General features: G+C 44.9%; 1 protein-coding gene across 1 annotated transcript; it reads right to left on the bottom strand.

Annotated features, from left to right (window-relative positions):
- Positions 1 to 18,438: 18,438 nt before the first annotated feature.
- On the bottom strand, positions 18,439 to 124,048 carry LOC146772631 (methanethiol oxidase-like). Its single transcript, XM_085638447.1, has 12 exons — positions 123,913 to 124,048; positions 76,001 to 76,054; positions 73,616 to 73,728; positions 72,383 to 72,568; positions 70,888 to 71,008; positions 66,586 to 66,768; positions 63,026 to 63,207; positions 48,470 to 48,548; positions 45,196 to 45,317; positions 31,352 to 31,444; positions 25,014 to 25,132; positions 18,439 to 19,696 (listed from the first exon to the last, which is right to left on the bottom strand). The coding sequence occupies exons 1-12, from the start codon at positions 123,914 to 123,916 to the stop codon at positions 19,534 to 19,536; spliced, it is 1,419 nt and encodes a 472-aa protein (XP_085494573.1). The 5' UTR covers positions 123,917 to 124,048; the 3' UTR covers positions 18,439 to 19,533.
- Between the last annotated feature and the right edge of the window lie 315 nt (positions 124,049 to 124,363).

Raw genomic sequence — 124,363 nt, 5'->3', positions numbered from 1 at the left:
TAAACGTTAATGGCGTGGCGTAAAGTGGCATACAGTTGAGTTGGGAAGGGGAGAGTGGAGTGACGTAGAGTGGAGTGGAGTGGAAAGGCAGAGATTAGAGTGAAGTAGAGTGGCATAAAGTGGGGTAGCATAGAGTAGTGGCATAGAGTTGTGTTGTACAGTAGAGTGAAGGGGCGTAGAATGAAGTATTGTAGAGTTAAGTGGCGAAGAGTAGAGTGGCATGGCATAGAGCAGAGTGGTGTAGAGTGGAGTTTGGAGTAGAGTGGAGGTGTATATAATGGAGTGATGTAGGGTGCATTGGCGTAGAGTGTAGTGTAGTAGAGTGGAGTGGCATAGAGTGGAGTGGCATAGAGTGACGTAAAGATTTTTCATGAACAGTACCCCTGCGCGCCAGTAGGTGTCTTCGATCTGCTCCATGTTTGTCGTCAGCCGCGTTGGAAGTGACATTGCGGAACCTGTGTAGGCACCACCAAGGCGCGCTGACGTCAGTTTCATTTCATGACTTTGTGTTTAAACTGTAGTACACTTGGATCCTGCTAACCAGGACTCCGGTGTCAGTGCTCGCTCCCCTAAATTGACTGGTAAGTATTTAGTACACCCCACAATTGGTATACTGGTGTACCCCTGTAAATTCCTAATATATGGTACTAAGGTACCCAGGGCATTGCTACACCAGGGGTCTCCCATGGGCTTCAGCATGTATTATGCCACCCATGGGAGCCCATGCAAACTGTGTCTGCAGGCCTGCCACTGCAGCCTGTGTGAAATGGTGCATGCACCTTTCACCCCAGATATAAGGTTTACCTTACATCCCGGTCACTGCACTTAAAACCTATAAGTCACCCCTAAGGTAGACCCTTCAACCCAAGGGCATGGTGCATGGTTCCAAGTGTAAGAGTGGCCCTGCATGAGCAGAGGCACACCTACAAACCCCGGACTCCATTCTCTGGGCTTAGTAAGTGCATAGAAGCCATTTTAAGGTATGTAGTGGGCACTGGCAAACTCGAGATGTCCAACCATATAATGGCTTCACCAAACCTGGCCATGTTTGGTATCAAATGTGTTGGAATCATGCAACTACACCGATTCTAGTGTTAGTTGCATGATACCACGTACTGGGGGTCTCCTTAGAGGACCCCCCCATGTCTACATGCGTAGCCTTGCAGGGTCTGCGTGCAAGCCAGTGCTGCTGCCAACCCCAGACACTGTTCTGCCCTCCTGCTGGTGAGCCTAACTCAGGCAGGGGAAGGTAGAACAAAGGATTTCCTGTGGAGTAGCGTTGTAAACACCTCTCCTTTAGAATGAGGTGTCTCTGGGCTAGGGTGGCGGTGCTTCCAACAACCACCAGACTACTTTGAAGGGCACATTTGGTGCCCCCCTTGCATAAACCGGTTTACTAATGTGCAGGAGCCCTTGGCTCCCGCTCTGGCGCAAAACCACACAAAGGACAGGGGAGTGACAACCCCCCTGTCCAGCTCCTCCCCTGGGTGGTGTGCAGAGCTCCACAGGTGGCCGCTTTGTTCTGTCATCTTGAATCTAAGATAAGCAGAGGCCCTTTGGAGCACCTGACTAGTCAGTCCACCAGAGTAGCGTCCCTAACTCCCCAATAGATGGGTCACTGCAGAAGCTGTCCAACCCCCATTCCTGGGTAACTAAAGGGCTCTCTTGAGGGTGGGTTCCTAGATTTCATCTGGACAAGGATTACTCTGCAAGATTCATATACAGAATTCTTCCACAAGACTCTTCTGTTGCTGGACTGGGCCGGAAGCCAAGGCAAGACTGCTTCTAGAAGGAGGGCTCCTACTGCAACTCCGTCCCCATGCTCTGCAAAGATCCTGCAACCTACATGACCGTGTATCTTACTGAGTCACAAGGACTCTGTGTGCATCAAATACAGCGAGAAGGATTCTCCCTTGGAGTGAAGGAGTCACTCCCCTGCAACTGCAGGCACCTCTATGATGACGCCCGGTTTATAGAGTCTGCTGTCCCGTGGACTCTCCTAGGCTCTACAACACAGGTGGTGGTTTTGTGGCTCTCCAGAGGTTGGACTTGTCTTCTGTATAACTCGGAGGACTGTGGTCCCTGGTCAGAGCTGTTGGAACCACGTCCCTGTGCATCATGTCTGTCTGCCGTTGCCAAGGCTTGTTCACTCTCCAATCAGAGGATCTCCAAGCTCCTAGAAGCCCTAGCCCCAAGCATCACACAGCTCCAAAAGCGAAGTCCGATCTGCATCTCCTGTGACGTGGGACTCCCTATTCAGTGAGATGCTGGGGACTCCCTACAACTCCCTGTGCCTGCTGACACAGGGTTTCTCCGGGATCTTTATTGATTCCTGCTGGCTCTTCTGATTGCTGAGGGCCGGCCCTGACTTACCTGCGGTGGGACAGTCCGTAGGACCTTGAAGGTCCTCAACTCCGCATTTCAACCTGCAACGCATCTGTTGCATTTGCCAAGGTTTGTTGGTGGCCCTGCTGGTCACTGGCCCTCATGCAATTCGTTGTCCGGCGTGGTACAACTCATGGACAGCTCCTGCCTGGACTCTACAGCTGCATCTTCAACTACTGTGAAGTACCCCCCAGAAGGGTTGGCATTGTGCTCCTGCACCTCCTGGGCAACTCCGGGTGGCTTGGACTCTGTCTTTCCTCTTCACAGGTACTCCTCGTCCTGGTCCATGGGTCAGTGTAGCCAAAGGACAGCAGATGTTCCCTATTGACTTCAACAGGCAGTTCCACCACCACTTCACACCTATGCACCCGGCTCCCTGGTGTGGGTACCCTGCTTCTTTAGGTATCAACGGGTGGGGGTGCTGTCCAACTTCTCTTGTTCCAACGGGTTTCCTTGGGGTCCTCAGGGACGGGTCCTGAATCCACTAAAACCTGAACACGACTTCCCCATGTTCTTCTATGGACACAGACCCGGGGTATCACCTCTGCAACCGGGCACCTAGGGAATCCTGGCAACTTACCTTTGGTTGTTCCATGCTACCCCAGTCCTGTAGATCTTTGGGTGGTAGTCTTGCTTGGGTACCCAATTCACTTTCCATTTTCTTAGTATATGGTTGCCCCGCCCCCATAGGGGCCCATGTGATTTTATGTGCTTATTCACCTATTTTTATGATATATGTGTTGTGTATGCATATCTCTGGGTAGGAGAAATACCACAGTAGTTTAGTGATTGGTAATAAATATACCCTATTTTTCTAACACTGGTGTGGTTCTTTTCTGTGTGAGCATCACTGACTGATTTTTGTCTTTAAACCCTACTGGATAAGCCTTAGCTGCTCTCCACAGCTACCCCATGAGAGCTTTGGTTATCAGGGACCACTTGACTATCACTAAGGGTTGCCTGGACGCAGTGCAGAGTGCATCACCAATAGGTGTGCACCATATTCTGAGCCAGCCTCCTACACAGAGGAAGACCCATCTGGAGATGGTTTGCTTCCTCATCACCTGAACTTTCTTTGCTCCAGCATACCCCACGAGGAGTTGGTCATCCACCCAGAACTCTCTTGTGCGATCAAAGTAGAACTACAATGCTCTTTTTGGGTCCAGACAGTGGTATCACTCTTTTTCCTTAGAGGGATGTGGAGGCGCATAAAAGGTAGGCACAGTGATAGATTGGCCTACATGAAATGGGGTGTCCACTTTTGAGAGAAAGGAGGCCCTTGTGCGAAGCACAAGTTTGTAAGGCTACACTGAGAGGTAAGGCAGCTTAGATGAGGAGATTGACCAAAAGGGGGTATTACCATACAGCCCTGAAGAAGCAGAGGGTTATTGTCCCAATGACAAAACACGTGTTGGCTGGAGCTTGTGGTGTTTTCTGGAATAAAGAAAAATAATTCTGACAAAAGGACCATTCTGTTATTGATTGCAATTTTGGATAAAACTGCCAAATTACACGAACGAGTGTGCACATGATTGAACTTTAGCTTAGATGATGAGGCCTGTTCACTCGCACTTCGGGCAGATGTAATTGCCACAAGGAAGGCTGTTTTCAGTGTTAGAAGCCTGACGGGACAATTGTGGAGAGGCTCAAAAGGAGCGCACATTAAAAAAGTGAAAACTAAATTTAGGTCCCACTGAGGCATAATGAATGGTGAAGGAGGGAAGAAATGATTAAGACCTTTCAGAAGCCTATGCACAATAGGGGACTTGAACAAAGAAGGTTGGTCAGGCAACCGCAAGAAGTCAGAAATGACAGATAGACAGCCCTTAGGAGTGCCCACAGCAGAGCCCTGCTGGGCAACGAAAAGAATGTAGAGTAAGACTTCAGAAAGGGGATCAATAGCTTTTTCTGTACACCATGCCACAAATTTATTTCAGCGGCAAGTATATACTGTCTTGTTGTAGGGACGTCTGGCTGCAAAGTTGACATCACAGACTTCGGGAGGAAGGTTGAAAGCGGTCAATTACCGCTGCTTAATCTCCACACACGAAGGAGAAGAGCGGACAGGTTTAAGTGAAGAACCCTCCCTGCTGCTGTGACAGGATCTTTCTGAAGGGGCAGCCTGATCAGAGGATCGATGACCATGCTCAGTAGCTTGGGATAACAAACTCTCCGTGCCAGTCCGGAGCCACAAGGATGACTTGGGCCAGGTCATTCTTGATCTTCTTGAGAATGCTGGACAGGAGTGGTATGGGCGTAAAGGAGGCCTGAATTCCACTTGAGAAAAAAAGCGTCTCAAAACGAGATCCACCTTGAAAACTCCTTTTTTTTTTTTGTGGTTCATTGGCAAAACCAATTGGTTTCTTTTTTTTTTTTTATTATTTTTATTGGTTGCAGTAAATTAACATCACTTCGACATTAAATATCAGTGCAAAGATTCAAATTTCCAATTTATCACATACAAAAATAGAACCACCTCCCTATCTGGTCCAGAAAAAATCAAATCAAATCTAATTCCCCACAAGACTAGCCTCTCTCCACTTTGTGACAGGAGCCCAAATGCTTTCCCCGAAATCCCGTACTTTTTTCCCTTTCTGTGCATACAAGGAAATCTCAATATTATGCATACCTAATAATCTGGAAAGCCACATTTGAAAGGAGGGGGGTACTGGATCTTTCCAACCTGCAGAAATTAATAACCGGAACACAGCCACAGAAATAAACACCAGAGCTGCCTCCGTTCTCCCTACTTTTAATCTGTTGTCCGTGCCTAAAACCATTAGAGTAGATGACAGAGGTATTTTTTTCCCTAACAACATCTCCCCAAATTTTTCTATCTCCCTCCGTATTCCTAGCAGAGACTCACATTCAAAAAACATATGAAGTTGGTCTGCCTCGCCTAACTTACATCTGGGACACGTATCATCCTCCCTTATTCCCCAAGCAAACAACTTTGCAGGTGTGTAATATAAATTAAACAGCGTTTTGTAGTGCTGTGCCCTCAAATTGGTTGAACGAAATATTTTCTTATTTAATAGGAGGGCTAGGTCTAAATCTATGTCGGAATTTCCCAATTTTAAAGCCAGAGCTGCTTCTGTTTTTTCTAAATCATCCTGTATTTCCCCACATAGTAGATTATAAAATACCCTGATCTTCTCACTCCCTTTAACCAGCTGGTCGATAATAGGAAATTCAACTGATATTAAACTCCTTGGTCTTACAGCCTTCAGCCAGCTAATGGCTTTATTATACAGTAGCCAGTGACTTAAAGAAATACCAAATCTAGTTTGAAGCGCCTCAAATCCAAGAATCTGATCTCCCCTCATTATGTCTCCCAGCGTCTTAACTCCTAATTCTTCCCAGACTTGCAGATTCCTGTCTGCTACCATCTGCGGGAATAGTCTAGAATTATATAAATGTAAATATCGATGTATCTTCGGGATTCTACAAAACTTTGAAATGGCTCTCCAAACCCCCCAAGCACCTCCCAAAACCTTAAATCGAGCCTTCCTATAATATCTACGGTCAATTTCCTGCATTAAAAGACCGATAGCTTTTCTCCCAACTAATAACTCGTAAATTGTGGGAAGAGTCTGGCTGCCATGAAATTCCTGAGAGATTTGTGACTCTGTCCGAAAAAGAATAGACATATGAATCAATAAACAAGACCATTGATACAGCCTCAAATTCGGTAATACCAAGCCGCCCCTATCCCTAGGAAGAGACAAAAGGTTAGTAGAGCGCCTGACTCTTCCGTACTGCCATACAAATTTTATAAAAATAGATTCCAGACCTTTAATTATTTTTTCTTCTATATAGAGGGGTATGGCTCGAAATAAATAAAGAACTTTGGGGAACATTGTCATTTTCAAAACATTAACCCTTCCTATCAATGAAAGATGTAAAGCATCAATTCTTTTTAAGTCTTTTTCTATAGATTGACTCAGTGGACCAAAATTCTCATCAATAATCTTGACTATTGAAGCATTAATTCTAACCCCTAGATATATAGCCGATTCTACAAATCTTGCATCTGTTTTGGTAATATTTTTGGAGCATATGATTTGCGTTTTAGATTCGTTTAATAAATAGCCTGAGTATTCACCAAAGTCCTTTGCCATTCGTATCAGCTCAGGGAATGCCTGGTGCGGATCGATCGTGATCACGGCCAGGTCATCTGCATACGCCAGGATCTTCGTTTCGTGCCCCTCCCGTATCACAGGTCTAATTCTTGGACAACCTAATATCCTTTGAATAAGCGGATCTATATATAAAGCAAAGAGAATTGGGGAACAGGGGCAACCTTGACGCGTACCACGACTTATTGTTATAGTATCAGAGCTCTGACCCATAACCACGACTCGGGCGACTGGATTAACATACATTGCCATAAGTGCCCTTATAGCTTTCTCTCCAAATCCTCTTCCTGCTAGGATCCCCCAGAGAAAATTCCAGACCACCCGGTCGAAGGCCTTCTCTGCATCGAGCAGGATCATGGCCATCTCGTCTCCCACGACAGACTGAGCATCAAACAAAGTAATTGCCCTCCTGATATGATCCGTGGTGCCACGCCCTGGTACAAACCCATGTTGCCACGGGGAGACCAGGCAACCTATGACCCTGCCCAACCTCCCTGCCAAAATTTTTGAATATATTTTAGTGTCTGCGTTGATTAAAGATATAGGACGATATGAGCCCGGTTTCTCCCTGGGTTTGCCCTTTTTGTGGAAAACCACTATATTCGTTTCCCTCCATGAGTCTGGAACCACCCCTGTCGATACCACACCATTGAATAAGTCGATTAAGAGTGGGATAATCTCTGCCGCCAAGCATTTATAGATCTCCAGTGGGATCCCGTCAGGGCCCGAAGCCTTACCAATGGGTAGTTCCTGCAGAGCTGTTGCTACCTCATTCTCATTAATGTCTTGTTCCAACTCTTCTCTGGCGGCATTACCAAGCCTAGGACCGTTATCAACATACTCTTGAGGTCGTTGAACACCTGGATTTTCTTCGGTATAAAGGACTTGATAAAAGTTCTTAAAGACCTGAAGAATATCCTTAGCTTCGGTGAACTCCATCCCATTATCTTCTATTTTGATGATATTGTTTCTAACTCTTTCTTGCTTAATTTGTAATGCCAAAATTCTGCCAGCTTGCTCGCCAGTTTCATAACGTTGAAGCCTCACAGTTTGATATTCACTTACTGCCCTAAGTGTAACCAACCTCTGCAGGTCAGCTCTTACTACTAGCAATTTCCTTTGGCTCTCACTGGTCTCTCTGCCTTGTGTTATATCAGAGGTATGTTGTTCCTCAGCTCCTACTAATTCTCTTATTAACCTTTCGACCTCACTCCGATCTTCTCTTCTCAATCTTGCAGCACAGCTTATTAGTTCACCTCTTAAGGCCGCCTTGAACGCCTCCCACACAGTATTTCGTGAGGCGCTAAATCTATTAGCAGAGAAAAATTCTCCAGCCCATTTCCTTATATGATCTACAAATCTTTTATCTTGTAAAAGTTTCCTTTCAAAAGTCCACCTAGTGGGGACTCCTTCTAATCTCTCCACTTCGTATACTAACACCAAAGGGTTATGATCCGATAGTAACTTTGGTAATTTAGATATTGTTACTCTGTTCCTTTCTGATTCAGATACAAAAAAGTAATCCAATTTAGTATATTTCTGGTGTGGATTTGAGAAATACGTGTATCCTGGATCTTTAGGCTCCTTCATCCGCCATACATCTGATAGACCATGTGATCTTATAAGAGACGAAACAGCCCTAAAAATTCTAGGTTTTCGTCCAGAATAGACTTTATTCGAATCCCAATCGGCTGTGATATTTAGGTCACCACAGAGAATTATAGGGGTTACCCAGGTGGCTAACTCTACTTCCAAAAAATCGAACACCTCTGGATCATCATTATTAGGCCCATAGACTACGCATAGTGTAAAACCTTTTTCTAACTCAACTAAAACCCATCTCCCATTACTGTCTGCTTTAGTCCGTCCCACTCCTCCCAAAGATGATTTTAACAAAACTGCAACTCCCCTATTTGACGAGGATTGTGATGAACAGACCCCTAATTCATAGCCATTCATGTGCATCAGATTCCTTTTAGCCCATGGAAGGTGTGTTTCTTGGAGACATAACACATCGACTTTATTATATTTCACGAAATGAGCTAAGTTTTGACGCTTCCTGTGATCATTCAGTCCACCAATATTTATAGTACAAATCCTAATATTCGTCATCCTGTGAATCTATTTGAAAAACTAGGGAAACAAGCACAACATGGAGCCTTAGCTGAACCCTATTAACAAAGCATCTGCACTGATAGTCAAACCTATTATATACCCAACTGCAACTCTTTCTCCCTTTTCCTGTTTTCAACCCCCCCCCCCAGCCATCCACCACCCCCTCCAAGCCCTGACATTCACCCTCCCCGACCCCCCAACCCTGACCTACCCCTAGCTGTGGAGCGCTCAGACCTTGTCTGTGCACGTGATGATCTGCGGTGCATGCGGTGAAGGACAGAAAAGTAAGTCATTACTAATTAGCCTCTAAGATCAACAACCTACAACAAAAAAACATATACCGCATGTGCAGAAAGGTGATAGACAGTACATGACATTCTTTTTTTCTCCTTTTTTTTTTTTTGCAACTCCTTAACCCGACAAATAGTTAAAGTCTATTTCCCGGTATAGTCAACAGAGTCCAGGTACTCCTTAGCTTTGATTTCAGAGCTAAAGAATAGAGTTTTACCCTCAGATAGCACCTTAAGCTGTGCCGGGTTAATCAAAAAGGCTTGCATTTTCTTATCTTGAAAAGGCTTAATCATCTCTCTTAATCTCCATCTTCGCTCGACTGTCGAATGACAGTAATCCGGGCGAACAAAAAACGAAATACCTTCGCCGGATCTTCTCGCATCCGGTCTTGCTTTTTCGGCGATAGACTGTCTCAGAATATAGTTTCCAAAGTACACCAGTATCGCTCTGGGTTTGTCACCCCCTCTAACATTTTTGCGTAATTTAAAAGGTGTACGATGGACACGCTGAATCTCGGTGACCCAGTTCCAACTGGAGAGTTCTGGAAAAGCCTGCTCAAAGAGCTTGATGATATAGGCCTTTATATCGAGACCCTCCACACCCTCCGGAACCCCCAGGACCCTCAGATTGCTTTGACGGAGCCTATTTTCCAACTGTTCTGTTTTCCACTGGAGGTCCACCACCTGAGCACATTGAGCATTAACCTTAGACACAGAGTCAGCAGCTCAGCCTCCATTGTTACTATTCTCTCTTCCAGGTTTGAAACTCTATCCCCGGTGTTAGCGCAGGCCTTAGATAATTTCCTCACAACGCCTTGCATCTTCCTCATTGCTGCCTGGGCCTTGCGATTGTCCTGGCGTGTCTCCTCTCTATGTGCGATGATTTCTTTATGGATCGTCTCCAACAACTGCAGGGGAGCAAGATGGCGGCTGTGTAAACGGCCGGTGCAGTGTGGCGGTGAAGGCAGAGAGCAGAATGTTTAGATCGATGGACGCTTAAGTGCGCACGGAAGGGAGATGGCATGCGAATTTCCTTCGATTTTTTGAGAACAGAAGATGCTGCTGATATTCATAGCTACGACAGTACGAAATACCTTTTGCCGGCTGACAGAGGCTGAGGTGGAGTGCACAGCGTCTTCGGTTCGGTGGAAGCCTCACGGACGAGCAGGGAGGTGGAGCTTAGCCGGAACAGTTTAGACTCGGAGGAGACGGAGCGGAGTTGAGCGGAGCGGAGCGGAGAAGACCGATGAGAGCAGGATGGCTCCAAAAATCGTGGCCGGCTTGAAAACAACGTCTCAAAGGAAGAAAGCGCCTCGGGAGGAAGGCGGTACGGAGGCCGAAGCAAACGGGCTCGCAACGGAGAGAGGAAGAAAAGGCATGATGAAAACTCGCCAGGCTCCAACTTCAATTGCGGACATTTTCCTGATAGCCGGTAAGGAGAAGGAGAAGGCGGGTGAAGCGGAGGCCTCAGTACTTACGGCTGAGTTGATCGGGGGTAATACTACCGTACTGAAGATCAGCGGACCAACGGGGGGGTCGACAGTAGACTCTAGTAAAGAGCCAGTAATAAGTCAGGAGGACGGCAGTATGCCTGCTGAAATGTACCCCCAGACCAAGATAGCAGAGAAAGCGTTTTCAAAAACTGTTTCTCAGGCAGAGGTAGAAGCGGATCAGATGCCTCAGAATTCAATGAGGTCAGATATAACCAAACCGAGGTTGGAAGCCAATATAGCTGACAATACGGCTGACAATGGGGAAATACTAGCTACACGATTAGAGGATACCCCTGATATGGGTTTTCTTGGAATCGAGCTGGATTCTGAAATGGGAGGTCCTTGCGCTGAAAAGGAGAAAGCCCCAAGCGAGTGTTTCTTTTCGACCTCGGAGGGGGCCGGTTGGTCGGAAGAGGGCGAAGATAGCTCTGATCCAGAGTCTGAAGATGGCTCAGATAGCAATCCAGAAATGGATGCCCCAGTAACGGCAACCAGACCTCCTTTGGATATAAGGCATAAAACTCAGAGCCGCAGTGATGTCAGCCTTAATCAACCTCCTACTCTTCTTCAGGAAGATCCCGGCACCACCTTGAAAACTCCAACGCACAAAACTGCTGACATTGCCCATTCTCGGCAGAGGCGAACAGATCTAACCAAGGCTCTCCCCACAGATGAAAGAGATCTTGCACCACCTCCGGATGGAGATGCCATTCGTGATCCACTAGGCATCTTTGGCTGAGTCCATCTGCTCTGGCATTCAGAGAGCCCGCCAGATGTTGAACCACCAGGGATATGCCCTGCTGTTCCAGACATGTGCAGAGTTGCAGGGCCTCTTGACAAAGGATCCACAAATCCACCCGTCCTGTTCGGTGCAGTACTACATGGCGATGGTGTTGTCTGTGAACATCTGCACTAGCCTTCCCTTGATGGAGGGTAGAAAGGCATTCTATGACAGTGAGATCGCACAGAGGTTCAGCATATTGATGTGGAGTATGGATTCCTCCGGAGATCAGAGTCTTCTGATCTCCACCTCTCCCAGAGGACACATATGTCACTACTGTCAGATCTGGTTGGGGAAGTGAAAGGGGTCTGCCTCTGACCCAATCGCGGTTTGTTATCCACCACTGCAGATCTTATGCAGTTCCCTTTGAGATATGGACCATGTCGGAGAGATTTCCCTGATGCTGTGCCACTGGAACTACAGGTCCCACTGCAGAGCCCACATATGCCATCTGGCATGTATCACCAGCATTATGCAGGAGGCCATGAGGCCCAGCAGCCTCAGAGTCAGTCTCACTGAAACGCAGGATATAGGCTGAAACATCGATATCATAGCCTGAATATCCTGGACTCGCCGCTAGTAAGGATAAGCCCGAATCAGCACCGTGTCCAAAACAGCTCAGATGAAAGAGAGCGTCTGAGACAGAGTTAGGTGTGACTTTGGCATGTTGATAGTGAACCCCAGTGAGTGCAGAAGGTTTGCTGTAGTCTGGAGGTGGGAGACGACAGCCTGGGGCGAGCCCGCTTTAAGCAGCTAGTTGTCGAGATAGGGGAAGACTGGAAACCCTGATCTCTGCAGATGAGCTGCAACCACCGCCATCACCTTGGTGAACACCCGAGGGGCGCTGGTAAGGCCAAAGGGGAGCATGGTAAACTGAAAATGCTCTTGGCCTACCGTAAACCACAGAAAGCGCCGGTGGGCATGCAGGACGGGGATATGAAAATTGACGTCCTACAAGTCCAACACTACCATCCAGTCTCCTTGGTACAGGGTAGAAAAGACCTGTGCCAATGTGAGCATTCTGAATTTCTCCTTTTTGAGGAAGCGATTGAGGGATCGCAGATCTAGAATAGGACAAAGACCTTTGTTCTTTTTGCGAACCAGAAAGTAGCAGGAATAGCAATCACAGCCTACTTCCGGCACCAGAACCCTCTCTATGGCTCCCTTATCCAAGAGAGCTGTGATCTCGCGGAGACGGGCCGATGATCATCCAGAAGCCTGTCATGAGATGGTGGCATGGGGGAGGGGGGTAGTCTCGAAGGGGAGGGAGTAGCCCCTTCAGAAAATCTGTCAAACCCCCCTGTCCGATGTTATGGACTGCCACAGGGGCAGGTGATGGCGAATTCTGCCACTAACTGGGTGCCCATGGTGGTAAAGGGGCAGACTAGGAGGGTTTGGAGGGGTTGCATTTGGGGGGTGGCGGAATGAATAGACAGCTGGCCCCCTCATCCAGAATGCCTGTGGGTACCGTGCCCTTTTCCACACAGAGGTTGGGGAGCAAGCTCTGTCTGGTGGCTGGGCGGGAATTGGCACAGCACAGAAGCCCCTTCCATAGCCATGAAAGGATTGAAAGGCGGATTGGTATGGACAGGGGCCGAGGCCAAAGGACCTAGCTGTAGCGCAAGAATCCTTGAAGTGCTCGAGTGCCAAACCCGCCTTGTCTCCGAAGAGACGAGTGCCATCGAAGGGCATGCCCATAAGGGAAGCTAGGACATTTCCCAAAAAGTCAGTCGTCCTCAGCCACGCATGGCACCTAAGGACCACCATCATGGGAAACCGCTCTGCCTATCGAGTCGGTTGTGTCAAGTCTGCATCGAATTGTGACATTTGCTGCATTTCTCCCATTGATGACAGCTTAGGAGAGTATGGCCCCGGCCTCCTCCAGGACCTGTGGCAGCACCCTATCCCACAGAGTGTGGGAATAATGGCCCACAGTGTTCACAGACCGCAATGCCAGGCTGGTGGAAGAAAATATCTTCTTCCCAAATGAGTCCTGGCTCTTGGATTCCTTATCCAGGGGAGCGGTAGGGAAAGCTCCTTGGGAGGTGGAGGGCTGGACCATCAAGCTCATAGGAGTAGGATGTTACGTAAGGAAGTTTGGGTTCCCATGTGCGGGGCGATAGTGCAGGCAACTGTCATATTCACAGGAGCTCCCAAAAGAGCATTATTGAGCGGGAGTAGGGGTTACGACGTAGAGATTTCAGGTTGCAGCACCTCTGTCAACAGGTTACTCTTGACTGCCACCTAGGGTAGCTGAAGGATGAGGACATCAGCCGCCCTCTACACCACTGTTGTGTAGAAGCTCCCCTCTCCATAGTCATGACAGGGGGAGAAAGCAGACCAGCATCTGGAGATGTATCCAGGCCGCTGGCCTGAACAACTTTCTCACAACCGTCCATATTCTGTTCTTCCTCCTTGAGCAGGTATTCTAAAGGGTCCAGCGACCCCACCAGTCTTTCCCAAGGCATAGCCAAAGAGAATAGGATTCAGGCTCCGATCTAGGAGGCAAGGCTCCTGTCGGAGTAATGGCAACGTCCAACTGGCTCCATGTCGGATTGGGGGATGACAATGGAGATGAAGCCAGGAGCGTCGGCATCGGGACCGGCGCTAGTGAATCTCGATATAGTACGACCAATGTTGGTCCGGATCCAGGAATGGATCCCTGGGGCCCAATAGAGCCAAAGCCACCGACGCAGAACCGGATGGGCCCCCCTCTAACCATGCGGGGCCTGACTATGCATTAGAGGGGTCAGACAAATCAAATATGAGGCGCATGGCCTCAGAACTCGAAGGTTCAAGAGGAAGATTGAGATCACCACAGATGATCAAGGGTCCATCCCAAGTAGGTAGTTCCATTAGGAGCTTTTATACATACTCGGATTATCTATATTGGGAGCATATGAATTACAAATGGTAACCTCGAAGGAGCCCTTGATCAGTCTGCAGATAAGCCACCTGCCTTTGGGGACAAGTTTACTCCTCTGAGATGACCAAAGAGATTCTTTCAACCCCCCCCCCCCATCCTTCCCCCCGAGATTCTAATCGGGTGGCAGCAACAGTTTTATAACCCTGAAGCTGTAACCCCAAATCTCCCATATTATAATGCGTTTCTTGCAAACATACAAATACTGCACCAATCCGGGATAATGCCTCCTGTACCAGGTGGAGCTTTTGGTTGGCTCGCAGGCCATTAACATTCCATGTAAGCAACGTAATGTCACTTGATGTCAGAGCATTACCTGAGCATGTATACGCTCCATCCATAATTACACAATAAAAGGTGCCTTAAGTGGAATATACTTGTTTGGGTTTTTTCTGCTACTCCCCTCCATAAGCCCCTCCCCACACTAATCCAGTTACTCCCCAAAACCCATGCAGAACCTGCCCCCTCCACTTACCCTGCATGGGCAACACCTTGCCCATCCTCCCACACCTTAGGTGTCTCAACCACCCAAAAAATGTACATGGGCGGTACCATTCTAAAGAAAGAAAAAGAAAAAACAATTTTCGAGAAAGTGAGAAAGTTAACAAAAAGTGCTTATTCTTGGATAGGCTAACATACATAGTAAAGTACTCTTTTTTACTATTCTCTAACCACCCCCTTTTCTTCCCTGACTTTTTTTTTTAACTCCTGTTTTACTCCTCTCCCCATCAAGTCCCCGCCCAGTTTCCCCATTTTAGTTTTCCTTCTTTCCCTTGTTTTCTACTCCTTCTTCCCTTCCTTCTTTCTCTTTTGTGTGGCATCTCCAGGTGCAGGAGGGTGGATCTTATTTCGGCCAGTGAGACCCTTGGTTTTGATGATCTCTCTCGTTTGTAACACTGAGTACCTGCATATTTGTGAACTCGCTGCGACCACCTAAAATGATATCGACGTTTGTCTGTAACAATAACATTGTAGACAAGGACACATCTCTGCAAGCCTATTCTCCCCCCCAACTCAGATCTGTCCATCTATCACAGGTGGAATATCTCATAGGGATCTTAGCACACTTAAACGGCAAGATAAGCCTCACTCTGCTGCTTCTACCTCCTGGCTTCTTTACCTTGCGATAGGGAGGCAGTCTCTGTCAATTCAATAACCCCTGGGATGGCCACGGGTGCAAATTCATTGACTGTATTATCCCTCTTAATGACAATGACAGCTCTCAAGTCCCTCTTATTGTACCAAAGCCTTAGTTAGATCCCCAATACGCATTTCTTTTTCGTTGTCTGATACCTTAGATGTGTCGGATATCTCGGATGGTGAATCTTTTAGGGATTCGGAGAAAGAAACGGATCACCAAGACAGCTTACATGCACGGGTTGCTATTGGACCAACTTAGGGCCATGTTATAGAATCCCAAGACCCTGCTATGTATCCCTGTCCACCTGCGCCTCGACAGGGTTGCGAAGGCTTGCCCAGTCTTAACTTGCCCTCTGTCATCTGCTGGGTAATGGTCAGTACGGACACAGTGTTCACCGCAGAGGGACTGTAAGGTTATTTGACGGAAAGAATCTCGCTTCACGTTACAAGTCATTCTCAAATCCAGCCTTTTTATATGATGTACATTCAACTATTTGTGATATTTTTTTTGCAACAAATTATTTTTTTCACACTACAGCTCATTACAGAAAAAGTTGCTGCATGTTACTAGTCATTCTCAGCTGCCTGTGGTAGGCTGGATTGCAACAGGGGTAGACTTAAAAGGATACTTTTAAATGTAACAACAGATTTCGTTGTTGGGCGCCAAAGCACTCCCCATTGTTATTGATTAATAATGGAAATGACATGGTGTAGTTCATCATTAAAAATGTTAAAGTAATTAACTTAGTGAATATAAAATAATTGTGGCTTTAAGCACAATAATTTGCGCCGTTGGTTGCAGTTGGTGGACCCTTGATAATTTTTTGAGGAAAGGGACTTAATTTTCAACTTCAGACTTTGACCCAGAGTGAAAGGGAGCAGAAAAGGAAGCGGAAGAAAGAGAGACAGGGGATAACACTGGCAAAGGGAGAAAGCAGGGATGGCAAAGGACCTGCAAGACTGAGATAACGTGTGGGGTGATGGAACAAAGAGAAACCAGCTGAAACCATGATGAAGCCGCCTTGGTATTTGGCTGTAGTTCCCAGAAGTGGCGAACAACCCTTTGTGCTGCTGCCATACTCAGAGCTGCATGACTGGATGTTTCGCAACCATCTGAACTTGCACATTGATTTATTCACTCCTCCTTTCGCAATTAACTGTTCACCAGTTTATCGTGCATTTATTTAGAGTAGTTCAATGCTACTAAAGCAGTTCAAAGTACCAGGTTTCAGGAAAGAAACTGATACAAAGTTGGGTTTTATCAAAGACAGATTTTTTCTTTAGTTGAAATGTTTTCAATACCCGACATTAACTATTTTTGAGGTTCTGTTGTACCTGTAACCTTTATATTCTGCCTGATCAGGGAGGTAAATAGTCCCATGTGGGATGGGTGATAGAGGTTATAGCACTGAGCTCTTTTCTAGAAAATATTTTTGGTTATTATGAGGCATTGTCAATTATGTGGGGATCTGAGACTCAGAATAATTTTTAATTAGATCAATACCGCTGTGCTTGGGCACAGAGGGAGGTTTAAGAGCCTGAATTTTGAAGGAGTTATAAAAAACAATGAAGCAGTTGTAAGCCATGCTAGGTTCACACATTTTAAAGTTAACTTGATATATCCTTTTTTCCACAATAGAAAGTATTTTCCACACCTAGTACTTTCTTTCGACATCACGCGCATGCCAAAACTAGGATAGTTGATACGAAAACACTTACGTACCTGTAACAATCGTTCTACAGCCTTGGTATCTTTTATGGACACACATGCTTTAATCATGGCGGTCATCAAGCTGGATTTCCTACAGTGACATTACCATAGCAGTATAATGTTAAACAGAAAGAAAGGCTGGAAACTGTGCCACTTAAGTAGCCTACCCACCTCACTGAAGAAGAACCAAACTTCAACCAATGAGGTGAGCACACTCACCTTCTAGGGGCCACTGTCCCTCAGATTTAGTATCGGGGTTATGAAGGTTTGCAATGGCGAGTGAGCCTCCCGCAGGGAGGTGGGTGGACTGCATGTGAATCTATGAAAGATACCAACACTGGAGAACTATTGTTACAGTGAAGTATCGATCCATCCTATATTCACATGCCCGAAGAAGCAGTACATGAAAGCAATATACCATCATTACGGTGATCACCTAAACTGAAATAGATGACCAAGGACCGACTGTCCCACTGCTGCATCTCATTGTACTCTTGATTCAAGACAGTGGTGTTGGGTAAAGGTGTGTTGGTTAACGTTGTGTTGGTTTTTCAGTTTGTGCCATTGGCACCCATATGCAGGACAGCAATGCCAACACACATTTTGTCGCAGAGAGTTGTGGGAATGGGAAACCTCGCGCAGCTACACCATGGTTGGAAATAGGATACCATTTTATAGGATTTACAAATGGAACTAATGACTGGTACGATTTATGAAATTCCTTGGTACGACGGATGTACAATGACATCTAATGTCCAGCACGTGCAGCACTCTTTCAGCTGCATTGTACATATTTGGTAAAAACGTGGTCAATATCACTGACTGATTTAGGTGAAAGTCTGTAGGCATCGTTGGAATACAACATGGGTTCAATCTTAGTGTGACTCTGTTTGTGAAAATAAAGAGAAGTATGTGTCTCGCTAACTCCCCTTGCTGATGATGGTAATACTAGCAAAATTGCGACCTACCAAGATACATATTTTGACCCTGCCTTATAGATCAGCTCAAACTGGCTTCTCATCACTTATGAGAGGGCAGTGTTTACCTACCACGGAATCATGGAATTGGAAGAGGTCTCATACTAGAGGAAAAACCTGAAAGAGACCTTTGGCAAATTCCTTGATCAGTTTGTCGGAGCATAGCAACTGTTTGTAGAATCCCCTAGGGATGTTACTGTAATAAGGACCATGATTAAGGCATGTCTAAGACCCAACTGTGCTAATTCAGGAAAATATTGGAGGATCTCTTGTGACATGGTGCCAATGGATGAACGTATGATGGATTGAATGAAATACTCTCATCTGATATGGGGCACTGACATCTCTGTGCTTGCCATAGTAATGCAGGCACTTGTATTCAACTGCATTGTAAAACCTTTGTTCTTATTTGTGAGTCGAAAGGCAGGATATCACACATTTATATAAAGACGAACACTTTGAAAGAAGCACAAATTCACAGACATCGGAACAAATTGTTTTATTTCTTCATCATTTTTTTTTCTTTTATCAGTTTAAAGAAGAAAATCATTACAAAACCACTGACAATAAGTAGCTAATATGGCAAGATTCTTACTATTAAACTAGTGTTTGGCAAGTCTACCTATGGTACGGAGGATGATAAGGCGAGACCTAATGAATTACAAATCGATAACGATTTTTATGGCAGATAATCATTCATATAGATTTATATCTACTCAAGACGTCAGTAATGTGAGGATGTGAACAAAAATAAAAGATTAAAGCGAAGAACCACAAGTGGGTAAGAAAGACCAGTGGGTAGAGCTATTCTATGAAATCTGCACTTCACAGGCTCGAGCTATAAGCGTGTAAACTAAGACTTTCTTCATTCAGAGGTGGCCAAAATGAGTACCAGGATGGTTGGTTAATACTGGTTATTGCGGAGCCAAATGATCACTCAGTTTGCAGGAAGCGCTCTATACAAGATCAATGTAGCGCATGCCATGGTTAAGGCTTTCTGGAAAGATGGGCACAAACCTGGCACTGCAAGAGGGCCGACTATCATTAAAATGCAGAAAAGATGACTGTGCGTCCCCTGCTTCCAAATTATAATCTGGTCACCACGTCCAGAGCGCTGCGTGATCACGCGAAATCTACTTATAGATCAAAAAGTGAACATTACGCCCAAGTTGCAAAAATGACCCGGGCTCTCTCAAAATTGAAAAACACTGCCTATGTTTTATTTTTTGCCAAATATGTCCCACAGTTCTTCGGGTCCTTCTTCAGGGATATTCTGTAATTTCACTAACTTCACTTGAATCAGAATCAGGTCAACCCATCCAACTCATATCTTTTTTTCCCCGTCCTTAGAGTTAGGATCCTACGCATAAAATTGGCTCACGGTGGTGGAACACCCTGTTCACAGCATGCTAAAGTGTGTTTTAATCATCACAGTAAGTCTGTTGAACGACAAGAGATCTTTTGACCATAGACAACTAACAGCTATCTGTAGGAGAGGCCTAAAAAAGGATACCATAATCAGGTATGACTAGCTTTCCCCACCACTCTTCACCCGACTGCCCTCCAACACTTTTGCCCACTATATCCAGATGTCGGACGAGCAGTCCCCTCCAGAGAGGCGCATATCATGGGCAAGGCAGGGCCCGTCTGGCTCTTTCCCAAAATCGATGAGAAAATCTTCATTGATGGTCAGGCCACCTTTCACAGTGTCCACGTCGATCTGAACCATTGCCGCCCCTTCCCTGAAAATGAGAGCCGAAACAAGTTCAAATTAATCTTTACACACTAGAGACTTTCACCTCTTTTAAGACTTTCCATATACATGCCGATACATTCCACCTTGCACACAGAAAAACATACATTTGCAGAGATAAACAATTACATGCATTTGTTCATGGACTGCAATGTGAAATAGAACACGACAATCCTTAACTAGGAAAACAAACACTGAAAAACCAATATGGCCTTGTGTTTAGAGTGAAAACGTTTTTGTATGTTGAACAGAAAGTGATGGGGGAAATTGTACCTGTGTAATATGATAAACGTGTGAGGAATTTTACAAATATTATTATTCATAAGGTGGATGCATGTTACACAAAAATAGGCACTTGTACCCCTTTAATGTTTGGGTCAGGAAATCAGCTTCTACTGAAATAATGTCAATGGCAGTCAAAGTTAGCCAAATTGTTTATATTGCCAAAGCATAGGCTGAGCTGATGTCATGTAACTGAAGGTACCTACAGAGTGCTAAAACCTACAGTAGCACCCGAATAGCATACAAATGGCCTCTTGAATGCATTATAGCAAGGTTAGATTACATCATATGCCCAAATGGGCAGGATCCAATCCAAAAATTCAGGATATCCACAAACGATAAAGGAGCATAAAATAAAACACAGCTGATTTGAACTGAACTATTTATTCAGTGGGTATTCTGCAAACCTGGCCTGGATTAAAGTCTCTTGAATTTATCATGGACACACCTGAATTATAAGAAGGTCCTATAACAATTCTGAGTAAAAGATAGCGTGGCTAATTTTTCAGAAGTCCAAGCTATACTCTCCCGCCCTGATTTTTAGTGTTAGCCCATTCCAGATCCTGAATCTGATATTGTAAGGGGTGTACCTTACACAAAGAATTTTCTGAATTTTGGGTAGTTTAGCCTTATTTAAAAGGATGATCTCACAGTCCTGAATGCAGTGTGCTACTTACACTGGTCCTCAGATATTTTGGAAAATTAGCCCTATCAGTCTTACAGAGTTGATGGACGGGTTTTAAAATAAATGTTCCACCAGTAGACAGAGAAATCTGAAAATGATGGTAGGTGGTATATGGGTAGTGTGTATCACCCTTGCTGTTGTACGCATTATTCTTTGGATGTTTTTCTGATCATTAACCTTCTTGGTACTACCTAGGTAAAAAAGTTTGGCGTTTTGGAATCACAAAGCGTCAATTGCTTAGGCTAATCTTCCAGATGGTGTTATACTCTGCACAAGACCTTGATTTAATATTGAAAATTTCTGTAAATATAGCTCTTTGTTAATTCCAAAAAACTATTGCAGGAAGCAAAGAATGGGCAAACTATGTGGTCTGGTGCTTGTTATCAGGATGTTTAGCAATTTGTCACACAATATAAAGTTGCTTTTTTGCAAATTCAGCATCAGGTATGTTCTTGGCTACTATCAGAAGTTGACAAGATAACATTCTATACATATATACGTATGCTGTGTCCATGGCTGCTGTTTGTCCACTTTCTAGGTGCTAGTTTAGACAGCACAGGTGTCAAACAAACCTATTTCTAACAATATACATTGAATTGGCTTTAGGACAGCCCTTTCAACAACTGGCTCTGTTTGACCAGCATCAGTGCAGCCATTGGCGTGATACTTTGCAAATCAGGTCTCGACTCAGACCCTGGACTATTGATCTTGCATCTAATATTATTGGCCATTGAGGGTATCTGCCCACCTCCAATCGAATACTAACGCTGAGCTGAAGAAGAAAAGAACTATAGAACTTTTTTGTCTGCTCCTGCTGGCTCCTTCCTGCGTCAGCCCATTAAACAAAGACCTTTTGGCTTTGCCAATGTTTCTTGTTTATTACATTATTTTCCAGAGCCGGCTGATGTCTTCATGCTTTATGTTAATTCCTCTTTCAAAGTTAGCTATCGCCAGCACACTTTTTTCAAAACAATTCAATGCTTACTCTTTCGTAGCTTGCCGATGTCTGTACACGTTTATAAAGAGCTAGAACTCTAGTTTCTCTATCTTAAAATAACAAATTCATAAACCCCTTCAGCATGACAGACGTGGTCACTTATGCTTTTGAGTTAGGGCAAAAATCCACCTGTGGCTATTACATTTTGTACTAGCATCGAAATACGGTAAATGTTTCCCACCAGCAAAAGCTTAGTGGAAACCAAGCGCACATACACAAAAAACACTGGCATTATAATTGTTGCTGCTGGTTTTTCCCTGCTTAAATCTGGGGTCTCTTTCTGGAGGTAATACAGAGTGGTGACTTCATTACCTTCTATGGTAGTACCTCAAGATTTAATAAAGACCTAAATTTAAGTGGCTAAGCATGGTGTGAGACAACACATTAGTCCACCATCTAAGAAATTTACTCTAGCTCCCATTAAACGAGAGGTTCAAAATCTCTTAGTATGTAAATCTCTGTATCAAGGGGAACATGCTAAAAAGAGTAATAGCCATTCCAAAGGACTTTCATTTTATAAGTATCTAGAAAAGAAATTAATATTCAAAAGGATTTAAAACTCAATACAATTAGCTGAAATACACTCTAAATCAACAGTTCTTAACCTGCAGTCCGCGAACCCCTTGGAGTTCCCGACGACCAATCAGATTATTTAAAACATTAAAAAAGAGCTAAATGTAAAATTTTAGAAAACTCTTTAATTGTGAAAGATTTGGGAATTAATTAGAGGCTAAAAGTTGCAATCCTTAGCTTTATTCATGGGAGAAGCTCAAGTACAGCGAACTGAATCTGGTAAGGACAATTGGTGGCCTCAAATGCACCAACGAAAAGAGACAATCCATTAGGAGCAAGAAAACACAATGTAATATGCAAGTGTCTAACCTATGACTTCATATTTTAGAAATAAAACTAAAATCTGTAAAGCTCCAACTTTCCCATTAACATTTTTGTATGTTTAGACTGTGAATCAAATACAATATTTAATAATTTGTGTATTTGTTTGATGTGCACTTGTTTCTATATTTTATGTGCATTGTTTTTAGGTTCATTGTAGACATTGTTTAGGCTGAGGTCCACGGTTCCCAACAGCCATTCAGTATGGTTCCGCAGAAGTCAAAGGGTTCGGACTCGCTGCCCCAGATACTAACTTCAAGTCTTCCCCTTATCTTCCAGAAAGGCAGATCCCATGCCGCTCTGCGTTGCCAGGGCTAATGGAATTATGCATCAGTGGAGGACCAAATTACCAGTAGGGATAACAAAATTATGCTGAAAGGAAGTAATATTTTAGAGCAATTGTGTGGAACTGAACACTGAAAAAAACCACAGCTCTGCAGAGTGGCTTTGAACGTGTCATTTATTATGTTGATATCTCACCAGGAGGTGCTTCAGGATTCACAACCTTGTACTTTACAGTGAATGGGGAGAGGAGGAGAGAGGAGGCAATTTTTGGGACTGAAATGGACAATGCAGCTGTCAACGGATTACAAAATACACAGAATGGTATCGGCTCCACCACTTAATTTATTGCCTTTTTTAGCCATTATTTTGAGACCTTGTCACATATTGGCTAGGCCCAGAGGAGCATTTTTCTCTCACCTCATGCTACCAGCTAATGTGTGTACACGTCCGCCTCTAAAGGAATTCTTGCATTGGAAAGAATGAGGGACTTTTTTTTTTTTTTTTACAAATAGCAACCTCTGCCTTTCTTGACTCCTCTGTACATGTTCCCGTATCGTTCAAATTCCTCATCACTGCTTCCCCTCTCCTTCATCTTTCCAGAGTATCAGCTTCTTGTTGCTCTCTCTTGCTCCTCCTACTCAAAGTATTTAACGTGTGCTGGCTTCTTGATATACCTGGCCGCCCTACTTCTTTAGCTCCCTTCCACGAATCCCTCCTCCCCTGGTATCTTAGTCAAACTTCTGGCAGCCTTAGTCAGGCTTCCGGTGGCTTCTCATCAGTGCTGCCAAGGCCAGGTATTTTCTTTTTTAAATGGATGACAAGAGAGCCTTCGCTATATTCCTTCTGCTTTCTCTTTATCTTGCTTAAAGAAATGTAGGAATATAATAAAGGCTCCCTTGCCATCCAGAGACAAAAGCCAGTCCTTTCTGAAGGCCACCATGTCTGGATTACAGTCCAGTTTTAGTTTCCATGTTAAATTAATGTATGGTGACGAGGAAAGCTTCATGATTGCCCCTTTGTTTCCTCCTGTTAGAAATATGAAAGGACTATAAGAAAGTCTCACTTGTCAGTTCACATAGAAACGAAAACAATCTTGCAACAAAGAGAAGGCAGCTTTCAATATACTCCGCTTTATTTCTTACATTTACTTGGCCTAAATGTGCTAATGCTGCATTTTTATTTGTTAGCGGATTAAACCCATAACTAACTTAGTAAACCAATGCTTTTTTTTTTTGCGGTCTTATTTTAAGTCCACTTTTTTTCTCTATCCCTGGGTTGTTTGGCCTGGGCTGTGCTTGCTTCAGACCAGACACTCAAAGGGTAGAGGCAGACACAGCCCAAGGCCATGCAGAATATCTACTGAATATTAATCCCAAAAAGTAAATACTGCATGTTGCAGTATGGCCAAAGCCTATAACACACCTTCTGAATGCTAGCACTATACTGCCTAACGGGTCCAGACAGACCCCTGCAAAATGATCTACTAGACACTGTCTTTACACGTGAACATGTTCTAAGAGAGCGGCTAAAAATAGAGACTGCAACCTCCATGTAAACAATCCCTCAATGCAAACCATACAACCATTTACGAATCCTGGATGTACAAGGCTTCACCACCACTTGCAATGCCCTCAAAGATGCCAACTGACTAGACATCAAACTTGACATAACCATCATCTCAACTACAATTATCGACTGCTAATAACGGACCATATTCTACATTCAACTGTTCTCAGATCAAACAGATGCTCTAAGGCATACAAGCAGCGAGTGACAGCCCAGCATGTAGCAGTCACTCAGAAAACCTTTGAAAAGTCCATAACAAGGGGCTCGCTGCATATGACAACAGAATACGTACCCAAAATCCACCACCGGTGAAGCTAAGAAGTGAAAACAACACACTACCTAGACTTATGTCTCTTGTCAAAACATACATTTAGAAGTCACTTATATTGTACCAGAACTGGGCCACTCGAGAAAAGGAGTTTGTAGGTATAGTGCAGGGTTTGCGTAGCTACCTACCATTCTGCACTGCCCTTAGTTCTGTGGGACTGACAATTTGTTTCAAATGTCATACTCAATCTTCTGCATTTTCCTATTTCAGGGAACATTCACTGAGGATAGGAAGCAGCATTAGAGTAGAATAGAAGTGGCATGTCTTACTTGACCAAGTTTGGATAGAACTGCTTGTCCCAGGCACTGTATAGGGAGGTGGTACAATACAGCCTCTTCCCATCAAAGCTGAGCTGAATCATCTGAGGTCCTCCCTGGATCTTCTTACCCTAAAACAAAAAATAGATATACATTAATTAAAAGGTAGGATGCTGCTTCAATTCACTGATGATGGGAGCATTTTTTCTGTGGGAATGTTCTTGAAAACTGCAGTTCGGGCACATATGTCAATGAACACAAACTAGCAGCGGTCTATAGTTGGTTTAAAGTACATGCTCATGAATTTTAAACATAATATTTTCTATAGAATGTTAGTTTTTAATGTTTTGTGGGATTTGAAAATGTATTTACAAGGACACATGCATAGCAGAAAAGGGCAAAATGAATTGTATACATGTGGGTAGTGTCTGGTTGTTTTAATCATTAATATGGCGGACCATCAAGTAGGTTTTTGTTTCTAGTTTTAAAAAGCCTGTGCTGCCCAACTAAAAATTCTCATGTTTTGCTATTGGGAATGGGCACTGGGAAATGAGATATTGTTTTAAAATGTTACTTTTTTACTGTGTACTTTTATGGTTTCCCCTGTGTAAACCGTATAAAGATAATAAAAAACGGAACAGTATAATTTGGGTCAACCATTACTAAAAGAAAGAAGCAGTCCGGTACCTGCAAACATGAATAGGGCTTGAACAGAGCCATTCACCTACCTAGGCTGGAGAGGTCCAGCAAGACACCAGCTGGTTATTGAGTTTGAAGTCTTCTGGGTAATGGGATCATTGTCCAAGGGGTACTAAAAATGAAGTGCCCATTAGTTTCAATATATTAAGAGAGGAGTTCTGGGCAATGGCTTCCATTTCATGAGAGTTATGCGGGTTGGGCCATAACCCCATTCATAGAGTGGGATTGCCGGTGCCGCCTCCATCAGTCCCCAATTCCAAGCAGAGAGGTGGCGGGGCTCTTTAGGAGCAGTGCAATGATTGACCTTAAACCCCACCCATTGTGCCTACCCTAAACTGACTGACTCAATAACATCATCTTATGGGCTGCTGTGGAGCAACAAACACATGGCAAGTTTGGGGTTCAAATTTCTGGTCCTTCTCACAAATCAGAGTTTGCAGTGGAACCTTTACTGGTACTAGGCCCACAAACCATGATTACGCCTAGCCAGGGCAGACATAAACAGAAACAGAGCATAATTCGTTATACATGGGACATTGTTGAGCAGAACTACTACAGGCATAATTGAGCAGAACAAGGCCATTATAGAGAGACTGCATGATTGAGCTGAGACATGGATATGACTGAGCAGACCCTCAGGCACAATTGAACATAAGCATAGCACGATTCTGGAAAATGAAAGGCAGAGTAACCCAAAACAGGTGGAGGCGTAACCTGAAAAGTGCCAGGGGTGTATTTCTGCAGAATCCTATGCACAGTTGGTATAAGAAAACCGATCTATGTAATTAATTAAAGAGATCCATGGACATAAGTGAGCAGACGCATCTCTGAGTAGAATAATGGTGCTTGAGAAGAGCTTGGAGACACAAGAGCAAAAGTCCAGGCATATTTTACAAAAAACACTGGGAATTGCTGATATACAGCAAATACATGGCTGAGCAACACTGCAGGAATGCTTCAGTTGCGCAACTGGCAAAAGTGACGCACACAAATGACACAAATGATTCAACATCTACATCACTCGATGATCATCAGATCACATGGCATCAACATACTTTCCTTCGCAGATGACATCCAGAGGATACTCTCCTTGTCGGACAAGACCCCCACCACAAAAAAACACCTTCACCACCTACATGACCTCAGTAGCCACCTGCATGATATCTATTTACCTCAAACTCAACACAGACAAAAGTGAAGTGGCGATCTTTGGAAGGAAAACCTCTGCTTGGGACCCTACCTGGTGGCCATCAGACCTCGGCCCCGCATCGGCCCACACCACCTATGCCCCCTTTGTGATGAGGAAGGGGCACCAGAAGATAAGAGTAATAGAACCGCACAGTACGCAACCAGGTGAAGGGATGATTGAAATGTTCATTGTATTGAAGTTAATCTCTGTATGAAGCAAAGAAATTATGTTTGTACTGTATCAACACTGTTATCAATAAAAAGTATTGTTAAAAAAGAAATAACTTTCCCAAGAAGACCCTTCTTTTGAAGGTGATGTCGTACCTTTGCCCTTCATCAAAACTCTCTATGGGGTTGCTCGCTCACTTCCTACTCTGCACTGTCAATGCCTCCTTTACTCAAGGCAACTTCCCAGAAGCTCATAAAACAGGACAGATCCTATGCTCCGAAAGAAACCTTGCCATCGCTCATCTATCATTCATTCGCAAGATCGTTGAAAAATCAGTCTATGTTCAACTCTAAAATTACATGAATGCTAACTATCTCCGACACAGCTACCAGTGTTGCTTCAGATCACGCTACAACACTCAAACCGCTACCTGACACATCATAGAAAATGCCATACTCACCACAAAAGAAGATGCTACCTGCCTCCTGATATTGCTGCTTCTTAGCCACCTTTGACACGTTGATCATCCCACCCTCAAAAGCACCCTGGAGCCTCGAACGGGTTTTGCCTCCATCCTCTGTGTGTTCACATGGCACCTCCAGGTCTAAAGAGATCCCTATCGCCTGAAGAGTCACCTAGGGTTCCATATTCTCTGGTTATCTTCGTCCTCCATATGGAGCCGCTTGATGCTGCACTCACAGATAACAGCATAAAGACTCACCAATATGGTGATGATACACAACTTTATATGAAATTCTCCTCTGCTTCCGATATTGAATGCTTCAAACACTGCCTGTGCATCATCCTGACCTGAATGTCCAGCGCCTACTTGAAGCTTAACTCAACCAAGACTGAATTCCCGGTATTTGCCAATCACAAACAACAATAAACAGTACAAATCAACTTCAAATATATGAACCTAGACAGCTTTGAACTACAATGTTAACTAAATGTCACATCACTTGCATTTATGCTGGACACCAACCACACACTTGAGGAATACTTTACCAAAAACACAAAGATGGCCTGGTATCAATTCTCTTTTCTAAAAAGAAATACATTTTTTTTTAAAAAGTGAAACAGTTTCTCCCAGAAAGCAACTTATTCTAGCCAGCGTACTCTTGCGTCTGTATGGTGGTACTACCCTTGTCCATGGCCTCCCAGAATCCACACTAGCACTCCTAAATGATATTTCCTCCGACCCTGGATGAGACAAGCTGCAGTTTGGAGGATATGATCACATCCCCCCCATCCTAGTGGAACTCCACTGACCCCCCCTGTCTAGTTTGCACCATCTTCAAAACCAGCTGAATTAATTACAAACCCATCATGACAAACACCACGGCTTATTTTGAAGACAAGCTCTCCATCTCTGATGATTGTTGGCACATCCACAGTCACAACACCATCTGACTAAAGACTAAGAAGCTTTAAAAACCAAGGCAGCAGGCCTTTTCCATCTATGCACCCAGGATCTAGAACAACACTCCTGTATCCAGAAGTACTGCTCCAATTTAGAAAAGAGTTGTAGACACACCTCTGTAAAGAACAGCACATCACATTGCAAATAACTGCGCACAAACCAGCTACCTCTTCTATCACTCATTGGCTTTATGCTGGTCTCTGACACTGTACAGAGCTTTGCTGCCTTTTGGGTAGGTTTGCGCTATACCACATACATGCACAAATCTACTAGAACATTTTGGAGAAATATTGAATAAATGAAAAGAATTTATAAAGCACAACCTTCATCAACAAGGCATCTTGGCCCTGAGACTACAAAGGAATGGTATTGACAGCAGGTAAGCAAATTAATCAACAGACAGGCCGGTCTATCAGAGTTTTCCCAAAAGAGCATGGTCTGTGATTGCTTTGATCCCTCTTGTAGATCCTTCCAAAGCTTTAGGCCAAGATGAAAGAGAGAACCACTAACTTCTCTAGCTTCTTCACTCACAGTATGCTAAAGCGGGACTGCGTATGGCAGCAAAGGTCCCGCAATAGCTTATCATTCTTAAGGCGTAGTACAAGTGCATATTTCTCTTTGCCACAAAAAACGTTTTGCATGAGGTAATGTTTTAAAGTCAACCCTTAGTTTAACAAAGAGCCAATGTATTGAAATATCGGCCTGCAAAACAAGTTCACTTCTCCTTGAATGAGAGGCCAAAATGTGGAATCCTATGTAGCTGCATCAGAGATGCATTAGGAAGCGCAGGATAAGGAATATTGCACAAATTCACTTTAGAACGTATGTGTGCAGATACAGTTTGTTCATGATACTGTGCAGGGAAGAAAGATATTTTCTTTTAACATTCGAAACATTAGAAAAGAGGCAAACCAAGCTAGAACGAGGCCATTAAGTACTGCCTAATAAAGACTTGCAATAAGATGTCATGGTTCATGGCAGGGGTTTCCAACCTTTTCTGTAGTGAGGGCTACTTCTGATCAGTGAAAATCATTGTGCGCTACTGAAGGCTAGGCAACTTGTGCATGTTACCAGGCACCCCCATGCCCAGTTTCATTGACTTTAAGGTTAATGTCCACAGAGCCGATACAATGGTTTGAACAAAATACTTTGCCTTCTAGGTGCACTATGGCTGGGTAGCCATGTGCGTCAGTGAGAGCGTGGTCTTTGGGGATGTATGAACATGTGTGTGTATGAATGGGATATATGTGTATGAGTGACTGAGAGCCTGTGTCATATGCACTTGTGGCGCAGGACATACCTTTCACCATATGTGGCACAGTTACATGTATAATACAAACATACAGCCATTTTTTTTAAATGGGAGAAATTTAAAGTGCAGAAACAAATTTCTGCAGATATGTTCATAAATAAGGAACATTTTTCTGCACGTCTACATTCCCCCACTTAAAATAATGGCAGTATTTTTCACTTATAAATATGGCACCGTGTCTACCGGCCACTGGGAGCAAGATGCTTGCTGTGTGTAAAGGCAACACTTTAAAATGGGAGAAAATTATACTGAAGCATTAACTTAATCATTGAGGGAACTTTTCATTTTAAAAGTATCCCATTTAAAAGCATTCATAAACATCAAACTGTTCTCAGGCTCCAGTATTTAGTTGACAAGGACTTTTATTTAAGAGTTAAATACCTCAGTGTTCAGATCTTCACCTCTGTGCCCCAGCCTGGGTCATAAATCTACTGAGTCCTGCTCATTACCAAGCCCTTCTATCTGCAGCCTGATAATATTCACTTGTATTTGTAACTAAAGGTTTATTGGTGGTTCCCTATTTTAATTCTGCAGGAATAAAACCTGTTGAAAGTGAGAGATTATGTTCATGAGTGGCGATAGCAGAGATGGAGAGCACACTCCCAAAAAGGAAACAAGGCATGGGTCATCAGGAAAACCCAATTTTAACTGCCCAAGTACAAATCCTACATCCTCCTACCTGGCCTTGGCAGAGGTTGACCGAACCACCAAATGACCATTATACTCTAATGGAGATAAATTAACACCCACAGAGTAAAGCAAGTTCCTGAAAGCAGAGTAAATATTGATGATCTTAGTAGTATCAAATGTAGCTAATTTATCAGGATATTCTTGTGAAGCCTGTGGACAATTGGAACAGCGAGGTGAGAAAATAAATTACTTTAAAATAGAAAAGATATGTTTAATAGAGTTTTCGCAACCTAGATTAGACAAAGGTAAGATGACGTAACAAAATATAGTACCTTCTTGTTTAACTTCAGATGGTCCCTATAAACTCTGGTGTCTTCCATACCGTAGGAGGAACTTCTCTTCCTTTCAAACTTCCTTAGCGTGAGACGACATTTCCTTAGTACTCCAGACTACGTAAACCATTTTTTATAATGTTTTGAGCCTTTAGCTTATGCTGATTAATAGAATAAATTCATCCAAGATGGCTGATAAAGTCTCATTAAAATGATTTAAGCATGTGTCTACCATGTAAAAGTCATGAAAAGAATTAAAAGCCTTCTTGACGCTCTCAATACACGTTGTGAGAAACAAGTATTACAGCAACTTTACATGGGGCTTGCAAGAGGTTCCTAACTATACTTTTGCAGGACCTTGAGCTTCTAACCCTTTGGATTTCTTGTTGTGCTCCAGGATGACTTAGTGGTGATAAATCTTACACCCAACGCATCATAATCCCACTTATCAGTAGACCTATTCCTTCAGTTCTGTGAATGTGTTTATTAGATCCAGGGCCTTCGGCTGCCTCAAACTCGCGGAAGTCATAGGGAAGACGTACGAGTAAAAGTGTTTACAAGCAGCTGAAATCAATAAGATAAATTGTTGTTCCTCACTTTCAGTATAAGCGGCTCTGGTTGGCACTTAAGATCCTCGTCGTGCACCACGGTGACTGGTCCTCCTTTCGCAATACCGGCCCCCATCCAGACCTGCAATACCAAATAAACTCCCAATTAATATGCTATCATACGAGTCAAAAAGGTGACTCAACAAATCGCAGATCTTTCCCTCAAGTGCATTAACAAGCAGAGTTATCATGCCATTGTAATATCCCTGAAAAAATGCTGTGCACAAGAAGATCTCTGCAGGCTGCTCTGATCTCAGTTCAGCCTGTTTCTCCTTGACCTTGGAGTCTGATCACACACTCACACCACTCTAAAGCCAGCAGTGAGATGACCTTTGCAGTAACATGCTTTTTGATGAACAGTTAAGAAGACACTGGTCTTTCAATGTTATGCTGCACACTAGTATGGCACTCAGTATCTGCTGCGCTCCACTGAATAGCTCATGAAGAGTGAAACATGTATGTGTGGCTATGAAGAGGAAAGACTGAAGTAATGAATAGTTATTAAGCTAAGAAAATGACATGTTGAAAGAAATGAGTAGGTATCGGGCTCTGCTTCACTTTATAAACTGAAGATTTTGCAAAAGATGGACCACATTGACCAGAATGCACTGGGGAGGGCTATTGAGCCGTGTTTTACTTCAAAACTCACGCTAAAGGCTATTGGAGAGTTCCAGTTTTGGTGTGAGTGCTGCCATGTGGAGGTTTCTGCATAACTTAATTTTACCTCCTTATGTAAAGATATAAATTGTTGTATTATTTTGTTTAATAGCTGTATGAGCTGTTAAATAAACTGAGATGACACTAGCTAGTAAACATTAGTTAAGCACCAGGAGACATTTAAATCTGCTGAGCATGAAATATAAATTGTTAATAGTTGCACTATCATTAGCATTTCAAGATAATGAGCATCAAATCTACATAACACGTTTTCATATTCGTGAGAATTGTACGAGATAAGATGGGATAGCTGTACTATGACATTGCACAACCTCTGAAACCGGTTATTGTAGAACAAGCCAATGTTTGAATCCACAGCGGTAATAGCTGTAGCACACCCAGTTTCTGTCCTTGTTTACTACAAAATGAATAATCAGTTAATTACCGAGTGTGAGTTTTCAAACAAAGTATCTAAGCTCCTTTTTTTACATAATGATTTCCATTAATAGTGGGAAGCCATCTTAGTGAGATGCCACCTAAAAGGTAGTTCACTGGGCTATTTATCTGCACCCTTTTAAAACCAGTCTTTCCACGTGCATTAATTACTGATGCACGGTGGCTTTCCAATGTAGTCTGGAAAAAGAAAGAAAGAAGAGAAAGAAAAAAGAAAAAGAAAGAAGAGAAAGAAAGAAAGAAAGAGAAAGAGGAGAAAGAAAGAAGAGGAAGAAAGAAGAGAAAGAAAGTAGAGAAAGAAAAAAGAAAAAGAAAGAAGAGAAAGAAAGAAAGAAGAGAAAGAAAGAAAGAAGAGAAAGAGGAGAAAGAAAGAAGAGTAAGAAAGAAGAGAAAGAGAGGAGAGAAACAGAGAAGAGCACGAAAGAAAGAATGAAGAGAAAGAAATAAATAAGAGTAAGAAAGAAAGAAAGGACAGAAAGAAAGTAGAGAAAGAAAGAAGAGAAAGAGGAGAAAGCTAGAAGAGAAAGAGGAGAAAGAAGGAAAGAAGAGAAGAAGCAGATAAAGAAAGAAGGAAAGAAAGAAGAGAAAAAGCAGAGAAAGAAAGGAAGAAGAGAAAAAGCAGAGAAAGAAAGAAAGAAGAGAAAAAGCAGAGAAAGAAAGAAGAGAAAAAGCAGAGAAAGAAAGAAGAGAAAAAGCAGAGAAAGAAAGAAGAGAAAAAGCAGAGAAAGAAAGAAAGAAGAGAAAAAGCAGAGAAAGAAAGGAAGAAGAGAAAAAGCAGAGAAAGAAAGAAGGAAACAAAGGAGAGAAAGAAGAGAAAAAGCAGAGAAAGAAAGAAGGAAAGAAAGAAGAGAAAGAAGAGAAAAAGGAGAGAAAGAAAAAGAACGAAAGAAAGAAAGAGACTAAGACTAACTCATGTTGCACTGCAAGGACTGGAATAACATTTGCCCGCTTTAGTCCGATTTTCAGATTTCTGTACTTCATTCGACCCGCCTCTCCTTCATTGCAAGATCATAACTATTCGTACACTTCAGTTGTTGTGCATCATATTTAGGGACTTGCCTCGAAGCGTTTTCACCGAGGGGCACAGTGGTGGGAGTGGAAACCAGAACTTTAAGTGACATTTTTGTTTTATTTTAGCAGCAGTGCACCTGGGTCTGCAGGGAGGAGATTCGAGTCGTTCTGTCGCATCATGGCTTCTCTTGGGGGGGAAATCGCTGCTCACTATGGCCACCGTAGACAAATGCAGGGGGTGCATAACATTTGTATTACACCAGTCAGTCTGGAGTAGGTATCAATTATTGTGATAATACCTGTAGACTGCCAAGCTTCCTCTAGACTGCCAAGCTTCCTCCTTTTACCCACGGCGAGGCCCTGTGCTGTTTTCCTCCTCACTGTACCAATATTGGAGCTTAAAACGGGTGTGCAGTTCTCTCAGCTGCTAACATCAGAAACCGTTTTTGGTGCGACTTTGAAACTGGATGGATTATGTTTTTTTTTCTTCCTCCACAAAAAAGGGTGCGAAATTCCAGATTTTCGCGTTATAATCAAAATGTGGAGATTTGACAAAAACTGCTGTAGAAATTCTAGCTTATTCACAAGCATTCCAGAAAGCCTGCGTGAAAAAGACGTGACAAGTTCACACTTCTGGACGAATCCCAGGTCCATAGACACGTGTTTAGGTTTGATGCGGCTGCATCTGACCAGGGAATGAAACGTTTGATGAAGTGAACACTATCCGTGATCTCCTGGATCCGCTGAGAGTCAGAGAAAACATATCATGCCTAGGTGCTCGCCGTGATCTCCTGGATCCGATGAGTCAGAGGAAACATATCATGCCTGGTGCTCGCCGTGATCTCCTGGATCCGATGAGACAGAGGAAACATATCATGCCTAGTGCTCGCCGTGATCTCCTGGATCCGATGAGTCAGAGGAAACATATCATGCCTAGTGCTCGCTGTGATCTCCTGGATCCGATGAGACAGAGGAAACATATCATGCCTAGTGCTCGCCGTGATCTCCTGGATCCGATGAGGGTCAGAGGAAACATATCATGCCTAGTGCTCGCCGTGATATCCTGGATCCGATGAGTCAGTGGAAACATATCATGCCTAGTGCTCGCCGTGATCTCCTGGATCCGATGAGGGTCAGAGGAAACATATCATGCCTAGTGCTCGCCGTGACCTCCTGGATCAGATGAGGGACAGAGGAAACATCATGCCTAGTGCTCGCCGTGATCTCCTGGATCAGATGAGAGACAGAGGAAACATATCATGCCTAGTGCGCGCCGTGATCTCCTGGATCCGATGAGAGAAAGAGGAAACGTATCATGCCTAGTGCTCGTCGTGATCTCCTGAATCCGATTAGTCAAAGGAAACATATCATGCCTAGTGCTCACCGTGATCTCCTGGATCCGATGAGGGTCAGAGGAAACATATCTTGCCTAGTGCTCGCCGTGATCTCCTGCATCCGTTGAGTCAGAGGAAACATATCATGCCTAGTGCTCGCCGTGATCTCCTGGATCCGATGAGAGTCAGAGGAAACATATCATGCCTAGTGCTCGCCGTGATCTCCTGGATCCGTTGAGTCAGAGGAAACATATCATGCCCAGTGCTCGCCGTGATCTCCTGGATCCGATGAGTCAGAGGAAACATATCATGCCTAGTGCTCGCCGTGATCTCCTGGATCAGATGAGAGACAGAGGAAACATATCATGCCTAGTGCTCGCCGTGATCTCCTGGATCCAATGAGTCAGAGGAAACATATCATGCCTAGTGCTCTCCGTGATCTCCTGCATCCGATGAGAGTCAGAGGAAACGTATCATACCTAGTGCTCGCCGTGATCTCCTGAATCCGATTAGTCAGAGGAAACATATCATGCCTAGTGCTCGCCATGATCTCCTGGATCCGATGAGAGACAGAGGAAACATATCATGCCTAGTGCTCGCCGTGATCTCCTGGATCAGATGAGAGACAGAGGAAACATATCATGCCTAGTGCTCGCCGTGATCTCCTGGATCCAATGAGAGTCAGAGGAAACATATCATGCCTAGTGCTCGCCGTGATCTCCTAGATCCGATGCAAGACAGAGGAAACATATCATGCCTAGTGCGCGCCGTGATCTCCTGGATCCGATGAGAGACAGAGGAAACATATCATCCCTAATGCTCGCCGTGATCTCCTGGATCCAATGAGGGTCAGAGGAAACATATCATGCCTAGTGCTCGCTGTGATCTCCTGGATCCGATGAGACAGAGGAAACATATCATGCCTAGTGCTCGCCGTGATCTCCTGGATCCGATGAGGGTCAGAGGAAACATATCATGCCTAGTGCTCGCCGTGATCTCCTGGATCCGATGAGAGACAGAGGAAACATATCATGCTTAGTGCTCGCCGTGATCTCCTAGATCCGTTGAGTCAGAGGAAACATATCATGCCTAGTGCTCGCCGTGATCTCCTGGATCCGATGAGTCAGAGGAAACATATCATGCCTAGTGCTCGCCGTGATCTCCTGGATCCGATGAGTCAGAGGAAACATATCATGCCTAGTGCTCGCCGTGATCTCCTGGATCCGATGAGTCAGAGGAAACATATCATGCCTAGTGCTCGCCGTGATCTCCTGGATCAGATGAGGGTCAGAGGAAACATCATGCCTAGTGCTCGCCGTGATCTCCTGGATCAGATGAGAGACAGAGGAGACATATCATGCCTAGTGCTCGCAGTGATCTCCTGGATCCGATGAGAGACAGCGGAAACATATCATGCCTAGTGCTCACCGTGATCTCCTGGATCCGTTGAGTCAGAGGAAACATATCATGCCTAGTGCTCGCCGTGATCTCCTGGATCCGATGAGACAGAGGAAACATATCATGCCTAGTGCTCGCCGTGATCTCCTGGATCTGATGAGAGACAGAGGAAACATATCATGCCTAGTGCTCGCCGTGATCTCCTGGATCCGATGAGACAGAGGAAACATATCATGCCTAGTGCTCGCCGTGATCTCCTGGATCAGATGAGAGACAGAGGAAATATATCATGCCTAGTGCTCGCCATGATCTCCTGGATCCAATGAGTCAGAGGAAACATATCATGCCTAGTGCTCGCCATGATCTCCTGCATCCGATGAGTCAGAGGAAACGTATCATGCCTAGTGCTCGCCGTGATCTCCTGAATCCGATTAGTCAAAGGAAACATATCATGCCTAGTGCTCGCCGTGATCTCCTGGATCCGATGAGAGACAGAGGAAACATATCATGCCTAGTGCTTGCCGTGATCTCCTGGATCAGATGAGAGACAAAGGAAACATATCATGCCTAGTGCTCGCCGTGATCTCCTGGATCCAATGAGAGTCAGAGGAAACATATCATGCCTAGTGCTCGCCGTGATCTCCTAGATCCGATGAGAGACAGAGGAAACATATCATGCCTAGTGCGCGCCGTGATCTCCTGGATCCGATGAGAGACAGAGGAAACATATCATGCCTAATGCTTGCCGTGATCTCCTGGATCCGATGAGGGTCAGAGGAAACATATCATGCCTAGTGCTCGCTGTGATCTCCTGGATCCGATGAGACAGAGGAAACATATCATGCCTAGTGCTCGCCGTGATCTCCTGGATCAGATGAGGGTCAGAGGAAACATCATGCCTAGTGCTCGCCGTGATCTCCTGGATCAGATGAGAGACAGAGGAGACATATCATGCCTAGTGCTCGCCGTGATCTCCTGGATCCGATGAGAGACAGAGGAAACCTATCATGCCTAGTGCTCACCGTGATCTCCTGGATCCGTTGAGTCAGAGGAAACATATCATGCCTAGTGCTCGCCGTGATCTCCTGGATCCGATGAGACAGAGGAAACATATCATGCCTAGTGCTCGCCGTGATCTCCTGGATCCGATGAGAGACAGAGGAAACATATCATGCCTAGTGCTCACCGTGATCTCCTGGATCCGATGAGTCAGAGGAAACATATCATGCCTAGTGCTCGCCGTGATCTCCTGGATCAGATGAGGGTCAGAGGAAACATCATGCCTAGTGCTCGCCGTGATCTCCTGGATCAGATGAGAGACAGAGGAGACATATCATGCCTAGTGCTCGCCGTGATCTCCTGGATCCGATGAGAGACAGAGGAAACATATCATGCCTAGTGCTCACCGTGATCTCCTGGATCCGTTGAGTCAGAGGAAACATATCATGCCTAGGGCTCGCCGTGATCTCCTGGATCCGATGAGAGACAGAGGAAACATATCATGCCTAGTGCTCGCCATGATCTCCTGGATCCGATGAGAGACAGGGGAAACATATCATGCCTAGGGCTCGCCGTGATCTCCTGGATCCGATGAGAGACAGAGGACACATATCATGCCCAGTGCTCGCCGTGATCTCCTGGATCCGATGAGAGAGAGGAAACATATCATGCCTAGGGCTCGCCATGATCTCCTGGATCCGATGAGAGACAGAGGAAACATATCATGCCTAGGGCTCGCCGTGAACTCCTGGATCCGATGAGAGACAGAGGAAACATATCATGCCTAGGGCTCGCCGTGATCTCCTGGATCCGATGAGTCAGAGGAAACATATCATGCCTAGTGCTCGCCGTGATCTCCTGGATCCGATGAGAGACAGAGGAAACATATCATGCCTAGTGCTCGGTGTGATCTCCTGGATCCGATGAGCGACAGAGGAAACATATCATGCCTAGGGCTCGCCGTGATCTCCTGGATCCGATGAGAGACAGAGGAAACATATCATGCCTAGGGCTCGCCGTGATCTCCTGGATCCGATGAGAGACAGAGGAAACATATCATGCCTAGGGCTCGCCGTGATCTCCTGGATCCGATGAGTCAGAGGAAACATATCATGCCTAGTGCTCGCCGTGATCTCCTGGATCCGATGAGAGACAGAGGAAACATATCATGCCTAGTGCTCGGTGTGATCTCCTGGATCCGATGAGAGACAGAGGAAACATATCATGCCTAGTGCTCGCCGTGATCTCCTGGATCCGATGAGAGACAGAGGAAACATATCATGCCTAGTGCTCGCCATGATCTCCTGGATCCGATGAGAGACAGAGGAAACATATCATGCCTAGTGCTCGCCGTGATCTCCTGGATCCGATGAGTCAGAGGAAACATATCATGCCTAGTGCTCGCCGTGATCTCCTGGATCCGATGAGAGTCAGAGGAAACATATCATGCCTAGTGCTCGCCGTGATCTCCTGGATCCGATGAGACAGAGGAAACATAGCATGCCTTGTGCTCGCCGTGATCTCCCGGATCCGATGAGAGTCAGAGGAAACATATCATGCCTAGTGCTTGCCGTGATCTCCCGGATCCGATGAGAGACAGAGGAAACATATCATGCCTAGTGCTCACCGTGATCTCCTGGATCCGATGAGTCAGAGGAAACATATCATGCCTAGTGCTCGCCGTGATCTCCTGGATCAGATGAGGGTCAGAGGAAACGTCATGCCTAGTGCTCGCCGTGATCTCCTGGATCAGATGAGAGACAGAGGAGACATATCATGCCTAGTGCTCGCCGTGATCTCCTGGATCCGATGAGACAGAGGAAACATATCATGCCTAGTGCTCACCGTGATCTCCTGGATCCGTTGAGTCAGAGGAAACATATCATGCCTAGTGCTCGCCGTGATCTCCTGGATCCGATGAGAGACAGAGGAAACATATCATGCCTAGTGCTCGCCGTGATCTCCTGGATCCGATGAGGGTCAGAGGAAACATATCATGCCTAGTGCTCGCCGTGATCTCCTGGATCCGATGAGAGACAGAGGAAACATATCATGCCTAGTGCTCGCCATGATCTCCTGGATCCGATGAGAGACAGGGGAAACATATCATGCCTAGTGCTCGCCGTGATCTCCTGGGTCCGATGAGAGACAGAGGAAACATATCATGCCTAGTGCTCGCCGTGATCTCCTGGATCCGATGAGACAGAAGAAACATATCATGCCTAGTGCTCGCCGTGATCTCCTGGGTCCGATGAGAGACAGAGGAAACATATCATGCCTAGTGCTCGCCGTGATCTCCTGGATCCGATGAGTCAGAAGAAACATATCATGCCTAGTGCTCGCCGTGATCTCCTGGATCCGATGAGAGTCAGAGGAAACATATCATGCCTAGTGCTCGCCGTGATCTCCTGGATCCGATGAGACAGAGGAAACATATCATGCCTAGTGTTCGCCGTGATCTCCTGGATCCGATGAGTCAGAGGAAACATATCTTGCCTAGGGCTCGCCGTGATCTCCTGGATCCGATGAGAGTCAGAGGAAACATAGCATGCCTAGTGCTCGCCGTGATCTCCTGGATCCGATGAGAGACAGAGGAAACATATCATGCCTAGTGCTCGCCGTGATCTCCTGGATCCGATGCGAGACAGAGGAAACATATCATGCCTAGGGCTCGCCGTGATCTCCTGGATCCGATGAGAGACAGAGGACACATATCATGCCTAGCGCTCGCCGTGATCTCCTGGATCCGATGAGAGACAGAGGAAACATATCATGCCTTGTGCTCGCCGTGATCTCCTGGATCCGATGCGAGACAGAGGAAACATATCATGCCTAGGGCTCGCCGTGATCTCCTGGATCCGATGAGACAGAGGACACATATCATGCCTAGGGCTCGCCGTGATCTCCCGGATCCGATGAGAGTCAGAGGAAACATATCATGCCTAGTGCTTGCCGTGATCTCCCGGATCCGATGAGAGACAGAGGAAACATATCATGCCTAGTGCTCGCCGTGATCTCCTGGATCCGATGAGTCAGAGGAAACATATCATGCCTAGTGCTCACCGTGATCTCCTGGATCCGATGAGTCAGAGGAAACATATCATGCCTAGTGCTCGCCGTGATCTCCTGGATCAGATGAGGGTCAGAGGAAACGTCATGCCTAGTGCTCGCCGTGATCTCCTGGATCAGATGAGAGACAGAGGAGACATATCATGCCTAGTGCTCGCCGTGATCTCCTGGATCCGATGAGACAGAGGAAACATATCATGCCTAGTGCTCACCGTGATCTCCTGGATCCGTTGAGTCAGAGGAAACATATCATGCCTAGTGCTCGCCGTGATCTCCTGGATCCGATGAGAGACAGAGGAAACATATCATGCCTAGTGCTCGCCGTGATCTCCTGGATCCGATGAGGGTCAGAGGAAACATATCATGCCTAGTGCTCGCCGTGATCTCCTGGATCCGATGAGAGACAGAGGAAACATATCATGCCTAGTGCTCGCCATGATCTCCTGGATCCGATGAGAGACAGGGGAAACATATCATGCCTAGTGCTCGCCGTGATCTCCTGGGCCCGATGAGAGACAGAGGAAACATATCATGCCTAGTGCTCGCCGTGATCTCCTGGATCCGATGAGACAGAAGAAACATATCATGCCTAGTGCTCGCCGTGATCTCCTGGGTCCGATGAGAGACAGAGGAAACATATCATGCCTAGTGCTCGCCGTGATCTCCTGGATCCGATGAGTCAGAAGAAACATATCATGCCTAGTGCTCGCCGTGATCTCCTGGATCCGATGAGAGTCAGAGGAAACATATCATGCCTAGTGCTCGCCGTGATCTCCTGGATCCGATGAGACAGAGGAAACATATCATGCCTAGTGTTCGCCGTGATCTCCTGGATCCGATGAGTCAGAGGAAACATATCATGCCTAGGGCTCGCCGTGATCTCCTGGATCCGATGACAGACAGAGGAAACATATCTTGCCTAGTGCTCGCCGTGATCTCCTGGATCCGATGAGAGTCAGAGGAAACATAGCATGCCTAGTGCTCGCCGTGATCTCCTGGATCCGATGAGAGACAGAGGAAACATATCATGCCTAGTGCTCGCCGTGATCTCCTGGATCCGATGCGAGACAGAGGAAACATATCATGCCTAGGGCTCGCCGTGATCTCCTGGATCCGATGAGAGACAGAGGACACATATCATGCCTAGCGCTCGCCGTGATCTCCTGGATCCGATGAGAGACAGAGGAAACATATCATGCCTAGGGCTCGCCGTGATCTCCTGGATCCGATGAGAGACAGAGGAAACATATCATGCCTAGGGCTCGCCGTGATCTCCTGGATCCGATGAGACAGAGGAAACATATCATGCCTAGTGTTCGCCGTGATCTCCTGGATCCGATGAGTCAGAGGAAACATATCATGCCTAGGGCTCGCCGTGATCTCCTGGATCCGATGACAGACAGAGGAAACATATCTTGCCTAGTGCTCGCCGTGATCTCCTGGATCCGATGAGAGTCAGAGGAAACATAGCATGCCTAGTGCTCGCCGTGATCTCCTGGATCCGATGAGAGACAGAGGAAACATATCATGCCTAGTGCTCGCCGTGATCTCCTGGATCCGATGCGAGACAGAGGAAACATATCATGCCTAGGGCTCGCCGTGATCTCCTGGATCCGATGAGAGACAGAGGACACATATCATGCCTAGCGCTCGCCGTGATCTCCTGGATCCGATGAGAGACAGAGGAAACATATCATGCCTAGGGCTCGCCGTGATCTCCTGGATCCGATGAGAGACAGAGGAAACATATCATGCCTAGGGCTCGCCGTGATCTCCTGGATCCGATGAGAGACAGAGGAAACATATCATGCCTAGTGCTCAGCGTGATCTCCTGGATCCGATGAGAGACAGAGGAAACATATCATGCCTAGTGCTCGCCGTGATCTCCTGGTTCCGATGAGAGACAGAGGAAACATATCATGCCTAGTGCTCGCCATGATCTCCTGGATCTGATGAGAGTCAGAGGAAACATATCATGCCTAGTTCGCGCCGTGATCTCCTGGATCCGATGAGAGACAGAGGAAACATATCATGCCTAGTGCTCGCCGTGATCTCCTGGATCCGATGAGTCAGAGGAAACATATCATGCCTAGTGCGCGCCGTGATCTCCTGGATCCGATGAGAGACAGAGGAAACATATCATGCCTAGTGCTCGCCGTGATCTCCCGGATCCGATGAGAGACAGAGGAAACATATCATGCCTGGTGCTCGGAGCTGGAGGGAGGGCACGTTGACTACTGTCAGGAGGTGGGGCATTAAGGTTTATCATGGTTGATGTCTACATTATTTACTGTATGGGGAAGAACGACCATGAGGGGAGCATAGCTCGTTCGCCAGCTTACATTCTTATCTAACCAATGATCAGGGTCCAAGATGCACCAGGGTTGGAAATAAGATGGTTGAGTGACAATAATTAACCGACACTAAGAGCGCATCTGCTGAGGCCCTCAGAAAAGGAAGGAGCCGATCTGTTGATTCTTAGTGTGACTTATATTTCATCTCAAATAAAGGGACACGACTGATCCGGTCCCAGCCTTACAAGACTTTCAGACCGAGAAATCCCCAGCATGCAGTTACCTCTTTGGCAGCAATAGCAGCCTTTCAGAGGCTTGCACGTGCCGTAAGTAACTGGCTTTGCCCGCACCCCAAAGCAACTTCGGCGCTGGCTAACTAAAGTCTTTCAAAATCTCAACTGACCCCTGGTTGACTCTTCGCCAGCCCAACCCAACCCAGTCTGAAACAACTGACCTGGAAGTTATTGAGCAGAAGAGGAACAAGAGGGGAGCTCACCTGTCCCACCAGCTTGGGCTTGCTGGTGTTGGTTATTAAGCAGAAGCGGAACAAGAGGGGAGCTCACCTGTCCCACCAGCTTGGGCTTGCTGGTGTTGGTTATTGAGCAGAAGAGGAACAAGAGGGGAGCTCACCTGTCCCACCAGCTTGGGTTTGCTGGTGTTGGTTATTAAGCAGAAGAGGAACAAGAGGGCAGCTCACCTGTCCCACCAGCTTGGGCTTGCTGGTGTTGGTTATTAGTCAAAATGAAGGGTAAACCCATATAGTCACTGGGACCTGGGTATAGAGCAGTATAAGAACAGTGGTCCCAGTATACAGAATCATTCAATATGAAACAATTAAACAAACACAGCGGCCTCCCACAACTACATTTCCCATGATCCCCTGGGCTCTGTCCAGGAAGTGGCTTTCATGATTTAAAATGGGACGAATTGTCCGAGCCTCCTTCCTGCCTGGTGGACATACGACAGTGTAATCCATGCTCATGTTGAGCGGTGGAAGGCCTGAAGATACAAGTCGGCCGCTGGATTGCTGTGTGACCCCAGTGCATGCGAAGGTGGCAGAGATGGCAGAAGTATTAATTCCCTGATGGTGAATCAGTGGTGACTCATCCCCATTTGCCTTACTCACAATGGATTTCTCTCCGGGAGTGCTGATCCATAGGAGCCTCCTGATGTAATTCGACAGCAAAGCTCTTCTGCGACTCAGTGGATACGTCTCATTTGTCCCGCTTCTGTCGTTACCCTCGAGGAGTCTACTACCCTCTACCTTTGATGATCCTTTGACATCTCAGAGTCCTGTCTTCTGACAGATTGGGTGCCCACACACACCCCCCCTTCCACACGCACTCCAGTCCTGATGAAGACCCCATCCCGTAAGGTCGCAATGAGTACCTACATGCCTTAAGGGGTCGAAACGTCGACACAACATCTTTGCCAATATTATCACCAGTTCAGGATGTACTGTGATTTTCTTCATATATATGGCTTTTTCTAAAAATTTGTCGATATTTGATTTATGATTTGATCGGAATGTAAATACGGCAGTGAATTAATTTTGCCTACAAATTTGATTTTGTTCTCAATGCATCCAATTCTTTGTATTCACTTCCTTCCAAATCCTACACTTCATCACCCACCTCCCTACCCCCATTCCTCCTTCCTGGGCACTGTTATGATATTTCAATATTGTCTGTACTATGGAGCTCAGTCATAACTATTAATTTGTGTTCAATGTGATTAAATAGGCATTTGAACCTCCCCGAAAAGTTTTCTTGGTACATTGTTTGTTTAATTGTTTCATATTGAATGATTCTGTATACTGGGACCACTGTTCTTATACTGGTGTTGGTTATTAAGCAGAAGGGGAACAAGAGGGCATCTCACCTGTCCCACCAGCTTGGGCTTGCTGGTGTTGGTTATTAAGCAGAAGGGGAACAAGAGGGGAGCTCACCTGTCCCACCAGCTTGGGCTTGCTGGTGTTGGTTATTAAGCAGAAGGGGAACAAGAGGGGAGCTCACCTGTCCCACCAGCTTGGGCTTGCTGGTGTTGGTTATTAAGCAGAAGGGGAACAAGAGGGCAGCTCACCTGTCCCACCAGCTTGGGCTTGCTGGTGTTGGTTATTAAGCAGAAGGGGAACAAGAGGGCAGCTCACCTGTCCCACCAGCTTGGGCTTGCTGGTGTTGGTTATTAAGCAGAAGAGGAACTAGAGGGGAGCTCACCTGTCCCACCAGCTTGGGCTTGCTAGTGTTGGTTATTAAGCAGAAGAGGAACTAGAGGGGAGCTCACCTGTCCCACCAGCTTGGGCTTGCTGGTGTTGGTTATTAAGCAGAAGGGGAACAAGAGGGCAGCTCACCTGTCCCACCAGCTTGGGCTTGCTGGTGTTGGTTATTAAGCAGAAGAGGAACTAGAGGGGAGCTCACCTGTCCCACCAGCTTGGGCTTGCTAGTGTTGGTTATTAAGCAGAAGAGGAACTAGAGGGGAGCTCACCTGTCCCACCAGCTTGGGCTTGCTGGTGTTGGTTATTAAGCAGAAGGGGAACAAGAGGGCAGCTCACCTGTCCCACCAGCTTGGGCTTGCTGGTGTTGGCTATTAAGCAGAAGAGGAACAAGAGGGGAGCTCACCTGTCCCACCAGCTTGGGCTTGCTGGTGTTGGTTATGTCGTACTGACGCACATCCCCGTGCAGCCAGTTGCTGAAGAACAGGAAGCGGTCATCCATAGAGATCACAATACTGGTGATGAGGCCTAAAGAAGCAAAAACAACACCGAGAACGTCAAATGTTAAAGAACATCCCACTCCAAGGGTTGGGCTACTTGTAGAGCTACATAAAAAAATGTGTACCTTTTGGCTATCAGTCAAAGATTACTATCATATCAATCATCACACAGGCTCATGTATACACTTCCATAACCCACTCCCCACTGAATTTGTCTGAAGCACCAGTCGTGAAACAAAAATGGTATCAAATATATAGATATTTTTAATTGTCAATACGAGTTCATCGAGAAGGTCTTCTCCAATAGGTAAACTCGATACCAGATTCGAATATAAATACACAAGGAGAAAATATCTTATGTCCTGAAGAAGGTGGCTCTATGCGGAGTTTGTTGCCATCGAAACGCGTCGACGCTTGTGTTCTTGTTTGTTAAATTGGGTAGAATCAGGGAAAGTCAGGGATCAGTGACTTATGCCTGACACTGTCTTCCTTAAATCCAAATTTACATTTGTATGACACATTGTTTGTCTATTCGTGTTCTCCTTTCTGTAATATGTAACTTTTATAACTGCAAAAACTTTTTGCGATTTTATCATTTTAAACTGTGCATGCTTTTTTTTTTATAAAAGACCTTCTCGATGAACTCGTATTGACAATTAAAAATATCTATATATTTGTAACCATTTTTGTTTCACGACTAGTGCTTCAGACAAATTCAGTGGGGAGTGGGTTATGGAAGTGTATACATGAGCCTGTGTGATGATTGATATAATAGTAATCTTTGACTAATAGCCAAAAGGTACACATTTTTTTATGTTTATATTTCTGGGTGCTCCAGCCTTTTGGTTTTGAGAGCCCCCTCTCCTTGGTTTCAAGGTACTTGTAGAGCTACACTAATCATTCTATTTATTATATGTAAGTTTGCAACTGCTGGGACCCCCATGTTGTAAAGCGCCGGTACCACAAGCTACAGCACAGTTTCATAACACACCTGGTACGCACAGAATAACACTTTGGAAGTATTGTGTAAGAGGTGGAGGACTGAAGGTGTTAGAGGATAAACCTATCCTATGCAGTGCGATCACCTTACACTTGGCATGATATATAATTTGGCAGGCAACCCGCCTCTACCTGCATGGTATGGGACCACCCGCCAAATTAAAAGGTCTCCACTGGTTATCCAAAAAGTGCTACCGCCGACCCAGAGGGAGACCGTTTGTTAAAAAAAGAATAGTGGCCGCTAGCCAGCTTTTAATGAATTTCTGAAACAATCCCAAAAACTTGGAAGATGCTGGCGGAAGAGAAACTACTTTCAACCAACCCATGAGGAACATTTTCAAGCAGCCCTACTCTCCTTATCCCAGAAACACCAGTGGATGCTCCCCCGTCCTCTGCCCACTCTGGAGAGTGTAATCCACCTGACCCTACTCTCTTTCATCGACGAGAGACCAGGGCACGTTATCCTACCCTACCCACCCAAGAGAGCTAGTCCAAGCCATCATGCTCACCCCACTGTCCCTCATGCTGGAAAGACTGGTGAACCCCAGCCTAGTCTCGCCCATCCTGGGGAATCTCATTCAGTCCATTCTACTACTCTGTTCCATCAGTGAGAGACTAGTGCAAGTTATCATTCTTTACCCATGCAAGAGAGACTAGTTCAAGTCATCCTATCTCCCCACCCAGAAAAGCCCCCTCCCCAGAGAAATAAGGGGATGTGACCTTACTCCCTCCTTCCCAGGAGACTGAAGGAAAGGGCAACACACTGTTCTCTGTTCATGAAAAGTATTGGCAGATTTTGTAATAGGACTGTAGAAGCAAACCGAAGAATGGGAGAGTTGAACCCTAGGAAAGCGTATTAAGGGTCCAGGCCAGGTAGTGGTCAAACACTATGCATTTTTAATTAAACCACCACAAAGTCATCTACTTTAGTACAATGTTATCACCGCCCATTAACATACCAGAAACCAAGTCTTGAGTTTCAACCATCCCCTCTTACTTGACAACCACTTTTTTATGCACCGCGCATGTTTTGTCAACTTCCTGCTCGTAAAACATGATGTTTCCCCTCACGTCATCAATAGGAAATTAATAAAAATTCTCCTGGATGGGAGCTCCTAATCACTCTTATAGGTAGGCCCTATTTTTGGTTAGTAAGACTGCGCTACTTGTGCCCTGAACCAGCCTTGCTGTGTTCGTTTTACAAATTCTGGAAATTTACAATAAATTAAATCAACATAACAGTAAGGATGATGATAGACAAGAACTCCAAGTTAGTTAGTGTTCAAAGAGCCCAGGTGGCAGCAGCCACAGCTCATGGGATTTCTATGTATTTAAAACAATGTTTATTGGGTATGTTTCTCTATTAAACATTTAAAACATGAATTACATATAAAAAACAATTCAAATAATGAAGTAAAATCCCCGATGATTTAACAGACGGATTCTAAAGGACAAAAATATGTTCTCAGTCCTACTGCACCATTAAAAACGCATTCCCAACAACAAATCAGCTGCTCGTGAAGCCCATTTAAGAATTATTATTGTTAGAAAGTCTAATTGAAATAAGCAGATACAAAAAACATTCAACCACAAAATTCCTCAAAAATAAATACTTGAAGAGCATTTATTGGGAAGACCAACTAATGTTTTCCGAGGACGTGGAGGTGAGAACTATAACCTATGATTTTTTTCGAGTTATCTGCATTATCCAGAATGCTGGTCTTCCTTTGTCCAGATTCCCTGGGATACTAGATAAGAGGTTGCTCCAACCCAAGCCGTGTCCACTGCGCCTGGCCAGATGCCCGCTCCTGGCAGACAGAAGCACCACTCATCTTGGCTAGCAGACAACTCCACCTTTATGGGAGCACACACCCAGAACCAGCCAATTGCATTTGGCTCTGCTCTACATATCAGTCTGAGGTGGGCTACTAGCAGCCCCTTTAACCGTGCACTTGTTATAAACCTTCATGTAAGGAATTTCACTACTCAAGATGACACCAGCAAGTATGTCTGACCAAAGGGCTTTGGAAAATGTAAAATAAAAGGCCCTATATAATTCTAAGGAAAATGACCGATTACACTCCAAAATACATTTGCCTGCTGTGGACCTTTGAAATGATTAAATAAAAACAAATGTTTTAAGGTTCTGCTTGGTATATGCCTGCTATGAGGAGCGCCTACCTGGCATTTCCGGCAGAGCCCATCCATCCACCTTCTTGTTGATAACTTTGATCACTCGTTCAGTGGCCCAGTCGCCTTTCTGTTTAGGGGGTAGGAATGAAACAAGTAAGCATGTGCCTATGCCAGCAGGGGAAACAGGTGACGAAGAGCTAAAAAAGTTAGGACAAATGTTCCTAGGATGAGCAGCCGGCCATATCAGTTAGCATGCCTAAGAAGGGAACCGACCTTTTCCTGTCAGAAACCAAAGTAACCAGAAACAAGAATCCCACCCGCGTCCAGCCCAGTGATTATAAAAGCAAGTTATTGTCAATGTAGTTAGCTACACTGGTTCATCACTACCCAGAAGTCTGAAAATGATCTTAGATAGCTCATTACCCAGGTAACTGATCTAAGATACCTAATTACCCAGTTCATTGCACGTTGATTTCAGACATTAGCTATTGGCAGAGCTACCACTGACAACCTAAAAAGAACCACAATATAGCAAAAAGAGGGTTCGAATAGCCATGCTGAACTCATGTTATATTTTGCGGCAAGCCCCACCACTTGCCACTCAGGGAAGAATTACTATCTTGCTTAATATAGAGATGGAATAAAAGAATGTCAAAATTCTATTGGTTGAATCTTTTGCTTGTCAAATGTTCTGTCTCATTTATCCAAGAGAATTGCGAGATCTATAGAATATTGGACACCGTGACGCTTTAAGGTTATGTGGCACTAAAGGGTGTTTAGTAGTCCAGGAAGTATTTATTTTTGGTACAATTAAAATATTATATTGTTTCAAATGTCAAATGTAGTACAGACTTTAAAGTCCAGCTATGATATACAATTTCCCAATCTACATTTACGTATGTCATGCCACCCACAATGGATATGGATTCTATAAATTAGTTTACAGCTGTCCCACATTCCCCAAAGTCTTGTTCAACCCTACAAAATCTTTAACATGGAAGATTGAAAAATTGGGAGATAGAACATAGTTGGTCTCGATTATCATTTGATTGGAGATACTTTTCCTTATTTTAAAGATACACACATACTGTTCCCCCACAAAACCTGGGAAACCCAAGATCTTGAATTTGGGGATTATTATCTTTTCACTGAAAAGTAAAAGGCCATGTAAGAAGTCTTTTTGGTGATTCTGGTAAAAATAGGGGTTGATTGATTGGAAATTTCCTGAATTAATCTCTGAATTACACAAAGTTTAGAACTAATGGCAACGTTAATGAATAGGAAGCAAATGTTATTAGATCTTATTATTATTAATGTGTAGATCTCACCTGAGACAGCTAATGATACAATAGTTTCATGACCTGAGTTAACATTTTAAGTTCCATTGGTGTTTATTCTCAGAGTTACTATGGCTCTGGGGGACTTTCTCTGGGTGAGATATGAGAAGCACAGAGATGTTAAATTCCCGCTCACATAAATGTGGATGATATTAATGACATGGATATGCACGCTGTGTGTCACATTACAGAATATCTTTGTAACATAAGGTACTTCGGATAAAGAGTAAATATACAAGATCTAGGGAAAGTGATCACCTCTGTTCTGAGTTCAAGACCTGTATTGTCCATTCCATGGGAACTTTGGGGATAATGTTTGAGCAGTAGTTGTTTTAGCTCCATTTTGAGTATTAACATAAGCGGTATCATGTTCCAAGTTTTATGGGCACACCTGTGAATACTTGAAATGCTTCTTTGTTTCCAAGGTGGCTCCAGAAGCACAGATTTAGCACCACGTAAAAAGCAGGAATGCCCAGGAGCCATTTGAGAGCTCTCGCAGCTTGGGAGATTACGTTTGTAAAGTAGCATTCAGCACAGGGCAGTGGGTCAGCCCACTTCATCCACTGGCTTACTTCACTCTGAGCAGCATGAGTGCATTGTCATTGGAGAATAAGGTGTTCTCCGAAGAAAGTGTGAAGGTGAGGTAGGTTACAGTTGAGATTGTACCTCGATGGAGGTGAGATGTTCGTTCTGTACTGCACTAATACACCACAGGGTGGAGGAGAGTTTGCTTGTCGGTGGCTGCCGAAGCAGCTGCTGTCGTAGGTGTGAACTTTTTAGGTCTCGGCTAGCAAAGGCTGCGCTTGCGCAGTCTCGCTCGCGAGATTTAATGACTTGGAGAAGAGGGGCTTGAACCCGCCCCTTTTCTCTCCTCTTCTCCATTGGCTGGCCTCTTAAATGCTGGCCAGCTATTGGAGAAGAGGCTTGTCTCGCAAAACAAGCCCCGTCCTTTTCGGATTCGGGGGCGTGTTTTTTTGTTACTTTTCGCTGGGCGTGTTTTTCTCTCCTCCAGCCAATGGCAAGAGGAGAGAAAGAAAAACACGCCCCCGAATCTGAAAACGCCGCTGCGTTTCTCCGAGGCATTTCTGCTTGACCTCGGAGAAAGGCGGCGGTGTTCATGGCTCTCGCTGCGGCGGTGTTCATGGCTCTCGCTGCCCTATCCTCGATCGAGAGCACAGTCGTGAATGGGTGAGTACACACGTGCCCATAGCGCATGTTACAGTCTGAGCACGGGTCTGAGTGAGTGCATTTCCGTATTTAAGATTACAGACTGAGCTAAGGTTTGGGTGGGTGCGTACATTACTACAGCCAATATTAGAGGCGGGATTTAGGACCTGGGAGCAGACCTATTTAAAACCCCCTTCCAGCTCGAGAGCACCTCTCACGCTGTCATAGTTTCCTACAACAAATCCTTTCTTTAATTCTTGCAAAAAATAATAAACTGGACATCCTGCAATCTTGGAGTTTTTAAGGCTCTCGACCCGCGCGAGACGAGACGAGACGAGATGGGCTGAACTTTACAGACTGTGTTTGCTTTTCTGGTCCTCCCCGCCCCTCCCCCCTCCAAAGACGCAGGGCAGCTAAAAGGCTGCATCACCAGCAGCCCGACGCCCACTTTACACGTATGCAGAATTCCTAGATATGCTCCAGGGTGGGAGTGAGACTGTAGGAGACACAGCAGCAGGGCGGAGGAGCAGCGCACAGGCCACCCTCCCACTCTCCCCAAGAGCTCGCAGCCCCTCCAGACCCGGAACCTTTCAGTAGCGACCCACCCAGCCACCCACCACTGCCCCTATGCTGTGCACCCCGCTGCTGCCGCTGCTCCTCAGCCTGGCCACCCTGCACGCACTGGGGGACCCCGGAGCTCCGGAGGATGTGCTCATAGACCGCTACAACGTGCCCAAGGTCTGCCCGCGGGAGGTGCAGATCGGAGACTTCATCCGCTACCACTACAACGGCACCTTCAAGGACAGCAAGAAGTTCGACTCCAGGTAGGAGCCTCTATCCCGGCGCCCCGCCCGCGGGTTATAGGAACGCGCCTAGTGCGCGGCTGCACAGCGCTTTATAGCCATGGAGGATATACGTGATGGCGACCAGAGCAATTCATAGAAAAGCAAACACCGCACGGATGCAAAGAGGTCTCCAAGCGGGCAAACTTCTCGCTAAACGGATGAAGGCGGTTTCTAAAACTAAAAACATATTTTAGAAAACCGCAGGCATGCGACTTGTAAAAGGAGGCGTAATACAGGAAAGATGCAGTGTGTATGAGACAAGATTTAGCGGTTTATAGGTGATGAGACTTTTAGGATAAAGCAGTGTATACAAGTGCTGCAGACTTGTTGTCTGGCTACTAAAGCGTTATATGGAAGAGCGTCCTGTTAAGGGCATCACTGCGGTTTGATAAAAAAAAAAACACACTAAGACACCATACGTGGCAGCTAAACCCGACTACTCTGGGGCCTTAGTGCACGGCAGCCGAAGTTGTTGATGAAGATAGACCTGCACAGACATCGCATATCGGATGCTAGGACAGACAATGCGACCAATTCAAGAACAGAGCACCATTGACCGCTCAAGGGGTTATAGACGAGGCGGAGGAGCGTGGCACGGCACCCCCTCAAATAAAATGGCACCGTGAGATATTCGACTGGAGCAAGAAAAGGCCTTCTGTAGGAATTCACGCGAGCTTTGGAAGAGAAACCGTCAAAGTTTCTGCATGGCAACTAAATCTGTTATCAGGGGATGAACCTCCTTTCGTCGGCCTGGCACAGGTGCCAGGCCTGCCTAGGCTCTCAGGCCGAACTCTAAAACTCTCAGAACTGGTCCCACCTTTGGTTTCTCACTTCGAAGTTGCTGAAACTTGTGACGTTCGATCTGCGCACCAATGCATTGATTTTTTTTGCAAGGTTAATGCCACAATGTGAAATAGTTCGATGGGTCTCCCTTCTGTAAAGAGATATATATGCTCTAAATGTGACATATACAATACAGCGCTACACGTTGCCTGCAGTACATGGGGTGTTGCACGCGTTCTGCAAGCTCTGCACAACAGTTTACGGTTTGCAGGATGAGGGTATGCCGGGATAAGATGGGGCGGGTGGGGTTCGAGTTGCTATGGGGCCAGATCTGTAGACGTGTCACCCCAGCAGACACCACAGCGTCAAGCCTCGGGGGACCCCGGCCCGGAGGAGGCTCCGACTGCTGAACAAATCCCACCACTTCAAAAGGCCTGTTTCTGTAGTGGGCGTGTGATTTATGTTTTATAGCCAGTGATTTCCTTCCAAGTTTTTAATTTTATGATGGGTTTGGAAGTTGCAGCTTGACTCCACAAGCAGCTTTGTCTTGAAATACCAAAAGGACACGTGTAGATTAAACAAGCGAGCGCCTCGCGCTACAAGTGGGAGGGGTGGGGGGGGGGGGGGTGGGGGCGAGTGCAACAGCACACAAAGCGTTTCCCTTGCAGGAGCATTTGAGAGTGATTAAGCTATTGACATTGTAAATAACAATGCCGTTTCTTTCAATCTTTTAAAAACAACAACAGAAACAAAAATAATGTCATGAGCAATGCCAATAGCTCTAACTTTAACAATGCCGAGACCAGTGCATTGTAATGCTTGTTAATTGTGTTACTGACTCCTCTGTGAAGTTTCACGCTCATTGAACACAAGCTTGGCTGCTCCTGCTGATTAATGCAAAGGAAAACGAGTGAGGGTTTAAAATTGAAAGAAATGGAGACCTTTACAATATGAGGGGGCCAGTGATCTTTTTTAAACCTTTACCTAAGATCCTGGCGACATACGATGTAGGCGATTTGTACTCACTATCATAAATATCACTAAAGCAAGATTACATGTTCGCCACAACCCCTGCAAGGAGAGTTGGTAAAAACTAGCTTATTAAGTGAGGCATGAAGCAGTCGCTTAGGAAATGTAGATGGATGGCTATCTTTCCAGCTGTCTTTCTTTTGAACTTTCAGTTAATTGAAAGTTCAGTTAGTTGTAGATAAGGGAAGGTAAATTGCAATATATTTACATTTCAAATGTCTTTCCAAGCTGCTCTACAGACAGCCTTTGTGGACAGATGCCCCTCACAGGCCTGTCTTCCTGGAGGACCCACAACAGAGGCACAAAGAGGTGTAAGGGCTCTGCACTGAAGTGTGATAAAGGTAGACAAAGGTTTTTCCTCACCTAAAGAGTCCCCTTCAACCTGCAACTCCACCCCTACTCACCCATAGCATCTACAACAAGCATTGGCATAGCCAATAGGTCTCACCTTTGGGACCTTATAAGTGTTTAGCCACACAACAGTTGCATAACTAAATACTTATAAGGTCCCAAAAGCGAGACCTATTGGCTATGCCAAGCGGCCGTGCGGCTGCGAAAGTGATCGCGATATAACATCAAAGCGGCCGCGAAAGTGAAAGTAATCGTGGTCAAGCGCGGAGCGCGCGCCCGTGCACATGCACTGTAGCTCTAGGCTGGCCTGGTAGCACTTTTTGGAGCCCTCTCAAAAAGTCTCGCCAGACCAGTGCATGTGCTGGGTCAGGCGAGACCTAAAAAGGGCAGTGCTTTGCTTCAGGACATCTAATCAGCAACTATTTGCAAACAAAAGTGTTCATTGAATGTGTTAAGAGATCCCTTTCACCCTTCCCACCCTCACACCAGTGTTTGCATCTTCTGCCCTCCAGCCACTGGAATGCATATAATACACTTCCACTGCCCGGGAAGCTGTCCTCACTGTCCATCTGGTGTCAATACAAACCACTGGCATTCAAATGAATTCCACTATGCTGTATAATACTGCGAGTCAAACCTGAGGACAAATACCAGAATCTCTTTTTCAATGTGTACATTATTTGCCATGTATTTTCTTAACACGTGCGAATAGCCATTATCTTTCACTTTCAGCCCTTGAGCTGATCAACTGACCTGGCTGGATCGGTGGTCTAGCAGTAAACACACAGAGGGTTCTGCAACTATCACAAATATTGCCTTTAGTCTACAGAGATTATGGGAAAATCAGGGCCCTCGCACACATTGAGATGTGGCATGCTTCATCATCGGGCTTCAAACACCCTGGACCCAAATTAGTCCAAGGTGGGCTGTACTACACAAAGTGTGGGACCAAGAGTTTAAAAAAAAGATTTTTAGAAAATACTTTCAAAGTGGAGTATTTATTCCACATCAACCAGAGATGTGAAAAAAGAGGCTAAAACTACCTAGAGATAATCTAACCTAATAATTTTATTAGTGGATGCCCTGATAGGATTAAAACAGAAACAGGGGGATGAAACCGGGGAAATTAGTAACTCTGTCATCCCATCATGGTCAATATTTTTCAGCCGTCCTACATATGCCTAACAAGGTCAGCGGCCTTCTTCAGGACCTAACGTTTCTGGTCAGCAAATTAACAAAAAAGAAACACTATGCAGGAGTTTATGGCGGAGCCCATAACGGTGGCGGAGGTGCGGGGAGCGATTAAAGTACTCCGGAGCTCTTCTGCTCCGGGTCTTGATGGCTTCTCCGGTGATTTCTACAAGGCCTTCTCTGATCTGTTGGCGCCTAAGCTCATAGAGGTCTATGCGGAGGCGTTGGAGCGTGGTTCGCTCCCGGCTACTCTTCGAGAGGCGGTCGTGGTCCTGCTCCCGAAACCAAACAAGGACCCATCGATGTGTGGGTCGTATAGACCCCTTTCCCTCTTAAACACCGTCTATAAGATTCTAGCCAAAATAGTGGCCAACAGACTTTCCCAGCTGATGGAATTCATTATCTCGCCCATGCAATCGGGCTTTATCCCCCGACGCTCGACGTCGCTGAATTTGCGGACTTTATTCACTGTTCTGCACAGAATTAACCCGGCCACACCTGCTGCTGCGATCCTACTTGACACCGAGAAGGCGTTTGATTCCTTAGAATGGCCATTCTTTCTTGCCGTTATGGAACGCATGGGCATGCCGGCGAACTTTCTGGCCACGACTCGTCTCCTCTATAGCCGCCCCACGGCACGCCTGCGTATCAACGGTACGTTATCCAGACCTTTCTCTCGAACGCGTGGCATGCGACAGGGCTGTCCGCTTTCCCCGCTCTTGTTCATTTTAGCCATGGACCCCCTGATTCGGCATTTCCAGGAACGACACCTCCACAGGGGTCTTCAGTTTAGAACGGGCCCGTTGCTTGCCTCCCTTTATGCAGATGACACTATCCTGTATGTAAGGGAGCCACATTTCAATCTTGCCCCCCTGATTCGTGAGATCCTACGCTTTGGTGGCCACTCGGGACTGGGCATAAACTGGCACAAATCCATCATATTCCCATTGACTAGCGGCACCTCCCCGTGGCAATGCGAGTTCCCATTGGAGTGGTGCTCTGATTCAGTACGCTACTTGGGCATTCAGATCCATTTGAGCACGGACGAAATCATCCGCCTCAATTATGGACACACGGTGGCGCGGTTGGAGACGCAGGTAGAGGGTTGGTTGCGCCTCCCGCTCTCCATGTCGGCCAGAATAGCCATCATAAAAATGATAGTGCTCCCCAAATTTTTGTATCTTTTTAACAATATCCCTGTTCCCCTCACTCGGTCTTTCTTCTCCACCTTGAAGTCCCTCCTGATCCGACTGGTCTGGGGCGGGAAGCACCCCCGGATTCGCTGGAAGACTCTTACACTCCCACTAGATAGGGGAGGCCTCGGCGTACCGGATCTGTATCTCTACTATCTGGTCGCGCAGTGTGCACATGCCTATGCCTGGTACCATCTGGACGCTAGGATCCCGTTTCTGTGCCCTGAGGCAGACTTTGTTCTCCCAGGCCAGTTGGCTGCCGTTCTGCCCAAGGGTATCCCCAGAAGCCCGGTGGATATCCAAACAGTGTCCACTACTAGCTGGGCCTGGAAGAAACTTTTGAGCTATTTAGCTCACCCTCGCCTATATTCCTCTTCGCTCCCTATTTGCAACCCGGGGCTACTGATGAGGCGCTTGTGCAGCGAACGTTAAGCAAATTTAACCTCACCAAGATGGGAGATTTATACCCGGGAGGGCACATATTCTCGGCGTCGGAAGAGGCGCGTTTCAGCGAGGCTACCTTCATGGATAGGTTCGTTCTTCTCCGACTCTATTGCGCGGCCAGGGCGGTAATTGAGGGTTTCCCCCTTGAGCCTGCTTCCTTCGAACCCCTTACCATCGTTATTGACAGGGATACGGGGGCCCACATAGTCTCGAGTCTGTACAGGGCGTGTGCGGCTTTGCTTCCTTGTACGGATGACCGGGCGTGGGCGGAATGGGAGACGGACTTGGGTAGGCCTATTACGGATGAACAGTGGACGGCTTGCTGTAAGGTTACTGCTACGGTGTCACTGAACAGTCATCACAAACTCCTTCACTATAAATTCCTACGACGTTGGTACATGACCCCAGACAGACTCCATTCCATTGACCCTGCACGACCGCACCTCTGCTGGAAAGTGCTCGGCACCGCATGCAGACTTCGCACACTTGTCCTGGACTTGTCCAAGGCTGCAATCATTCTGGACACAAGTTTACAAGGTCTTAGAAGACATGTTAGAGCTTACACTTGTTCCCGCTCCAGAGGTTGCGTTGTTGGGCTACACAGCAAATTTCCCTAAGAACGTTCGTAGGTTGGCCGCTATGGGTCTGCTTCTGGCCAAACGTGAAATCGCCAGGCGCTGGGGGATAGACGGGCTCCTACGGTCAAATTGTGGCTCACTGCCATGGCATTCTCCAGCACGAATAGCGAACTCTACTCCAGTCTCCTTCCCGCGGCGGCGCGTCCTAGGGACATCTGGGGCCCTTACAAAACATACATTGCGGGCCTCCCCGGTTCCCCCTCGTCACCCACACATTCCGGTATAGTTCCAACGGGAGTGGGGTAGGCGAGTCAATATGGGCATCGGAAGAGTGGGGACGTCGAGGAATGAATGGGATGATCTGTTCCATGGGGCGTTTGTTGTGGGGGGGTAGATGGCATGGACTTCGCAGGGGTAGCGGGGTATGCGTGGAGGGATGGGGTGACTATGGGCCCTGGGTGTGGATTGTTGATGTCAGTTTCATCTGTTTCAATTTAGACAAGTATTGATGGGGGATGGATCAAGGGGGTTCTGATGCAATCCATAAGCTACACATCTTGTCAGGGAACTGGAAGTGTTATGATGTACCTCCATACTTTATCATTGGTGAACGCACAGCTATCATTTGTGTATCGTTTGATTTTGCAAATCTAAATAAAGCTTTAAAAAAAAAAAAAAAAACACTAGAAGGTAGGGTACCACCTGTTGTACTGTTCTCTAAGCAACCCAATGGGACTAGTTGTTAAATACTAAACCTTCTACACTTTTCTTTTTTTTTTTTTAAAGAACATTAAACCTGGAAAAATCTAGAGGAGAGTCAACATAATCCATCTGTTCTGTGGGGATGCATGTTAGCAGTGTTACTGTATGCTGATATTGTTCTTATGGATTGTACTCCTATTGGATTACAGTATCAAAGGACAGTAATGCATACATTCATGACTACTCTTGAAGTAATTGTTAATCTGAATATAACAAGAACATTATTTTTAGTAAAGGAAGAACTACTGCTTCAAGAAATTGAAAAATAGCTGGATTAAATATTGAATTCTTAAGACAATACACATATCTTGGGATAAGATATCCGAATCAATAAGCCTTTACCTCACATATTACTCAGTAGATAGCAAAACCAAACTCAGTGGGTACTGGGCTGAATTGTTTTTCTAGTGGAATGAGTAGGAACAATATCAATGCTATACAACAGGTATATTTAGTAGAAGTACCAGGTATAACTTTAGATGATGTAGATTGCTGCAGTATAAAACACCTGGTAGCAGCAGAAGTACTACAAGGTCAGCTATGGCAAGCATATTTATGGATAAGGCTGATTCTATCATTAAAGACCATTAGACTTGAAATATGGTGGTCGGGTAATGTCCAATGCTACAATTTTCATTTTCTCCCAATTGCTCCTACCAAATTCTTTTTGAAACCTAACTACAAGGGAACCACAGTATGCAACACTCCAAACGGAGGCAGAGTTGTCCAATTAAAATCAAAATTGAGTCACATATTTTATGGTTAGCCTATCTTAGGATAACCATTAAAAGAATTAGTTATAAAAAGGATTAGGATCATTGTTTTGAAAACAGTCACCTTTCTCTAATTTGTGGTTCTGCAGTAAAGGCAAAATTCAATTTTATTTGGCTGCTAATATGGAACCGGAAGTTAGGCAATTTTATTTGAGGTTTAGGACAGGCGGAATTCGAATTGGAGTAAACCTTTGCAATAGATCAACAGAAATACTTCATGTAAGGTATGTGGTTTCCCACTGCAGGACATGAATCATGTTCTATTTATTTGTCTAGCACTTAAAATATTACAAGAACTTTATGTTAATCCTTTAATTGTAAAAGGTATAAAACCTGTGGAAGATTCTATACTTTTAATACATAAAGCTTACACTGGGAATAAATAAATGCTTTAGGTTGTATACATTTTTTATTTTCCTAAACTATTGTAATTGTTATTGATTTAATATATAAATACATGCCTTGAGATTGGTGTAATTTCTTACTTCTTGGAAAGGTTGGATTCATTAAATATGATAAAAAAAGAGGGATTTAAAGAATTCGGTTAAGATCTGAAAAGGCAACAGAGAAGGCTTGCATCATCTTGTTTTGTCAATCAAAGAACACCTTAGCCCCGGGATGAACTGGAAGACAGTGCCAAGTTAAATAAAATTTTAATTTGACAAACTGACAACTGGGTGGGAGCAGCTCAGGTGATGCTCCTGAAACAGTGCTCAGTACTGGTGAATAAGGAAGGAGTGCCCCTGCAACACTTCAGAAGGCTAAACTCCCCAGAAAAACCTGATGGGCTTGGCTGCAGACCTCCCCTCACTCTAGAGAAGGCTGGCAGATATGTCCATGGTTGTGAATGAGATTCTGCAAGTTCAGAGTGTCTAACTGCAGATCCATGCAATTAATCCCATGCCTCACTGCTACTCCCCCCCATGACCCCTACGCCCCAGCGCCTTGAAACCCTTATGATGAGTAGTCACGCTCTACAAGAATCTGATTTTCAATGTCATCTACTGTCCATAGTGTGGGGATTCGGATTTATATTATTTCACCTTGGCCGGTGTCTCATATCCTATTTATGTTTTGGGAAAGCATTATATACATATTTTTATTGGGATGAGTAAAGCCGTCACTCTTCATGGATGTGGACCGGAGACTTCAGGTAAAGGATAAAGACTCTGGTCACTTGGATAGTTTTCCTCTCGTAGGACGACTCTGGATAGAACGAGTTTTGCTTTGCATTGCTAAAAAAATTCAATAATGTGTCTATAGGAAAATACATCTGTTTGAGTACAGCTGGACGTTCATGTTCATGTCACAAGGATCAGATGATCTCTGTACAGTGGGTAATGCTCTGTATCCCAGGGCACAATCCGGAGTCCATTCACATTGGCACCAAGAGACTCTGCATACAGTGGGTGCCAAGTTAATAAATCATTGTTAGAACCGGCGGTCTCTAGTTGGCAGAGGTATACACTTCTGACAAATAGGGGCCAACCAACTCTAGTCAGGGAAAGGGGATTACACACTCAGATAACCCCTGCTACCCCCTTGGTAGCTTGGCAGAGCAGACAGGCTTATCTCAGAGGCAGTGTGTTAAGCATTTATGACCACATACAGTAATCAAGTGAATACACTACAGATGGGCACGACACAGAAGTTATTATAAAAATAGTATTTTTATATAAGGCTTAGCACAAGACCAAATAACGACAAAAATATACCACAGTCTTAATAAATACTCTTTGGAAGGAAAATAATAGTTCAAGTAAGGTTTCTTCTTGGCAAATAGTTCTTTAGCAAAGTATTCTTCTGAGCACAGTTCTTTGGCAACAATGTAACCCCCACAGGAGTCACACGACGTCGAGTCTACAGGATTCCCAAGGTTCGGCGTCGACCGCGAGGAGCGCTACGTCGAGCCTGGAGTTGCAACAGACCCCACAAGTACAGTACCTTGAGAAACGAAGAAAACGATGATCCACGGCGTCGAGATGTCGGCGTCGAGGTCGGCGTCGATCGTGCCTCGGAGTCGGGTCAATCCGCAGCGGTGTCGAGGGATGTCGGGCCGGAGCAGCGCTCACGGCGTCGAGAAGGGCGTCGAGTCGATGCGATCAGCAGCGGCGTCGGGACGGGGTCGCTTGGAGGTGGAGCCGATACTCACTCCTCACTGGCGTCGATACCGGCATCGAGACGGGGTCACTTGGAGCTGGGGCCGATACCCACTGCTCACTGGCGTTGCTGCTGGCGTCGATCGGGCCCGGCGGCCGGCGTCGAAGGCTCGGGACACTGGAGCCGTTACTCACGATGTCGAGCTGGATTCGGCGGCGGCGGCGGCGTCGAGACTGCAGATTTTCCCTTGTGTACTGGAAACAACACTTTCCAGCAATTCAGCAAATGGTGAAGTCCTTTGGCCCTGTGACTTTAGCAGGAGACTGGCACTCTTCCAGCCCTTGGAGATTTCCTAGCAAGTGTTCAGAGAGTACACACCAAGTTCCTCTCTCCTTGTTCCTTGGCAAAAATAAAGAAGCAGCTTTCAGGTTCCTCCACAGCAAAACAGCACTCTGGCAGAAAGGGGAGGCAAGTCCTTAGATCAGCAGGCTTCTTGTCCTTGGTACAGGTTTCCTTGTCAGAAGTGATCTGAGTTCTTGGTTCAGGGGTCCTTCTCTTATACCCCATTTCTCCTTTGTTCCCTTTGTCCAAACAGGGAAATTCCCACCATCTCAGGTTTGTTGTGGGTGTTGCCAGGCAGAGGCACCTGGCCTACTCACTGAGCAGGGCAGAGTCCTCAGCCGCCCAGCAGGAGGCGGAGCCAGTATTGTCACTGGCAGGAGCAGGGCTATCAGTCGCCCAGCAGGAGGCGGAGCCAGTATTGTGTCAGGCAGGGCAGGCTACTCTTCCCTCACTCTATGTGTAAACGCCCCATTCACCCCACACTGACTCATTCAGACCTCTGGAGCCACCCAGCCCCTGACACACACACCAAACCAGCAGAGACCGGTAGATAGTTGGACAAGAAAATAGCCACTTTCTAAAAGTGCTATTTTCAAACATAGAATTTAAAAACCATCCATCCTACAGGGTGTGTTATTAAATTCTGAGTTCAGGGATACTAAACTCGACATGCTACCATGCTCCCTGAGTCAGATAGATTATAATGGAGTTAATAATCAGTCTGCCCAGCCTGGCCTATTGGAGGCAGGTAGCCCTTCAATAGTGAAAAACGAAAATGGCTGTAATTCACTATTAGGTCATGCCACACACATCAGGGCATGACCTACCTTTTACCAACAATGCACCCTGCCCTAGGGCCTACCATAGAGGTGTCTGAAATGTGGCAAAGTGAAGGTTTAGAGACTGGCAAGTAGGTTTCCTTGCCAAGTCGACATGGCAGTCAGGGACTGCACGCAGGCGCTGCGGTGGCAGGCCTGAGACACATTTTACACGCTGCTTCTGTGGGTGGCACAACCAGTGCTGCAAGCCCACCAGCAGCAGTTAACTTACACGCCCTTGGCACACGCAGTGCACTAGACTAGGGTCTGAACAGTAAGTCAACCAAGCCAATCATGGTAACACCAATCAATGTAACAATTTAACATAGGGAGCACTTGCACTGTGGCACTGATCAGCAGTGGCACAGTGCCCAAAGCAATAATCCAGCAAAAACATCGTAAACAGAGGAGGCAAACAGAAAAAAATGGAGGAGAGACTCATGCCAATGATGCCAGGTCTAACAATCATCCTAGAGCTGAACGGTACCATGCCCTGGACCTATACATTAGGGGGATGGGACATATATTTTTGGGCCGATGCGCCACTCTCATCTAGTGCTAGAGGTGAAAGGTTCTGTGCATCTCTGTGCCAATATCCATGCGACCATCCAGCCACAAAGGTTCTGCATCCTTGCATCCTCCAGTAAAGTGGGTGAGGGATGCTATATCGATGTGCCAACCCCTTAACACCACCCAGGCCTAGAAATGGCTGTCTCTGTGTTGCGTGCCAATCCTTTAACACCACCCAAGCCGTATAATCCTATAAATTGCCCAATGTTAAATACTGCATATTTCGTCAGTCCAGTATCCGTATTAGCTTCATGGTTCCTTTCAACTTTTCCAGTCCCTCTAATACAGGAGGAAATAAAGACTTGTAACTGTAGGGCCTACCTGGGTCTTGTAGAAGCGAAAGACGGAGCTGCCATAGGAGCACCCAACAAACCCCTCGGCTGCATCGGGGTTGTGAAGAAATCGGACTTCCATTGGAATGTATCCATCTTCGCCCAGGTCGAGTGTCTGGATGCGGGTGTGTTTGTTCCAGTCCCACACATTAACACTGTGTCCATAAAGACCTGTAATAGATTTCACTGGTTAGTTGTGCTGCAGTATTTTACAGCATTCATTCATCTGTTACCTTTTTCCCAGATTTCCCCAGCAACCCCTTAATGACGCTCCCCATATTTTATAAGCAACAAAATTTAAGGTCCTCTTCTTACATTATTTTATTGAAAGACCTCACTCTTTAGTGATCCAGCACTGTCATTGGCAAAATCAGTCAACCACAGGCTAAGCCTATGCTATGGTAAGAGACATGACATCCACCAAGTGCTAAAGAGCTTGCCCTTGATTCCCCCCCCCCCCCAATAAAAAATGCCCAATTCAAATCTCAGCCCAGTCAACCATGAAGATCTCCTTGGAAATGACAACCGACACACAGAAAACTTCACAGCCAAATTGAGATGCCTCCTGTGGATAACGGTGTGAGTGTGTAGTAAGTAGCTTGCACTTTCCTACACCACTGAGATAGTTAAGTGGGCTTATGTACATGCTGTTAATACTTTCCAAAGTTAATCAGTGGCCCTATGTAATGTGTGACATTTAGTCTGTCCTGACTTTTTAACTTAACTCTGTGTGATCTACAATGTAAAAGCACAACTACAAGTCTCAGAATGCACCATGCTGATGGCAAAAAAAGCCAGGTCTGATGGAGGCATTATGCATCCCATAGGTATTTATCTGGTAAATTCTGAAGGATTAAATTAGTTGGTACCTGAGAGGAGTGTGAAATCTGGAGGTTACATGTTCTGATCAAATATAGCTCAAGTCACTAATTTATGGGTCTACTGAAAACTCTGCCTTAGCCTGCACATCACAGGTTCCAATTCCTTTTGGCTAGCCAGGGAATTGAGTGCATGCTACATAGATCTACTTGTAACCTGCAGATAATATGCTCAGGTCCCGGTACCATGCTCAGAATCTTTTCTTCTGCAGAGATCTTGGAGTGACCTACATATTAACAGTTTGAATCCTCTCAGATGCACATTCTAAATCTTGACAAAATGAGTACATACAACTATGGCAGCACTAACAGCTGCATGTCAAATTGGGAGTGAAGATACAGGTGTATTAAACCTATCATGTACTTTCCCACTTCACACTCCAACAATTAAAAAGTATCATACAGGTATGATGGATTTTTAACTCAGAATATTGTGTACAAAATTCCAAATACTAGTTTGTAGTTATGTTTTTCGTCCTTCAAAAATGGTTATTTATTATCAGTCAAATGGCTCTCTCTGGGCATATTTAGTAATCCCACCAAGAACAACATATATATAAAAGCAAGGTTGTCTTATACGTTTAGTCTGTTCTCTTCCCTCCAACCCTCTCACCGCCCCAACAACAGAGAAATCTGTTCCCTCCACATCACCAGAAAGAAAGAAAGAGATAGGCAGGGATAGAGTAAAAATCCAAAAAGCTAATCACTAAAAAAAAAACAGAAAGAAGCTTCACATAAGACAGGAATGTAGGGAGCAATTTTAGTATCCAAAGGTTACTCTGGTGGGGCACAATATGAACCATAAGTGCTGAGCTAGGAGATAAAAAATCCTTTGCTTTAATATTTATATGTGAAAATGTATAAAGTGCTATCTACATTCACTATAAATCTCTAGGTATTGAATGAAAAAAAAATGATGTCTATCAATTTTTTTAATTTTTTTATTCATTTGTGTTTAGTGAAATGCTGTTTTGGAAAGCATGATGCTGGCTGATTCATTTTATAATCAGAGTTTACACGCAGTCTAATGCTAGTAAGCCGAAGTTTTACTAAAGTTACTGCATGGGTTGTTTTAGTAATCTGTTCTGAGAATTTCAATTACTACAGAATTTACAGTGTGAGAGCAGCAGCATTGCAGGGAGTCATCAGGCTGCACAATCCTGTGTTATTCCAGTGGTTTGCTGTGTAACAACTTGTAATGCTGATTAATGCTGATCCTTCATGCTGATACCTGTCTTAGGGCCGCACCCTTACGCTCACACCCATGACAATGCTGGCAATGAAATGAGGGTTGCCAAGGCCCAAGTATAAATCATCTTCTCAGCGTAAGGGTGTCTAGCCCCAAAGAAAACAATATATGAAGGACAAGAGCAAAATCTGGTTATACCCTTGTTTGACCAAGGGAAACGTAGCATGAAGGGGGTGCAATTTCCATTTTGTATGAAAGAGCATGCTATATGCTTTGGTAACTCTGTCTAGGTGAAGGACTAATTATTCCTGCCAACATGATGACATATGGTTACGATGTCTCCCGCTTGTACTGTTGTTTTTCTAATTAAAAAAACAATAAAAGATTTTTAAAAAATGTGTAATGTGGACGACAAGGTGGTGAAGGACCTCGCAGTCTGGAGGGACCTCTGTGATACACTCCTAGAACCACAGACCACCGTGGCCTCTTCTGATAGTGAAAGCATGGTGGATGAAGGTACATGATGGACTACATACCGCGGGGAAGGAGGACTCCAATTAGGAGGTAGGCTCGTATTGGGGTGCCTATGTTTGGAAGGTGCCTGTCTTCAGGTTTGGCTCTCAGAACTCGTGTACAGGTTGATTGGCTTTTGATGGACCTTCCCATGATATGCCTGCTTTATCGCCTATTTTATAGTCTAACTACTGCTGTATGTTTTTTAATACAAAACTGCAAAAATAAAGGTTTTTAAAAAAAATGAAATGTGGATGTCGAGCAGAGAAATGTTTCATGGAACACTGTTGTCAGGCAGAAAGCATTTGCCCTGAAGAAGACCCTAGCAACAAACATGTTCTCTATGAACCTCCCTGTACGATTTAGTTTAATAGCCCAGACAGTTGAATAAGCTCTGCAGAGACCCGTGAGTAAGCTGCAGTTCACAGATATGAGTTGCAGCAGGACTCACTCAACAATACATCATGGCATTAAAAAAAGAGCACTGACTTGGTAATGATACATCATCTTACTAAAACACCCTGGGAGAAGTGAATTGTTGTGATGCCTCATAAAAATGATCAATGCAACAACAACAGTTTATGGACAGAATGCAGAACAATGTCATACATTCACCCCAGTACAGAGATCTGGGCCTAAATCCATCGTTTTTTTGCTCACCATGCCATTCCAGTTTGAACCAAGCCATATGCAAATCAGTCTTGACCCTGCGCCTCCTGGGAACAGTCCAACCCGAACTGCCAAGCCATGTTCTCCCTGGACTGGAACCAAGCATCCTAGGACTGGTTTCGGGGGTTTCACCCCTCTTCAGCCAGGATAGCTTGATTCCAGTGGTTGGACTGGAACCAAGTATCCTAGGACCGGTTTCGGGGTTTCACCCCTCTTCAGCCAGGATAGCTTGATTCCAGTGGGAAATGATCAACACAGAATACATACTTTCTATGTGCTTCAAGAATAGGTGTCTCTTACCCGCCGGCACATCGTCCCATTTAAAGATGTCGAACATGAGCCTGGGAGTCCCCCATTCGGTGCTGACCATTACATTGTGGCGGGGCTGGTACCAGAAGTCATAACCGAAGGGAGCAGCATGGCCTTCCTTTTCCCATGCCCCCTTTACCTCAAAGGTCTCTGCATCCAGCAAGACAAACCCACCTGCAGAGGACAGACAGACAGACAGGGCCGCCAGTGGCCATAAGTTCTGACTAGGAAATGTTTGTGTACCTTGGTGCATGTTCACATTTGATTTAAAACATTTATTTCTCTGCTTGTTTGATGGCACATTCTCTGAACTCACAGAATTAACAAGTGGCAAACTCTGCAACAAGTATGCAAGATGTATGTGGCACACTCTTCCCAAAATATTCTCCAAATTAGGCTTCATTGATGTAAACTTTAGCATGTCTTGCTTTATTAGTTTCAGTACACACATTAGGTCAGAGATGTATACATCAATTCAATTATGTTGGGCATTCTTTTTTTTATTTTTGTGGATTGATCTTTTGTTTCCAGCAATTCTGAATGGGTACAAGCTGTGGGCTTTTGCAACCCACAAAACAGTTTGAAGGGAACCAGGGGAAGGTAAATGACCAAAACATTTTTTAGAAGGTTATAATGTTTTGAACATTTGAATTTGGCACTTTTTTTGCTAACATCAATGTATATGAAGTGGCATACGGTTGCCTCTGTGACAAGTTGTGCAATGCTCTGCCAGGGCATTGCAAGTTTAGCACAATTAGAAATGTTGCGGCACTGCACTGATGTCACTGTACTGCTCTACTGCAAATATAGAAGACTTGTTGAGAAGCCACCATATTTCCCCATTAAAAATATAGCAGCAAAGCTAAGAAATCACCATTAAAATAGACTTGCAGAATTACTGCACTCCACCAATAAAAATAAAGCAGGCATGTACAGTCACATTTAACATATAGAAGTCTTTCTGATAAGTAACTATAGTGCCCATTAAAAAAAAAATAGCGGTCTTCTTGAGAGTTCTGTCCTTCTACATTAAAAATACAGCAGCTCTTCTGAGAAATCACTATAATGTTGCATTGAAGAACAAGGTTCTTACCTTCGGTAATGCCTTCTCTGGTAGGGACTATCTCTCAGCTGTCAGATCTGGTTGGGGAAGGGAGAGTGATTTGCCATAGACCCAATTGAGGTTCGTTAACCACCACTGCAGATCTTTTGCAGTTACCTCCGAGATCTAGACCATGTCGGATGGATTTCCCCGATTCTGCACCCACTGGACCTCAAGGTCCCACTGCAGAGCCCGCATATCCGAGCGGGCATGTGTCACTAGTAGGATGCAGGAGGACATGAGGCCCAGCAGCCTCACAGTCAGTCTCACTGAAATCCAGGCTAGAGGCCTAAAACATCATTATCATAGCCTGAATACCCTGGACTTGCCGTTCTGGAGGATAGGCCTAAAACTGCATTGTATCCAGAACAGCTCTGATGAAAGGGAGCGTCTGAGAGGGAGTTGGTTGTGTGACTTTCTGTACGTTGATAGTGAAACCCCAGCAAATGCAGGAGGTCCGCCGTAGTCTGGAGGTGGGAGATGACAGCCTGGGGCAAGTCCGCCTTCAACATCCAGTCGTCGAGATAGGGGAAGACTGGCAACCCTGATCTCTGCAGATGAGCTGCAACCACGGCCGTCCCCACTGGTAAGGCCAAAAGGGAGCCCAGCGAACTGAAAGAGGTTGAAGCCCACCATGATCTGCAGTTAGCACCTGTAGGCATGCAGGACAAGACTGAGGAGGTGTGAAGTCCTGAAAGTCCAATGCTATCACCCAGTCTCCTGGGCCCAGGGCAGACAAGACCCGAGTGAACGTGAGCATTTTGAACTTCTCTTTCTTGAGGAAGAAATTGAGAAGTTGCAGATAGAGGCTAGGACTAAGGCCTTCGTCCTCCTTGGCAACCAGAATGTAGCAGGAATAGCAACCACGGCCTACTTCTGGCGTCAGAATCCTCTCTATGGCTCCCTTGGCCAAGAGAGCTATCACTTTCTGGCGGAGAAAAGAAGGATGATCCTCAGTCAGCCTGTCGCAAGTAGGTGGCATAGGTGGAGAGGTGGTCCCGAAAGGAAGGGAGTAGCCCCTCCGGACAATCTGCAGAACCCATTGATCTGATGTTATAGAAGGGGAAACTCCCAGCTTAATCAACTCAGTCAAAATGTTCATCTTGACTGCCACAGAGGGCAGGCTAAGGTCCAGGACCTCGACTGCCCTTCTCACCACCATTGCAAATGACTCCTCCATAGCCACAGTAGGGGAAGAAAGCATGCCAGTATCTGGAGAGGTATCCAGTCCTCTTGCGTCCGCCAAATCCTCACACCAGTCCACATTTGGGTCAAATGCCTGGTATTCTTTAGGTTCCAGCGATCCCTCCAAATGCTCCCCAAATCCTAGCCCATAAGAATAGGGCTCGGGCTCTGGCCTGGAAGGCATGGCTCCAGTCGGTGGCAGGTGATGCCCATCTGGCGCCAAGTCAGAGTGGGGTATCAGAATGGGGGCAGCTCCGCCGGTGGCTGCTGGCATTGGGAAGGTCGAGGTGGTACAACCGGTGCTTGTCCAGATCCATCTGTGGATCCAAGAGGTGCGACTGGCGCAGGAGCTATCGGCTTGGATCCTGTATGGGCCCCTCCTGAACCCGGGAGGCCCAAAAGTGCACAAGTGGGAGTGGGCTGCTCAAATGTGAGGCTCAAAACTCATGAAGTTGAGTGGGGTCGCTCCGGTTACCAGAAGCTCTAGGAAGCGCAAACTCTACTCAGGCGCTGACTCAACCTTGGTGTCAGGCCTTGAATATCTACGCTCACTTATCTTGCTTGCCGGCGTGAAGTTGAAGACCTCTTCAACTTCTTGCTTCTTTATGCGGTGTGATTTCTCAAGTGACCTGCCAACTTCGAGTGCGTCAAACCTTTTGGGCTCCGCAACTGATCCCGGGGCCTTCCTCTCAACCTGAATTGAGACCATTGCGGCATCGTACACCAAACCAGGAGCTTGAGGGACTTCTCCCTCAAGGCCTTCCAGTTCATGGTGCGGCAGTCAATGCAGGTCTTAGCAACGTGGTCACGCTTGAGGCACCAAAGGCAAACAAATGCGGGTGCGTTGCAGATATCAGTCAGTGACATGTGCAGCAGAGCTTGAAGCTGGCCTTCATAGAGGACATTCCTGCTACACCAGGAGAAAACTCTAAAAAAAAAAAAAACGCTTGACAAAATCTCGCAAAAAGATCAGTAAAAAATTTACTAAAAGGGCACCTCTCTCTGGATCTGACCCAATTGGCACCGAAAGAAAAGAACAACGTCAGCGAGTTGGGGTGGAGCCTATATAGGCAACGCACACTCACATACGGCGCAGAGGACACAACACGGAGCCGATCGATGCCACCTCGATGCCACCTCGATGCGCGCAAGGGTACTGCCCATGAGAAAAATTCCAGATCCAGTCTCACGCATGGGGATAATTCTATGGTAACTAATCTGTGGCTAGAAATCTCTATCAGATACAGCCTTGTAGTGCCAAATTAAAACAGTCAGTGTATTGCATCATTAAAAGCAGAGCTACCTTGCTGAGTCACTGTACTGCTGCATTAAAAATAAAGCAAAGCTTGCTGAGAAGCTACTGCAAGTTCCCAAGAAAAATATAGTAATCTTGCTGAAAAGTCACTGTGCTGCTCTATTAAAAATAGAGCAGTATTTCTGAGAAATCACTGTACTGCCAATTAAAAATATAGCTACCTTTCAGAGAAATCACTGTACTGACCGTTTTTCTAAATCAAGTGGGCTTGCTGAGAAGTCACTATTAGCCCATTAAAAATGGAGCAGCAGTGCTGGAAAGTAACTGCTGATCGACTATAAATTACAACTACTTCCTGAGAAGTCCCTGTACTGCCCCTTAAACAATAGAGCAGTTGTGCTGAAAATTACAAGTATGGCTCCTAAGAAAGGAAGGCAATAAGGGCATGTCCCACTTGGTCATTAAACTGCAATGCCACAAGGAATTTGTACTTCAAAATACACCCTATTATAAACAGTATCTATTTTTTGGTAGTGGTTGATGATCAAAGGTCAAGCTCTGAATGCAGTATGGGGTAGCAGGATGTTCTACCCAACAGTGGCCACAAAACCTTGAATAAGACAGATAACAAGGCTATGGGCTTGTGGCTAGCGTGTGTTGGGCTTGTGGCTAGCGTGTGTTGGGTTTGTGGCTGGCGTGTGTTGGGTCTGCATTGGCAGCATTGATGCCAGTAGGAGTTGTTGATCGGTACCTTTGGCATTGCCAGATGGATCTCCCACGGAGCTGATCATGACCTCGCCGCTGCCCAGACAGTGTGTCGAATGTAGGTTTGCCAGGTTGCTCTTGAAGTAGACATCGATAGGTTCGACTGCCTATGGATAAGGATTGCAAAAAGTAATTTTTGATGCAATATTTTCTTGAGTTAAACTATTTTGAGACCATTGCAAAAGTATATGAAACATTTGTTGTGTCTAGAACATTTTGAGTAATTCTGTTTCGAACAAAGAAAAAAAGTCTGTATCATAAATAACTTGATTTAAATCAGCAACGGAAAAGCCAATACGTCTCAAAGGCAAAGCTATTGGCTTTACCAATGCTTGTTGCAAATCACGTGTGAGAATGTGTCAAGACAAGTTTGTGGGTGCAGACCAACCTTGAAATGCATTTTCTGTTAAAAAAAAGAAAACACTACAAGTCGACTGCCAAGACAACCAGATGGGTATTGACATGTATACATAAACATACATGAATTAGCACGCATGTTCCTCGTGACGCCTGTATGTACACAAGTCATGGTGCATGGCACTTAATTCAGAAAGGAAAATTAAAATGGAAAAAAAAGAAAGAAGTGCCCATAAGTTATGATAAAAGAACGCAAGCAACCCTGTAGCACGTTCTAGCTGCTTGTCCCATATATATATTATACATATATATATATATATATATATATATATATATATACACACACACATATATACACATGAATAAGAGGAAGTTGGCTTAAACATTGGGGTGCAGCGAAGTGAGAGCGACAGAGCGCAGGGGATGAATAGGAAAAGATGGGCGGAAAAGGGATAAGTGCAAGTAAACACATGCACTCCCACCGGGTGTTCAAAAGTACATTTTAAAGAGTCCTCTTTAAGTGTGCAGTGGGGCGATGCAACATACCCAATCAGAACTCTGTGAAACTGAAATGCTCTAGGGAGGCACAAAGACAAGAATAGCCACTAAATCAAGAGCAAACAACTGCGCTAGACAACAAAACCATCCATTATGAGCACTGGGCTGATTTAAAGTCCACTTTAAGTCTGTAGGGAACCAATACATCTGTTTAACCGGTCTGTAGCAGAGACCTGAACATGAAGCAAGCCATATTTCCATTATTTATGCTGCCTTCATAATTAGAAAAAGAACAAACCGTTTCTGCCTCAAACCTAGTTTCATAGTTAACATTTTAAAAGTGGAGAACAATGTGGGCCCTGCAAAAATAAAGCAAAATTCAGTCATATTCATAAACTATGGTCCGGAGCAAGCCCAGTGGTCTTCAATCTTAATCATGCAAACAGCAAAGCAGTGTCAAGCACAATCCCTTTCTGTTTTGCACCAGAACGCAGCATAATCTGGCCCTCAGAATGTTGCATTCTGGGGTCTGTTCTCTCATTCCGTGCAGAAGAAATCTTGCAAGATGAGGTTCATGTCCATGGGTTACAAGACAAGAGTGTTTTAACCCCGCGGAGCATACATACCTTGTGCAGTTTGGGAGCCCGTGGATCTGTCCCCACATCCACGATGTAAATCCGCGACGAGATCAAGCTGAGCAAGACCAGGCGGTCCCGCTTCTTGGTGGGGTCACCATAGCAACTGCTGCAGGCATTCCAACCAAGATGGTGGAGTTCATCGAGCATGTTGGGCATTGGCAAGCGGTGGATGATCTGCAGGAGAAAAGACGCGACACTGAACTGGCATGATCTAAGACATGCATGAAAGCACAGTGCAGGACATCATATGATTTTTCCAACATGCCAAAGTCTCAGACAGGCTGACCCAATAAATTCCACAATTTCCATATAGGTAAATCCCCTCATGGGCAGTAGAGTGAAATACTCCTGCAGAGATGAGAGCAGCTGAACGGTTTTTGAGGAAACCGTAATTGAGAAAGTTTATAAATAGAAATGTGCAGAATTCCTTGTTCTGAAGAGAATTATAACAAAAGAAACCTCCAATTTTGTGATGTTGCTGAGTATTGAACTTGGTTTCAACCTAATCCAGTGGCAAAACGTTTGTGATTCAACACAAAGTATGTGTAGCATTCTGAACAAAAAATAGAATATGAAATACTTTGGAAGGAAAATTTATTTTTTGTGTGGAAAACTTGCACTTTTAGCAAACTCAAGGTTTTAACAAGCATAATGGTTATTCTATATTTCTTTTCTTTCAATGCAGTTCATGTTCTAAAAAAGGCATTTGAAAAAAGCTGAAATTGTTACTAAAACATATTTAAAATATTAAGAACGTTAACAGCATTTTGAATTAAAACGTTTGAAACAGCATGTAAAATCCAATATCACTTTGAAGTGAAACAAAAGCATGACCTTGCCACAGAAGTAACATTTTTCAGAAAATTCGAATTCTGGATAATGTTTTGGCAAATACCTACAGTAAGACACACATGCACCATTATTATGACCATTGTTGTGCAGCTACAGATAGTAAGAGGAAGCAAGTTTGATATGCATATCTCTAGTTATTAACCATTTATACACCCTAGAAAAAAAATGTCATTGTCAATACTGTAATCTATTTCAAGCAGTCCTACTAAACATTTCCTCTTTTTCAAGGGAAGTCTCAAATCCTTCTAAGAGGATTTTATATCACTCTATCAACAACCAGTAGAGTTTTGTTTCAGTCTGTATTAGGAGGCAGGTAACCAAACACCAAGAGTTACAAGGAAGCTGCAGAGGAAACCCTTTGCACCATACCTGGCTGTAGGTTGGAGATTTGGGATCCACATCCACTGTGGACAGATAGTCTGGCTTGTTGACGCCAGTGTTGCGGTAGATGCAAGACACATAGATCAAATCCTCCCGGGGAGCTAAAGAAAACAAACAACAAAGACTTAGGTGGAAACACAGGGTTAATACCAAGGTATGCTAGTCAGTATGCAGTCATACAAAGAATCAGTTAAGAGCCACTTAAGTATGACAATGGGCACCGTGGCAAACAAGAAAAAGGTTTGTGAGGAAAATATTCATGGATCCTTTTTTAAGTTTCCACACCAACATTACTGCTTGTGCCGAATGAGATGTTCCAATGATGGCATAAATATGAGGACTTCAAGATTGTTATTTCGTATGGATTTAACAATGCACTATGGGAATTGTATTTTCAACATGCAGTCACGTGATGCAACATTTAAAAAGGCACGCATGAGCGCACTTTGCACTTTGCAAACTTGATTTCCCACCTGTGAGCAAGGCTAATTACGTCCCGAAACGTTAGAAAGGGAAAGCATGCTGTGCCATCTGGATACCGAATAAAGCTTCACCACCAGTAACGAGCCTCAAAGTGTTTCTTTGGTGTTAAAATGGATGGGCTGCTCCGTGCCCATTGTAATTGAGGCTGCCCTGAAGGGTCGGGGGCTCCGGAAGAGGAGAATCGTGTATATATATATATATATATATATATATATATATATATATATATATATATATATATATATAGTGAAATTACAACCACACCAAGCAGTATAAGAGTATACTTCACTCTTGAACTATTTATTTGTGTTACAAGAAAAAAGCATTATATGCATCCTAGCTCGGAAGATTTGAACATAACAAACATTACACATTATTGAATAAAATTAAAACTAAATCGATTACTAATCATTACCATACTGAAGAGCAGGACAATTTCTCACTGCAAGACTTGTCTTATTTTGAGACCCATGTTTGACAGTACTGCGATGACACTGCATTTCCTGAATTTTCAAAATACCTACTTTTTAAAATTATTATTGTTTTTTTTACTAATGATTGATACTATTTGCCTAATCCAACACACTGACAACATCCTGTCAACCTTCAACCTTCATTTGTAATGTGCTCAAAAGGGATACAATGTGTCTCAAATTACTTGGAATTTAAGAATTAAAAATACAATATTACAAATGAGAAAAAACTCTTAAAGGACTGGATGCAAGTAACTACTGCTGCTGTCTTATCGAGAACACCATAGCTACATATCTTACATTAATCAATTAACATTTTTCTAGGTCAGGTTTCAGGGTTAATTGCCCAAAACAAACAGGTGCAGATAAATTATAAAAAATGAGTTACTGTACTTTCAACTGTGTGAGAATGGTTTAGGGAACTGGATGTTTTAGAGGCAAGAGGAAGTTGTGGAATCATCCATGAAAAGACCAAAAATATCTTCCATGTAGGTGACCAATGTAGCTGGGAGAAAATTTTGCAATGTATTTATAATCATGTTGAACATCTAAAAGAGCCTTATTCACCCTCTTGCAAATTAGTAGAGGTTTTCCACTAGATATGAATTTGAGAATCTCAAATTATTTATTTTTCTTCAGCAAATTAATACATTTCCATGGGGTCATTATCTTTTTTTAAATCAATTAGATTTTTAGGCAATTGATTTGTGTGCTTAACAAAGAGATTTGTCTTTGTAACAATAAGAAATTTTTCTTCAACAATCAGATTTCTCTGTGCAACTAATAGATTTACTTTGTAGAAAATAGGATATATTTTGTAAAATTTACTATTTATATTGAATCCATTTTTGTTATTTTTTTCACAATAAATGTTGTGGCCAAACGGGATGCAAAGCAAAAACTGTTGTGAGGCAAAATACGGAGTAACATTTCACTTTCAATTTAAATTGCCCAGCTCACATAATTAGAAAATAATAGGCTTTACTTAACCGGACAACTGATTTAACCTGGTTTCAATTTTTTTAGGTGTTTTGTTAAGTGCGAGTTATAATACTGCAGCAATGTTGAACTCCTATTACACAGTTATCAGAGTATAGTAAACAATATGGAGTCAACATAGGGTCATTAAGTCTAGAAGGATAAGGTGCAGACTATCTAGGTATAGTCAATGCTATATTGAGGCGGATTCATCACGGCCCTTATTGAAGAGATCAGTTTTAAGAAAGTCTCTCGATTCAGACAAAGTTAGATTCTACTCAGAATTGAGGTACAGGCCATTATACAGTTTGTGGTCCATAGGCAAGTTTGAATTTTTATTTGTGTATACACTCCTTTGTTCACAGTATTGAATGTGCGAAACATAATTCTGTACAGAAAAGACATCATTCAAAGTACAAATAATAACTTATCTCACTACCTTTCAGGGCATCCAGGGGAGTCTTGTAACCAGGACCACATGCTCCGCACTTGGCTTATGAAGGAAGAAAATAAAAGCAAAGTTAACTTTTGCGCTACATATTAAGCAGCACAACTTGGAACGTCAATATAAAATCTAGCACATCCTATAATGTTGGTTACTGCTGTTTTAATGTTTTTAATGATATTGTAATGTGTGACCAAATATTATGCTTACGTTCCTATAGACAAACACATTGGATGCCACAAAGAGAACGGTGACAATTTAACAAAGAAGACCCAAGTACTCCAATTTGTTCATCAACCTGGTTCCCATTTACAAAATAGGGCAAGAGCTATTTGAAATCCATTGCTTCATTCCATGTTGTACATCTCCAATCAGGTTTATGATTTAGCTGATAAAAATGCTGCCATCAAGATATGCCCACACTTAGAAAGTCACATTTCTGAGTTTCCTGACTCTGCATTTTATTACAAGAGTGTTGCTCATATAAGTACCAAAGAGTCGAGCAACAATACAATTTGTAATGCGCCAAGATACAGTTCAATTCCTAATGTGTACTAAATTAACTACCAAAATGTTTGAATATTTTATGAATTGTTCATTTTTATGCAGGTGGAATACCTCCCCTCATGTGGACAATCAATGTAATATAGAAACACTACAATTTGTGACCACTAACCATTCACAAAAAGTATCATGGTTGGTGTAAGACCATCTGTTCCCACAACAGCGTAATAATAGGTAGGAAACAAAGGAGTTGAGAGTCAGCTTTTGAAGGTGTTGTACACCTAAATGTTTGTGAATGCTTACAAAGGAGAAAGGTTCTGTAAAGATTACTACATGTAGCAGGATCTGATCAGATCCCAACAATCCATTAGTGTGATATCAAACCAAGAAATGGATGAATTAAGATTGTTTTGTGGCCCATTTAGCTTCAAATCCCAAATATGTGATATCCTCAGTAGGGGGGAAGAACTAGAGGCCTCGAGTAGAAGTAATAAAATGGACATTGAAGGGGCCATCCCCTGACTAATGTCACAATAGGTCTGAAAAGCCAAGCAGGCACTATCACGCAAAGGAACAGTCTGTAACGCCTATTGTTGGTGATTGCTAGCGTGAATGGGGGGCTGGGAAAAGAGAACTTGTTGTCTCTAATCTGTGTGGCCGCTTTAATAACCTTGTGAAATGGTCACACAGCTTCCCTCTCCACTTCTCCTACCTCATTACGTCTCCATGTACCCCCTCCTCTCCCTCTGCCCTCTGCATGTATGTGTATACGCAAAAATATTATATACTAGTTATTCCTTCTTAAACGTATATAGTGCCAGTACACTGAAAATAAATGTGTCTCAATAACACATTATTTGGAGCAACTGTGCTAATAAATTTGCATTCACACCTTTCGCATTACAGTGTAAAGTTCAAATTTAAATAAGATGAGAAACCTACTTTTTTCACTTAACATATTGCATGTAATGTGTTATTTATTTATTACCATTGTCGAAGGAGGGGCGTCATGGATTCACTTGAGGTATCGCCTATTGTGAGTTTTGGCACTTCTCCACGCTCAACATTGGTAAATATCAAACTCTGCACATCCGTCTATATACTATTAATGCCATGGAAGTTAAAATAAATGTGGCCCAATACATATTATTTGTTATTTGAAGCGACTGTGTTAATAAATACACATTCACAGGGCGTGGTCTGGCCAAGACACAAGATGGCTGCTTGATTCCGGAGCTCTGCGCTGCGGGGAGCCCCGGACGGCAATATGCAGCCCTTCGAGTCATGAATGGTGACTCATTGACAGAGAAAACATAGTCAGAATAGCTGGGCTTACCGGTGTGAAATTTGCGGAGCTATGTGATTACTCCTTCATCTGTTATGAGGGTGTTTTTAGGTCTCGCCTGATTCAGCGCATGCGCTGATCTGGCCGAGACTCTTTGTATGCAGGTTTTCCAAGTGCTGCCTGTGGCCTAAAGTAGGGGTGGGCGGAATTTGCGAAATTCCCTTTCGCAAATTATCGCGAAAATGTTAAAAATCTCCGCAAACACGCGGAAATATCGCGAAGATGCGGAAGTTTTTTCCCGCCCGTTCGCGGTATTTTCTGCGTGGTCGCGGCTCGCCAACTTACCCATGCGGTTGCTCGCGGGCACGGCCATCTTGTTTTCTCTTGTCTCGCGGTGCATGATCGCGAGAATAAAAACGAGATCGCGCGACGCATGACGTTACTGCGGGCGCAAACTGTCGCGAGACAGCGCAAATGGCTACCAACAATCCAACATCTCGTGGAGAACGCGACCGGATCGGGAAAACTTGTCGGCGAACGCGGGGATTCAGGTAAGGCGATCGCGCGCACGCGAGAATGTATTATTTTACAGCGTGAGCAAGAAACAAAATTATCACTAAGCTGCGGAATGCGGAAATTGACATTTTCGCGCTTTCCGCGGAAATCGAAAATGCCAAATTATCGCAATTTCCGCGAACGTAATGGAATTTTGGCCCAGGCCTAGCCTAAAGCCTGCGTGCACATGAGCGTGCACGCACGCAGCCGCCATGTGTACCTCCGCCGTGCTTGATCGCGTCGCAGGCCGTGTCATTTTCACGGCCGCGCGGCCAATCCTTTTTGTTTTTCCTTCCACCCAGCTCCATTTCTTGTTCTCCCCATGTTACTTTCTCCATAGTGACTTTCATCCCTTTGTCCCCCATTTTTTTTTCCCACCACGCGGCCGTGTCATTTTCACGGCCGCGCTGCCAATCCTTTTTGGTTTTCCTTCCACCCAGCTCCATTTCTTGTTCTCCCCATGTTACTTTCTCCATAGTGACTTTCATCCCTTTGTCCCCTATTTTTTTTTCCCCACTAGCCTTCACGTTTCGCCACCCCTCCACTGGACCCACCTGTTTTCTTTCTTCATTCCCAGGCCCATTGTCTTTCGCTGACTTCCTCATCCAACCCTTCCTTCCTCTTGTCCGTCTTTTACCCCTTGGCCTGTCTGTCTCCTGTACCCCCAGTCTCCCTGTCTTTCTCTCTTCCCAGTATGTTCTATGATGTCTTTCTCTTCTACGCAAAGCCCCTGTCTGTGTGTGTGTGTGTGTGTGTGTGTGTCTCTCTCTCTCCTTCCCTCATGTCATCTTGTGTTATCCCCACCAACCAAGAGCCTCTTGTTTCTTTACCCCCCCAGGCCCATTTGTCTTTTTTCTTTCCTGTCCCCCCTGCCCTTGTTTCTTATCTCTCTTCCTCCCCCGCCGCTACCCCATCTCCTCTGACTCTTTCTCACCTTCCAGGCCTTCTTGTCATTTTCTCACCCTAACCCTGCTCTCTTCTCCTTCCAACGGGGGCCCTCTCCCTTCCTACAGGACACCCCTTGTCTGTCACCCTGGGGTCTCTTCCTCGAACCCTCGCCTCTCTCCCTGCCAAACCCCTTTTCCATTTCTATCCACAGCTCTATAGTCTTTCTCCCCCTTACATGCCCTATCCTACAGCATCTTTCACTCGAATCTCTTCCCCCAACCCCTCCTTTCCATCTTAGCTGTATGTCCCTTGAGGGCCCCCTTGTCGCTTTCTCTCCTCAGAGCCACCTTGTTGCTTTCTCTGCTCCAGGCCCCCTTGTCTCTTTCACACCTATTCCCCCCCCCCTCTGTTTTTCTCTTGCCCCCACCCCCATATCCTTCTCTTCCACTCCTTTCGCCCCTTTCTCTCCCCTCAGATCTCCTTTGCCTCCCCCCCCCCTCGTGTGCACCTTCTCTGTTTTTTAACCTCCTTAGTCCTGGCCTCATTCTCTCCCTCCTTAGCCCCCTTGACTTTCTCTCGTCTCAGCCCAGTGGGAATCTATGTTATTTTCCATCCACCACCTTGTCTATTTCCTCTTGGCCCCCATTCCTCAGTCTCTTGTTCACCCTCCCCGGCCCCCTCTTTCTCGGTCTCTTGCCCAGTCCCCACTCTTCTCACTTCCTTAGTTTTCTTTTGGACTTCCGGAGCCTTTAAGGCAACAAGGATCTGCTGGCATGAGCCGCAGGGGGCTACAGGTGGCTCGAAACGGGGAGGGCACATGACAGTCCCCAGAAAGGGCAAGCAGGCAAACGTGACACAAAGATGGCGCTTAACTACCTCACTAACGCCTCAGGCACACAGTAAACATGCATGGGTGCAGGCGGAGCTGTGGGGCTGCTGGGATTTCTAAAGAGCCATAGCTTCCACTGACGCAGCAGGTGCAGTGGCACTGGGTACAAGAGGGCCAGGGGGCAAGTATAACCCTCTTTATTGCTATATTTTATCATTCAAACAGCAGCCAATTGGCCAAATTCCTTCCTTGCCATCCGACCTGTGAATCTCAGGCTGTGCTACTGCCTCTCTGAGGCCCTGGCCCTGGGTGCAGTCAAGTCTTCCGCTTCCGGCATTTCCTTGAGATGCATTCTTGGGTGAATAAATCTCACTGTCAGTGCAAGCAATAGGTGCACTCCCATGAGATAATAAATATCCTTTTATTGGACACTATAATTTAATGGACACTATAATTTGCGTGCACGTGCTTTAAACAGGCATCACTGTTGCCCAACTAAGAAGTACTGGTTTCATCGTCCTCGAAAGGAAATATTGGGGGGGAGCTCCAAGGAGCTCAAACCAGTGGCAACGAGGCTTCGCGCATATTTCTAGAGTGGCTGCCAGGTCCATGGAGCACACCACGCACACACCCAATTGGCATTGTGGTGGCACGCAGGGCTTTCGGTGGAATGAAAATACTTGGGGGGGCTGGGCTGTCTTTCAAAGGGGCTTGGTCGATATAATTAAGGGCGTGGCTTAAAACATTTATGCTAAAAATCTGTGCTCGGCATAATGTGCCACCGACTGGTAATTTGCTGCTTCTGTTATTGCCTCCACATATATAATACAACAAGTAACATTACACCCACAACAAGCCATAACTATTGGCTTTGTCAAAGGCTGTTAGTTGGATAGGATAAATATACTACATGCATACATAGAACCATGGCTTCGTTGTATATAATATTAAAAATGCTTTAGTTCATGCGCGAGAGGTTGTGGCTTAATGGCTAGAGCTGCCCACTTTGGAGCTGAGGAAGCAGGTTTGAGTCTCAGCATCGGCTCAACATCCTGTGCTTCTGGGCAAATCAATTAATCGCCCGTGCCTACCGAAAAAACAAATGAATATGTCTCTGTTGATGCTCAGGTAAAGAAAGCACTTCGAGTTTTGCAATATATAACTGCAAAATAATAAAAGTTACATCAAAAACAGTGCACTGCTGCAGAGTTCAGATTTTATTCCATCCTGAGAGCGAGGACAAAAATGGGGAACCCCATAGGGACCCGTCTCGGCACCTGCTTTTAAGAATTGCCGGTGCTGGGCACCGGCCGGACCCAGCCCACTTAAAGCTCTGGGGCACGTTGCCAACTCTGTGTTTTTTAGCCTGAGGCAACTGTACATTACTGAATAGGACGCAAGGGTGGGCGCTGGCGATAAGAACTGCTTATTGCCACGGAGGCGACCTGTCGTCACCTCCAACTAAACTTATTGTTGGACTTATGTGCCCCTGACTGACGAATCTAAATGGAATAGGCAGGAAGCAATACAGTTTCCAGAGCAGGGGTGAACCACATTCTGCGATGGGGGTGGAGGGGGCATTTTGTATTACGCCTCTGCCCTAAATATCAGAAATATGCTTGTGGTGGGCACAAAAACCATGCAAGGGGCTTACGTGTGTGATTTAAATGTGCGTGGACGCTGCGACCCGCAGAACTCACACGGAACGCGGCAGAATACGCATCCCGCTATCGTGGCCTAAACACAGACAGGGTGTGGCCATCCCGCCCTGTTGACAATCACAATCGCAAATTTTACGTGTTCATTTATACGGCTTACACTTTGGCACACTTGTGCCCCGGCCACTTTCTTCAAAGGCGGTGTCTGTGACGCAGCCTTGGGGGAAATAAAAGGCACAATCTGAAAGCAGGTGTCTGGAAATGTGTAACTTTATTCAGGGCCCGGCGAGCAGAGCGCAGTGTCGGCTCTGGCAGCTACAAAGGGGAGATTTACAGAAACATCACGGTATTAAAGAAACGTCACTGTATCCAACCAGGAGTGTTGAATGTGTACCAGCGGTTGTGGTGGTGGGACTGGCATTCATTTTTTGGGGTTATGAGATTCTGCAGCTGCAATGTTATCCGCATAGTTATGGGTTTTGTGCATTTGCCACATAATCCACAATCTACTGAATAATGATAGATTTGTATAAACATTGTTGTAGTTCAAATGGATCAAAATTTACTAAAACAAAAATGCACCACACAGGAATGCTCATTTACACAACTTTTGCAAAGGTTAACTGGTCAACTTTCAGTTGTCAATTGCTGTATCCAGGTGCTAAACTGGTACTAATGAGATTACACTTTTGACCACACAGTTGTAATGTATTAATAGTTTTATAATACTACCACATAAGTTTCATTCTTCTGCACAATTTGCATTTTCCTGCAGGATAATTTGGTCAATCCTGTCTCATAATTTTGTACAGTCATGCCGCCTAATTCCAGTGGCCATAACAGCGCTAAAAACAAGCATTGGCATAGCCAATAGGTCTCGCCTTTGGGGCCTTATAAGTGTTTAACCATGCAACAGTTGATGTTGTTGCACCAAGGATATTGTGCTGCATAATTAAATACTTATAAGGTCCCAAATGCGAGACCTATTGGCTATGCCAATGCTTGTTGTTCTCTGCTGCGGCGCTCCGACTCTGACAGAACACAGCAGTCTGACTTCGCACCTCTTCTGAATGTGGTGAGTGGCTTCCGTATTCCACAGACGCCTGAGGAGACTTCAATGCGAACATAAACGTCTCTCTTTGGAAAGTTTAATAGCCCTTCACTTCTCTCTCTGCCGCCCAGTACATCCGGTGTCACAAAGGTCAGTTGCCAGATGCTACGCATTCATGCGGACAGGATAAAGGTGACTGAACTAGCGCCTCCTTGAATAATGGCGTGCGGCCCCTGAATCTTAATGACACTTCACTTCAATTCTAATAAGGTTGGCTCTTTTCAACAAGGTTTATTAACTCTGCAGTGAACTTTATTCTCTCTCTGGAATACCTTTTTTTCTCGTGCAATTCTTGACAAAGTGACAAAGTATCTTATGCACCTCTCCCCTGAGTCGTTTTGTCAGTCTTTTAATGCATTACTAATACTGTGAAGCAAAAATAAATAGTTCCACATACATTTGTCTGCTTCCCTGTGTATCTAGTGACACAAGGACTTGTTGTCAGCTATGACACTTCAATGCTGACAAAAAACATCTGACTACAGTCGCACCTCCTTGAATTCTGACGCGCAGCCCTTGAACCTTAAAAGTTGCCTGAGGACATTTAACTGCTAAGGAAAATGTTCTTCTTCAGTAAATATTATCAACTCTGTAATAAGTTAAACAAACATTTTTTTCTCTGAGAATACCTTTTCATCTCATGTAACTATTGGCACAGTGAAAACACTTGTGTCTGAAATAGTGTTTATTGGACTCTGTCTGCTGCCCTATGTATCTGATGAAGTAACTTTCCTATAACTGCCCTATATTTTTGGTGTAACGGTACCAGATAATTAACAACTACGCTATTCAATGCCACACAATTTCTAGCACAGATACATTTGCTGATCTAATACTTTATTTTACATCATCTTGATCTGTCTGAGATTAAACTGACTATAGATAGGACGTGCTCCTACTGTACGTCAGCAACGTGTGAAACACAAAGAATTCTACTTTCGCCTATTCTCACTACATTTTTGTGGAGCCAAAGACTGATTTTTTGTAGGCATTTGTCTACCAGTCATAATATTCTCCACAGGAGCATCTGGGAATGTCCTCCAGCAACTAGTAAAACCAGAAAACAACTCTCATACTCTGAAATCCTAAATCAGGGCCGTTCTACTTCAGATGCCAATATCCCGGCCCGAAAATCATCCAAGCCTTTGATGTTAACCGCGCCAGACCGCAATATGGAAAAGATATTACTGGAAATTACTGCGGTTGGACGGCGCTTAGAGAGAATGGACACGTCCATATCTGCCCTTACTACGGAGACCAAATCGATTTGTGCAGATATTGCTGGATTTCAGAGTAAACTTGATAGACTTAATGAACAAGTAACTGCTGTTGAGAGCCGCATTAATAATTTACCAGACAGAGATCAAGAACTCCTCTTCCTCAGAAGTAAAATGATAGATTTGGAAGATAGAAATCGCCTTGACAATGTACGTTTCTTTGGATTTCCAGAAGGAATGGAAGGATCAGATGCCAAATCTTTTCTTACAACGACCCTCCCAAAAATTACAGGACTTACTTTTGATCCACCGTTAGAAATGCAGAGAGCACATCGTATTGTGCCTTTCAAAAGTGGGAAAAACTTACATCCGCGTACACTTATTGTCTGTTTCCTAAGACATGAACAAGCTCGTCAATTAATTACTGCGGCCCGTAGACATGGTCTATATCAATTCAAAGGTCATCAGATTCGAATGACAGTGGATTTTTCAAAAGAAACAAATGAGCGCCGTAAAGCCTTTCTTTCTCTCAGACCCTACTTACGTCAATTGGATATCAAATATGGCCTCTTTGAACCAGCACGTCTACGGATTACTAAAGATAGCATATCCAAAGACTTCTTTAACCCAGAAGATCTCCGTCTCTTTTTAGACACTCTACTCCCTCAAAATATGGAATGCAACGCGCTTATGCCTGAACTTCAATCTCCATTTTCTTCCCGGCTATCCAAGAAATCTTCTGATGAATCTCAACACAACCCAAATCAATCTCAAAGCAGAGGAAGAAAACCACATCAACACTTACCTACATACCTACAGTAGCTGCTCTTACGCAAGAAAGAGACAGAGACAAATCACGCTCTCCCTTAAAATCTCTCCCATTATCTGAAGAAGATGTTCCTTTAACCCTGACTTATTATTTATTTCAATTGTCATTGGAGAACTGTCAGAAGTCATTTACTTCAACATATATTGAAATTACATCCGGATGAATATCTGAAATTAGAGAAAAGTCAGAAGTCATTCACTTCACTATGCTACGATCTGATAAGTATCCTGAATTTTATTTATTTAGTAACGCATTATCTAAGGTGTTATGTTCATTTTACATCATATTACATGGTGTTTGGTTATATTATAATATATTATGCTATATTATATTATATTATATTCCTTCCCTGAAATCCTTTATCCCCTCTGGTATATACATATGATAGAGTTAAACTATTTTAAAGTGTTATAATATAAATGTTATGAATTTTACAATTTTATGATCGTTAGCAATTAAAACATTTAAATTTTTAAATGAATATATATACAATTAAAACTCTCAAATAACAGATTCTCTTCTTTTCTCTATAAAACTACATTGACATACATGATTTGGTAGTTTATTATTTAGTATTAATTCCTCTTCTCGTCACATCTCTCCGTTTTCTTTTTCCTATTTATCAATTTTACATTTCACTATCTACTATACTATCTTGATGTATTACCATTTATTTAATCAAAATGTGAACACATTTAACTGTATTAGTATATAATTATTTAATTTACTTATCATATTATTTAAACATGATTATATCTATAGTTAACATTCAACATTATTATATTATGCAAAGTCCCATATGTTTGATGTTATGTATTCCTCTTTCTATTCTCCCTCTCCTTTTTACTTCTTCCTCCCAATTCTCATTATCTGTGCTATACTATATTCTATTCTTTTTCTTAAATCCTATAACCCCACACTTCCTCTTAGCATATGTACATAGAGTTTAATTATTTTATGGAATTATTTTATAGTGCTATAATGTGAATGTTATGAATTCTTATTAAAAATAAGAACTAAGAATTAGTATATTTAAGCTAAACTTTAAGGTAGCATAGACCTTTCTCATTATTTTATAAAACCCCACTGAAGTTTACAAACTTGATGTCCAGTTTCATCTCTTTTCTCTCTCTACATTCCTTTTCTTCTTTTTCTAATTGCTAACTTTTCATTGTACTACTCATTTTTAGGTCTCGCCTAGGCAGCGCGCATGCGTTGCTCTAGGAGGGCCTTTAGCCATTGGTCTGCTCCCTTTCCCTATACTCGTGCTTGTGCTGACATCCACCTTGCGGGAGCGAGCAGCGGCGCGTGTGGTAATTGACAACATATGTCTCTCCTGCTGCCGCTGCTCGCTCCCGCAAGGCAGATGGCAGCACAAGCCCGAGTGCTTGCCCCTCACGCTTGTTTCTAGCCGGCTCGGGCATTTGGAAACAGCGGCGCGCACAGGGTCCATTTGTTTTTTAAAATACTTGTTTTGTTAATGTGCGTCCCTGTACCATGCCGTGCTTTCGCTTTGATAAAGGCGGCAGGCACCTTTTAAGCACACCTCATTTTTCACCCAGTGTCCTGCTGCACTTAGAACACTGCATTTTTGCGCTATGCTGCTCTTTCAGTTTAATAAAGGGGGTATGCGCCTTTTATGCGCACCGCATATTTTTTTACTCGTGCCAGGGTGCTGCAAAGTAATAACGAAAAGATAACTGCCGTGAAAAATCAGGGGACTATACAAAGATTTATAATTACAAAGTTAGAAGTTTATTAACTGCAGGAATCGCTGCACACATAGCGTCCACACTAGCCGAGTACAGTCAGATACACCGAAACGTAGGTTTCTGAGGAAGCGCTTAGAACTCCTTTACCGGTCTTCCGGTACTACAAGTTGTCTGTCTTCTTGTACCACGTGTAGTCTGTCTTCCGGATCTACCCGCTGCCAGTCTTACGGCCTAACATGATGCCTGTCTTCCGTATTACCTGTCTTCTGATCCTCTGTGTCACCGCTTCCTCTTTGCCTGTTTTCCGGTCCCACTGTTGTCTGTCTAAAGTCTTCTTTCTCGGCGTAAAAAGTTGTTTTTATGACTTGCGGGAGGAGTTGGAGGAGTTCAAATAGTGGAAATGCACAACTTAAAAGACCTAAATAACGAGCTTCAAAAACAAGATGAAACGATTGATCATTTACAGAAGATTCAGACACTTGAGGCTCGAGTAAGGAGGCGGCACGCTTGACTCCTGTCTTTATGTGCATTGTCAGTGACCTTTTTTGAAGATTTGCACAACGTACACCTGTAAGGGTACTGTGCAGTGAAAGTTGAAGCATGCCAATCTTCCTGTGTGATTACATGTATACATTGCAAATTGCACACTTTGTGAAGAAAAATTACTTTGCGCCTATCCCTAACCTTACATTGTGTTATCTAAAGCTTCCGTAAGATTACCCACGGGTGGTCACATCCGTAAAACTGTTTCCTGTTGCGGTGCTGTTTATTGTAGATATTTTGCCAGGATGACAGTGCTGCTGAACCCTCTGCAGTCGGGGCTTGGCCATGAGGGTAAAAGGTCCCCCCACCCCTTTTCAAGCACCTTAATTTAATTGCCCTCAGCGAGTCAGCCCTCGTAGCAATTTGGGTGCTGCATGTCACCAGATATGACAAAACCAAGCTCCGGGTCACTTGATCAACCTTTCCCCACAACCCCTGCCTGGTCCATCTGATCTACTTTCAAGCAGAATTTCAGACAAATAAAGCAATGGAAGGACACGTCTACCCGGGAGGAGGGTGGTCACCCATATTGGAAACAGCCCCAAAACAAACTCTATACAGCATCACTACAAACATGGACAGAATAGTACATTTTATTATGTTACAAGCACATACTGCTCTTTTGTAACTATCAACTTTAATCTGCGACGTCCGTGCGGGGCTTTGGGCCTAGTACCGAGCACAACTACTTGTATCTGTGCTATTTTACGTTTCAAGAAGGGCCCCCCAAAACTCTGTGACATCCCAGTCTCTGTGACGTCAGGCGTCCCCTCGGTAGTCTGATACAAAATGATATCTTACTACATTGCCTTCAAAGCGCCAACATTCACGCTAACAGACTAACCTAGGCCTGAGGGGCGCGCACTGCTGGGGTGGACTTTCCTGCTGCTTCCAGCCTGGCCTCTTCGATGAGCACCAGGTCCCACCAAGGGCTCGGAGGAGATTCTGCTTGCAGTGTGCATCATACATTAAAACTCAAGTGCACGCCAACTCTCCAGCCCTTGGAATATTCCACTTTTCTGCCTCTTTTTAGCGTCTGCGGGTTTCCCATGTAATATAAATAGACCTGAGGGGCGGGAGTGGTGGGCCCCTGGCACCTGCCTCTGCTTCCAATTTATGAGGCTGTCTTCTGATTGCTGATCTGGGGTCCAGAGCTGAGCATCCTGGACGGCTTCCAGGGGGTGGTCCTTTCTGTGGTACATGGCTAGCACTGGCTTATGATATAAACAACAAGAATAGTTCCCTCAGGGGATGAATTGATCCCTTGCATCCTTTGGACAAACTACCATTACTAAATTATTTTTACTATCCAGTATACTGTACTTAAACACTTCTATTATACAAGTAACTCATTTTTCAATATAGTGCAGTGCAAGTGAATTGTGACAGCGGTGAAACAGATGTGCACAGTGCTATAAATAAAACATATATACAGAACTAGGGGCTGATATAAATGCAGACTTTCATAGCATGACTCGAACTGAGAGTACAGTGTGTGCATTAATGTAATTGATATCAGTCCATTAGTGTGGTTGCTGATGTTTTGGCCCTGGAGAAATTACTTGAAAGAGGCCCAGGCACCCACTCAACCTCGGATCACTTTCACGGTGCTCAGTTGCCCACTGGGATGTTTACTGACTGATGGGGGCTCTAATCTCCTACAGCACGGACATCGTCGAGGGGTATCAGAGAGCGTATGTAAATTTTTCGGTCATGCCTATGCAGCGCGCATGCGCTGATAGGAGGGCCTTTAGCCATCGCTCTGCTCATTTTCAAGCACACACTCGTGCTTGTGGCGGCATCCACTTTGCGGGAGCGAGCGGGGGTGCGCCACAAGCACGAGTGCAGTGCTCGAAAATGAGCAGACTGCTCTCCCAAACGCGCGTGCCTCTCTCCTCGCCCACATGTACCGGACACTCACTCGCTCCACCTTCTTCGTCTTCTTTTTGCTCGTGCTTCTTGTCTTTGCCTCTCTTGGTTCAGTCTTTCTTCCCCTGCTATCTTCTTACTTTCTTTTTCATGTTGTAATTTTCGTCTCTTTTTTGCCTTACTTTTTGCGTCCGCGCCCTTTTCTCTTTTTCTCGTTCTGCCCTACTTTCTCTTTAAATTTTGCCCGTTTAATTTTCTTCGTGCCTCTACTCTCTCTGCCCTCTTCTCTATCTCTCTTTGTATACACTCCGTTACTCTTGCCTCCCCTGTTCGCTCGTCCTCCCGTCTCTCCGCCCGCCACTCCGTCTTCTTTCCTGAACTGTGGCGTTTGTCTGAGACTCACCCGACCCCTCCCTCTCTCACCACCCTGTCTTGAAGAGAAAACTTTTCAATACATTGCTGCGCCAGCTTGTTTGAGGTTCTTCGTTACAGCTTAAAGGCATTGTCTTTCAGTCCATTTCCCTTATACGTAGGCGCTGCTTTTTGTTTTAACCCTATGCCCCCGTCTTGTTCTGACGAAGGAATGGCAGCAGTAGCATTTGCACTACGTTCTATATCCGGAAATCGCGGCATGTTTTGATTTAAGTAGCTTGGCTAGGGTGACCATCTATCTGTTAGTTTACACGGACAGAACCGTTGTCCGTGATTTATAATATAACCGATAGGATTTGCTGTGCTAGAGTTGTCCATGATTTATAATATAACGGATAGCATTTGTTGTGCTAGCGTGGCTGTGAGGCAGACGTTTAAGTCAGCATTTCTTTATACCGTTTAAAGCTCTTTAGTGATCTTCGGCCAAGTTCTGCTTCCACATGCAACACGTACTTTGTATGTTTTTGGAGCTTCATATAGCACAAACTTGGCCCCACAGCATTTTACAAGAGAAGCAGAAGTTGTACTCTTAAAAGCATACTTTTTTAGTTTTTTTATGGCATGAGGAGATTAAGTGAATCGCCCAGAATCCCTCCCCATGCCAATTTGTGCTGGTGGTTTCGGGTATTCGGCATAGCACTGGTCAACACCGGCACTTATCACAGTCTGCCATATGGTGGCGCTGTCTGTCAAATTTAGAAATGAGCAATACAACAGTCGTTTAATAATTCAATATACATTAAACAAGCATTAGCATAGCCAATAGGTCTCGCCTTTGGGACATTATAAGTGTTTAGCCATGCAACAGTTGATGTTGCACCAAGGATATTGTGCTGCATAATTAAATACTTATAAGGTCCCAAAGGCGAGACCTATTGGCTATGCCAATGCTTGTTTTTTATAATTATTGCAAGTGAAAATAGTACAAACGCAGCATTCCCCTTCCGTTGCTGCTTCTTTTTCATTTTGGCTTTCCCTCTTTCCGCTTCAAGTTAGGAGCCCTCCTCCCACCCTCCAAGCACAAACGCAGCTTTAGGGTTCTCAGCACACGTTTACTTATGTTTATAAGGTCCCAAAGGCAGGGCTGGCCTGGCCGTAGCGGGCACCGGGCAATCCCCCGGTGCGCCGCAAGGGTGGGGGCCGGTTTTGGGCCCCTGGGGGCCGCTTTTGTTACAGGGACGTTTTTGCAACAAAATCGGCCGAAAAACGGTCCTGGCAAAGAGCTCGGCCGCACCCCCAAGGGGGGGGCGCGGCCGAGCACTTTGCCAGGACCGGTTTTGGTTCCCAGTCAGGCCCTGCCCAAAGGTGAGACCTATTGGCTATGCCAATGCTTGTTATTAGAAGCGTTGGAAAAACTGTCAGTCACCCCGCTTCCTGGCTGTGATTGGTCCCTACCTGCCGATGGGGGCGGGGCTCTGCGGACACCATGTATTCATCTGAGGCTCCCACAATGAGAAATGGTTTGCTGCTACACAGTGCGTGCGCCGCTTCAATCCGCAGAGCCCTGAACCAGGTGAGTGACTCAAGGCCAGCGCCGGTCTTAGGGAGCTACCTGGGAACATATAGAGGCAAGTGCAAGGGAAGGGTGATAGAGTGCATGCAACAAGGCAAGCCTGGTTCTAGCAGGGGGACGGATCAGCCAGGCCCACCCAAACATGACTCTTCCCACCCAAACAGGACCCTTCCTACCGAAACATGACCCTTCCCACCCAAACATGACCCTTCCCACCCAAACATGACCCTTCCCAACCAAATATGAGCCTTGGCCTTCCCAGGGAGGACATTAAGGCCAATAGAAAATGGGCACTATAATTTAAAACTTTCATCCAAACGTTGTTTTCTTCCTATTATTGGAGTGCAAGATTGGGCCTTGGCTCTTTTTCACAGCCATCCCCAATCACCCAACTCCTATTAGAAAGGTGGGTTGCCATGCAGGTACAATAGGGGCATGGCTAAGGGGACTTTGGCCTACCATCCAGCTGCTTGCCTACCGTCCTGCTGCGTGGCTATCTCATTTTCTGTTCAGCGCTATAAAAAATAAGTTTATTTTGATTCACCTCTCCAAACCACCCCCCCCCCCCCCCCCCCCCCCCCCAGCTGCTTATCACATCAGACTGTGACATCAAGTTTGGCTATTGGAGTAGGTAAGAGAATGTGTTACTATTTCTTTTTAAAATCTGCACAGGCCCAGCAAGGCACATCATTGGTGTAGGCTTCATTTAATTTACTTTTATCGTTAACATGGCAATGGATGCAGGACAACAATAAAAATGTCAAGATAACTGGCGATTAATGATCCTGCTGGAGAGCAATCCTTTGCCTGTTGGTAGTTTTGAAATGCAGATAAGCTGTATTTTATGTGGATAGCTCAGTGGGTTATTGCCTTTTTCACAGAGATTCTTATGTTACTTGCAGTTCAGAAGTTACAATCCTAGGACAGAGACCTATGAACTGTCATCAAAGAGCTGCATACAAGCATGAATGGTATAGTTAGAACTTCACTTTTTTTGTGTTACTATATAATTAGAATTTCCCCAGTCTTTCATTATTTTAATGTTGCTAAAAAAGAGTTTGGGCCAATATACATTTTTATTGTTAAAGCCAACCCCCAACCACTGGGGTATGCTTTAAATCCTGAGTTTGTGCTTCCCCAGTCCAAAACCCTCATAAAATATACTGCCCACCAGTATGGATGACATGTGATTCCACACCTTGCAATAATCATTGACTTATGTGACATTCCAGATAGACTGATTTACATACTTGTATGATTCATTGTCTCTGCATAATATGTGCGTCAGGTAAAGTACTGTGACACCCTACACTGATATGAGTAGCGCTATGCATCAAATGAAATGCATATGCGAGAAGGGCTATGGAGAGATGAAGGGCACTGTTGGAGGGTGGTAGTATTTTTGTGGAGAAAGAAGTCATTTGTGGGGTCAATAGGCCAATAGGTCTCGCCTTTGGGACCTTATAAGTGTTTGGCCATGCAACAGTTGATGTTGTTGCACCAAGGATATTGTGCTGCATAACTAAATACTTATAAGGTCCCAAAAGCGAGACCTATTGGCTATGCCAATGCTTGTTATAATATTTGATCTACTCATCTTCTATCTAATCAATTGTGATGGGGTTTAAATTATATCACTATATAACTGTTGTATTATTTAGCGGTCATATTACCTTGTATCCAATATTTATTACCACCATTATACTATGCAAGATTTCACATGTATTATTTTATGTATTACTATTAATATGATGACTATCATATTATTTTTACCCACTTTTTTGCTGGATGGGGCTCCCCCGGCGCATATAGCCCGAAAGTTTAGATCCACAGGAAACAGTTTTATCCCTTTAAAATACTGTATCACTTCTAGATGGTATTTTTAACTTTTTTCTATTTTTCCATCTTTTTTATTTTGCTCTTTCTTTTTCTTTTCTTTTTTCCTTCTTTCCCTTTATTAATCCCTTCTTTGTTTTAGTTTATCAACTTCTTTTTATCACTTATCCTAATATCTATTAACAATTCCTTGATACTTCTTCTGCCTCCTTGTCCAGAACTCTCTCTTTCATCTTTATTCCTTTTCCATTCTCTGGTCTTTCTCAGAAGTTAATATCCTTGCATCCTAACACACACATGGCATTTAATGCCCCTTCTACTTCTCATCCATTACATATTGTTTCATGGAATGTTCATTGCCTTACACATTTCATTAAACACAAAAAAGTATCATCTTACCTGCAAACTAAAAAGACGGATATTGCCCTCTTACAAGAAACTCATCTAAATGCTCTAGAATCTTCAAAACTACGATGAGACTGGGTAGGAAAAGTTATACATTGTGGTCTAACGAAATGACCTCTTTCTAATGATGCACAGCCACGGAAATGTGAAGTGGCCATTCTACTTCATAAATCCATTCCTGTTACGATGATCAAAACCTGGATCGACCCGGAGGGTAGATACATTTTTGCAAAGCTAAAAATAGGTGACAAGATCCTTTGTGTAGGCTCCGTGCACGCTCCAACAGGAGCCAAACGATCCTTTTTTCTCAGCTTAAATCGGCTAGTGATAGAAATAGGCGCATTCAAATATGTCATTGGTGGTGCCTGGAATTTGGCCCGTGATTCTATATTAGACCGAACAGGCCCCCTAGACAAATGTAATGAGGGGGATAGAGCTTTATTAGACGACATAATGTCAGATCATGGACTAATAGATCACTGGTGCCTTTGCCATCCATCCGATCAGGAGTTTACCTTCCTCTCTTCTACCCATGGCACTCAATCCAGAATAGATTATTTTCTTATCTCACACTCTGTAACTGCTACTACAACTGAGTCCCAAATCTTGGAAGCTGCAATATCGGACCATGCGTCTATTCTTCTTACCTTAGAATTAGGTTTAACCTCTCCAGGTTGTAAACCATGGCGTATGAATATTCAAAGATATGGCCCACCTAAAGGTAAAACCCTATTCCGCTCACACCTCTCTAATTATTTAAACATTAACAAGTTTTCAGTTTCTTCTAATAGAACTGTCTGGGCAGCTGCTAAAGCAACTATTCGTGATCAATTAATGAGAGATGCACAGAAGCCAATAAGTCGGCGTCACTTTGTCGCATTAAGTTGGAGACTCAAATCATTTCCCTAACGCATCAATATTTATCACACCCTACGATACCCAACCACCGTAAACTAGAACTTGCTAAAATGGACCTTAATAACATATACACCTTGTTTTCTGTTTTTCAGGAAGCCGTTCAAGTAGATTCACTTGGTCTCATTTCTAATAGAGCGCTAATTGCAGTCATTCCAAAACCTGGCAAAGATCCGCTTGTTTGTAGTAGTTCTTGACCCATCTCATTAATAAATACTGATGTTAAGATCTTTGCAAGTATTTTAGCAGCATGCCTTCGCAAAGTTATCCCTTCTCTTATACACCGTTCGCAAGTAGGCTTTGTTCAGGGTCGCTCATCTAGAAACCACCTTTGAACCCTGGCCCATACCTTATGGACTGCAAACGAGTTGACAGAGAATGCTGTTGCTTTTTCATTAGATGCAGAAAAAGCATTCAATCGAATTGACTGGAAATATCTGTTTGCAACCATGAAACGCTTTGGCCTAGGTGATTTATTTATTTCCAAAGTTCGTCTTCTATATGATAACCCAATAGCTCAGGTTAACTGTGGTTGTTTTCTCTCAGACCCTTTCCTAATTCGCAGAGGCACTCGTCAAGGTTGTCCCCTCTCTCCCCTTTTATTTCTATTAGCAATAGAACCTCTTGCCTCTTTAATTCGGCAATCACCACAAATACAAGGCATACCTATGCCAGACGGTGATTCTAAACTATATCTATATGCTGACGATATTCTTCTTACGCTTAAAGAGCTTCCATGTTCCTTACTAGCCTTACTTGAAATTATTGACAGTTTTGCAATCAATTCTGGTTACAAAGTGAACTGGGATAAAAGTGAGGCTCTTCCACTTTCTCCTGGTACCACAAAAGCTTCAATAGATGGCTATCCTTTTTGTTCCAAAATCATCACAATTAAAGTACCTCGGAGTTCTAGTTAATAGAGGTCTATCCAATATGGTCTCAATCTCACTTCCCTTCTAACACAAATGGAAACTGATTTTGCTAAATGGTCTCTTTTAGGTTTCTCTATGTGGGGAAGAGTACAGGCTGTTAAGATGGTCACCGTACCTCGTTTTACTTACATACTGGGAATGCTTCTGATAGTTATCCCCTTATCTACATTACGTCGAGGGGATACTCGTATTCGGTCTTTCGTTTGGGGTACTATCCGTCCCCGCTTAGCTGCTACTGAACTAATGGCTCGACGCCCCTCTGGCGGTTTGGGTTTACACTCTCTGGAACATTATTCATTAGCCTTACAACTCTCACAATTAGTTTATTTACTCCCAAACTCCACTGACCCTCCACAGTGGGTTCAAATAGAACTTTCTCTTCCTAATCGAAACAATGGCCTTAACTTTCTTTATGGTATTCGTCATCCACGTCCTTCCCCTCCACATCCGGTGATGCAAGCTACTTTCCAAACATGGCATCGAGCACATCGTCTCGTACAAACTTCTTACCGCTTGCATTATAAAGCTCCACTTTGGAACAATGAAAGTATCCGAATAAATAGTAAAGCACTCCAATGGTTTACTTGGATATCATGTGGCATTCATACACTTGATCAGGTCGTATCAAATGGGGAACTAAAACCCTTTGACTTGCTGTATGAAGAATTTGATCTCTCATCACATCAAACGCCACAATATTTACAGCTACAGCACTGTCTAAAACGATGTTTAGGTTCCCCCCGGACATTAAATCCTTCACCTATTTTGGATTATCTCTGTGTATGGGGACGGAACAAAGGAGTGATGTCAGGCTTGTATGGTTTCACGAAACCACTTGCTAAAGCTCTTCAAATGAAATGGCAGGAACGTTTACACATTACTATTAAAGATAATGTATGGTTGGATATATTGGACGATCTTGACAAAGGCACTCGAGAAGCTCGCTTGAAACTCAGTCTTTTAAAAAAAGTGCATGACTGGTATTGGACCCCTTTGAAGTGACAAAAAGCAGGATTATTGTCACATTCTAAATGTTGGAGATGCTCTGAAATTAATTGTTGCTTATTGAGAACGCACTCTAATGCCTTAAACAGAGACATCGAAAGGCTCATAGGGGGAGGTGCACAAGAAGGTTTCTCTCAGGAGCGGAGGAACAGTTGGGCAGTATGAGGGTGGCTCGTGACCCCCGGTGGTAATGCAGCCTATGCTGTAGAGGTGTGCCTTACGGCCACTGCCGTTGGTTGTGCAGCAGCGTAGCCGGGTTCGGGTCCCGGTGACAGCCTGTGCGTGATACGGGGGGCATGGGGCACCAGGCTGAGCACTCGCATTGCAATTAATGTCAGGGGAGTACGTTTGGGCACACGCTGTTCATGGGTGACACGCCCACTGTGCCGGGCTGAGGGCATCGGGCCGGTGAGCGGCGCCGGGGTCGTTTTGGTGGCCCAGGTTGGCTCTTGGGTTTGTGCTGTTGACGTTCCTCCACACAATGTAAAGCGGCTTAGTGATAATGGTCTCATGTGCTGTGAACTTGCTTTTCATTTTCATTGCTACATTTAATTCAATGTTTATAAACATAAATGCGACAGCTCCCATTTCAGAATGGAAGTACTTGCAACATGCTATGCAACGATAGTTGCATTTGCTAAATAAGGCACAATTGTGGCTAACAGGCATGGACAAAGCCAATAGTACTGGCTTCTTTGCGGATGGTTCCTATGAGACATGAGAGTACACAGGGTGGATGTCTTTTAATGGTGATGCAAGTGTGTTATGCAAGAACCCATAATTGGGGCTTGGTTATCTGATGCAATTGACAGGCATTGGGAAAGCCAATAGTACTGGCTGGTAGGTGTAAGGTTAATCTGGTATGGTATAACTGGACAATATTCTTACAGCGATATTCTTATGCTACTTTATGCAACTAACAACCATTGACAAAGTCAATGGTCCTGAATTGCTGTAGGTGTAAGGTTACATGTTGAGTAATCAATGATTACAAGGACAGACGAGGCAGAACGATGCAACAGTCTAGGCCAAGCAAAATTTGCAGGTCAAAATGTTTGAATCCACTGTCGAAGAGAGGGCCTCAAACATTCGGGCCAGAATCATTAAGCCTCCTGGTGGCACAACAATGTACTTTTGAACGTGCGGATGGCACATTTGAAAAGGGTGCATGCTAAATATTCCTCAAGGTCTACTTTGTACCAGTCAAATAGTGACTATTTGTACAATATACGAACAAGCTTGGTCAGTCAATACTTTGTTCAGTTAGTAGGGATGTTTTATCTAATTCAGTTATGGCCCCTGACAATTTTTGTTCGACTTGTAATTATTCAGGTCTAGCTTGTCTAAGTAGGGTGGGAGCGAGTTACCCAATAGCTGTTATGTAGCAGTGACAGTTCGGATGGCTCGTGGAGCAAGGGACGCTTGGCCTGCTCGCATGGGCAGGTGATTTCTTCGAGGGCTTATCCTTGCATGCTACTCTGCATTTGGTTTAACTGACTAAGGCGATGCCAGTGGCAGCTGGTGACATTTGAAAGTGGTGAGGCGTAAAATTGGTGGCGGAGCGAGCGAGCCCGATCGACCTAAGGGGGTTACGAGTTTTTTGCTTGAGTCATCATCCTAATGTTGCTAATAAGGGTTCAAATCATTCGAGTAGAAATGAATTCTTATTAGTAAAATCAACGCAACCACTGTTACGTTTTACATTAGGAGTTTGTGCTGCACCAGACCAAATAGTCCGTATTAAACTATACTGCCTACAGTATAGATGACATGTGACACCTGCACCATGTAGTCCTCTTTGTGTTAGGTAACATTTACTATGCACTGATTTACACATCACGTCTAATCCATTGTCTCTGCGTAAAGTGTGTGACGTAAAGGGCTCTGAACCCCTACACTACACAGCATTAAACAAAAGAAAAGCATGTGAGATAGGGGGTATTGGGGAGTTGCGAGGCACTGTTGGAGCATGGTAGTGAGGGAATCGGTGGAGAAAGAGGGATTTTTTGGGGGTTGGGGGGGACCAGCAAACAATATCGCCCCAGGTGCCACCAGCGCTAAAGTCAGCCCTGCTCTCACCCCAACAAGAACATAAGGGAATCGCAGCCACGAGACACCCGCACCACTATTACTCCAACAACCAAGTGCCCTGACACAGCACGAGAACCATAAGATTAGGAAAATATAGGGATTAAACACTCTGCGCAAAGCACAACAAGATACACAACTTTTTTTGACACAGTAGCTTTGATGTGACTGGGCGAAGTCCACCACAGACAATATCCGAGTACTCCGATTACATTAAAATAGTTGAGTTATGATTCTAAAAACTACACAAGACTTTTAGTCTTTTGTAGTTTATAGAATCATAATTTCAGGATTCCCCCTGCCTCCCTTTGCCCTCTCCCTTCCCCTCAAGGGCCAACTTGAGCACTGGTGGCGCTTGGATCCATAAACAGGATCGTCATAAATGAATTCATGCCGGGCCTGGAAGCCGGTGAGGGGGAGAAAGATGCCAGCCTCAGCCAAGCAGACACATTTACAGTTTCATGATGGAACTGAAACTGTGTTAGCAGTTCTGCTCCACTATCTCCCGAAGGTTTTTAGGTCTCGCCTGACCCAGCGCATGCGCTGGTCTGGCGAGACTTATTGAGGGGGCTCCAAAAAGTGCTACCAGGCCCGCCTAGAGCTACAGTGCATGTGCGCGGGCGCCGCGCTTTACCGCGATTACTTTCACTTTCGCAGCCACACGGCCGCTTTGATGTTTGATCGTGATCGCGATCACTTTCACGGCCACGGCCGCTTTGCATAGCCAATAGGTCTCGCTTTTGGGACCTTATAAGTATTTAGTTATGCAACTGTTGCATGGCTAAACACTTATAAGGTCCCAAATGTGAGACCTGTTGCATTACAAATGCTTGTTTTGATCGTTTTTGCTCCTGCACAATTAATATCATCACCACAGCAGTACAGGTAGCAACAGGTAAGACAAGACAGAAGAATTTATTTCCTGGTCTGGACCTTGTGTAACGTAACTGGTGCTCGTGTTAGTTAGGGGCACGGACACTTGCTGCTTAATTCACATGACTCATTGCATACTAAGTGGCAAGCGCTTCAAGACTTCGGTCGAGTGAACATAGTGGAATAAAAAAATATTTGCCAAAGAGACAGGTGGACGCGTGTATAGCTAACAGGGGAAAGAGTGAAAGTGTTTTAAACAGCAAGCCTGCAGAGCAGATTCTCACGCAACCTAATTACAAGAGAATTACCCAACCTATTGGCAAACTACTGATTGGTTGAGAGGCGCCATGTGTTTTCTTGAACAACAAAAGAAACGCATAAAAGGACCACAGAGGGGAACTGAAGTATATGGCTCAAAGCCACATGTCTAGCGGCTTCAGCTACCCGAGAGGCACGGAAACACAAACTCAGTATCAGAGTTATCCCCTCTGACAATTTAAAGAGATTGACAGCAGAATGTTTAAAATACACCCTGAACCAAACAACCGTGTATACCACTCAGCTGCAAGAAAGCCTACTGTTTGGTGAAAAACTGGTGGCAATCTGGGCACTAGTGTGGCATAGTCAGTGGCGGCCGAGTACGTGCTCTAATAACTTTTAAAAAAACACACTCTGTGACTCTGTCCTCTCTGGCGCCTGATCTGCAGCAAGCTAGCAATCAAAGCATGCTTTACATGCAGTCGCGGGCGGCATGACAGGTGGGTGGGTGCTGGAGGGGTCGCGTGGGGGGGGTTGCGCATGGTGGGGGGAGGCGGGAGAGGTTTTAAAAAATAAAATAAAACTTACCTTCCCCCGGGTCCCGCGTTTTGCTGCTGCAGCTCTCCTCAGACAGGAAGCTGCCACCCACAGGCAGCCTCCCACCCCTCCGCCAATCACAAAGCTGCAATGGCAGCGTTGTGATTGGTGCGGTGCAGGCGCACAGCGCCCCAGCTGGGAGCCTAATCGGAGGTCCTTTTCTCTATGTAGGCTGCATGCAGCCTACATAGAGAAAAGGGACGGTGCGCATGACTGCTTTGGTCGGCCCCAGGCCGACCAAAGCAGTCAGAGTCCACAACATTGGGCAAGCCACTCCCCCCCTGCCCTTGAGCGGGACCGCCCACCCACAACCAGGCACTCCAGGCAATTCTGCTTTCTCGCAGTGCGAGAAGCAGAAACATAAAATGGTAGTTTTATAATTTTATGTTTCTGCTTCTCGCACTGAGAGAAAGCAGTGGGGTGACGCCTCTATAGAGGAGCCGGCACTGAGTTATGCAATGGAATTGGTGCAGGCATGCACCGAGAGACAGGGGTTTTCGATACTATGCAACACCATAAACTTGACCAGGTTGAGTAAGCAGGCCAAGGAGTGGCTGCGTGACTCTCGGGTGCAGGAGAGGGTCAGTTTGTTGGTATGACTTTCTAGATGTTTGTTGCAAGCTCGCACGTTTTGTTCCGCTCGCCCATGGCAACATCTTTCATAAAACAGCTGGATGGACTTGTTCCTTAATGTAGATAACAGAGCAACTTCATTGTGGCCAGGTGGGCCCAGTGCGAAAGGCTTAAAGAGTTCACACAGTCTGGGTCAGGTTTTGTGATCAGGATATGTGGAAGGACTGGTTCCCGACCTTTACCTGAATTTCAAGTTGCACCATGGTTAAGTGATATTAAGGAGCGTCGACGCTAACAACTCCTTTTCGCACTTAGGCAAAAGGACTGCAGAGGATGGTGAAAGTGGAGCTGAACCTATCGGTGGTGGGTCAATTCTGTTAATTCACGGGGGTATTATGAGGTGTGTGCAACGGGTGCTTAGGAAACCCAGAGGGAGTATGGGTGATTGGTTGTCAGTAGGTCCACAGCAGTCCACCTCTAGCACGGGCAGTAACTAGGCTGCATCCATGATCTGCAGCTCTGAGGCAAGGTCTTTCGCAGCTGGTGCCAGGGGCCCTGTCCAAGTCAAGGGTTCAAGCCCCAAAAGTAAGGGCAAGGGCATCTTGCGTTGATCACCTGACTGTAGCACATTCACCCAAATTCCAGGCAGCAGGCAGGGGATACAATTTCACCTGTTTGTTGAGCTACAGCTGGTTGTTCTTTTGGGGGGCTCCATAACAGGATGCATCACATTGGGCCAAGAATGCAAATGTCCCTAAGGGCACCGTGAGAGGCACATGGATCCGTTTTCCTAGGTTCCTGTAAAGGCGTCATTGGCGACATGCTTTAAATCTGGAGGTTTCTCAGGCAAATGCCACATGTTTATGCTTCAATTGGCTGGCCTCCGAGATCTGAAGGGCCATTTTCTGCAGCATGTGTCCCACAAAATTGGTTAAAACAATAAGTCTGGTTCTTCGAAGGCAGGCATTAGTCCCCCCCACCCACCTCAAGATCACTCAGAATCCTAATAATGGAATAAAATGTATTAATGTCAGCAATTGCTCACATTGCTAGCAGTCAAGCAGCCTAGGAAGTCTGGGGGTAAACACCACAGACTAAACTGAACAGGCATAATTCCTGTAAGAATGGAGGGATACATGGCAGGTACATGGGGACACCATTGCCTAATGTCACATATTTCTAAGCTCATCGGATAGTTGGGCCTTTCCATATCATAGTAGGATAGTCACCAACGTGGAACAGATTATTGGGTATGCCTTGCCAGGACATTGACACACACTTCATTCAAACTGGAGCGTCTATAAAGGATAAATGCTGAAAACACGGACTGGGGTATGTTTGGCTCAAAAACCCTCTTCGCCAAGCTGCAATGCGTCAGGTTGTTGCCAGGTGTCTTTGAGTGACAGGCAAGTGCATTAAGGGAGCTTTATTAAGTAGCGAGGTTACTTGCAGTGAGGCAGAGGGGTCCCAGTGGACCCACAAAAGGTGGGCTGTGGCAAAACAAGAAACAGGGAATCGTAGATTCCGTCATTATCATTGGTTTAAAAATACGCAAGACTCTCTGGCCATGTGGGGTAAAGATGTTCCAGCATGAATTACAAGGTAACTAGAAGGTAAGCCGAACTCGTTTCTGATTATGTGGAGGGCAATCAATTCTGGGGATAACGAAGTGACCTAGGGTCACAGCTGGTTAGCAGGTAGTGTGTATCTGTGATTGGACTGCAGTTGAGCAAGCCTGTTGGGATGCGTAAGTTGTCACTCCAAAAAGGGTGCGGTGACTGCAATAGTGTGCACAATACAAACATTCTCTCAAACCAGATTTGACACCACTAATGTGTTTGCCATGGTTAGCAATCAAAAATGTCTGTGCAAATGTCTGGTCAAATTCCGCAAAGTATGTGCACTCTGGAACGTAGGACATGTTACAGGTTGGTTCAGTTAAGCAAACAACTCCCCGCCCGGATAGCCATAGTAGCTGGCGGGTTGTGAAAGCTGTCATCTAACAAGTGTGCTGCTGTCCCAAAAGTTCGGGAAACAAGGTGTTAAAGCACAAGAGAGGTTACAATGTATTAAGAACATTTGGCATGGCCATTAGTCAGGAAGGCAGGTATCTATACAGCATGGCATCACAGCAACTAAATAACGCAGTCAGAAGGTGAGGGGCTGGCATGCAATATGGTCATGTAATGAAGCAGTGTATGTGGGGGGCAGGCGCAATGCTATAGGCGTTACATTGGCCATACACGGGCAGAGGCTACAGTGCCAGGAACCCGCAAATAGAGTGTTTTTTTTAGAAAGGGGTTGCGCAAGTTTGCGATTCCAAGAAAGCCTGTGCTGGGACTCCTATAAGGGGGAGAATGAAGGGTTCGGTGCACCTATGCTGACAGTTACTAGAACACAGCGTGCATTCAAATTTGGAAGGAGCAGGTAAATTTCCACTGCTGGTGCGTTACACGTTTATCAGTTGGAACCCCAATTTTGGGAATAATCAAGTAGGTGGGTAAAATGTAAGGCACATATTGCACGCAGTGCACAATGGATTAAATTAGACATAACCATGGTTACGAAGAGCAGTGTTTTTCTTTCCCGTTTGGGTAAGAATTCTGGCTGGTGTGATACTCCTATACAGGAGGAGGCCAACTGGCAGAGATAAGGGTATAGTGTTGGCCACAAACAATAACTTGCTATCAATTACACTGTTGGCCTGGGAGGTGAACTCCAATATGTTTTCCAGCGCACTTTGAAATGAGTGACTGGGCAGTGATGGGTAATGCACGACCCGGCAACACCTACCAAGTAGGCCTTTATTGGCACAGAGCACCATAGGGATTTCACCCTGAACTGCAGTTAATGTAGAGAGCAGTTGTTGCAGTTTCGGGCCGGCCATCGAACAAGCCTATGGATGCGTAAATAAAACGGTGGTTAAAACAGAACAGTAGTCCCCAATTTAAGTGGAGGTCAGCAAACTTGCCTTCCAATAGGGTAATAAGCCATGCACAAGCCCATCAAGCAGGACGGATTGATTCCACTTTAATGATCAAATAAAATAAGATGTGCTTGGTAAATTGTATTGTATTGTATTGTATTGTATAAAGATTTATATAGCGCGGAGAAACTGTAACCCTACGGGTATCCAGGCGCTCTGACCAGATAAGATGTTTTATCGCGCGAGAAAGGAAGATCAGGGACTTCAAGCTACTGGGAAAAGGCAGGTCTTAAGGCCCCTTCTAAAATCTGTCAATGACTGCGTCTGCCTAAGAGCGGGTGGGAGTGCATTCCAGCTTTGAGCTCCGACCACCCTAAAAGCCCTCCCTCCTAGTCTAGCCCGTTTAAAGCTGGGCTGTACCAGCAGGTTGGCCCTGGATGACCGCAGCTGCCTTATGGGGGAGTACCGGGCAAATCTTTCCTGTAGTGGGATCGGGCCTGTTCCGTGAATTGCCTTATGCACCAAGCACAGAGATTTGAAAAGGACCCTCTCTCTAACAGGTAACCAATGTAGTTCCCTTAGTGCCTGGGTGGAGGATGAGTCGAAATTGCGACCGAGTGCCAACTTGGCAGCAGCTGACTGCACTCTCTGTAGCCCCTGCAGAATGTGATGGGGGGCTCCGAGGTACAGAGAGTTACAGTAATCCAGTCTGCTGAGGATGACGCTTCTAACAACCATGTTGCGAGAGTCTATAGGCAACAATGGGAGAACACGGCGTAGGAGTCGTAGCAGGCCGAAGCAGGTGCTGGAGGTTTTCCTAGCCTGTGAGACCAACTGGAGGTTATTATCAAATAAAACCCCCAGGTTCCGTACAGTACTAGCTGGGGTCAGTGGAGCTGAGTCTGGTGTAAGCCTAAGTTCCACAGGAAGATTTTGGATCCGTTTCGATGGTGCATAGAGCAGCAATTCAGTTTTGTCTCCGTTAAACTGTAAACAGTTTTTCCGTAGCCAATCCATGGTCTGCCTCATGCAGCTTTGGAACTGCTCCAGAGGAACTGCCTGTTTGCCTTCCAGGGAGAAGGCCAGTTGGGTGTCGTCCGCATAGTTTATCAGCTCCACCCCGAACGCTTTAATGATGGAAAATAGCGGTTGTAGATAGATATTAAACAGGATGGGGCTGATACTAGATCCCTGTGGGACCCCAAATTCCACGGGTGTATTCTCTGAGACAAAAGGTCCCATAGTCACCATTTGGTGCCTTCCTGTTAAGTAGGAGTGAAGCCATTGTAATGCCTGGCCCTCCACCCCAACCTCCGTCAACCGTCCCAGCAGCATTTCATGATTCACGGTATCGAATGCGGCTGACAGATCTAGGAGCACCAGCACGGCGGTGCTCCCTGTGTCAGCCCGCATCCGCAGCGAGTCCATCATGGTGACTAGTGCAGACTCGGTTCCGTGACAAGGGCGGAAGCCGAACTGGTCCTTGTCCAGCAGACGATTTGTCTCGAGATAACTCGAGAGGGATCTGCTCACCGCCTTCTCCAAGATTTTAATTGGGAACGGGAGGAGAGAGATAGGCCGGAAGCTGGCGGGAACCGCTGGGTCCAATGTTGGTTTTTTAATGAGGGGGGAGACCGTGGCCTGTTTCCATCTGTCCGGGACCGTACCCTCTGCCAGCGACTGATTGCAAATCTGGCACAGCCAGGGGAAGGTCGGGTGGCCAAATAGCTTCCAAGCCTTCTGAGGCAGAGGGTCAAGGGGGGAGCCCGATGAAATGCTATGTGCAGTTTTAAGAAACGACTCGTCCGAAAAAGGTGGAAAGTTAGTTAGAGAGCAATCCCTGCCTGACTTCTCACGGGTCGTTCCTTTCCCTGAACCGTCGGCCATTCTATCTGTGGCCCTAAAGAGATCCGTTATCTTCGTCACCTTACCCTTGAAATAGGTGGCGATCTCATCACATAACCTCTTGGAGGGTATAACTTTATTTTCAAGGCAGCTTGGGGCCGATAGGGATTTCACTATTCTAAAAAGTTCCCTCGCCCCATTTGGGGCAAGCGCTATGGATTCAGCGTAGAAGCTCGCTTTACGGTCCAGGATAAGTTGCTTATATCTACTCTGTGCAGATTTCAGCGCTATTTTATCCCTGGCAAGTAGCCCCTTCCTCCATTTCCTTTCGCTCCGCCTACACAGCTGTTTTAGCTGTCGCAGATCGTCATCATACCAGGGCGCTGATGGCCTGCTCCTAACTCTTATCATTTTTTTCGGGATTAGCAGGTCCAGCTCATTGGTTATGAACTTATGGTAGGCATTATAGTTTGCCTCCACCGATCTGGAGGCTGAGAAAAGGCTAACTGTGGGAGGGGTCAGCAGAATTCCAGTTTTAGTCAATTTAACCAAGTTTCTGCCCTCCCTGTATGTTGCCGTGGTTTCAGGTTGTGAGGATATAGCTGTTAGTAATACTTTAAACTGGATGCAGTAATGGTCTGTCCAAATAAGCGGGTGAATGTTTGAAAGCTCAACCTCCGCCTTATTGGCATACAAAAGATCCAGTAAATGACCTTTTTGGTGAGTGGGGGATGTGACTAATTGGTGAAGATCAAGGCCATAACAGGTGGACGTTAGGTCCCGCAGCTGGTTTTTAGTGCTTGCGTCCTCCCGCCAGTTAAAATCACCTAAGACAATCATTTTAGAGTGTGTGAGTGCTAAATTGGTGATTAAATTCAGGAGAGGTTGCATTGGGGTGTGCAGCCCCGGGGGGCGATAACAGAGCAGACCTGTAAGCAAGTTCCCTCTGTCACCTTGTAGAGAGAAAGCCATTGCTTCAATCCCCTCAAGCCCTTCCATTTGTAGCAAGGTCGGACATAAACTCTCCCTGCAAATTAGTCCTATCCCACCACCCTTACCCCCTTGTCTGGGTTTATGTAGAAACTTAAAACCCTCCGGACAGGCGGAGGCAATCTCCACTACTGCATCTATCCTGGCCCAAGTTTCGGTGAGGAAAAGCGCATCTAATCGCAGATTATCTAGTAATAACGCAATTTCAATGTGATGCTTAACTAGAGATCTGCAGTTCAGCAAAGCGCAGTTGAGGGTACTCGGCTCCTTTATGCGTCTATTACCTGTTCTGATTCCTAAGTTGGGGGGTTGTGTGGCACTCATATTCTGAGTGGGTACCGTATGACCCACCCTACCCCCTATCTCCAGGAGCTGTAATCTAGTATAACGGTGTTGTCCCTCGGCGTCGCCCGCAAGGTCCTGGGTCGTCCTGTGCTCGTCCGAGGCGCGGACGGGCGCAGACGGGCTTGCCTCTGGCGCGCCTCCGGCGCGCCATCGGCGCGCCCGCTGCGCGCGTGCGCTGCGCGCTGGCATGTGGCCTCTTTTATGTCCTGCCCCCTTGAGAACCTAGTGCCCCTAGCAGTATGGCGCCCGGCTACAGCCTTCCTGCCTGTCCCAAGATGGCGCCTGACACGGTGTAGGGCGAGGGGAGTCCCGCTTAAGCAGCAGGTGAGAGGGATGTAATTTTAAGTGCAAGTATGCGGATGTACACAAAAAGGATAAAACCGTTTTTTAAAAATACATATACACATAATATACACAATTAATCACAGTTAAAAACGAGATCGGATCTATGTCAAAATACGTCCCGTGTGAGCTCAGTGCAAAACGGCAGTAATTAGCAGCAAGGATGGCAGTATTTCAAGAATATCTTAGCATCGACTGCCCCCGAGACAGCCTCTCGGCAACTCAGCAGAGTATGTCTCGTCAATTAGCATGGTCTCTTAAGTGCATACACCACAAGGTTCCGCCGATAGGGACGGGGAACACCTGCGGACTGGTAACCTGTCAGAGGTAGATAGGAACTAGAAGGACTGGTACCCACACGATGCAGGAGGTTATGGAGCCTGCCATGGTGGGGGGGGGCCTGAATATGACGGCGGCCACATCCAGGGCTTTGGCAGAGTTACAGCGCGATCCGGAGGCTGATTGGTACGAGGGGGACCCTTTCAGGAGCACAATAAGGGTACATTATGCCAAAATCCCTGTAGTCTTTATGGCAGGACCCTGGTTGTAAGCCACGAGCCCCGCTAGTGCTTTGTGCGGTTGTAAGCCTGAGCAATTGGGGGTTACCTGGTTACACTCCGCCCCTAAAAAGGCGTGAGTAGAAGGTATGGACTGGTGGTCCATGATATGTAAGGTGGATAACCCCCACATAAATGGTAGCACCGATTGGATTGGCCACGGTGCAGTTTGGCTCATCAGGTGGGCAGGGCAGCTTACGTGAGTCACCGCCGCCTGCCCTTGCATCGCCTTTAAATTAACCCACCAAGTTGGCATACTCCTTGTATGTAATAAACCTGCAGCAAACTTTCTCCAACAAAAACTTGTGTCGACTGTTTATTTTGCGCAGGAACTACATCATTGAAATGGATTACTGTAACTTTTTTTACATTCATTGTTCAGAAATCGATTGCTGTTTATACCAGTAACATGAACATAGTGCCCGATAGGTACTCGTTTCACTGTCTGTTTTCAATTACTACCAGGTCTGAGACCCGAAAAGATTTAACCCACTTAAAGCCCTGGTTGCCACCATCTAAGGGGTGTAGCTACCATCGGTACAGCAGCTACAGTGGCATGGGCACTCATTGAACCCTGATCGCTGCTGTATTTTATTACCGCCAACAGAGGTCAAAGCTGTAATTTTCTTAGCTTGTGCCAAGGCACGTGCCATCCTAGCTACACTTGTGCACCCGTTTAGTTTTTTACTCACATGACTGATCTTTTTACATCAAGGCATGTTAAAAAAAAAACTGGTCCAATCGTCAAAAGCCAGTGTTTTTTCTGGTTAGGTCTCGCGCCTAGCGGTGCACTGTGCAGAAGTGCTTGCGCAGCGCGAGACATTTTGTATGTGAAAAACGGGGAATGTGAGCTGACCTAGGAATCGCACACGCTCGTGCGTTTCCTTTTGAGCTCCCCCATTGGCCTTTGCGTGCGTCTTATATTAAAAGACTGCACGCAATTGGCCCGAGGCGCGTGCATAGCTCCTCCCATGGCCTATTGGTGTCTATTACGCGCTTGGTGCGCGTAATAGACACCAATAGGCCATGGCTCGCAGTGGCGCACGCGCGCACCACTCGCGAGCTTGTTCCCTGTTGGTTTCGTCGTCGCAGAGCAGGTGCTGTACGTGCCTAGTTAAAATAGCAACCTTGTAAAAAAAATAACGACAAAGCGTTCTGGTTGGTTCTTCGTTGATTTGCAGAAGGCTCTGGTGAGTGGGGAACCCACGCGCATTTCTAGGTTACTTTACTTTCACCTGTGTTTCGGCTGGTGAATATTTGAGTGAATACTTATGCGCATCACTGACGCGTGCGCAGATCGCCTTACGGTTTATCAGCTTTGCAGTGTAGGTGCTCCTAATTACACAGGAGTCTGTTGGCAATGTTTTCTTCAACGTGTGTACCTTCGAGTGCTTCGTAGTTTCGTCAGCTGATCCAAGATCCTTCTTCCGACGGCTGCGTGTACTGGTAATCCTTGAACCCGATTTTCTTTACTATCTGGCACAATTTATTTCCGCAACTTCAAGCACGCGTCAGTTTCCTAAATTACTATTGGTATGTATGGAATTGGACCGTCTTTCATTGCATTGCTTCAATTACAAGAGAGCCAGTGACCCCTTCTTATACAGCGTATTCTACGTGTAAGGAATGGTACCACAAGTTCTTCTGAATATTTCTGCTGAATGGAAGGACAGCCCATTCATGACAGCATACTAGTCTGGAACGAATTGAGTTCATACTGCTGTGTAATCTGCCGCCCCCCTAGAGGTGGATAGATTTTGCCTGGCACCTTCCCTCTACCCAGGGTGTAGCGTTCCAGTCAAAGCTGCTGACTTTGACCCTGTAGCTGCTTGTGTTTGTAATTAGCAGTCTGGGGGAGCCAGGTTCGAGTCTCGGCGTGGGATCACCATCCTGTGATTCTGAGCAAATCACTTAATCTACCCTGCCTCAAATTATGAATGTGACCTACTCCGGGCTTTAAGTGGGATGAAAAACCTGGGGTGTCACTCAAATGGGCGTGGCCAATGTAATTAAGGGCGTGTCTGAAAAACAGTAAGCTAAAAACCTGTGCTTAGCATAGTGTGTCCCCCGACTTCTATTTTGCAGTTTTTGTCATTGCACCCAGATATAGGATACAACAAGTAACATCACACCTACAACAAGTCAGGACTATTGGTTTTGTCAATAGTTGTCAGTTGCATAAGATAAATAAGCAACAACTATGGCTTGTATTTAATATTGAAAAAGCTTCCAATTAAAGCCCTGGTGACACCACGACAATGTTGCTGCAAAGTTGTTAGAAAGAGCAGTTTAGTAATGTAGGAGTTTTTGAGACGCATACCAGGGAGGCTCTTGCGGCAGAGGAAAGGATGGAGGCTCCAGCTGGCCTCGGTAATGGAATTCATTAACGCACAGACATTTGTGGTCAGTTAAGAAGCAGAGCTGCTCCACAAGGCGGAGGCCGGTTCAAAATAAAAGCTCCCTGCCCAGGTTTGCAGCGGAGCACGTCTAAACGCACGCTTATCGTAGGTGCGCCTTTTACTATTCATGTTACCGATTCACAAATTATATCAATTATTAAATGCACCGTCATAGGGACATGGCGCCGTAATTTTGCATCGGAATCTGTACGTACAGGCCAGTGCAAGCGCCGCATCTGGCTTCCGAGGTATCGGTGGCCCGCAAGAGTGCGGACTAAAGCACCGTTCAAAGTTTTTAGGTTGTAGATGTTCAGAAAATAGTGGGACGTTTGATCGTGCTCCCCCACTTCTGTCATCTCATGTTTCTCCCCTTGAGTCTTCTTTCTGGCAGTCATCTCTTCCTATTTCTCTTTGCCGCATACAACTCCCCATTAACTGTAACTTTAATTCTCATTCTCCCGTTCACACCGCCTCCCCTCGCCTCCTCTCTGTCTCTCTCACGTCTCACCCTCCAGCCTCGCACAGATGCTCAGAATAACCCAGGAGGCCGTGATGAGGTCTGATCTGAGCCAACATGGAAGCAATACTGTTTTACTCTCTTGAATTAATGTTCTCTTAAATTCCTGCACATTTCCTTCTAGCCAGGAATGGCTAAACCTTCTGTTTGTGGGCACCTTTTATCGCCTTATTTAATTATTCTCTGAATCGACTTTAAGAAGTTGCATACATTTCGAGTAACATTTGACCAAACAAATGTTTTAAAACATTCAGCAACCTCCCTAAATGAAGAAAGACATCCTCTCAAACGTGCATGCTGAAATAAATAGTTGTAGCTACACAGCGGTTCCGTGTTGTGTGCCTTCTTGTGCCTCTCCTGGCCGGATAAGCAACAACGTGTTGCATTCTGGGACTTGCAGTTCCGCTTTTTGCATTGCAAGTATAGTTTAAATAAATCCTAATATGGAAAGCGTTGGGTAAAACTCTAAAGTGGCTGATGATGACACAAATGAGCAGGGCACCTCGGTAAATGTTCATTATTTATATGTTGTTAAGTTTTTTGGGGGCGCCTTGTATCAGTTTTATGCTACCTCAGAGCACTAAATCATAAGCTAAACAGATTTGTAGAAAACAAGCATTGGGGAAGCTAATCGAAGTGAAGTGCTATTGGGTTTGCCAATGATTGTTCGTGTACTGGGGAGCAAGCACAGACAAAAGCATCTGAAATATGAATGCATTAGGAAACAAGCATTTGCAATGCAATAGGTCTCGCATTTACGTGAGTTTAAGCTATTGGCATTGTAAATGACAATGCCTTTTATTTACATTTAAAAAAACAAAAACATAAATAAAAGTCATTGTCCTTTACAAATGCCAATAGCTAAAACTTATTTTATATGCACTGCTTGAAGCCTAAACAGGCACCTAAACAAGCAGTTACAAGTAAAGTCACCTTGCACAACAAAACACATTATAAATAAATTGATACAGCAAATGTAGTACCACCAACCTATATTTCTCATACGTTCATTCCTACATAATATTACTATATTTTATCATAATACAAGCACACACAATCCCACTCTATAAACTTTCCTCCACTTAACTCAACTCAACTCCACGCTAAACTACTCCACTCCACTACGCTCTATAATAATTTCCTCTACTCTATACTACACCACCTCACTGTACCGCACTACACTCTATAGGTCTCCATTAACAAAATTCGAGCTAGTAATGTTGCATTAATTTTTGCTACGCCAAAAATTCTAACTTTTACTAATGCGAGACCTATTGCATTGCAAATGCTTGTTAGATTATACAGTAAAATCAGCAATTACAGGGCAAAATGGTCACCATCATGTACCAGTTCTTAGCTCCTCCAGAATCGTAAAATTGGAGAAATGTCAGTTTTTGTTTCCCCTAAAAAGGGTGGCAACGCTGGTGAGAGTGGATGGAAATGTTATATTTCTTTTCTCAACCAGGGCACTCACACGACACATGTTGGAGGAAGTGCACTTATATGTGTTTATCATTAGCCCAGAGCAGTATGTATGTTTTTAATAATATGTTTAATATGAATACTTTATAAGTGACTAGCTACAAGCCAGTGGTTCCGACTACCCACCATAGTTTTGCTAAAGTAAAGCTCTTTGTTTTAAACTGCAGCCTTAACGAAAATACGAGCAGGACGGTTGTATTTGGCGCGCTGGAAGAGTCAACTATTTCCAAAAAGCTGTCTTGCTCAAAAAAAACCCTTCTTACCCCGATTTCAGGAATGCAACTGGTAACTTTCGATATTTCAGTAATTTCGAGCAACATCTGGAAAATCGTAATGCGAAAGTAACGTAGTTTTCAATGTAAACTGTTCTGTTAAAGACAAAAATATCTCAAATTTATTTTGCAACCACCGATACATTAGAGCTCATTGGTTGTTTATGTATTTAATATTTTACTGGGTGTTCACGCTGCTTTCAGCTTTCTTTGGTACATCTAGACGGAGATGTTGAGGCAGAGCTAGGGGATTAGAGATGGTAAAAGAGGTCCTGTGGTGGTCAGTTTGTGGACGGCTGGACTGTGCATTCTGTAGAAAACATGCTTTTTTGGAATTAGAGACTTCATTTTCACATGAAGCCAGATGTGAAGTCAATTACTTCATGGGAGGGAGATATAGCGCGATTGTTCAGGCATAAGATATGTTTGGCTGTAGTTTTTAACCCTTTGCATTTTGCCTTTAAAGGTTGCTTTTACATGCCACTGCACCACCCGAGGATGAAAAACCCCAATCCTTGGACCAGAGTGATTCCATCCAGCATGAACAGCTGATGCAGAATGTTAGAGAGATGGAAAAAGGTAGCTGCCCGAGACAGACCATGCCTTGACACTAGCAAAAAGGCTGTTCATGAGTCAGACAGCATGAGTGATTTCTACAGTAGTAGCACAAGCAAGAAGACCACAAAATACAATAGAGAACATACAAGGAGCATTCTATGGTTCTAGAAGACTAAACAGGAAAGGACACAAAGGAAGGGCTAGAACCATGTAAGTACGTTCAAGAATAAACATTTACAACAAGAGTCTCTCGAAACTGGGCCTGGCGTTTGGGATATTCGTGAGGGAGTTTTACATTTACTTGTAGCTAGTGGTAAAGTGCAAATAACAGCCAGTGTCACAACTCAGGCCACCCAGAGAGGTGATCCCCAAAGACCAAACATTTAGGCCTGCAGAACAAATTGAGACGAGCCGAACCTTCCGATTTATTGGGTAGCTCCAATAAATAGCACGGTAAACCACTGATGAAAGGAGGTGGCGCTGGCTCCACAGTTGAAGGGGGTGGTGATTAATGCGACGGAGACAACACATTTAGACACAGTTCTAGGAAAGGAAAACTTGGCTGGCTCTGGTTTAAGCTATTGCAGAATAAGAGCCGTCGCTATACCCATGGTAACCTGGGCTATCAATAATCTTACATGTACATTGGTTCTCATTGGATCAGATATTGTGACAATGATCAGCCAAAATGGCTGCCTGCAATCAAAGCTAAACAGTGCAATTACATCACTAGCTGGACAATCTATTGTAGAAATAGACTTTATGTATGATAGCAATGTTTCTTATTGGTACAGGATCTCAAACACAAATTAGTACAGTTAGTACATTAGTACAGTGTGTCCCAGTAAATATAGAAACCACACCCAAAAGTATCAAGAAATGGTGACCATTAGGTGGAGAGACTCTGTGTTTTAATGAACAACAATTTTTAAGACCATGGAGAAATTTTAAAAGGCTTTTTGTTATCCATGTCGACAACGTTTCAACCCTCAGAGGGATATAGGGGGTCGCACCAGGACAAGGAATATTGGGAGCTCTATATTGGCCAAAGAGAAAATGATACTGGTCTAATTGCTTGTGACACACATGGTAATGATCTCTTGAATGGAGAAACAGATACTTACTCAGAGGGGAATGACCACTGAGTAGAGGTACAATAGATAGTCTGGCCAGTGATTTAACTGACCTGTTGATTATTATTAGGTAATCAAATTCAATTCTGGTAATTTTGCATTTATCTTTTCGCGTGGAACTACAGAAAATTATGTGTTTATGCCCCCGGGCAAAGGGCGGGCCGTCTACGGCCGTCCAAGGCCGATCGAGGCTGGGCTGGGCCACCCCCCTGTCATCTCCCAACCCAACTTCGCCAACGTCCCCTGTTTCAGGTGATTGACTTGTGTTTTGTCTCTTTCCGGTTAAATTAGGGCCGTCTACCACGGACCTTCCTTGAATCCACGTGTCTTACCCTTACCTTTGCATGACTGTATTTGTTGTCATCCACATCTGTGCTGTGATTATCCCAAGCAAATTAATATGGCCACCCACACGTCTAAACCAAGGCCTTCTTTGGTCGGGGGTTCCGTTAGGGGGACACTTGACCACTTTATCACCAGGGCAGCTTCCGTGCTGGAAAAAGAGATTGCTATCACGGAACGCCGATTGTCTCTCGATCCTGCTCTTCAGAAGCGCTCTTCTTTGGGCCCTATTCTACAGGTCATTTCACCGCCACCTAAGGCCTCATTTTCTGACTTAACCCCTGACTCGGGATCCCCGGCGCCACAATGTGACCCTATAGATATAGTGCCTATTTCATTTGAGTCTGAAACCCACTCTCCCAATCCCTACCGCTCGGCAGACACCTCCCTTGCGGATCCATCGCACAATTCCATTGCAAAGACTACTAAGCAAAAACAGGCAAACAATAGGCCTAGCGGCTTGAAGGTAACATCAAAACCTACTCGGACAGTATCAATCAAAAAAAGGAGAAAGGATGGCCACTCGGACGCGGTCAAAACCAAGCCCCAACCTATACGGTCGCCTATACGCATTAGGCCTCCAACTTCTTCAACGCAGCCACCTATTTCTCCCTATTCCAACCTACTTTCCGACATAGAGCATTTGGTAAGATCTTTACTCTTACCTTTAACAGAGAGAGTCAAGAATATTGAATCACAGCTAGCATCCTTAGAAGTAACGCATGCTTCTCTCTTAGACTCAAACATTGCATTGAACTCTCACTTAAGTAAAAACCCCTTGGCCACACATTCTCCCCCCCTCACCCAAATGACATCCCAGCCCAACGCACCAACTTACATACAGAATCCCCAAGCTCCCCTTCCTATCCCAGTGACTCAATCCACTCTCAAAGGAGCATCCAGAGAAGACCACAATCAGATTTCCGTAGCACCCCAGTGCATTACCCTCAATAGGCCGTCGTCCCCAGTCCACAAGTTAGATAAAAGCTCATATATCGACTTGCCCCCAGAAGCGGCACCCTATGTAGTCTCTCTTATTGGTGTCCCAGCTCTCGCGCAGGGCAAAACGGAGAGCCACCAGGAACTCAAGAATAAAGTAGTATACTGGTTGACACAGAACAGACCGCTCCCCCCTGAAATCAACGGCGAAATCCTACATGTTAGGAGATTGAAATGGCTGGGCCCCAGACCTAAGGACAAACAGGGAGATGTTATTATTATTAACTTTCGTGACCGTAGAGCGGCACCTTATATAGTGGACTGGTATTCCCCAGGTAGGGGCTCTGGAATTCTAACGGTCGATCTAAGCTACTTTTACCCTCGTTCCCTTCTGTTAAATCCCATATCTGCTTTTTCTCTACTAAGGGCTATTCCTGCGACATCCCACCGCACTATTTCCACCTTTAACAGATACGCTCCCCTCTCGGGACTGAACGATCAGGATTGACTTCCCCACCCTGGTCCCATGTATGACAATAGATCCGTCACGAGCAATCCGTCACCCCCCTTAGTATTAGATAATCTCAACACCACGACTTATTCTCCCTCTGGCATTTCTCCGGGGCGGAATTCATTTTCTGCCACTGTTCCTTACTTACCACTTTTAGAGTCACCGTCCCCGTCGACAGTCCCCATCACTAATCCCCCTCCTTCCTATTTGGCTCATAGCGACTTTTCTCTTCCGACTAATTCCCTGCATTCCCCAGAAACTGCTACGGTCGCAACAGATTTGTCATCCGGTATCCCCTGCACGATCGAGCCCACCCAGGGTGATGGCCTGCTGTCTTGGAACGTGGCAGGTCTCCTCGACAAGCTGTCCAACCCTGCCTGGACTCAAATCGTATCCCGATACAGCATTATCTGCCTCCAGGAAACCTGGACCCCTACTGAGCTTCACCTCCTAGGTTATCAGACCTTTCACACCCCAGCTTCTCCCAGCCCTCATGGCAGATATAAGGGAGGGCTTACGACCTATATTTCTGTTGAAACCAGATTAACACCAACCTTTACCACAGGGTCCCCCTATTATCAGTTAATCAGTCTGACCGGCGGTTCTATTCATAACGCCGTCCTGGTCAATTTCTATAATAATATTCCTAATGCCCACCTGGCCACGGTGCTTAACGGTTTAAAATGCGACCTATTAAATAAAGAGTCCCAAATTAATTCCGATACTTTAATCATCTTGGTAGGTGATTTCAATTGTTCGCTTTGTCTTCAGAATCTCAGTGGTGCCTGTGGCCGGATGACCGAAATGGATGATTCCCCCAATCACTTTTGCCACACTATATTGGGGGATCTGCTAAATGGATTATTATGTCATTTTAATTTATCCTTTGTTAATGACTTATGTTCCCCCCCCAAATCCTTCAAACCTACTTACATTGGGAGAGGTTGTCACACCACGATCGACTACACATTTATTTCTTCAAGGTACTCTGGCCTGGTTACTAATTGGGAGACCCTTGATATTCCTATCAGTGATCACTATCCTATCGAGGTCACTTTAAAGTTAACCTTGAATACCAATGGCACAGCCAGGCAGAACACTAGTTACTCTCCTCCCTTGCAGTTGGGCACCACCACGGGTCTCTCCCTTAAATGGGACAAAGTAGTCCCCCCTATTTTTCTTAAAAGGCTGGTCACCAACACCTATGACCATTTTCAAATTTGTCTGACACCGGCGGAAAACCCACAGTTAATATCTAGTTCCTTTTCCGCAATTCTGATAGAAATTAAATCTCTCCTGGCGCGTTCCCCGAAGAAACCTGTTCCCTCCCCCCACGGATGGTTTGATAGGGACTGCTCCAAAGCTCTACGTCTGTTGAAAGCAGCTCTGAAATCCAACCCTAGAAACCGCCAAGAGATCCAGCATGCCAGACACATTTACCGCACTAAGCGCCAGGCAAGGAAAAAGCAGCTGAAGCTGATGGCTTGGGCAGCCTTGGTGGAGGCCTCCGAAAAGAGAGACAATACTGCCTTCTGGAGGGCAGTCAATGCCCCCTTCTTTGGATCCTCTCAGCCCTCGACCTTGGATTTAGCCATCACTCCTGAAACCTGGGTCACTCACTTTAGTTCCTTATATAATCCCACCAATCTGGAATACTTACCTTTTGAGACTGATTCTGTTTCCAATTCCTCCCCTGACTCTACTTTTCCCACTTCGTTCCCTTTAAATATTATTTTTGACCACGCTGAGGTTCTTACGGCGTTGAAAGATAGCCCCTCTGGGAAAGCCCCAGGCCCAGACTGTGTCCCTATAGACGTTTTCAAGTCACACCTTGATTTATGGGCCCCTCTGCTCACTAACGCACTGAATTCTATGAACATCACTGGTTTTATTTCCACCTGGCCAGAGGCTATTGTCGTCCCGATTTTTAAAAAAGGCGGGAGGGATAACCCCGCCAATTATCGCCCCATTTCACTCCTAGACTCCCTCATGAAGGTAGCCGGGCGAATTATTTTAAACAGATTACACGACTGGCTTAGTACCCAAGATATTATTTCGGACACACAATACGGTTTTAGACATGGCAAAGGAACCATCGAACAGAGCTTAAACTTATCCCTTATAATAGCCAAATATACCCAGGCGAAAAAAAGAAATCTTTTTATAACTTTTGTTGACCTCAGTTCAGCATTCGATTGTGTTGACCATGGACAGTTATGGGATTCCCTTACTGAGATTGGCTTAGATCCAACTATAATTTTATTCATCAAAGAGTTGTATAGGGACGCCTCGGCTCGCGTGAGGTATGGAATCAATGGAGAATGCTCAGATAGATTTGTCATTAGACGAGGTGTTAGACAGGGTTGCATCTTAGCTCCTTTACTTTTTACGCTTTATATCAACTCTGTCAGTCACCACCTCTCTAGAATTTTCCATGATTACCCCACAATTAATGGTAAACCGATCCCTATCTTGCTTTACGCCGACGATGCGGCAATTATGTCCCAGACCCCCATGGGGCTTCAGAGGGCGGTCACTGAATTCACTGAATTCATGTCGACGAGAGGCTTAAAAGTCAACACCTCCAAAACCTACACTATGTCCTGCGGTCAAGGGATTGGAAAAAAGCCATGCACCATTTTCTTGAATGGTAATAAACTAACCAACGTCGACAGTTTTGCTTACCTGGGCATCACATTCAATAAGAGGGGTTCCTGGAGAGCCGCGGCTCAAGCCAGAGGCTTAGCAATGTCCAAAGCAATAGGCGCACTTACAAATTTTTCAAAAAAACTAGGCGGTCGCCCAATACATCCTTTACTCCAGATCTATCGCGCGAAGTGTGTCTCAACCGCCACTTATGGCTCTGGGATCTGGGGGATCGAACCGGCCGAACAAATTCAGCGCCTTGAGAACGCTTTTCTACGCTACCTCTTGGCTGTCCCGCCTGGTACCTCCACTCATATGGTGCACAGTGAACTGGGCCTTACTCATATTGTAGATACCATTCACTCCTCTCCCCTAATCCTATGGCACAAAGTCTGGATTAATGAGGAAACCCCTTTCAATAGGGAAATCATTATGGACTGCCTAAAACTGACAGAGGTCAGAAACATCAAATGGTTAAATTATGTTAAAAGGCTGTCCAACGACATCGGGCATCCGGAATTCTTTGAGGAACCATCTACCCTAACTCATATATCCAGAGCTGAGCTAAAGCGACTCGTTTTAAATCATTTGTATCATAAACGCTGGCTCCTGGATATACAGAAGTCTACTATTGTTGAATATCAAAATTCGATCACCGTCACTGGCATTCAGCAATATCTATTATTAGAACCATCTCCATTCACCCGTATGCTTCTGACCCGTTTTCGTACCAACACGTTTTTTAGACTCCTAACTTTCCCTAACCCAAACTGTTGGCTCACTGACCTTCAAAAATGCCCTTGTGATGGCCTTTCGCCCCAATCCAATATCCATTGTATTCTTTTTTGCAGATTTTATCAACTGCCAAGGACCACTTTTTTAAAACCATTGCTGAAATCCTGGGGTATACGTTCATATAAATTGGCATACCTTAAATTGAAAACCTTAGATACCCCCCTAGCCCTGGCAGCCATGTCATCATACTTGAAATTGACGTTGAGGCTGAGATTATCAATGCAATTTTAACCAGCCTCTCACTTTGTTGCCTGACTGTATCTATTTTATTTTTTTAATTTCCGTGATTTTAATCATGTTATTAACTATGTGCTATTCTTGTTGTATTACCGATTTTACATGTATGTACTTTTTTGATATTGTTGTTACATATCGAATAAAGTTCAGTATCTATATCTATCTATCTAGTAGTAATTTGCACGAAAATGCCTACCATCAGAGCACAAAAACAACACGAGTGGGTGCTGCTGTTAGTGGTCTATTGCATTTAGCCCTATAATCTAAGTTCAAAATGCATCCTTGGATCCATTTTGGATACAAGGCTGCATTTTATGCTAAGAAAAAAGCAGTAAGTGCTGAGTTACACTCCTCGCCTAATTCTGCGCTATTACACTATAGCAAATTCTGCAACTTCCATCCACCCGTAATGAAAATAAACTTGATGGGCTGCAAGAGTATACTCTTTTTGCAATCCAGTGAAGTGTAAAGAAGGTTAGGGGAAGTAATATACTGTGATCTAATGTAGGGTTATTTAGTCAGAATAAACTCTAATCGAATGCAGGCTGAAGCAATCAAAGTAATCCGCCCTTGCAGTTTGGCAACATAAGATGCAATCAGAGTATACTGCCTATCAACTATTACAGGGTCCCTTAGATTGAGTGATTTCGTTCTGTCATCTAACGCGGTTTAAATACAAACTTTAATCCAGGAAAATAAATTAGCTCATTTTCTTCTGCAATGAAATGTAGGGCGATGTAACGAGAACAATCTAATTTTGTATTCAAATGCATGCTAAAGGAGGCCATGTAACCCGTTCATATTCTTCAACCAGGCAAATATATGACCTAAGGACTTGTATAAAAACATGAGTGCAATTGAGGTCACTTTAATGCCCACTTTAGAAATGTTAGTTTTGATTAGATGTGAGACCTGTTTAGCTAGTATTTAATGGGTAGGATGATAAAAGCCGTTCTGCACAGCGTGAAATCTAGACGAGGAGCATCTAAGCTCAACAGCAAATAGATCCATTTACATTTTGATCCACACAGGGTTGTGACTGCCAGTTGTTTACAATTTCATAATTCATTTGCAATTCAATCTCCACCTCATTTTTTAGTGGATCCTAATGCTAATAAAAACGTGAATAGATTCTGCTGATGAAGCTTCTCCTTTGATTACCCTTTCACTCCGTGTCGAAACATGTTCACATGAGTCATCGGATAAAGCAACCAAGTTCTGTATCGGGTTCAAGTTTCCCAAGTGGGAAGTACAGTGGCTTTTCTACACAAATGGTTTAAGGATCACACTCTTGTTCCCACCATCTGGAATACAGGCATTGGCACACCCGTTGGTTTGTTTTTACGTTCAAAACACATCAAAGTGGACAATAAGTTGTTTTTTTTATATAATGGGCCCTGTAAACTGAATTGCTTCTTGGTAGTCCCAATTGCTCTGGAAATACAAGAATTGCGGCCCCACTGCTCTCAGTCTCTGAGTTGTAGTCCAAGCTTCTAAGCACAGATGCAGATTGGTTTTAGGGGGAATGTATTTTGCCTGTAGGTCTGTGCTTCTGATAGGCAAGGGGTCCTTCAGCAAGATTCTGTTTGCCACATATTATCCATTAGTCCTCCAGGTCTTGCAAAGGGTGTTGCCTATCGAGAAATATCCCCACTTGTTGGACTTTTCCTCTTTACTTGTAACCCTTTAGAACAATCCCCTGCCGAAGGGCTTGATGCCCGAAATGCATTGGGGTGGAGAAAAAGGACAGAGGGTTGTATCCGATAATGTCATGGATTTACATAACATTGCTGAAACTAAGCAATGATTTGAAGCGAATATCTATAGCAGATCACGATTAAAACATCATCTACTTACTGAACAACTTTTGGTGTTTCATTTTCATTTTTGTGCAACACTGGAATATAACCAACCCCGGGAATTGGGGGTCTTGGCAGTGCCTCGGGGGACGGACCCTATCAGGGAACGCTACATTTACACGTTTCTAATATGACATATACATCCAGTATATTTGTTGTTAGTTGAAACTTGCATATTGTATGTGTATGTTGATTTTGCCTCTAAAATGAATAAACACATGTTAGAAAAAAAAATGACATATACATCCATCCCAATTCATTTGAGTGCACTGTAAAGCTAAGTTACCATTGCAGCTTCAGAAAATGGCCTACATTACATTTTTGAAAGATCGCGAGAAACGTGGTTAATTAATGTAAACGCCTACGCCTCCCTTGCTCAGATGTGGTTTTGGGATGACTGCATTAGTAGACCTTTCTTAACTGCTCCAAGATGGCAGATTAGTTTAATGGCTACCTGCATAATTTGGTTGCACGGTGCATATGATGGCTTTAACTAAAGATGTGACTGACTCTGCCTTCCATCTTTCTAAGTGGCTGAAATGAGTACCATTTGGGTTGGGCACTCCTCGTGCTATTTCTAGCGCTGTGAAATTGTGCTGCACTATTTGAAACCAATTTTTTGTTTTAGAATAGCCTTCTCTTTTAGTGACCAATGTTTCCTACACAGTAGTGGCGGCTACTAAGCACGGGTGGTAGGGCAGAGAGGTGAATAACAAAACTACGCTCACTTACCTGAATGCCGCCGGGTGCTGCCGCCTCTGCTCCGTCTCTGTCCTCCGTGTCAACAGGAAGCTCCCAGCCTCCCAGACGCCCATGTCCAATCCCAACTCGGCCTTAAGCAGCGTTGTGACTGGTATGAGCACTGTGGTTCGGCGTTCAGACAGGGGCTTGGAGGCTTTGCATGTTCCTCACCAGCCTGGTGGGGCAGATGGGAAGTGCGCATAAAGGTTTAACCAGCCCAAGGGGCCGATCAAACCGTCCTGCACACTTTAGAGTGTGGTTTACGCTCATCCCCTGCACTGGTCAGCAAGCACCCGAGCAGGAAGGAAAAGGAAAACGATAATAACATTAGTTAATATCGTTTTCGTTTCCCTACACTGCTGGTTGTGCAGTGGGGCGGCACTCCTCCGCCTTAGTGGAGGAGCCGCCACTATTCCTACACACATAGCTGACAACTGGAAAACCTGTTTTGAGGTGTTTATTGAAGTGCATTTTAATAATGTCAAATATTTGGTGCGTCGCAGCAGGAAAGTCATGTACCTTGGGTTACGCCGACACGAGTCACTAAAATCAGTACAAGTTAGATGTAAACATTTTTGGCCTTATTCTAATGTTTTAACAGAAAAAAGTGTGTCCTCTTACCCAACAGGGTTCTTTCCAATGACATTCCCCCTGCTCTCTCTTTCGTCCATTCTTCTCCAATCTCTTCCTCGCAACCAAGCTCCCCACTCCCTCTCATATTCCTTCTCCCCTGCCCCATTCTTCTCTAACCATCCTTTTCTCCCTGTCACTCACGCACAGTTCTCTCCAGGCCCGGCTCCAGGAATTTTTATTTGGGTGGGCCACTGTAGGCTCGATTTGTCGCATACATGTCTGGGCAGGCCTGCTTCAGGGCCCTCCTTTATCTCTTCTTAGTCCTACAAGGCCCAGTAAAACGCACTCTTTTCCAGATCTCTTTCTCAATGTTATCACTCTCAAAAAGTGTTTTTTTCCATGTAATGTCCCTTTGATGGGAAGAGGAGGTTTCTGAGGTGGGAGTACCAGGCAAGTGACACTTCTCAGGCTCCCTTTCTGCGAGCCTTCAGTGAGAATCCCTCTTCATTACTACCTCGCCTGACCCTAGACTCTGCAACGCACCCCCTTACAGGCTTGATTATCCACTACTCCTCTCCAGTGCACCTTATCTCACAGCTGACCTTGGGCCCCAGCCCCATATCAGGCACCACCGGGCTCCACTTTCATTTTCCCGGTAAATCATTAGTAAAAGGTGAATCAAAATAAACAAACTTCTTTTCTCCTGCGCTGCATAGAAAAAGAAATATCCACGCAGCAGGACAGTCGGTAAAGGTTACTGGTGCCAAAGAGAGGATTTGTCCCGTTCGCCATGCTCCTGGTGGAGATGAAGGGGTGAAAAAAATAAACAAAGCCTCGTTAACATGTAAATGGTCTTTTAAAGACCTGTGAAGTACTCTGGTGTGGCTGCGATGAGCTCGAAAACTGTCTGTCTCTTTGTGTGCGCCCGGGAGCTGTCTCGGCCCGGGCTGACACACACACAACGTGTGCTCTGCGCGCCTGCCTTCAAGCCCTCACTGCGAGGGCCAAGGCTCCTGTTTGGGTGGGCCAGGCTCATGTTTGGGTGGGCCTGGCCCACCCGGCCCACCCGCTAGAACCGGGCCTGGTGTCTCTAAAACCTATTTTGCCCTCTCTGTCTCTCACGCGCATATCATGTTCTGGTATCACGCTCTCTCCGTGCATGCATTATCCCAGAACCTTTACAGCAACTCCGTCATGATTTTTTTTAATTCCTCTATCCATTTGTGTCACTTATTTTCCACCTCCCTTCCCTCGTAACCCATTTACCATGTTCTGGTTCTCCAGCGCTGCAAAGCCATACGAATGGCAACAGCGCTATGCAAACATGAACACCCCACTGCAACAAAACAAAAAAGTCATTTACAACGCCCATGAGTCCAACTTTCACAAATGCCAGACCTGATTGCATTGCAAATGCTTGTTGCCAGTTTAAGTCAGGAGTTTACTACGGGATCCCTGTTGTTCGCTTACCCATACTGGTGCTGGGGGCGGATTCCCTGCTGTGGCGCGCAGCGAGCAGCAGCTACGAGCAGATAGATCTGAGTGTAGAGCTCCCAGGGTGAATGTTTTAATCTCCCTGTAGAAGCAGGAAAGGGTGGGAATAAGGTGTCTCACGGAGGGCGGGGGGAGGGTGTGGTGAAGCGAAGGGTTGATGGCTTGAGGAAAAAGACGAGAATGGCAGCAAAGAAGCTGCACCAAGGAATGCAGATAATATTGCCACTTAGCCGGATTTTTTTACTATATTATAAAATGCAAGCAGGTAAGAAAATTAGGAAACCCGGTATTTTTCCCCTTTATCAGTACACCGTTTAAACAGTAGATATCAGAAGAAGGCTCTTTAAAATGTGTTTGTAGATCTGTCTTAGTTATCTGTGACTGATAATTATAAACTAAAACAGAAAAGCCGTGTTAAAGACGATGG

Source organism: Triturus cristatus, chromosome 12 (genome assembly GCF_964204655.1).
Source record: "Triturus cristatus chromosome 12, aTriCri1.1, whole genome shotgun sequence".
NCBI lineage: Eukaryota > Metazoa > Chordata > Amphibia > Caudata > Salamandridae > Triturus > Triturus cristatus.
Note: the sequence above shows the minus strand (reverse complement) of the source record. Positions and strands in the feature narration are given on the sequence as shown.

Bases quoted from the DNA above. Each gene is read 5' to 3' on its own strand.
- LOC146772631 (XM_085638447.1), bottom strand. The intron at 31,445-45,195 runs GTGAGCTCCCCT...TTGGTATTGCAG, and splicing joins AGCCCAAGCTGGTGGGACAG to GTCTGGATGGGGGCCGGTAT. The intron at 25,133-31,351 runs GTGAGGAACAAC...TTTTTGTTTTAG, and splicing joins CAGAGCCGCTTATACTGAAA to GGTAAGAAGATCCAGGGAGG.